We start from the raw sequence: 144,179 nt of genomic DNA on the forward strand, positions 1-144,179 counted from the left end.
CCTGCATTGTCCTTCTAAATCAAGATACGTTTCTACGGAAACGATAGGATTCTCTTTGGGGTTCCGAGTATCTCTCTTCCGATGCATTATTCCTCTTTTACTGCATCCCTCGCTCCCTCACATTGACGAATTAACACACAATTTGCGTCCATATGAAATACCCTGGATTCCCTGCATTGTCCTTCTAAATCGAGATACGTTTCTACGGAAACGATAGGATTTTCTTTGGGGTTCCGAGTATCTCTTTTCCGATGCATTATTCCTCCTTTACTGCATCCCTCGCTCCCTCACATTGACGAATTAACAGACAATTTGCGTCCATATGAAATACTCTGGATTCCCTGCATTGTCCTTCTAAATCGAGATACGTTTCTACGGAAACGATAGGATTTTCTTTGGGGTTCCGCGTATCTATTTTCCGATGCATTATTCCTCCTTTACTGCATCCCTCGCTTGCTCAAATTGACGAATTAACACACAATTTGCGTCCATATGAAATACTCTGGATTCCCTGCATTGTCCTTCTAAATCGAGGAACGTTTCTACGGAAACGATAGGATTTGCTTTGGGGTTCCGAGTATCTCTTTTTCGATGCATTATTCCTCCTTTACTGCATCCCTCGCTCCCTGACATTGACGAATTAACACACAATTTGCGTCCATATGAAATACTCTGGATTCCCTGCATTGTCCTTGTAAATCGAGATACGTTTCTACGGAAACGATAGGATTTTGTTTGGGGTCCCGAGTATCTCTTTTCCGATGCATTATTCCTCCTTTACTGCATCCCTCGCTCCCTCACATTGACGAATTAACACACAATTTGCGTCCATATGAAATACTCTTGATTCCCTGCATTGTCCTTCTAAATTGGGATTCGTTTCTACGGATACGACAGGATTTTCTTTGGGGATCCGAGTATCTCTTTTCCGATGCATTATTCCTCCTTTACTGCATCCCTCGCTCCCTCACATTGACGAATTTAATCACAATTTGCGTCCATATGAAATACTCTGGATTCCCTGCATTGTCCTTCTAAATCGAGATAAGTTTCAACGGAAACGATAGGATTTTCTTTGGGGTTCCCAGTATCTCTTTTCCGATGCATTATTCCTCCTTTACTGCATCCCTCGCTCCCTCACATTGACGAATTAACACACAATTTGCGTCTATATGAAATACTCTGGATTCCCTGCATTGTCCTTCTAAATCGAGATACGTTTCTACGGAAACGGTAGGATTTTCCTTGGGGTTCCGACTATCTCTTTTCCGATGCATTATTCCTCCTTTACTGCATCCCTCGCTCCCTCACATTGACGAATTAACACACAATTTGCGTCCATATGAAATACTCTGGATTCCCTGCATTGTCCTTGAAAATCGAGATACGTTTCTACGGAAACGATAGGATTTTCTTTGGGGTTCCGAGTATCTCTTTTCCGATGCATTATTCCTCCTTTACTGCATCCTTCGCTCCCTCACATTGACGAATTAACACACAATTTGCGTCCATATGATATACTCTGGATTCCCTGCATTGACCTTCTAAATCGAGGAACTTTTCTACGGAAACGATAGGATTTTCTTTGGGGTTCCGAGTATCTCTTTTCCGATGCATTATTCCTCCTTTACTGCATCCCTCGCTCCCTCACATTGACGAATTAACACACAATTTGCGTCCATATGAAATACTCTGGATTCCCTGCATTGTCCTCCTAAATCGAGATACGTTTCTACGGAAACAATAGGATTTTCTTTGGGGTTCCGAGTATCTCTTTTCCGATGCATTATTCCTCCTTTACTGCATCCCTCGCTCCCTGACATTGACGAATTAACACACAATTTGCGTCCATATGAAATACTCTGGATTCCCTTCATTGTCCTTGTAAATCGAGATACGTTTCTACGGAAACGATAGGATTTTCTTTGGGGTTCCGAGTATCTCTTTTCCGATGCATTATTCCTCCTTTACTGAATCCCTCGCTCCCTCACATTGACGAATTAACACACAATTTGCGTCCATATGAAATACTCTGGATTCCCTGCATTGTCCTTCTAAATCGGGATTCGTTTCTACGGAAACGACTGGATTTTCTTTGGGGTTCCGAGTATCTCTTTTCCGATGCATTATTCCTCCTTTACTGCATCCCTCGCTCCCTCACATTGACTAATTAAAACACAATTTGCGTCCATATGAAATACTCTGGATTCCCTGCATTGTCCTTCTAAATCGAGATAAGTTACTACGGAAACGATAGGATTTTCTTTGGGGTTCCCAGTATCTCTTTTCCGATGCATTATTCCTCCTTTACTGCATCCCTCGCTCCCTCACATTGACGAATTAACACACAATTTGCGTCTATATGAAATACTCTGGATTCCCTGCATTGTCCTTCTAAATCGAGATACGTTTCTACGGAAACAATAGGATTTTCTTTGGGGTTCCGAGAATCTCTTTTCCGATGCATTGTTCCTCCCTTACTGCATCCCTCGCTCCCTCACATTGACGAATTAACACACAATTTGCGTCCATATGAAATACTCTGGATTCCCTGCATTGTCCTTCTAAATCGGGATACGTTTCTACGGAAACAATAGTATTTTCTTTGGGGTTCCGAGTATCTCTTTTGCGATGCAATATTCCTCCTTTACTGCATCCCTCGCTCCCTTACATTGACGAATTAACACACAATTTGCGTCCATATGAAATACTCCGGATTCCCTGCATTGTCCTTCTAAATCAAGATACGTTTCTACGGAAACGATAGGATTTTCTTTGGGGTTCCGAGTATCTCTCTTCCGATGCATTATTCCTCCTTTACTGCATCCCTCGCTCCCTCACATTGACGAATTAACACACAATTTGCGTCCATATGAAATACCCTGGATTCCTTGCATTGTCCTTCTAAATCGAGATACGTTTCTACGGAAACGATAGGATTTTCTTTGGGGTTCCGTGTATCTCTTTTCCGATGCATTATTCCTCCTTTACTGCATCCCTCGCTTCCTCACATTGACGAATTAACACACAATTTGCGTCCATATGAAATACTCTAGATTCCCTGCATTGTCCTTCTAAATCGAGATAAGTTTCTACGGAAATGATAGGATTTTCTTTGGGGTTCCCAGTATCTCTTTTCCGATGCATTATTCCTCCTTTACTGCATCCCTCGCTCCCTCACATTGACGAATTAACACACAATTTGCGTCTATATGAAATACTCTGGATTCCCTGCATTGTCCTTCTAAATCGAGATACGTTCCTACGGAAACGGTAGGATTTTCCTTGGGGTTCCGAGTATCTCTTTTCCGATGCATTATTCCTCCTTTACTGCATCCCTCGCTCCCTCACATTGACGAATTAACACACAATTTGCGTCCATATGAAATACTCTGGATTCCCTGCATTGTCCTTCTAAATCGGGATACGTTTCTACGGAAACGATAGGATTTTCTTTGGGGTTCCGAGTATCTCTTTTGCGATGCATTATTCCTCCTTTACTGCATCCCTCGCTCCCTCACATTGACGAATTAACACACAATTTGCGTCCATATGAAATACTCTGGATTCCCTGCATTGTCCTTCTAAATCAAGATACGTTTCTACGGAAACGATAGGATTTTCTTTGGGGTTCCGAGTATCTCTTTTCCGATGCATTATTCCTCCTTTACTGCATCCCTCGCTCCCTCACATTGACGAATTAACACACAATTTGCGTCCATATGAAATACTCTGGATTCCCTGCATTGTCCTCCTAAATCGAGATAGGTTTCTACGGAAACGATAGGATTTTCTTTGGGGTTCCGAGTATCTCTTTTCCGATGCATTATTCCGCCTTTACGGCATCCCTCGCTCAATGACATTGACGAATTAACACACAACTTGCGTCCATATGAAATACTCTGGATTCCCTTCATTGTCCTTGTAAATCGAGATACGTTTCTACGGAAACGATAAGATTTTCTTTGGGGTTCCGAGTATCTCTTTTCCGATGCATTATTCCTCCTTTACTGCATCCCTCGCTCCCTCACATTGACGAATTAACACACAATTTGCGTCCATATGAAATACTCTGGATTCCCTGCATTGTCCTTCTAAATCAGGATTCGTATCTACGGAAACGACAGGTTTTTCTTTGGGGTTCCGAGTATCTCTTTTCCGATGCATTATTCCTCCTTTACTGCATCCCTCGCTTCCTCACATTGACGAATTAAAACACAATTTGCGTCCATATGAAATACTCTGGATTCCCTGCATTGTCCTTCTAAATCGAGATAAGTTACTACGGAAACGATAGGATTTTCTTTGGGGTTCCCAGTATCTCTTTTCCGATGCATTATTCCTCCTTTACTGCATCCCTCGCTCCCTCACATTGACGAATTAACACACAATTTGCGTCTATATGAAATACTCTGGATTACCTGCATTGTCCTTCTAAATCGAGATACGTTTCTACGGAAACGATAGGATTTTCTTTGGGGTTCCGAGAATCTCTTTTCCGATGCATTGTTCCTCCTTTACTGCATCCCTCGCTCCCTCACATTGACGAATTAACACACAATTTGCGTCCATATGAAATACTCTGGATTCCCTGCATTGTCCTTCTAAATCGGGATACGTTTCTACGGAAACGATAGGATTTTCTTTGGGGTTCCGAGTATCTCTTTTGCGATGCATTATTCCTCCTTTACTGCATCCCTCGCTCCCTCACATTGACGAAATAACACACAATTTGCGTCCATATGAAATACTCTGGATTCCCTGCATTGTCCTTCTAAATCAAGATACGTTTCTACGGAAACGATAGGATTCTCTTTGGGGTTCCGAGTATCTCTCTTCCGATGCATTATTCCTCCTTTACTGCATCCCTCGCTCCCTCACATTGACGAATTACCACACAATTTGCGTCCATATGAAATACCCTGGATTCCCTGCATTGTCCTTCTAAATCGAGATACGTTTCTACGGAAACGATAGGATTTTCTTTGGGGTTCCGTGTATCTCTTTTCCGATGCATTATTCCTCCTTTACTGCATCCCTCGCTTCCTCACATTGACGAATTAACACACAATTTGCGTCCATATGAAATATTCTGCATTCCCTGCATTGTCCTTCTAAATCGAGGAACGTTTCTACGGAAACGATAGGATATGCTTTGGCGTTCCGAGTATCTCTTTTACGATGCATTATTCCTCCTTTACTGCATCCCTCGCTCCCTGACATTGACGTATTAACACACAATTTGCGTCCATATGAAATACTCTGGATTCCCTGCATTGTCCTTGTAAATCGAGATACGTTTCTACGGAAACGATAGGATTTTCTTTGGGGTTCCGAGTATCTCTTTTCCGATGCATTATTCCTCCTTTACTGCATCCATCGCTCCCTCACATTGACGAATTAACACACAATTTGCGTCCATATGAAATACTCTGGAAACCCTGCATTGTCTTTCTAAATCGGAATTCGTTTCTACGGAAACGACAGGATTTTCTTTGGGGTACCGAGTATCTCTTTTCCGATGCATTATTCCTCCTTTACTGCATCCCTCGCTCCCTCACATTGACGAAATAACACACAATTTGCGTCCATATGAAATACTCTGGATTCCCTGCATTGTCCTTCTAAATCGAGATACGTTTCTACGGAAACGATAGGATTTTCTTTGGGGTTCCGAGTATCTCTTTTCCGATGCATTATTCCTCCTTTACTGCAACCCTCGCTAACTCACATTGACGAATTAACACACAATTTGCGTCCATATGAAATACTCTGGATTCCCTGCATTGTCCTTCTAAATCAAGATACGTTTCTACGGAAACGTTAGGATTTTCTTTGGGGTTCCGAGTATCTCTCTTCCGATGCATTATTCCGCCTTTACTGCATCCCTCGCTCCCTCACATTGACGAATTAACACACAATTTGCGTCCATATGAAATACTCTGGATTCCCTGCATTGTCCTTCTAAATCGAGATACGTTTCTACGGAAACGATAGGATTTTCTTTGGGGTTCCGCGTATCTCTTTTCCGATGCATTATTCCTCCTTTACTGCATCCCTCGCTTCCTCACATTGACGAATTAACACACAATTTGCGTCCATATGAAATACTCTGGATTCCCTGCATTGTCCTTCTAAATCGAGGAACGTTTCTACGGAAACGATAGGATTTTCTTTGGGGTTCCGAGTATCTCTTTTTCGATGCATTATTCCTCCTTTACTGCATCCCTCGCTCCCTCACATTGACGAATTAACACACAATTTGCGTCCATATGAAATACTCTGGATTCCCTGCATTGTCCTTGTAAATCGAGATACGTTTCTACGGAAACGATAGGATTTTGTTTGGGGTCCCGAGTATCTCTTTTCCGATGCATTATTCCTCCTTTACTGCATCCCTCGCTCCCTCACATTGACGAATTAACACACAATTTGCGTCCATATGAAATACTCTTGATTCCCTGCATTGTCCTTCTAAATCGGGATTCGTTTCTACGGAAACGACAGGATTTTCTTTGGGGATCCGAGTATCTCTTTTCCGATGCATTATTCCTCCTTCACTGCACCCCTCGCTCCCTCACATTGACGAATTAAAACACAATTTGCGTCCATATGAAATACTCTGGATTCCCTGCATTGTCCTTCTAAATCGAGATAAGTTTCAACGGAAACGATAGGATTTTCTTTGGGGTTCCCAGTATCTCTTTTCCGATGCATTATTCCTCCTTTACTGCATCCCTCGCTCCCTCACATTGACGAATTAACACACAATTTGCGTCTATATGAAATACTCTGGATTCCCTGCATTGTCCTTCTAAATCGAGATACGTTTCTACGGAAACGGTAGGATTTTCCTTGGGGTTCCGACTATCTCTTTTCCGATGCATTATTCCTCCTTTACTGCATCCCTCGCTCCCTCACATTGACGAATTAACACACAATTTGCGTCCATATGAAATACTCTGGATTCCCTGCATTGTCCTTGAAAATCGAGATACGTTTCTACGGAAACGATAGGATTTTCTTTGGGGTTCCGAGTATCTCTTTTCCGATGCATTATTCCTCCTTTACTGCATCCCTCGCTCCCTCACATTGACGAATTAACACACAATTTGCGTCCATATGATATACTCTGGATTCCCTGCATTGACCTTCTAAATCGAGGAACGTTTCTACGGAAACGATAGGATTTGCTTTGGGGTTCCGAGTATCTCTTTTCCGATGCATTATTCCTCCTTTACTGCATCCCTCGCTCCCTCACATTGAAGAATTAACACACATTTTGCGTCTATATGAAATACTCTGGATTCCCTGCATTGTCCTTCTAAATCGAGATACGTTTCTACGGAAACGGTAGGATTTTCCTTGGGGTTCCGAGTATCTCTTTTCCGATGCATTATTCCACCTTTACTGCATCCCTCGCTCCCTCACATTGACGAATTAACACACAATTTGCGTCCATATGAAATACTCTGGATTCCCTGCATTGTCCTTGAAAATCGAGATACGTTTCTACGGAAACGATAGGATTTTCTTTGGGGTTCCGAGTATCTCTTTTCCGATGCATTATTCCTCCTATACTGCATCCATCGCTCCCGCACATTGACGAATTAACACACAATTTGCGTCCATATGATATACTCTGGATACCCTGCATTGTCCTTCTAAATCGAGATACGTTTCTACGGAAACGATAGGATTTTCTTTGTGGTTCCGAGTATCTCTTTTCCGATGCATTATTCCTCCTTTACTGCATCCCTCGCTCCCTCACATTGACGAATTAACACACAATTTGCGTCCATATGAAATACTCAGGATTCCCTGCATTGTCCTCCTAAATCAAGATACTTTTCTGCGGAAACGATAGAATTTTCTTTGGGGTTCCGAGTATCTCTTTTCCGATGCATTATTCCTCCTTTACTGCATCCCTCGCTCCCTCACATTGACGAATTAACACACAATTTGCGTCCATATGAAATACTCAGGATTCCCTGCATTGTCCTTCTAAATCGAGATACGTTTCTACGGAAACGATAGGATTTTCTTTGGGGTTCCGAGTATCTCTTTTCCCATGCATTATTCCTCCTTTACTGCAACCCTCACTAACTCACATTGACGAATTAACACACAATTTGCGTCCATATGAAATACTCTGGATTCCCTGCATTGTCCTTCTAAATCGAGATACGTTTCTACGGAAACGATAGGATTTTCTTTGGGGTTCCGAGTATCTCTTTTCCGATGCATTATTCCTCCTTTACTGCAACCCTCGCTAACTCACATTGACGAATTAACACACAATTTGCGTCCATATGAAATACTCTGGATTCCCTGCATTGTCCTTCTAAATCGAGATACGTTTCTACGGAAACGTTAGTATTTTCTTTGGGGTTCCGACGATCTCTTTTTCGATGCGTTATTCCTCCTTTACTGCATCCCTCGCTCCCTCACATTGACGAATTAACACACAATTTGCGTCCATATAAAATACTCTATATTCCCTGCATTGTCCTTCTAAATCGAGATACCTTTCTACGGAAACGATAGGATTTTCTTTGGGGTTCCGAGTATCTCTTTTCCGATGCATTATTCCTCCTTTACTGCATCCCTCGCTCCCTCACATTGAAGAATTAACACACAATTTGCGTCTATATGAAATACTCTGGATTCCCTGCATTGTCCTTCTAAATCGAGATACGTTTCTACGGAAACGATAGGATTTTCTTTTGGCAGTCGAGTATCTCTTTTCCGTTGCATTATTCCTCCTTTTCTGCATCCCTCGCTCCCTCACATTGACGAATTAACACACAATTTTTCGTCCATATGATATACTCTGGATTCCCTGCATTGTCCTTCTAAATCGAGATACGTCTCTACGGAAACGATAGGATTTTCTTTGGGGTTCCGAGTATCTCTTTTCCGATGCATTATTCCTCGTTTACTGCATTCCTCGCTCCCTCACATTGACGAATTTACACACAATTTGCGTCCATATGAAATACTGTGGATTCCCTGCATTGTCCTTCTAAATCGAGTTACGTTTCTACGGAAACAATAGGATTTTCTTTGGGGTTCCGAGTATCTCTTTTCCGATGCATTATTCCTCCTTTACTGCATCCCTCGCTCCCTCACATTGACGAATTAACACACAATTTGCGTCCATATGAAATACTCTAGATTCCCTGCATTGTCCTTCTAAATCGAGATACGTTTCTACGGAAACGTTAGGATTTTCTTTGGGGTTCCGAGGATCTCTTTTTCGATGCGTTATTCCTCCTTTAATGCATCCCTCGCTCCCTCACATTGACGAATTAACACACAATTTGCGTCCATATGATATACTCAGGATTCCCTGCATTGTCCTTCTAAATCGAGATACGTTTCTACGGAAACGATAGGATTTTCTTTTGGCAGTCGAGTATCTCTTTTCCCATGCATTATTCCTCCTTTACTGCATCCCTCGCTCCCTGACATTGACGAATTAACACACAATTTGCGTCCATATGAAATACTCTGGATTCCCTGCATTGTCCTTCTAAATCGAGATACGTTTCTACGGAAAAGATAGGATTATCTTTTGGCAGTCGAGTATCTCTTTTCCGATGCATTATTCCTCCTTTACTGCTTCCCTCGCTCCCTCACATTGACGAATTAACACACAATTTGCGTCGATATGATATACTCTGGATTCCCTGCATTGTCCTTCTAAATCGAGATACGTTTCTACGGAAACGATAGGATTTTCTTTGGTGTTCCGAGTATTTCTTTCCGATGCATTATTCCTCGTTTACTGCATCCCTCGCTCCCTCACATTGACGATTTAACACACAATTTGCGTCTATATGAAATACTCTGGATTCCCTGCATTGTCCTTCTAAATCGAGATACGTTTCTACGGAAACGATAGGATTTTCTTTGGGGTTCCGAGAATCTCTTTTCCGATGCATTGTTCCTCCTTTACTGCATCCCTCGCTCCCTCACATTGACGAATTAACACACAATTTGCGTCCATATGAAATACTCTGGATTCCCTGCATTGTCCTTCTAAATCGGGATACGTTTCTACGGAAACAATAGTATTTTCTTTGGGGTTCCGAGTATCTCTTTTGCGATGCATTATTCCTCCTTTACTGCATCCCTCGCTCCCTTACATTGACGAATTAACACACAATTTGCGTCCATATGAAATACACCGGATTCCCTGCATTGTCCTTCTAAATCAAGATACGTTTCTACGGAAACGATAGGATTTTCTTTGGGGTTCCGAGTATCTCTCTTCCGATGCATTATTCCTCCTTTACTGCATCCCTCGCTCCCTCACATTGACGAATTAACACACAATTTGCGTCCATATGAAATACCCTGGATTCCTTGCATTGTCCTTCTAAATCGAGATACGTTTCTACGGAAACGATAGGATTTTCTTTGGGGTTCCGTGTATCTCTTTTCCGATGCATTATTCCTCCTTTACTGCATCCCTCGCTTCCTCACATTGACGAATTAACACACAATTTGCGTCCATATGAAATACTCTGCATTCCCTGCATTGTCCTTCTAAATCGAGATAAGTTTCTACGGAAATGATAGGATTTTCTTTGGGGTTCCCAGTATCTCTTTTCCGATGCATTATTCCTCCTTTACTGCATCCCTCGCTCCCTCACATTGACGAATTAACACACAATTTGCGTCTATATGAAATACTCTGGATTCCCTGCATTGTCCTTCTAAATCGAGATACGTTCCTACGGAAACGGTAGGATTTTCCTTGGGGTTCCGAGTATCTCTTTTCCGATGCATTATTCCTCCTTTACTGCATCCCTCGCTCCCTCACATTGACGAATTAACACACAATTTGCGTCCATATGAAATACTCTGGATTCCCTGCATTGTCCTTCTAAATCGGGATACGTTTCTACGGAAACGATAGGATTTTCTTTGGGGTTCCGAGTATCTCTTTTGCGATGCATTATTCCTCCTTTACTGCATTCCTCGCTCCCTCACATTGACGAATTAACACACAATTTGCGTCCATATGAAATACTCTGGATTCCCTGCATTGTCCTTCTAAATCAAGATACGTTTCTACGGAAACGATAGGATTTTCTTTGGGGTTCCGTGTATCTCTTTTCCGATGCATTATTCCTCCTTTACTGCATCCCTCGCTCCCTCACATTGACGAATTAACACACAATTTGCGTCCATATGAAATACTCTGGATTCCCTGCATTGTCCTCCTAAATCGAGATACGTTTCTACGGAAACGATAGGATTTTCTTTGGGGTTCCGAGTATCTCTTTTCCGATGCATTATTCCGCCTTTACGGCATCCCTCGCTCCCTGACATTGACGAATTAACACACAACTTGCGTCCATATGAAATACTCTGGATTCCCTTCATTGTCCTTGTAAATCGAGATACGTTTCTACGGAAACGATAAGATTTTCTTTGGGGTTCCGAGTATCTCTTTTCCGATGCATTATTCCTCCTTTACTGCATCCCTCGCTCCCTCACATTGACGAATTAACACACAATTTGCGTCCATATGAAATACTCTGGATTCCCTGCATTGTCCTTCTAAATCAGGATTCGTATCTACGGAAACGACAGGATTTTCTTTGGGGTTCCGAGTATCTCTTTTCCGATGCATTATTCCTCCTTTACTGCATCCATCGCTCCCTCACATTGACGAATTAAAACACAATTTGCGTCCATATGAAATACTCTGGATTCCCTGCATTGTCCTTCTAAATCGAGATAAGTTACTACGGAAACGATAGGATTTTCTTTGGGGTTCCCAGTATCTCTTTTCCGATGCATTATTCCTCCTTTACTGCATCCCTCGCTCCCTCACATTGACGAATTAACACACAAATTGCGTCTATATGAAATACTCTGGATTACCTGCATTGTCCTTCTAAATCGAGATACGTTTCTACGGAAACGATAGGATTTTCTTTGGGGTTCCGAGAATCTCTTTTCCGATGCATTGTTCCTCCTTTACTGCATCCCTCGCTCCCTCACATTGACGAATTAACACACAATTTGCGTCCATATGAAATACTCTGGATTCCCTGCATTGTCCTTCTAAATCGGGATACGTTTCTACGGAAACGATAGGATTTTCTTTGGGGTTCCGAGTATCTCTTTTGCGATGCATTATTCCTCCTTTACTGCATCCCTCGCTCCCTCACATTGACGAAATAACACACAATTTGCGTCCATATGAAATACTCTGGATTCCCTGCATTGTCCTTCTAAATCAAGATACGTTTCTACGGAAACGATAGGATTCTCTTTGGGGTTCCGAGTATCTCTCTTCCGATGCATTATTCCTCCTTTACTGCATCCCTCGCTCCCTCACATTGACGAATTAACACACAATTTGCGTCCATATGAAATACCCTGGATTCCCTGCATTGTCCTTCTAAATCGAGATACGTTTCTACGGAAACGATAGGATTTTCTTTGGGGTTCCGTGTATCTCTTTTCCGATGCATTATTCCTCCTTTACTGCATCCCTCGCTTCCTCACATTGACGAATTAACACACAATTTGCGTCCATATGAAATATTCTGCATTCCCTGCATTGTCCTTCTAAATCGAGGAACGTTTCTACGGAAACGATAGGATTTGCTTTGGGGTTCCGAGTATCTCTTTTACGATGCATTATTCCTCCTTTACTGCATCCCTCGCTCCCTGACATTGACGTATTAACACACAATTTGCGTCCATATGAAATACTCTGGATTCCCTGCATTGTCCTTGTAAATCGAGATACGTTTCTACGGAAACGATAGGATTTTATTTGGGGTTCCGAGTATCTCTTTTCCGATGCATTATTCCTCCTTTACTGCATCCATCGCTCCCTCACATTGACGAATTAACACACAATTTGCGTCCATATGAAATACTCTGGAAACCCTGCATTGTCTTTCTAAATCGGAATTCGTTTCTACGGAAACGACAGGATTTTCTTTGGGGTACTGGATATCTCTTTTCCGATGCATTATTCCTCCTTTACTGCATCCCTCGCTCCCTCACATTGACGAAATAACACACAATTTGCGTCCATATGAAATACTCAGGATTCCCTGCATTGTCCTTCTAAATCGAGATACGTTTCTACGGAAACGATAGGATTTTCTTTGGGGTTCCGAGTATCTCTTTTCCGATGCATTATTCCTCCTTTACTGCAACCCTCGCTAACTCACATTGACGAATTAACACACAATTTGCGTCCATATGAAATACTCTGGATTCCCTGCATTGTCCTTCTAAATCAAGATACGTTTATACGGAAACGTTAGGATTTTCTTTGGGGTTCCGAGTATCTCTCTTCCGATGCATTATTCCTCCTTTACTGCATCCCTCGCTCCCTCACATTGACGAATTAACACACAATTTGCGTCCATATGAAATACTCTGGATTCCCTGCATTGTCCTTCTAAATCGAGATACGTTTCTACGGAAACGATAGGATTTTCTTTGGGGTTCTGCGTATCTCTTTTCCGATGCATTATTCCTCCTTTACTGCATCCCTCGCTTCCTCACATTGACGAATTAACACACAATTTGCGTCCATATGAAATACTCTGGATTCCCTGCATTGTCCTTCTAAATCGAGGAACGTTTCTACGGAAACGATAGGATTTTCTTTGGGGTTCCGAGTATCTCTTTTTCGATGCATTATTCCTCCTTTACTGCATCCCTCGCTCCATCACATTGACGAATTAACACACAATTTGCGTCCATATGAAATACTCTGGATTCCCTGCATTGTCCTTGTAAATCGAGATACGTTTCTACGGAAACGATAGGATTTTGTTTGGGGTCCCGAGTATCTCTTTTCCGATGCATTATTCCTCCTTTACTGCATCCCTCGCTCCCTCACATTGACGAATTAACACACAATTTGCGTCCATATGAAATACTCTTGATTCCCTGCATTGTCCTTCTAAATAGGGATTCGTTTCTACGGAAACGACAGGATTTTCTTTGGGGATCCGAGTATCTCTTTTCCGATGCATTATTCCTCCTTTACTGCACCCCTCGCTCCCTCACATTGACGAATTAAAACACAATTTGCGTCCATATGAAATACTCTGGATTCCCTGCATTGTCCTTCTAAATCGAGATAAGTTTCAACGGAAACGATAGGATTTTCTTTGGGGTTCCCAGTATCTCTTTTCCGATGCATTATTCCTCCTTTACTGCATCCCTCGCTCCCTCACATTGACGAATTAACACACAATTTGCGTCTATATGAAATACTCTGGATTCCCTGCATTGTCCTTCTAAATCGAGATACGTTTCTACGGAAACGGTAGGATTTTCCTTGGGGTTCCGACTATCTCTTTTCCGATGCATTATTCCTCCTTTACTGCATCCCTCGCTCCCTCACATTGACGAATTAACACACAATTTGCGTCCATATGAAATACTCTGGATTCCCTGCATTGTCCTTGAAAATCGAGATACGTTTCTACGGAAACGATAGGATTTTCTTTGGGGTTCCGAGTATCTCTTTTCCGATGCATTATTCCTCCTTTACTGCATCCCTCGCTCCCTCACATTGACGAATTAACACACAATTGGCGTCCATATGATATACTCTGGATTCCCTGCATTGACCTTCTAAATCGAGGAACGTTTCTACGGAAACGATAGGATTTGCTTTGGGGTTCCGAGTATCTCTTTTCCGATGCATTATTCCTCCTTTACTGCATCCCTCGCTCCCTCACATTGAAGAATTAACACACATTTTGCGTCTATATGAAATACTCTGGATTCCCTGCATTGTCCTTCTAAATCGAGATACGTTTCTACGGAAACGGTAGGATTTTCCTTGGGGTTCCGAGTATCTCTTTTCCGATGCATTATTCCACCTTTACTGCATCCCTCGCTCCCTCACATTGACGAATTAACACACAATTTGCGTCCATATGAAATACTCTGGATTCCCTGCATTGTCCTTGAAAATCGAGATACGTTTCTACGGAAACGATAGGATTTTCTTTGGGGTTCCGAGTATCTCTTTTCCGATGCATTATTCCTCCTATACTGCATCCCTCGCTCCCTCACATTGACGAATTAACACACAATTTGCGTCCATATGATATACTCTGTATACCCTGCATTGTCCTTCTAAATCGAGATACGTTTCTACGGAAACGATAGGATTTTCTTTGTGGTTCCAAGTATCTCTTTTCCGATGCATTATTCCTCCTTTACTGCATCCCTCGCTCCCTCACATTGACGAATTAACACACAATTTGCGTCCATATGAAATACTCAGGATTCCCTGCATTGTCCTCCTAAATCAAGATACGTTTCTGCGGAAACGATAGAATTTTCTTTGGGGTTCCGAGTATCTCTTTTCCGATGCATTATTCCTCCTTTACTGCATCCCTCGCTCCCTCACATTGACGAATTAACACACAATTTGCGTCCATATGAAATACTCAGGATTCCCTGCATTGTCCTTCTAAATCGAGATACGTTTCTACGGAAACGATAGGATTTTCTTTGGGGTTCCGAGTATCTCTTTTCCCATGCATTATTCCTCCTTTACTGCAACCCTCACTAACTCACATTGACGAATTAACACACAATTTGCGTCCATATGAAATACTCTGGATTCCCTGCATTGTCCTTCTAAATCGAGATACGTTTCTACGGAAACGATAGGATTTTCTTTGGGGTTCCGAGTATCTCTTTTCCGATGCATTATTCCTCCTTTACTGCAACCCTCGCTAACTCACATTGACGAATTAACACACAATTTGCGTCCATATGAAATACTCTGGATTCCCTGCATTGTCCTTCTAAATCGAGATACGTTTCTACGGAAACGTTAGTATTTTCTTTGGGGTTCCGACGATCTCTTTTTCGATGCGTTATTCCTCCTTTACTGCATCCCTCGCTCCCTCACATTGACGAATTAACACACAATTTGCGTCCATATGAAATACTCTGGATTCCCTGCATTGTCCTTCTAAATCGAGATACCTTTCTACGGAAACGATAGGATTTTCTTTGGGGTTCCGAGTATCTCTTTTCCGATGCATTATTCCTCCTTTACTGCATCCCTCGCTCCCTCACATTGAAGAATTAACACACAATTTGCGTCTATATGAAATACTCTGGATTCCCTGCATTGTCCTTCTAAATCGAGATACGTTTCTACGGAAACGATAGGATTTTCTTTTGGCAGTCGAGTATCTCTTTTCCGTTGCATTATTCCTCCTTTTCTGCATCCCTCGCTCCCTCACATTGACGAATTAACACACAATTTGCGTCCATATGATATACTCTGGATTCCCTGCATTGTCCTTCTAAATCGAGATACGTTTCTACGGAAACGATAGGATTTTCTTTGGGGTTCCGAGTATCTCTTTTCCGATGCATTATTCCTCGTTTACTGCATTCCTCGCTCCCTCACATTGACGAATTTACACACAATTTGCGTCCATATGAAATACTGTGGATTCCCTGCATTGTCCTTCTAAATCGAGTTACGTTTCTACGGAAACAATAGGATTTTCTTTGGGGTTCCGAGTATCTCTTTTCCGATGCATTATTCCTCCTTTACTGCATCCCTCGCTCCCTCACATTGACGAATTAACACACAATTTGCGTCCATATGAAATACTCTAGATTCCCTGCATTGTCCTTCTAAATCGAGATACGTTTCTACGGAAACGTTAGGATTTTCTTTGGGGTTCCGAGGATCTCTTTTTCGATGCGTTATTCCTCCTTTAATGCATCCCTCGCTCCCTCACATTGACGAATTAACACACAATTTGCGTCCATATGATATACTCTGGATTCCCTGCATTGTCCTTCTAAATCGAGATACGTTTCTACGGAAACGATAGGATTTTCTTTTGGCAGTCGAGTATCTCTTTTCCCATGCATTATTCCTCCTTTACTGCATCCCTCGCTCCCTCACATTGACGAATTAACACACAATTTGCGTCCATATGAAATACTCTGGATTCCCTGCATTGTCCTTCTAAATCGAGATACGTTTCTACGGAAAAGATAGGATTATCTTTTGGCAGTCGAGTATCTCTTTTCCGATGCATTATTCCTCCTTTACTGCTTCCCTCGCTCCCTCACATTGACGAATTAACACACAATTTGCGTCGATATGATATACTCTGGATTCCCTGCATTGTCCTTCTAAATCGAGATACGTTTCTACGGAAACGATAGGATCTTCTTTGGTGTTCCGAGTATCTCTTTCCGATGCATTATTCCTCGTTTACTGCATCCCTCGCTCCCTCACATTGACGAATTAACACACAATTTGCGTCCATATGATATACTGTGGATTCCCTGCATTGTCCTTCTAAGTCGAGATACGTTTCTACGGAAACGATAGGATTTTCTTTGGGGTTCCGAGGATCTCTTTTTCGATGCGTTATTCCTCCTTTACTGCATCCCTCGCTCCCTCACATTGACGAATTAACACACAATTTGCGTCCATATGAAATACTCTAGATTCCCTGCATTGTCCTTGAAAATCGAGATACGTTTCTACGGAAACGATAGGATTTTCTTTGGGGTTCCGAGTATCTCTTTTCCGATGCATTATTCCTCCTTTACTGCATCCCTCGCTCCCTCACATTGAAGAATTAACACACAATTTGCGTCCATATGATATACTCTGGATTCCCTGCATTGTCCTTCTAAATCGAGATTCGTTTCTACGGAAACGATAGGATTTTCTTTGGGGTTCCGAGGATCTCTTTTTCGATGCGTTATTCCTCCTTTAATGCATCCCTCGCTCCCTCACATTGACGAATTAACACACAATTTGCGTCCATATGATATACTCTGGATTCCCTGCATTGTCCTTCTAAATCGAGATACGTTTCTACGGAAACGATAGGATTTTCTTTTGGCAGTCGAGAATCTCTTTTCCGATGCATTATTCCTCCTTTACTGCATCCCTCGCTCCCTCACATTGACGGATTAGCACACAATTTGCGTCCATATGATATACTCTGGATTCCCTGCATTGTCCTTCTAAATCGAGATTCGTTTCTACGGAAACGATAGGATTTTCTTTGGGGTTCCGAGTATCTCTTTTCCGATGCATTATTCCTCGTTTACTGCATCCCTCGCTCCCTCACATTGACGAATTAACACACAATTTGCGTCGATATGATATACTGTGGATTCCCTGCATTGTCCTTCTAAATCGAGTTACGTTTCTACGGAAACGTTAGGATTTTCTTTGGGGTTCCGAGGATCTCTTTTTTGATGCGTTATTCCTCCTTTACTGCATCCCTCGCTCCCTCACATTGACGAATTAACACACAATTTGCGTCCATATGAAATACTCTAGATTCCCTGCATTGTCCTTCTAAATCGAGATACGTTTCCACGGAAACGATAGGATTTTCTTTGGGGTTCCGAGTATCTCATTTACGATGCATTATTCCTCCTTTACTGCATCCCTCGCTCCCTCACATTGACGAATTAACACACAATTTGCGTCCATATGAAATACTCTAGATTCCCTGCATTGTCCTTCTAAATCGAGATACCTTTCTACGGAAACGATAGGATTTTCTTTTGGGAGTCGAGTATCTCTTTTCCGATGAATTATTCATCTTCACTGCATCCCTCGCACCCTCACATTGACGAATTAACACACAATTTGCGTCTATATGAAATACTCTGGATTCCCTGCATTGTCCTTGTAAATCGAGATACATTTCTACGGAAGCGATAGGATTTTCTTTGGGGTTCCGAGTATCTCTTTTACGATGCATTATTCCTCCTTTACTGCATCCCTCGCTCCCTCACATTGACGAATTAACACACAATTTGCGTCCATTTGAAATACTCTGGATTCCCTGCATTGTCCTTCTAAGTCGGGATTCGTTTCTACGGAAACGACAGGATTATCTTTGGGGTTCCGATTATCTCTTTTCTGATGCATTATTCCTCCTTTACTGCATCCCTCGCTCCCTCACATTGACGAATTAACACACAATTTGCGTCCATTTGAAATACTCTGGATTCCCTGCATTGTCCTTCTAAATCGGGATTCGTTTCTACGGAAACGACAGGATTTTCTTTGGGGTTCCGATTATCTCTTTTCTGATGCATTATTCCTCCTTTACTGTATCCCTCGCCCCCTCACATTGACGAATTAACACACAATTTGCGTCCATATGAAATACTCAGGATTCCCTGCATTGTCCTTCTAAATCGAGATACGTTTCTACGGAAACGATAGGATTTTCTTTGGGGTTCCGAGTATCTCTTTTCCGATGCATTATTCCTCCTTTACTGCAACCCTCACTAACTCACATTGACGAATTAACACACAATTTGTGTCCATATGAAATACTCTGGATTCCCTGCATTGTCCTTCTAAATCGAGATACGTTTCTACGGAAACGATAGGATTTTCTTTGGGGTTCCGAGTATCTCTTTTCCGATGCATTATTCCTCCTTTACTGCAACCCTCGCTAACTCACATTGACGAATTAACACACAATTTGCGTCCATATAAAATACTCTGGATTCCCTGCATTGTCCTTCTAAATCGAGATACGTTTCTACGGAAACGTTAGTATTTTCTTTGGGGTTCCGACGATCTCTTTTTCGATGCGTTATTCCTCCTTTACTGCATCCCTCGCTCCCTCACATTGACGATTTAACACACAATTTGCGTCCATATGAAATACTCTAGATTCCCTGCATTGTCCTTCTAAATCGAGATACCTTTCTACGGAAACGATAGGATTTTCTTTGGGGTTCCGAGTATCTCTTTTCCGATGCATTATTCCTCCTTTACTGCATCCCTCGCTCCCTCACATTGAAGAATTAACACACAATTTGCGTCTATATGAAATACTCCGGATTCCCTGCATTGTCCTTCTAAATCGAGATACGTTTCTACGGAAACGATAGGATTTTCTTTTGGCAGTCGAGTATCTCTTTTCCGATGCATTATTCCTCCTTTACTACATCCCTCGCTCCCTCACATTGACGAATTAACACACAATTTGCGTCCATATGATATACTCTGGATTCCCTGCATTGTCCTTCTAAATCGAGATACGTTTCTACGGAAACGATAGGATTTTCTTTGGGGTTCCGAGTATCTCTTTTCCGATGCATTATTCCTCGTTTACTGCATTCCTCGCTCCCTCACATTGACGAATTTACACACAATTTGCGTCCATATGAAATACTGTGGATTCCCTGCATTGTCCTTCTAAATCGAGTTACGTTTCTACGGAAACGATAGGATTTTCTTTGGGGTTCCGAGTATCTCTTTTCCCATGCATTATTCCTCCTTTACTGCATCTCTCGCTCCCTCACATTGACGAATTAACACAATTTGCGTCCATATGAAATACTCTAGATTCCCTGCATTGTCCTTCTAAATCGAGATACGTTTCTACGGAAACGTTAGGATTTTCTTTGGGGTTCCGAGGATCTCTTTTTCGATGCGTTATTCCTCCTTTACTGCATCCCTCGCTCCCTCACATTGACGAAATAACACACAATTTGCGTCCATATGATATACTCTGGATTCCCTGCATTGTCCTTCTAAATCGAGATACGTTTCTACGGAAACGATAGGATTTTCCTTTGGCAGTCGAGTATCTCTTTTCCCATGCATTATTCCTCCTTTACTGCATCTCTCGCTTTCTGACATTGACGAATTAACACACAATTTGCGTCCATATGAAATACTCTGGATTCCCTGCATTGTCCTTCTAAATCGAGATACGTTTCAACGGAAAAGATAGGATTTTCTTTTGGCAGTCGAGTATCTCTTTTCCGATGCATTATTCCTCCTTTACTGCTTCCCTCGCTCCCTCACATTGACGAATTAACACATAATTTGCGTCCATATGATATACTCTGGATTCCCTGCATTGTCCTTCTAAATCGAGATACGTTTCTACGGAAACGATAGGATTTTCTTTGGTGTTCCGAGTATCTCTTTCCGATGCATTATTCCTCGTTTACTGCATCCCTCGCTCCCTCACATTGACGAATTAACACACAATTTGCGTCCATATGATATACTGTGGATTCCCTGCATTGTCCTTCTAAGTCGAGATACGTTTCTACGGAAACGATAGGATTTTCTTTGGGGTTCCGAGGATCTCTTTTTCGATGCGTTATTCCTCCTTTACTGCATCCCTCGCTCCCTCACATTGACGAATTAACACACAATTTGCGTCCATATGAAATACTCTAGATTCCCTGCATTGTCCTTTCAAATCGAGATACGTTTCTACGGAAACGATAGGATTTTCTTTGGGGTTCCGAGTATCTCTTTTCCGATGCATTATTCCTCCTTTACTGCATCCCTCGCTCCCTCACATTGAAGAATTAACACACAATTTGCGTCCATATGAATTACTCTGGATTCCCTGCATTGTCCTTCTAAATCGAGATACGTTTCTACGGAAACGATAGGATTTTCTTTTGGCAGTCGAGAATCTCTTTTCCGATGCATTATTGCTCCTTTACTGCATCCCTCGCTCCCTCACATTGACGGATTAACACACAATTTGCGTCCATATGATATACTCTGGATTCCCTGCATTGTCCTTCCAAATCGAGATTCGTTTCTACGGAAACGATAGGATTTTCTTTGGGGTTCCGAGTATCTCTTTTCCGATGCATTATTCCTCGTTTACTGCATCCCTCGCTCCCTCACATTGACGAATTAACACACAATTTGCGTCCATACGATATACTGTGGATTCCCTACATTGTCCTTTTAAATCGAGTTACGTTTCTACGGAAACGTTAGGATTTTCTTTGGGGTTCCGAGGATCTCTTTTTCGATGCGTTATTCCTCCTTTACTGCATCCCTCGCTCCCTCACATTGACGAATTAATACACAATTTGCGTCCATATGAAATACTCTAGATTCCCTGCATTGTCCTTTCAAATCGAGATACGTTTCTATGGAAACGATAGGATTTTCTTTGGGGTTCCGAGTATCTCTTTTCCGATGCATTATTCCTCCTTTACTGCATCCCTCGCTCCCTCACATTGAAGAATTAACACACGATTTGCGTCCATATGAAATACTCTGGATTCCCTGCATTGTCCTTCTAAATCGAGATACGTTTCTACGGAAACGATAGGATTTTCTTTTGGCAGTCGAGAATCTCTTTTCCGATGCATTATTCCTCCTTTACTGCATCCCTCGCTCCCTCACATTGACGGATTAGCACACAATTTGCGTCCATATGATATACTCTGGATTCCCTGCATTGTCCTTCTAAATCGAGATTCGTTTCTACGGAAACGATAGGATTTTCTTTGGGGTTCCGAGTATCTCTTTGCCGATGCATTATTCCTCGTTTACTGCATCCCTCGCTCCCTCACATTGACGAATTAACACACAATTTGCCTCCATATGATATACTGTGGATTCCCTGCATTGTCCTTCTAAATCGAGTTACGTTTCTACGGAAACGTTAGGATTTTCTTTGGGGTTCCGAGGATCTCTTTTTCGATGCGTTATTCCTCCTTTACTGCATCCCTCACTCCCTCACATTGACGAATTAACACACAATTTGCGTCCATATGAAATACTCTAGATTCCCTGCATTGTCCTTTTAAATCGAGATACGTTTCTACGGAAACGATAGGATTTTCTTTGGGGTTCCGAGTATCTCATTTACGATGCATTATTCCTCCTTTACTGCATCCCTCGCTCCCTCACATTGACGAATTAACACACAATTTGCGTCCATATGAAATACTCTAGATTCCCTGCATTGTCCTTCTAAATCGAGATACCTTTCTACGGAAACGATAGGATTTTCTTTTGGGAGTCGAGTATCTCTTTTCCGATGCATTATTCATCTTCACTGCATCCCTCGCTCCCTCACATTGACGAATTAACACACAATTTGCGTCTATATGAAATACTCTGGATTCCCTGCATTGTCCTTGTAAATCGAGATACGTTTCTACGGAAGCAATAGGATTTTCTTTGGGGTTCCGAGTATCTCTTTTACGATGCATTATTCCTCCTTTACTGCATCCCTCGCTCCCTCACATTGACGAATTAACACACAATTTGCGTCCATTTGAAATACTCTGGATTCCCTGCATTGTCCTTCTAAGTCGGGATTCGTTTCTACGGAAACGACAGGATTTTCTTTGGGGTTCCGATTATCTCTTTTCTGATGCATTATTCCTCCTTTACTGCATCCCTCGCTCCCTCACATTGACGAATTAACACACAATTTGCGTCCATTTGAAATACTCTGGATTCCCTGCATTGTCCTTCTAAATCGGGATTCGTTTCTACGGAAACGACAGGATTTTCTTTGGGGTTCCGATTATCTCTTTTCTGATGCATTATTCCTCCTTTACTGCATCCCTCACTCCCTCACATTGACGAATTAACACACAATTTGCGTCCATATGAAATACTCAGGATTCCCTGCATTGTCCTTCTAAATCGAGATACGTTTCTACGGAAACGATAGGATTTTCTTTGGTGTTCCGAGTATCTCTATTCCCATGCATTATTCCTCCTTTACTGCAACCCTCACTAACTCACATTGACGAATTAACACACAATTTGCGTCCATATGAAATACTCTAGATTCCCTGCATTGTCCTTTCAAATCGAGATACGTTTCTACGGAAACGATAGGATTTTCTTTGGGGTTCCGAGTATCTCTTTTCCGATGCATTATTCCTCCTTTACTGCATCCCTCGCTCCCTCACATTGAAGAATTAACACACAATTTGCGTCCATATGAAATACTCTGGATTCCCTGCATTGTCCTTCTAAATCGAGATACGTTTCTACGGAAACGATAGGATTTTCTTTTGGCAGTCGAGAATCTCTTTTCCGATGCATTATTCCTCCTTTACTGCATCCCTCGCTCCCTCACATTGACGGATTAACACACAATTTGCGTCCATATGATATACTCTGGATTCCCTGCATTGTCCTTCCAAATCGAGATTCGTTTCTACGGAAACGATAGGATTTTTTTTGGGGTTCCGAGTATCTCTTTTCCGATGCATTATTCCTCGTTTACTGCATCCCTCGCTCCCTCACATTGACGAATTAACACACAATTTGCGTCCATACGATATACTGTGGATTCCCTGCATTGTCCTTTTAAATCGAGTTACGTTTCTACGGAAACGTTAGGATTTTCTTTGGGGTTCCGAGGATCTCTTTTTCGATGCGTTATTCCTCCTTTACTGCATCCCTCGCTCCCTCACATTGACGAATTAATACACAATTTGCGTCCATATGAAATACTCTAGATTCCCTGCATTGTCCTTTCAAATCGAGATACGTTTCTATGGAAACGATAGGATTTTCTTTGGGGTTCCGAGTATCTCTTTTCCGATGCATTATTCCTCCTTTACTGCATCCCTCGCTCCCTCACATTGAAGAATTAACACACGATTTGCGTCCATATGAAATACTCTGGATTCCCTGCATTGTCCTTCTAAATCGAGATACGTTTCTACGGAAACGATAGGATTTTCTTTTGGCAGTCGAGAATCTCTTTTCCGATGCATTATTCCTCCTTTACTGCATCCCTCGCTCCCTCACATTGACGGATTAGCACACAATTTGCGTCCATATGATATACTCTGGATTCCCTGCATTGTCCTTCTAAATCGAGATTCGTTTCTACGGAAACGATAGGATTTTCTTTGGGGTTCCGAGTATCTCTTTTCCGATGCATTATTCCTCGTTTACTGCATCCCTCGCTCCCTCACATTGACGAATTAACACACAATTTGCGTCGATATGATATACTGTGGATTCCCTGCATTGTCCTTCTAAATCGAGTTACGTTTCTACGGAAACGTTAGGATTTTCTTTGGGGTTCCGAGGATCTCTTTTTTGATGCGTTATTCCTCCTTTACTGCATCCCTCGCTCCCTCACATTGACGAATTAACACACAATTTGCGTCCATATGAAATACTCTAGATTCCCTGCATTGTCCTTCTAAATCGAGATACCTTTCTACGGAAACGATAGGATTTTGTTTTGGGAGTCGAGTATCTCTTTTCCGATGCATTATTCATCTTCACTGCATCCCTCGCACCCTCACATTGACGAATTAACACACAATTTGCGTCTATATGAAATACTCTGGATTCCCTGCATTGTCCTTGTAAATCGAGATACATTTCTACGGAAGCGATAGGATTTTCTTTGGGGTTCCGAGTATCTCTTTTACGATGCATTATTCCTCCTTTACTGCATCCCTCGCTCCCTCACATTGACGAATTAACACACAATTTGCGTCCATTTGAAATACTCTGGATTCCCTGCATTGTCCTTCTAAGTCGGGATTCGTTTCTACGGAAACGACAGGATTATCTTTGGGGTTCCGATTATCTCTTTTCTGATGCATTATTCCTCCTTTACTGCATCCCTCGCTCCCTCACATTGACGAATTAACACACAATTTGCGTCCATTTGAAATACTCTGGATTCCCTGCATTGTCCTTCTAAATCGGGATTCGTTTCTACGGAAACGACAGGATTTTCTTTGGGGTTCCGATTATCTCTTTTCTGATGCATTATTCCTCCTTTACTGTATCCCTCGCTCCCTCACATTGACGAATTAACACACAATTTGCGTCCATATGAAATACTCAGGATTCCCTGCATTGTCCTTCTAAATCGAGATACGTTTCTACGGAAACGATAGGATTTTCTTTGGGGTTCCGAGTATCTCTTTTCCGATGCATTATTCCTCCTTTACTGCAACCCTCACTAACTCACATTGACGAATTAACACACAATTTGCGTCCATATGAAATACTCTGGATTCCCTGCATTGTCCTTCTAAATCGAGATACGTTTCTACGGAAACGATAGGATTTTCTTTGGGGTTCCGAGTATCTCTTTTCCGATGCATTATTCCTCCTTTACTGCAACCCTCGCTAACTCACATTGACGAATTAACACACAATTTGCGTCCATATAAAATACTCTGGATTCCCTGCATTGTCCTTCTAAATCGAGATACGTTTCTACGGAAACGTTAGTATTTTCTTTGGGGTTCCGACGATCTCTTTTTCGATGCGTTATTCCTCCTTTACTGCATCCCTCGCTCCCTCACATTGACGAATTAACACACAATTTGCGTCCATATGAAATACTCTAGATTCCCTGCATTGTCCTTCTAAATCGAGATACCTTTCTACGGAAACGATAGGATTTTCTTTGGGGTTCCGAGTATCTCTTTTCCGATGCATTATTCCTCCTTTACTGCATCCCTCGCTCCCTCACATTGAAGAATTAACACACAATTTGCGTCTATATGAAATACTCCGGATTCCCTGCATTGTCCTTCTAAATCGAGATACGTTTCTACGGAAACGATAGGATTTTCTTTTGGCAGTCGAGTATCTCTTTTCCGATGCATTATTCCTCCTTTACTACATCCCTCGCTCCCTCACATTGACGAATTAACACACAATTTGCGTCCATATGATATACTCTGGATTCCCTGCATTGTCCTTCTAAATCGAGATACGTTTCTACGGAAACGATAGGATTTTCTTTGGGGTTCCGAGTATCTCTTTTCCGATGCATTATTCCTCGTTTACTGCATTCCTCGCTCCCTCACATTGACGAATTTACACACAATTTGCGTCCATATGAAATACTGTGGATTCCCTGCATTGTCCTTCTAAATCGAGTTACGTTTCTACGGAAACGATAGGATTTTCTTTGGGGTTCCGAGTATCTCTTTTCCCATGCATTATTCCTCCTTTACTGCATCTCTCGCTCCCTCACATTGACGAATTAACACAATTTGCGTCCATATGAAATACTCTAGATTCCCTGCATTGTCCTTCTAAATCGAGATACGTTTCTACGGAAACGTTAGGATTTTCTTTGGGGTTCCGAGGATCTCTTTTTCGATGCGTTATTCCTCCTTTACTGCATCCCTCGCTCCCTCACATTGACGAAATAACACACAATTTGCGTCCATATGATATACTCTGGATTCCCTGCATTGTCCTTCTAAATCGAGATACGTTTCTACGGAAACGATAGGATTTTCCTTTGGCAGTCGAGTATCTCTTTTCCCATGCATTATTCCTCCTTTACTGCATCTCTCGCTTTCTGACATTGACGAATTAACACACAATTTGCGTCCATATGAAATACTCTGGATTCCCTGCATTGTCCTTCTAAATCGAGATACGTTTCAACGGAAAAGATAGGATTTTCTTTTGGCAGTCGAGTATCTCTTTTCCGATGCATTATTCCTCCTTTACTGCTTCCCTCGCTCCCTCACATTGACGAATTAACACATAATTTGCGTCCATATGATATACTCTGGATTCCCTGCATTGTCCTTCTAAATCGAGATACGTTTCTACGGAAACGATAGGATTTTCTTTGGTGTTCCGAGTATCTCTTTCCGATGCATTATTCCTCGTTTACTGCATCCCTCGCTCCCTCACATTGACGAATTAACACACAATTTGCGTCCATATGATATACTGTGGATTCCCTGCATTGTCCTTCTAAGTCGAGATACGTTTCTACGGAAACGATAGGATTTTCTTTGGGGTTCCGAGGATCTCTTTTTCGATGCGTTATTCCTCCTTTACTGCATCCCTCGCTCCCTCACATTGACGAATTAACACACAATTTGCGTCCATATGAAATACTCTAGATTCCCTGCATTGTCCTTTCAAATCGAGATACGTTTCTACGGAAACGATAGGATTTTCTTTGGGGTTCCGAGTATCTCTTTTCCGATGCATTATTCCTCCTTTACTGCATCCCTCGCTCCCTCACATTGAAGAATTAACACACAATTTGCGTCCATATGAAATACTCTGGATTCCCTGCATTGTCCTTCTAAATCGAGATACGTTTCTACGGAAACGATAGGATTTTCTTTTGGCAGTCGAGAATCTCTTTTCCGATGCATTATTCCTCCTTTACTGCATCCCTCGCTCCCTCACATTGACGGATTAACACACAATTTGCGTCCATATGATATACTCTGGATTCCCTGCATTGTCCTTCCAAATCGAGATTCGTTTCTACGGAAACGATAGGATTTTCTTTGGGGTTCCGAGTATCTCTTTTCCGATGCATTATTCCTCGTTTACTGCATCCCTCGCTCCCTCACATTGACGAATTAACACACAATTTGCGTCCATACGATATACTGTGGATTCCCTGCATTGTCCTTTTAAATCGAGTTACGTTTCTACGGAAACGTTAGGATTTTCTTTGGGGTTCCGAGGATCTCTTTTTCGATGCGTTATTCCTCCTTTACTGCATCCCTCGCTCCCTCACATTGACGAATTAATACACAATTTGCGTCCATATGAAATACTCTAGATTCCCTGCATTGTCCTTTCAAATCGAGATACGTTTCTATGGAAACGATAGGATTTTCTTTGGGGTTCCGAGTATCTCTTTTCCGATGCATTATTCCTCCTTTACTGCATCCCTCGCTCCCTCACATTGAAGAATTAACACACGATTTGCGTCCATATGAAATACTCTGGATTCCCTGCATTGTCCTTCTAAATCGAGATACGTTTCTACGGAAACGATAGGATTTTCTTTTGGCAGTCGAGAATCTCTTTTCCGATGCATTATTCCTCCTTTACTGCATCCCTCGCTCCCTCACATTGACGGATTAGCACACAATTTGCGTCCATATGATATACTCTGGATTCCCTGCATTGTCCTTCTAAATCGAGATTCGTTTCTACGGAAACGATAGGATTTTCTTTGGGGTTCCGAGTATCTCTTTGCCGATGCATTATTCCTCGTTTACTGCATCCCTCGCTCCCTCACACTGACGAATTAACACACAATTTGCCTCCATATGATATACTGTGGATTCCCTGCATTGTCCTTCTAAATCGAGTTACGTTTCTACGGAAACGTTAGGATTTTCTTTGGGGTTCCGAGGATCTCTTTTTCGATGCGTTATTCCTCCTTTACTGCATCCCTCGCTCCCTCACATTGACGAATTAACACACAATTTGCGTCCATATGAAATACTCTAGATTCCCTGCATTGTCCTTTTAAATCAAGATACGTTTCTACGGAAACGATAGGATTTTCTTTGGGGTTCCGAGTATCTCATTTACGATGCATTATTCCTCCTTTACTGCATCCCTCGCTCCCTCACATTGACGAATTAACACACAATTTGCGTCCATATGAAATACTCTAGATTCCCTGCATTGTCCTTCTAAATCGAGATACCTTTCTACGGAAACGATAGGATTTTCTTTTGGGAGTCGAGTATCTCTTTTCCGATGCATTATTCATCTTCACTGCATCCCTCGCTCCCTCACATTGACGAATTAACACACAATTTGCGTCTATATGAAATACTCTGGATTCCCTGCATTGTCCTTGTAAGTCGAGATACGTTTCTACGGAAGCAATAGGATTTTCTTTGGGGTTCCGAGTATCTCTTTTACGATGCATTATTCCTCCTTTACTGCATCCCTCGCTCCCTCACATTGACGAATTAACACACAATTTGCGTCCATTTGAAATACTCTGGATTCCCTGCATTGTCCTTCTAAGTCGGGATTCGTTTCTACGGAAACGACAGGATTTTCTTTGGGGTTCCGATTATCTCTTTTCTGATGCATTATTCCTCCTTTACTGCATCCCTCGCTCCCTCACATTGACGAATTAACACACAATTTGCGTCCATTTGAAATACTCTGGATTCCCTGCATTGTCCTTCTAAATCGGTATTCGTTTCTACGGAAACGACAGGATTTTCTTTGGGGTTCCGATTATCTCTTTTCTGATGCATTATTCCTCCTTTACTGCATCCCTCGCTCCCTCACATTGACGAATTAACACACAATTTGCGTCCATATGAAATACTCAGGATTCCCTGCATTGTCCTTCTAAATCGAGATACGTTTCTACGGAAACGATAGGATTTTCTTTGGTGTTCCGAGTATCTCTATTCCCATGCATTATTCCTCCTTTACTGCAACCCTCACTAACTCACATTGACGAATTAACACACAATTTGCGTCCATATGAAATACTCTGGATTCCCTGCATTGTCCTTCTAAATCGAGTTACGTTTCTACGGAAACGTTAGGATTTTCTTTGGGGTTCCGAGGATCTCTTTTTCGATGCGTTATTCCTCCTTTACTGCATCCCTCGCTCCCTCACATTGACGAATTAATACACAATTTGCGTCCATATGAAATACTCTAGATTCCCTGCATTGTCCTTTCAAATCGAGATACGTTTCTATGGAAACGATAGGATTTTCTTTGGGGTTCCGAGTATCTCTTTTCCGATGCATTATTCCTCCTTTACTGCATCCCTCGCTCCCTCACATTGAAGAATTAACACACGATTTGCGTCCATATGAAATACTCTGGATTCCCTGCATTGTCCTTCTAAATCGAGATACGTTTCTACGGAAACGATAGGATTTTCTTTTGGCAGTCGAGAATCTCTTTTCCGATGCATTATTCCTCCTTTACTGCATCCCTCGCTCCCTCACATTGACGGATTAGCACACAATTTGCGTCCATATGATATACTCTGGATTCCCTGCATTGTCCTTCTAAATCGAGATTCGTTTCTACGGAAACGATAGGATTTTCTTTGGGGTTCCGAGTATCTCTTTGCCGATGCATTATTCCTCGTTTACTGCATCCCTCGCTCCCTCACACTGACGAATTAACACACAATTTGCCTCCATATGATATACTGTGGATTCCCTGCATTGTCCTTCTAAATCGAGTTACGTTTCTACGGAAACGTTAGGATTTTCTTTGGGGTTCCGAGGATCTCTTTTTCGATGCGTTATTCCTCCTTTACTGCATCCCTCGCTCCCTCACATTGACGAAATAACACACAATTTGCGTCCATATGATATACTCTGGATTCCCTGCATTGTCCTTCTAAATCGAGATACGTTTCTACGGAAACGATAGGATTTTCCTTTGGCAGTCGAGTATCTCTTTTCCCATGCATTATTCCTCCTTTACTGCATCTCTCGCTTTCTGACATTGACGAATTAACACACAATTTGCGTCCATATGAAATACTCTGGATTCCCTGCATTGTCCTTCTAAATCGAGATACGTTTCAACGGAAAAGATAGGATTTTCTTTTGGCAGTCGAGTATCTCTTTTCCGATGCATTATTCCTCCTTTACTGCTTCCCTCGCTCCCTCACATTGACGAATTAACACATAATTTGCGTCCATATGATATACTCTGGATTCCCTGCATTGTCCTTCTAAATCGAGATACGTTTCTACGGAAACGATAGGATTTTCTTTGGTGTTCCGAGTATCTCTTTCCGATGCATTATTCCTCGTTTACTGCATCCCTCGCTCCCTCACATTGACGAATTAACACACAATTTGCGTCCATATGATATACTGTGGATTCCCTGCATTGTCCTTCTAAGTCGAGATACGTTTCTACGGAAACGATAGGATTTTCTTTGGGGTTCCGAGGATCTCTTTTTCGATGCGTTATTCCTCCTTTACTGCATCCCTCGCTCCCTCACATTGACGAATTAACACACAATTTGCGTCCATATGAAATACTCTAGATTCCCTGCATTGTCCTTTCAAATCGAGATACGTTTCTACGGAAACGATAGGATTTTCTTTGGGGTTCCGAGTATCTCTTTTCCGATGCATTATTCCTCCTTTACTGCATCCCTCGCTCCCTCACATTGAAGAATTAACACACAATTTGCGTCCATATGAAATACTCTGGATTCCCTGCATTGTCCTTCTAAATCGAGATACGTTTCTACGGAAACGATAGGATTTTCTTTTGGCAGTCGAGAATCTCTTTTCCGATGCATTATTCCTCCTTTACTGCATCCCTCGCTCCCTCACATTGACGGATTAACACACAATTTGCGTCCATATGATATACTCTGGATTCCCTGCATTGTCCTTCCAAATCGAGATTCGTTTCTACGGAAACGATAGGATTTTCTTTGGGGTTCCGAGTATCTCTTTTCCGATGCATTATTCCTCGTTTACTGCATCCCTCGCTCCCTCACATTGACGAATTAACACACAATTTGCGTCCATACGATATACTGTGGATTCCCTGCATTGTCCTTTTAAATCGAGTTACGTTTCTACGGAAACGTTAGGATTTTCTTTGGGGTTCCGAGGATCTCTTTTTCGATGCGTTATTCCTCCTTTACTGCATCCCTCGCTCCCTCACATTGACGAATTAATACACAATTTGCGTCCATATGAAATACTCTAGATTCCCTGCATTGTCCTTTCAAATCGAGATACGTTTCTATGGAAACGATAGGATTTTCTTTGGGGTTCCGAGTATCTCTTTTCCGATGCATTATTCCTCCTTTACTGCATCCCTCGCTCCCTCACATTGAAGAATTAACACACGATTTGCGTCCATATGAAATACTCTGGATTCCCTGCATTGTCCTTCTAAATCGAGATACGTTTCTACGGAAACGATAGGATTTTCTTTTGGCAGTCGAGAATCTCTTTTCCGATGCATTATTCCTCCTTTACTGCATCCCTCGCTCCCTCACATTGACGGATTAGCACACAATTTGCGTCCATATGATATACTCTGGATTCCCTGCATTGTCCTTCTAAATCGAGATTCGTTTCTACGGAAACGATAGGATTTTCTTTGGGGTTCCGAGTATCTCTTTGCCGATGCATTATTCCTCGTTTACTGCATCCCTCGCTCCCTCACACTGACGAATTAACACACAATTTGCCTCCATATGATATACTGTGGATTCCCTGCATTGTCCTTCTAAATCGAGTTACGTTTCTACGGAAACGTTAGGATTTTCTTTGGGGTTCCGAGGATCTCTTTTTCGATGCGTTATTCCTCCTTTACTGCATCCCTCGCTCCCTCACATTGACGAATTAACACACAATTTGCGTCCATATGAAATACTCTAGATTCCCTGCATTGTCCTTTTAAATCAAGATACGTTTCTACGGAAACGATAGGATTTTCTTTGGGGTTCCGAGTATCTCATTTACGATGCATTATTCCTCCTTTACTGCATCCCTCGCTCCCTCACATTGACGAATTAACACACAATTTGCGTCCATATGAAATACTCTAGATTCCCTGCATTGTCCTTCTAAATCGAGATACCTTTCTACGGAAACGATAGGATTTTCTTTTGGGAGTCGAGTATCTCTTTTCCGATGCATTATTCATCTTCACTGCATCCCTCGCTCCCTCACATTGACGAATTAACACACAATTTGCGTCTATATGAAATACTCTGGATTCCCTGCATTGTCCTTGTAAGTCGAGATACGTTTCTACGGAAGCAATAGGATTTTCTTTGGGGTTCCGAGTATCTCTTTTACGATGCATTATTCCTCCTTTACTGCATCCCTCGCTCCCTCACATTGACGAATTAACACACAATTTGCGTCCATTTGAAATACTCTGGATTCCCTGCATTGTCCTTCTAAGTCGGGATTCGTTTCTACGGAAACGACAGGATTTTCTTTGGGGTTCCGATTATCTCTTTTCTGATGCATTATTCCTCCTTTACTGCATCCCTCGCTCCCTCACATTGACGAATTAACACACAATTTGCGTCCATTTGAAATACTCTGGATTCCCTGCATTGTCCTTCTAAATCGGTATTCGTTTCTACGGAAACGACAGGATTTTCTTTGGGGTTCCGATTATCTCTTTTCTGATGCATTATTCCTCCTTTACTGCATCCCTCGCTCCCTCACATTGACGAATTAACACACAATTTGCGTCCATATGAAATACTCAGGATTCCCTGCATTGTCCTTCTAAATCGAGATACGTTTCTACGGAAACGATAGGATTTTCTTTGGTGTTCCGAGTATCTCTATTCCCATGCATTATTCCTCCTTTACTGCAACCCTCACTAACTCACATTGACGAATTAACACACAATTTGCGTCCATATGAAATACTCTGGATTCCCTGCATTGTCCTTCTAAATCGAGATACGTTTCTACGGAAACGATAGGATTTTCTTTGGGGTTCCGAGTATCTCTTTTCCGATGCATTATTCCTCCTTTACTGCAACCCTCGCTAACTCACATTGACGAATTAACACACAATTTGCGTCCATATGAAATACTCTGGATTCCCTGCATTGTCCTTCTAAATCGAGATACGTTTCTACGGAAACGTTAGTATTTTCTTTGGGGTTCCGACGATCTCTTTTTCGATGCGTTATTCCTCCTTTACTGCATCCCTCGCTCCCTCACATTGACGAATTAACACATAATTTGCGTCCATATGAAATACTCTAGATTCCCTGCATTGTCCTTCTAAATCGAGATACCTTTCTACGGAAACGATAGGATTTTCTTTGGGGTTCCGAGTATCTCTTTTCCGATGCATTATTCCTCCTTTACTGCATCCCTCGCTCCCTCACATTGAAGAATTAACACACAATTTGCGTCTATATGAAATACTCTGGATTCCCTGCATTGTCCTTCTAAATCGAGATACGTTTCTACGGAAACGATAGGATTTTCTTTTGGCAGTCGAGTATCTCTTTTCCGATGCATTATTCCTCCTTTACTGCATCCCTCGCTCCCTCACATTGACGAATTAACACACAATTTGCGTCCATATGATATACTCTGGATTCCCTGCATTGTCCTTCTAAATCGAGATACGTTTCTACGGAAACGATAGGATTTTCTTTGGGGTTCCGAGTATCTCTTTTCCGATGCATTATTCCTCGTTTACTGCATTCCTCGCTCCCTCACATTGACGAATTTACACACAATTTGCGTCCATATGATATACTCTGGATTCCCTGCATTGTCCTTCTAAATCGAGTTACGTTTCTACGGAAACGATAGGATTTTCTTTGGGGTTCCGAGTATCTCTTTTCCGATGCATTATTCCTCCTTTACTGCATCCCTCGCTCCCTCACATTGACGAATTAACACACAATTTGCGTCCATATGATATACTCTGGATTCCCTGCATTGTCCTTCTAAATCGAGATACGTTTCTACGGAAACGATAGGATTTTCTTTTGGCAGTCGAGTATCTCTTTTCCCACGCACTATTCCTCCTTTACTGCATCCCTCGCTCCCTGACATTGACGAATTAACACACAATTTGCGTCCATATGAAATACTCTGGATTCCCTGCATTGTCCTTCTAAATCGAGATACGTTTCTACGGAAAAGATAGGATTTTCTTTTGGCAGTCGAGTATCTCTTTTCCGATGCATTATTCCTCCTTTACTGCTTCCCTCGCTCCCTCACATTGACGAATTAACACACAATTTGCGTCCATATGATATACTCTGGATTCCCTGCATTGTCCTTCTAAATCGAGATACGTTTCTACGGAAACGATAGGATTTTCTTTGGTGTTCCGAGTATCTCTTTCCGATACATTATTCCTCGTTTACTGCATCCCTCGCCCCCTCACATTGACGAATTAACACACAATTTGCGTCCATATGATATACTGTGGATTCCCTGCATTGTCCTTCTAAGTCGAGATACGTTTCTACGGAAACGATAGGATTTTCTTTGGGGTTCCGAGGATCTCTTTTTCGATGCGTTATTCCTCCTTAACTGCATCCCTCGCTCCCTCACATTGACGAATTAACACACAATTTGCTTCCATATGAAATACTCTAGATTCCCTGCATTGTCCTTTCAAATCGAGATACGTTTCTACGGAAACGATAGGATTTTCTTTGGTGTTCCGAGTATCTCTTTCCGATACATTATTCCTCGTTTACTGCATCCCTCGCCCCCTCACATTGACGAATTAACACACAATTTGCGTCCATATGAAATACTCTAGATTCCCTGCATTGTCCTTCTAAATCGAGATACGTTTCTACGGAAACGTTAGGATTTTCTTTGGGGTTCCGAGGATCTCTTGTTCGATGCGTTATTCCTCCTTTACTGCATCCCTCGCTCCCTCACATTGACGAATTAACACACAATTTGCGTCCATATGAAATACTCTGGATTCCCTGCATTGTCCTTCTAAATCGAGATACGTTTCTACGGAAACGGTAGGATTTTCCTTGGGGTTCCGAGTATCTCTTTTCCGATGCATTATTCCTCCTTTACTGCATCCCTCGCCCCCTCACATTGACGAATTAAAACACAATTTGCGTCCATATGAAATACTCTGGATTTCCTGCATTGTCCTTGTAAATCGAGATACGTTTCTACGGAAACGATAGGATTTTCTTTGGGGTTCCGAGTATCTCTTTTACGATGCATTATTCCTCCTTTACTGCATCCCTCGCTCCCTCACATTGACGAATTAACACACAATTTGCGTCCATATGAAATACTCTGGATTCCCTGCATTGTCCTTTTAAATCGGGATTCGTTTTTACGGAAACGACAGGATTTTCTTTGGGGTTCCGAGTATCTCTTTTCCGATGCATTATTCCTCCTTTACTGCATCCCTCGCTCCCTCACATTGACGAATTAACACACAATTTGCGTCCATATGAAATACTCTGGATTCCCTGCATTGTCCTTGAAAATCGAGATACGTTTCTACGGAAACGATAGGATTTTCTTTGGGGTTCCGAGTATCTCTTTTCCGATGCATTATTCCTCCTTTACTGCATCCTTCGCTCCCTCACATTGACGAATTAACACACAATTTGCGTCCATATGAAATACTCACGATTCCCTGCATTGTCCTTCTAAATCGAGATACGTTTCTACGGAAACGATAGGATTTTCTTTGGGGTTCCGAGTATCTCTTTTCCGATGCGTTATTGCTCTTTTACTGCATCCCTCGCTCCCTCACATTGACGAATTAACACACAATTTGCGTCCATATGAAATACTCTGTATTCCCTGCATTGTCCTTCTAAATCGAGATACGTTTCTACGGAAACGATAACATTTTCTTTGGGGTTGCGAGTATCTCTTTTCCGATGCATTATTCTTCCTTTACTGCATCCCATGCTCCTTCACATTGAGGAATTAACACACAATTTGCGTCCATATGAAATACTCTGGATTCCCTGCATTGTCCTTCTAAATCGAGATACGTTTCTACGGAAACGATAGGATTTTCTTTTGGCAGTCGAGTATCTCTTTTCCGATGCATTATTCCTCCTTTACTGCATCCCTCGCTCCCTCACATTGACGAATTAACACACAATTTGCGTCCGTATGAAATACTCTGGATTCCCTGCATTGTCCTTCTAAATCGAGATACGTTTCTACGGAAACGATAGGATTTTCTTTGGGGTTCCGAGTATCTCTTTTCCGATGCATTATTCCTCCTTTTCTGCATCCCTCGCTCCCTCACATTGACGAATTAACACACAATTTGCGTCCATATGAAATACTCTAGATTCCCTGCATTGTCCCTCTAAATCGAGATACGTTTCTACGGAAACGTTAGGATTTTCTTTGGGGTTCCGAGGATCTTTTTTCCGATGCATTATTCCTCCTTTACTGCATCCCTCGCTCCCTCACATTGAAGAATTAACACACAATTTGCGTCCATATGAAATACTCTGGATTCCCTGCATTGTCCTTCTAAATCGAGATACGTTTCTACGGAAACGATAGGATTTTCTTTTGGCAGTCGAGTATCTTTTTTCCGATGCATTATTCCTCCTTTACTGCATATCTCGCTCCCTCACATTGACGAATTAACACACAATTTGCGTCCATATGATATACTCTGGATTCCCTGCATTGTCCTTCTAAATCGAGATACGTTTCTACGGAAACGATAGGATTTTCTTTGGGGTTCCGAGTATCTCTTTTCCGATGCATTATTCCTCGTTTACTGCATTCCTCGCTCCCTCACATTGACGAATTTACACACAATTTGCGTCCATATGAAATACTGTGGATTCCCTGCATTGTCCTTCTAAATCGAGTTACGTTTCTACGGAAACGTTAGGATATTCTTTGGGGTTCCGAGGATCTCTTTCTCGATGCGTTATTCCTCCTTTACTGCATCCCTCGCTCCCTCACATTGACGAATTAACACACAATTTGCGTCCATATGAAATACTCTAGATTCCCTGCATTGTCCTTCTAAATCGAGATACGTTTCTATGGAAACGATAGGATTTTCTTTGGGATTCCGAGTATCTCTTTTCCGATGCATTATTCCTCCTTTACTGCATCCCTCGCTCCCTAACATTGACGATTTAACACACAATTTGCGTCCATATGAAATACTCTGGATTCCCTGCATTGTCCTTCTAAATCGAGATACGTTTCTACGGAAACGATAACATTTTCTTTGGGGTTCCGAGTATCTCTTTTCCGATGCATTATTCCTCCTTTACTGCATCCCTCGCTCCCTCACATTGACGAATTAACACACAATTTGCGTCCATATGAAATACTCTGGATTCCCTGCATTGTCCTTGTAAATCGAGATACGTTTCTACGGAAACGATAGGATTTTCTTTGGGGTTCCGAGTATCTCTTTTACGATGCATTATTCCTCCTTTACTGCATCCCTCGCTCCCTCACATTGACGAATTAACACACAATTTGCGTCCATATGAAATACTCTGGATTCTCTCCATTGTCCTTCTAAATCGGGATTCGTTTTTACGGAAACGACAGGATTTTCTTTGGGGTTCCGAGTATGTCTTTTCCGATGCATTATTCCTCCTTTACTGCATCCCTCGCTCCCTCACATTGACGAATTAACACACAATTTGCGTCCATTTGAAATACTCTGGATTCCCTGCATTGTCCTTGAAAATCGAGATACGTTTCTACGGAAACGATAGGATTTTCTTTGCGGTTCCGAGTATCTCTTTTCCGATGCATTATTCTTCCTTTACTGCATCCCATGCTCCCTCACATTGAAGAATTAACACACAATTTGCGTCTATATGAAATCCTCTGGATTCCCTGCATTGTCCTTCTAAATCGAGATACGTTTCTACGGAAACGATAGGATTTTCTTTGGGGTTCCGAGTATCTCTTTTCCGATGCATTATTCCTCCTTTACTGCATCCCTCGCTCCCTCACATTGACGAATTAACACACAATTTGCGTCCATATGAAATACTCTAGATTCCCTGCATTGTCCTTCTAAATCGAGATATGTTTCTACGGAAACGTTAGGATTTACTTTGGGGTTCCGAGGATCTCTTGTTCGATGCGTTATTCCTCCTTTACTGCATCCCTCGCTCCCTCACATTGACGAATTAACACACAATTTGCGTCCATATGATATACTCTGGATTCCCTGCATTGTCCTTCTAAATCGAGATACGTTTCTACGGAAACGATAGGATTTTCTTTTGGCAGTCGAGTATCTCTTTTCCGATGCATTATTCCTCCTTTACTGCATCCCTCGCTCCCTCACATTGACGAATTAACACACAATTTGCGTCCGTATGAAATACTCTGGATTCCCTGCATTGTCCTTCTAAAACGAGATACGTTTCTACGGAAACGATAGGATTTTCTTTGGGGTTCCGAGTATCTCTTTTACGATGCATTATACCTCCTTTACTGCATCCCTCGCTCCCTCACATTGACGAATTAACACACAATTTGCGTCCATATGAAATACTCTGGATTCCCTGCATTGTCCTTCTAAATCGAGATACGTTTCTACGGAAACGGTAGGATTTTCCTTGGGGTTCCGAGTATCTCTTTTCCGATGCATTATTCCTCCTTTACTGCATCCCTCGCTCCCTCACATTGACGAATTAAAACACAATTTGCGTCCATATGAAATACTCTGGATTCCCTGCATTGTCCTTGTAAATCGAGATACGTTTCTACGGAAACAATAGGATTTTCTTTGGGGTTCCGAGTATCTCTTTTACGATGCATTATTCCTCCTTTACTGCATCCCTCGCTCCCTCACATTGACGAATTAACACACAATTTGCGTCCATATGAAATACTCTGGATTCCCTGCATTGTCCTATTAAATCGGGATCCGTTTTTACGGAAACGACAGGATTTTCTTTGGGGTTCCGAGTATCTCTTTTCCGATGCATTATTCCTCCTTTACTGCATCCCTCGCTCCCTCACATTGACGAATTAACACACAATTTGCGTCCATATGAAATACTCTAGATTCCCTGCATTGTCCTTCTAAATCGAGATACGTTTCTACGGAAACGTTAGGATTTTCTTTGGGGTTCCGAGGATCTCTTGTTCGATGCGTTATTCCTCCTTTACTGCATCCCTCGCTCCCTCACATTGACGAATTAACACACAAATTGCGTCCATATGATATACTCTGGATTCCCTGCATTGTCCTTCTAAATCGAGATACGTTTCTACGGAAACGATAGGATTTTCTTTTGGCAGTCGATTATCTCTTTTCCGATGCATTATTCCTCCTTTACTGCATCCCTCGCTCCCTCACATTGACGAATTAACACACAATTTGCGTCCGTATGAAATACTCTGGATTCCCTGCATTGTCCTTCTAAAACGAGATACGTTTCTACGGAAACGATAGGATTTTCTTTGGGGTTCCGAGTATCTCTTTTACGATGCATTATTCCTCCTTTACTGCATCCCTCGTTCCCTCACATTGACGAATTAACACACAATTTGCGTCCATATGAAATACTCTGGATTCCCTGCATTGTCCTTCTAAATCGAGATACGTTTCTACGGAAACGGTAGGATTTTCCTTGGGGTTCCGAGTATCTCTTTTCCGATGCATTATTCCTCCTTTACTGCATCCCTCGCTCCCTCACATTGACGAATTAACACACAATTTGCGTCCATATGATATACTCTGGATTCCCTGCATTGTCCTTCTAAATCGAGATACGTTTCTACGGAAACGATAGGATTTTCTTTTGGCAGTCGAGTATCTCTTTTCCGATGCATTATTCCTCCTTTACTGCATCCCTCGCTCCCTCACATTGACGAATTAACACACAATTTGCGTCCGTATGAAATACTCTGGATTCCCTGCATTGTCCTTCTAAAACGAGATACGTTTCTACGGAAACGATAGGATTTTCTTTGGGGTTCCGAGTATCTCTTTTACGATGCATTATACCTCCTTTACTGCATCCCTCGCTCCCTCACATTGACGAATTAACACACAATTTGCGTCCATATGAAATACTCTGGATTCCCTGCATTGTCCTTCTAAATCGAGATACGTTTCTACGGAAACGGTAGGATTTTCCTTGGGGTTCCGAGTATCTCTTTTCCGATGCATTATTCCTCCTTTACTGCATCCCTCGCTCCCTCACATTGACGAATTAAAACACAATTTGCGTCCATATGAAATACTCTGGATTCCCTGCATTGTCCTTGTAAATCGAGATACGTTTCTACGGAAACAATAGGATTTTCTTTGGGGTTCCGAGTATCTCTTTTACGATGCATTATTCCTCCTTTACTGCATCCCTCGCTCCCTCACATTGACGAATTAACACACAATTTGCGTCCATATGAAATACTCTGGATTCCCTGCATTGTCCTATTAAATCGGGATCCGTTTTTACGGAAACGACAGGATTTTCTTTGGGGTTCCGAGTATCTCTTTTCCGATGCATTATTCCTCCTTTACTGCATCCCTCGCTCCCTCACATTGACGAATTAACACACAATTTGCGTCCATATGAAATACTCTAGATTCCCTGCATTGTCCTTCTAAATCGAGATACGTTTCTACGGAAACGTTAGGATTTTCTTTGGGGTTCCGAGGATCTCTTGTTCGATGCGTTATTCCTCCTTTACTGCATCCCTCGCTCCCTCACATTGACGAATTAACACACAAATTGCGTCCATATGATATACTCTGGATTCCCTGCATTGTCCTTCTAAATCGAGATACGTTTCTACGGAAACGATAGGATTTTCTTTTGGCAGTCGATTATCTCTTTTCCGATGCATTATTCCTCCTTTACTGCATCCCTCGCTCCCTCACATTGACGAATTAACACACAATTTGCGTCCGTATGAAATACTCTGGATTCCCTGCATTGTCCTTCTAAAACGAGATACGTTTCTACGGAAACGATAGGATTTTCTTTGGGGTTCCGAGTATCTCTTTTACGATGCATTATTCCTCCTTTACTGCATCCCTCGTTCCCTCACATTGACGAATTAACACACAATTTGCGTCCATATGAAATACTCTGGATTCCCTGCATTGTCCTTCTAAATCGAGATACGTTTCTACGGAAACGGTAGGATTTTCCTTGGGGTTCCGAGTATCTCTTTTCCGATGCATTATTCCTCCTTTACTGCATCCCTCGCTCCCTCACATTGACGAATTAAAACACAATTTGCGTCCATATGAAATACTCTGGATTCCCTGCATTGTCCTTGTAAATCGAGATACATTTCTACGGAAACAATAGGATTTTCTTTGCTGTTCCGAGTATCTCTTTTACGATGCATTATTCCTCCTTTACTGCATCCCTTGCTCCCTCACATTGACGAATTAACACACAATTTGCGTCCATATGAAATACTCTGGATTCCCTGCATTGTCCTTTTAAATCGGGATTCGTTTTTACGGAAACGACAGGATTTTCTTTGGGGTTCCGAGTATCTCTTTTCCGATGCATTATTCCTCGTTTACTGCATCCCTCGCTCCCTCACATTGACGAATTAACACACAATTAGCGTCCATATGAAATACTCTGGATTCCCTGCATTGTCCTTCTAAATCGAGATACGTTTCTACGGAAACGATTGGATTTTCTTTGGGGTTCCGAGTATCTCTTTTCCGATGCATTATTCCTCCTTTACTGCATCCCTCGCTCCCTCACATTGACGAATTAACACACAATTTGCGTCCATATGAAATACTCACGATTCCCTGCATTGTCCTTCTAAATCGAGATACGTTACTACGGAAACGATAGGATTTTCTTTGGGGTTCCGAGTATCTCTTTTCCGATGCGTTATTGCTCTTTTACTGCATCCCTCGTTCCCTCACATTGACGAATTAACCCACAATTTGCGTCCATATGAAATACTCTGTATTCCCTGCATTGTCCTTCTATATCGAGATACGTTTCTACGGAAACGATAACATTTTCTTTGGGGTTCCGAGTATCTCTTTTCCGATGCATTATTCTTCCTTTACTGCATCCCATGCTCCTTCACATTGACGAATTAACACACAATTTGCGTCCATATGAAATACTCTGGATTCCCTGCATTGTCCTTCTAAATCGAGATACGTTTCTACGGAAACGATAGGATTTTCTTTTGGCAGTCGAGTATCTTTTTTCCGATGCATTATTCCTCCTTTACTGCATCCCTCGCTCCCTCACATTGACGAATTAACACACAATTTGCGTCCGTATGAAATACTCTGGATTCCCTGCATTGTCCTTCTAAATCGAGATACGTTTCTACGGAAACGATAGGATTTTCTTTGGGGTTCCGAGTATCTCTTTTCCGATGCATTATTCCTCCTTTTCTGCATCCCTCGCTCCCTCACATTGACGAATTAACACACAATTTCCGTCCATATGAAATACTATAGATTCCCTGCATTGTCCCTCTAAATCGAGATACGTTTCTACGGAAACGTTAGGATTTTCTTTGGGGTTCCGAGGATCTTTTTTCCGATGCATTATTCCTCCTTTACTGCATCCCTCGCTCCCTCACATTGAAGAATTAACACACAATTTGCGTCTATATGAAATACTCTGGATTCCCTGCATTGTCCTTCTAAATCGAGATACGTTTCTACGGAAACGATAGGATTTTCTTTTGGCAGTCGAGTATCTTTTTTCCGATACATTATTCCTCCTTTACTGCATCCCTCCCTCCCTCACATTGACGAATTAACACACAATTTGCGTCCATATGAAATACTCTAGATTCCCTGCATTGTCCTTCTAAATCGAGATACGGTTCTACGGAAACGATAGGATTTTCTTTGGGATTCTGAGTATCTCTTTTCCGATGCATTATTCCTCCTTTACTGCATCCCTCGCTCCCTAACATTGACGATTGAACACACAATTTGCGTCCATATGAAATACTCTGGATTCCCTGCATTGTCCTTCTAAATCGAGATACGTTTCTACGGAAACGATAACATTTTCTTTGGGGTTCCGAGTATCTCTTTTCCGATGCATTATTCCTCCTTTACTGCATCCCTCGCTCCCTCACATTGACGAATCAACACACAATTTGCGTCCATATGAAATACTCTGGATTCCCTGCATTGTCCTTGTAAATCGAGATACGTTTCTACGGAAACGATAGGATTTTCTTTGGGGTTCCGAGTATCTCTTTTACGATGCATTATTCCTCCTTTACTGCATCCCTCGCTCCCTCACATTGACGAATTAACACACAATTTGCGTTATATGAAATACTCTGGATTCCCTCCATTGTCCTTCTAAATCGGGATTCGTTTTTACGGAAACGACAGGATTTTCTTTGGGGTTCCGAGTATGTCTTTTCCGATGCATTATTCCTCCTTTACTGCATCCCTCGCTCCCTCACATTGACGAATTAACATACAATTTGCGTCCATATGAAATACTCTGGATTCCCTGCATTGTCCTTGAAAATCGAGATACGTTTCTACGGAAACGATAGGATTTTCTTTGCGGTTCCGAGTATCTCTTTTCCGATGCATTATTCCTCCTTTACTGCATCCCTCGCTCCCTCACATTGACGAATTAACACACAATTTGCGTCCATATGAAATACTCACGATTCTCTGCATTGTCCTTCTAAATCGAGATACGTTTCTACGGAAACGATAGGATTTTCTTTGGGGTTCCGAGTATCTCTTTTCCGATGCGTTATTGCTATTTTTACTGCATCCCTCGCTCCCTCACATTGACGAATTAATACACAATTTGCGTCCATATGAAATACTCTGTATTCCCTGCATTGTCCTTCTAAATCGAGATACGTTTCTACGGAAACGATAACATTTTCTTTGGGGTTCCGAGTATCTCTTTTCCGATGCATTACTCTTCCTTTACTGCATCCCATGCTCCTTCACATTGACGAATTAACACACAATTTGCGTCCATATGAAATACACTGGATTCCCTGCATTGTCCGTCTAAATCGAGATACGTTTCTACGGAAACGATAGGATTTTCTTTTGGCAGTCGAGTATCTCTTTTCCGATGCAATATTCCTCCTTTACTGCATCCCTCGCTCCCTCACATTGACGAATTAACACACAATTTGCGTCCATATGATATACTCTGGATTCCCTGCATTGTCCTTCTAAATCGAGATACGCTTCTACGGAAACGATAGGATTTTCTTTGGGGTTCCGAGTATCTCTTTTCCGATGCATTATTCCTCCATTACTGCATCCCTCGCTCCCTCACATTGCCGAATTAACATACAATTTGCGTCCATATAAAATACTCTGGGTTCCCTGCATTATCTTTCTAAAACGAGATACGTTTCTACGGAAACGATAGGATTTTCTTTTAGGAGTCAAGTATCTCTTTTCCGATGCATTATTCCTCCTTTACTGCATCCCTCGCTCCCTCACATTGACGAATTAACACACATTTTGCGTCCATATGAAATACTCTGGATTCCCTGCAATGTCCTTCTAAATCGAGATACGTTTCTACGGAAACGATAACATTTTCTTTGGGGTTCCGAGTATCTCTTTTCCGATGCATTACTCTTCCTTTACTGCATCCCATGCTCCTTCACATTGACGAATTAACACACAATTTGCGTCCATATGAAATACACTGGATTCCCTGCATTGTCCGTCTAAATCGAGATACGTTTCTACGGAAACGATAGGATTTTCTTTTGGCAGTCGAGTATCTCTTTTCCGATGCATTATTCCTCCTTTACTGCATCCCTCGCTCCCTCACATTGACGAATTAACACACAATTTGCGTCCATATGATATACTCTGGATTCCCTGCATTGTCCTTCTAAATCGAGATACGCTTCTACGGAAACGATAGGATTTTCTTTGGGGTTCCGAGTATCTCTTTTCCGATGCATTATTCCTCCATTACTGCATCCCTCGCTCCCTCACATTGCCGAATTAACATACAATTTGCGTCCATATAAAATACTCTGGGTTCCCTGCATTATCTTTCTAAAACGAGATACGTTTCTACGGAAACGATAGGATTTTCTTTTAGGAGTCAAGTATCTCTTTTCCGATGCATTATTCCTCCTTTACTGCATCCCTCGCTCCCTCACATTGACGAATTAACACACATTTTGCGTCCATATGAAATACTCTGGATTCCCTGCAATGTCCTTCTAAATCGAGATACGTTTCTACGGAAACGATAGGATTTTCTTTGGGGTTCCGAGGATCTCTTTTCCGATGCATTATTCCTCGTTTACTGCATTCCTCGCTCCCTCACATTGACGAATTAACACACAATTTGCGTCCATATGATATACTCTGGATTCCCTGCATTGTCCTTCTAAATCGGGATACGTTTCTACAGAAACGTTAGGATTTTCTTTGGGGTTCCGAGGATCTCTTTTTCGATGCGTTATTCCTCCTTTACTGCATCCCTCGCTCCCTCACATTGACGAATTAACACACAATTTGCGTCCATATGAAATACTCTAGATTCCCTGCATTGTCCTTCTAAATCGAGATACGTTTCTACGGAAACGGTAGGATTTTCCTTGGGGTTCCGAGGATCTCTTTTCCGATGCGTTATTCCTCCTTTACTGCATCCCTCGCTCCCTCACATTGGCGAATTAACACACAATTTGCGTCCATATGAAATACTCTAGATTCCCTGCATTGTCCTTCTAAATCGAGATACGTTTCTACGGAAACGGTAGGATTTTCCTTGGGGTTCCGAGTATCTCTTTTCCGATGCGTTATTGCTCCTTTACTGCATCCCTCGCTCCCTCACATTGACGAATTAACACACAATTTGCGTCTATATGAAATACTCTGGATTCCCTGCATTGTCCTTCTAAATCGAGATACGTTTCTACGGAAACGATAGGATTTTCTTTTGGCAATCGAGTATCTCTTTTCCGATGCATTATTCCTCCTTTACTGCATCCCTCGCTCCCTCACACTGACGAATTAACACACAATTTGCGTCCATATGATATACTCTGGATTCCCTGCATTGTCCTTCTAAATCGAGATACGTTTCTACGAAAACGATAGGATTTTCTTTGGGGTTCCGAGTATCTCTTTTCCGATGCATTATTCCTCCTTTACTGCATCCCTCGCTCCCTCACATTGACGAATTAACACACAATTTGCGTCTATATGAAATAGTCTGGATTCCCTGCATTGTCCTTCTAAATCGTGATACGTTTCTACGGAAACGTTAGGATTTTCTTTGGGGTTCCGAGGATCTCTTTTTCGATGCGTTATTCCTCCTTTGCTGCATCCCTCGCTCCTTCACATTGACGAATTAACACACAATTTGCGTCCATATGAAATACTCTAGATTCCCTGCATTGTCCTTCTAAATCGAGATACGTTTCTACGGAAACGATAGGATTTTCTTTGGGGTTCCGAGTATCTCTTTTCCGATGCATTATTCCTCCTTTACTGCATCCCTCGCTCCCTTACATTGACGAATTAACACACAATATGCGTCTATATGAAATACTCTGGATTCCCTGCATTGTCCTTCTAAATCGAGATACGTTTCTACGGAAACGATAGGATTTTCTTTTGGCAGTCGAGTATCTCTTTTCCGATGCATTATTCCTCCTTTACTGCATCCCTCGCTCCCTCACATTGACGAATTAATTCACAATTTGCGTCCGTATGAAATACTCTGGATTCCCTGCATTGTCCTTCTAAATCGAGATACGTTTCTACGGAAACGGTAGGATTTTCTTTGGGGTTCCGAGGATCTCTTTTTCGATGCGTTATTCCTCCTTTACTGCATCCCTCGCTCCCTCACATTGACGAATTAACACACAGTTTCCGTCCATATGAAATACTCTGGATACCCTGCATTGTCCTTGAAAGTCGAGATACGTTTCTACGGAAACGATAGGATTTGCTTTGGAGATCCGAGTATCTCTTTTACGATGCATTATTCCTCCTTTACTGCATCCCTCGCTCCCTCACATTGAAGAATTAACACACAATTTGCGTCTATATGAAATACTCTGGATTCCCTGCATTGTCCTTCTAAATCGAGATACGTTTCTACGGAAACGTTAGGATTTTCTTTGGGGTTCCGAGGATCTCTTTTTCGATGCGTTATTCCTCCTTTACTGCATCCCTCGCTCCCTCACATTGACGAATTAACACACAATTTGCGTCCATATGAAATACTCTGGATACCCTGCATTGTCCTTGAAAATCGAGATACGCTTCTACGGAAACGATAGGATTTGCTTTGGGGTTCCGAGTATCTCTTTTACGATGCATTATTCCTCCTTTACTGCATCCCTCGCTCCCTCACATTGACGAATTAACACACAATTTTCGTCCATATGATATACTCTGGATTCCCTGCTTTGTCCTTCTAAATCGAGATACGTTTCTACGGAAACTATAGGATTTCCATTTGGCAGTCGAGTATCTCTTTTCCGATGCATTATTCCTCCTTTACTGCATCCCTCGCTCCCTAACATTGACGATTTAACACACAATTTGCGTCCATATGAAATACTCTGGATTCCCTGCATTGTCCTTCTAAATCGAGATACGTTTCTACGGAAACGATAACATTTTCTTTGGGGTTCCGAGTATCTCTTTTCCGATGCATTATTCCTCCTTTACTGCATCCCTCGCTCCCTCACATTGACGAATTAACACACAATTTGCGTCCATATGAAATACTCTGGATTCCCTGCATTGTCCTTGTAAATCGAGATACGTTTCTACGGAAACGATAGGATTTTCTTTGGGGTTCCGAGTATCTCTTTTACGATGCATTATTCCTCCTTTACTGCATCCCTCGCTCCCTCACATTGACGAATTAACACACAATTTGCGTCCATATGAAATACTCTGGATTCCCTCCATTGTCCTTCTAAATCGGGATTCGTTTTTACGGAAACGACAGGATTTTCTTTGGGGTTCCGAGTATGTCTTTTCCGATGCATTATTCCTCCTTTACTGCATCCCTCGCTCCCTCACATTGACGAATTAACACACAATTTGCGTCCATATGAAATACTCTGGATTCCCTGCATTGTCCTTGAAAATCGAGATACGTTTCTACGGAAACGATAGGATTTTCTTTGCGGTTCCGAGTATCTCTTTTCCGATGCATTATTCCTCCTTTACTGCATCCCTCGCTCCCTCACATTGACGAATTAACACACAATTTGCGTCCATATGAAATACTCATGATTCTCTGCATTGTCCTTCTAAATCGAGATACGTTTCTACGGAAACGATAGGATTTTCTTTGGGGTTCCGAGTATCTCTTTTCCGATGCGTTATTGCTATTTTTACTGCATCCCTCGCTCCCTCACATTGACGAATTAATACACAATTTGCGTCCATATGAAATACTCTGTATTCCCTGCATTGTCCTTCTAAATCGAGATACGTTTTCTACGGAAACGATAACATTTTCTTTGGGGTTCCGAGTATCTCTTTTCCGATGCATTACTCTTCCTTTACTGCATCCCATGCTCCTTCACATTGACGAATTAACACACAATTTGCGTCCATATGAATTACACTGGATTCCCTGCATTGTCCGTCTAAATCGAGATACGTTTCTACGGAAACGATAGGATTTTCTTTTGGCAGTCGAGTATCTCTTTTCCGATGCATTATTCCTCCTTTACTGCATCCCTCGCTCCCTCACATTGACGAATTAACACACAATTTGCGTCCATATGATATACTCTGGATTCCCTGCATTGTCCTTCTAAATCGAGATACGTTTCTACGGAAACGATAGGATTTTCTTTGGGGTTCCGAGTATCTCTTTTCCGATGCATTATTCCTCCTTTACTGCATCCCTCGCTCCCTTACATTGACGAATTAACACACAATATGCGTCTATATGAAATACTCTGGATTCCCTGCATTGTCCTTCTAAATCGAGATACGTTTCTACGGAAACGATAGGATTTTCTTTTGGCAGTCGAGTATCTCTTTTCCGATGCATTATTCCTCCTTTACTGCATCCCTCGCTCCCTCACATTGACGAATTAATTCACAATTTGCGTCCGTATGAAATACTCTGGATTCCCTGCATTGTCCTTCTAAATCGAGATACGTTTCTACGGAAACGGTAGGATTTTCTTTGGGGTTCCGAGGATCTCTTTTTCGATGCGTTATTCCTCCTTTACTGCATCCCTCGCTCCCTCACATTGACGAATTAACACACAATTTGCGTCCATATGAAATACTCTGGATACCCTGCATTGTCCTTGAAAGTCGAGATACGTTTCTACGGAAACGATAGGATTTGCTTTGGGGATCCGAGTATCTCTTTTACGATGCATTATTCCTCCTTTACTGCACCCCTCGCTCCCTCACATTGAAGAATTAACACACAATTTGCGTCTATATGAAATACTCTGGATTCCCTGCATTGTCCTTCTAAATCGAGATACGTTTCTACGGAAACGTTAGGATTTTCTTTGGGGTTCCGAGGATCTCTTTTTCGATGCGTTATTCCTCCTTTACTGCATCCCTCGCTCCCTCACATTGACGAATTAACACACAATTTGCGTCCATATGAAATACTCTGGATACCCTGCATTGTCCTTGAAAATCGAGATACGTTTCTACGGAAACGATAGGATTTGCTTTGGGGTTCCGAGTATCTCTTTTACGATGCATTATTCCTCCTTTACTGCATCCCTCGCTCCCTCACATTGACGAATTAACACACAATTTTCGTCCATATGATATACTCTGGATTCCCTGCATTGTCCTTCTAAATCGAGATACGTTTCTACGGATACTATAGGATTTCCATTTGGCAGTCGAGTATCTCTTTTCCGATGCATTATTCCTCCTTTACTGCATCCCTCGCTCCCTAACATTGACGATTTAACACACAATTTGCGTCCATATGAAATACTCTGGATTCCCTGCATTGTCCTTCTAAATCGAGATACGTTTCTACGGAAACGATAACATTTTCTTTGGGGTTCCGAGTATCTCTTTTCCGATGCATTATTCCTCCTTTACTGCATCCCTCGCTCCCTCACATTGACGAATTAACACACAATTTGCGTCCATATGAAATACCCTGGATTCCCTGCATTGTCCTTGTAAATCGAGATACGTTTCTACGGAAACGATAGGATTTTCTTTGGGGTTCCGAGTATCTCTTTTACGATGCATTATTCCTCCTTTACTGCATCCCTCGCTCCCTCACATTGACGAATTAACACACAATTTGCGTCCATATGAAATACTCTGGATTCCCTCCATTGTCCTTCTAAATCGGGATTCGTTTTTACGGAAACGACAGGATTTTCTTTGGGGTTCCGAGTATGTCTTTTCCGATGCATTATTCCTCCTTTACTGCATCCCTCGCTCCCTCACATTGACGAATTAACACACAATTTGCGTCCATATGAAATACTCTGGATTCCCTGCATTGTCCTTGAAAATCGAGATACGTTTCTACGGAAACGATAGGATTTTCTTTGCGGTTCCGAGTATCTCTTTTCCGATGCATTATTCCTCCTTTACTGCATCCCTCGCTCCATCACATTGACGAATTAACACACAATTTGCGTCCATATGAAATACTCACGATTCTCTGCATTGTCCTTCTAAATCGAGATACGTTTCTACGGAAACGATAGGATTTTCTTTGGGGTTCCAAGTATCTCTTTTCCGATGCGTTATTGCTATTTTTACTGCATCCCTCGCTCCCTCACATTGACGAATTAATACACAATTTGCGTCCATATGAAATACTCTGTATTCCCTGCATTGTCCTTCTAAATCGAGATACGTTTCTACGGAAACGATAACATTTTCTTTCGGGTTCCGAGTATCTCTTTTCCGATGCATTACTCTTCCTTTACTGCATCCCATGCTCCTTCACATTGACGAATTAACACACAATTTGCGTCCATATGAAATACACTGGATTCCCTGCATTGTCCGTCTAAATCGAGATAAGTTTCTACGGAAACGATAGGATTTTCTTTTGGCAGTCGAGTATCTCTTTTCCGATGCATTATTCCTCCTTTACTGCATCCCTCGCTCCCTCACATTGCCGAATTAACATACAATTTGCGTCCATATAAAATACTCTGGGTTCCCTGCATTATCTTTCTAAAACGAGATACGTTTCTACGGAAACGATAGGATTTTCTTTTAGGAGTCAAGTATCTCTTTTCCGATGCATTATTCCTCCTTTACTGCATCCCTCGCTCCCTCACATTGACGAATTAACACACATTTTGCGTCCATATGAAATACTCTGGATTCCCTGCAATGTCCTTCTAAATCGAGATACGTTTCTACGGAAACGATAGGATTTTCTTTGGGGTTCCGAGGATCTCTTTTCCGATGCATTATTCCTCGTTTACTGCATTCCTCGCTCCCTCACATTGACGAATTAACACACAATTTGCGTCCATATGATATACTCTGGATTCCCTGCATTGTCCTTCTAAATCGGGATACGTTTCTACGGAAACGTTAAGATTTTCTTTGGGGTTCCGAGGATCTCTTTTTCGATGCGTTATTCCTCCTTTACTGCATCCCTCGCTCCCTCACATTGACGAATTAACACACAATTTGCGTCCATATGAAATACTCTAGATTCCCTGCATTGTCCTTCTAAATCGAGATACGTTTCTACGGAAACGGTAGGATTTTCCTTGGGGTTCCGAGGATCTCTTTTCCGATGCGTTATTCCTCCTTTACTGCATCCCTCGCTCCCTCACATTGGCGAATTAACACACAATTTGCGTCCATATGAAATACTCTAGATTCCCTGCATTGTCCTTCTAAATCGAGATACGTTTCTACGGAAACGGTAGGATTTTCCTTGGGGTTCCGAGTATCTCTTTTCCGATGCGTTATTGCTCCTTTACTGCATCCCTCGCTCCCTCACATTGACGAATTAACACACAATTTGCGTCTATATGAAATACTCTGGATTCCCTGCATTGTCCTTCTAAATCGAGATACGTTTCTACGGAAACGATAACATTTTCTTTGGGGTTCCGAGTATCTCTTTTCCGATGCATTACTCTTCCTTTACTGCATCCCATGCTCCTTCACATTGACGAATTAACACACAATTTGCGTCCATATGAAATACACTGGATTCCCTGCATTGTCCGTCTAAATCGAGATACGTTTCTACGGAAACGATTGGATTTTCTTTTGGCAGTCGAGTATCTCTTTTCCGATGCATTATTCCTCCTTTACTGCATCCCTCGCTCCCTCACATTGCCGAATTAACATACAATTTGCGTCCATATAAAATACTCTGGGTTCCCTGCATTATCTTTCTAAAACGAGATACGTTTCTACGGAAACGATAGGATTTTCTTTTAGGAGTCAAGTATCTCTTTTCCGATGCATTATTCCTCCTTTACTGCATCCCTCGCTCCCTCACATTGACGAATTAACACACATTTTGCGTCCATATGAAATACTCTGGATTCCCTGCAATGTCCTTCTAAATCGAGATACGTTTCTACGGAAACGATAGGATTTTCTTTGGGGTTCCGAGGATCTCTTTTCCGATGCATTATTCCTCGTTTACTGCATTCCTCGCTCCCTCACATTGACGAATTAACACACAATTTGCGTCCATATGATATACTCTGGATTCCCTGCATTGTCCTTCTAAATCGGGATACGTTTCTACGGAAACGTTAAGATTTTCTTTGGGGTTCCGAGGATCTCTTTTTCGATGCGTTATTCCTCCTTTACTGCATCCCTCGCTCCCTCACATTGACGAATTAACACACAATTTGCGTCCATATGAAATACTCTAGATTCCCTGCATTGTCCTTCTAAATCGAGATACGTTTCTACGGAAACGGTAGGATTTTCCTTGGGGTTCCGAGGATCTCTTTTCCGATGCGTTATTCCTCCTTTACTGCATCCCTCGCTCCCTCACATTGGCGAATTAACACACAATTTGCGTCCATATGAAATACTCTAGATTCCCTGCATTGTCCTTCTAAATCGAGATACGTTTCTACGGAAACGGTAGGATTTTCCTTGGGGTTCCGAGTATCTCTTTTCCGATGCGTTATTGCTCCTTTACTGCATCCCTCGCTCCCTCACATTGACGAATTAACACACAATTTGCGTCTATATGAAATACTCTGGATTCCCTGCATTGTCCTTCTAAATCGAGATACGTTTCTACGGAAACGATAGGATTTTCTTTTGGCAATCGAGTATCTCTTTTCCGATGCATTATTCCTCCTTTACTGCATCCCTCGCTCCCTCACATTGACGAATTAACACACAATTTGCGTCCATAAGATATACTCTGGATTCCCTGCATTGTCCTTCTAAATCGAGATACGTTTCTACGAAAACGATAGGATTTTCTTTGGGGTTCCGAGTATCTCTTTTCCGATGCATTATTCCTCTTTTACTGCATTCCTCGCTCCCTCACATTGACGAATTTACACACAATTTGCGTCCATATGAAATACTGTGGATTCCCTGCATTGTCCTTCTAAATCCAGTTACGTTTCTACGGAAACGTTAGGATTTTCTTTGGGGTTCCGAGGATCTCTTTTTCGATGCGTTATTCCTCCTTTACTGCATCCCTCGCTCCCTCACATTGACGAATTAACACACAATTTGCGTCCATATGAAATACTCTAGATTCCCTGCATTGTCCTTCTAAATCGAGATACGTTTCTACGGAAACGGTAGGATTTTCTTTGGGGTTCCGAGTATCTCTTTTCCGATGCATTATTCCTCCTTTACTGCATCCCTCGCTCCCTCACATTGACGAATTAACACACAATTTGCGTCTATATGAAATACTCTGGATTCCCTGCATTGTTCTTCTAAATCGTGATACGTTTCTACGGAAACGTTAGGATTTTCTTTGGGGTTCCGAGGATCTCGTTTTCGATGCGTTATTCCTCCTTTGCTGCATCCCTCGCTCCTTCACATTGACGAATTAACACACAATTTGCGTCCATATGAAATACTCTAGATTCCCTGCATTGTCCTTCTAAATCGAGATACGTTTCTACGGAAACGATAGGATTTTCTTTTAGGAGTCAAGTATCTCTTTTCCGATGCATTATTCCTCCTTTACTGCATCCCTCGCTCCCTCACATTGACGAATTAACACACATTTTGCGTCCATATGAAATACTCTGGATTCCCTGCAATGTCCTTCTAAATCGAGATACGTTTCTACGGAAACGATAGGATTTTCTTTGGGGTTCCGAGGATCTCTTTTCCGATGCATTATTCCTCGTTTACTGCATTCCTCGCTCCCTCACATTGACGAATTAACACACAATTTGCGTCCATATGATATACTCTGGATTCCCTGCATTGTCCTTCTAAATCGGGATACGTTTCTACGGAAACGTTAAGATTTTCTTTGGGGTTCCGAGGATCTCTTTTTCGATGCGTTATTCCTCCTTTACTGCATCCCTCGCTCCCTCACATTGACGAATTAACACACAATTTGCGTCCATATGAAATACTCTAGATTCCCTGCATTGTCCTTCTAAATCGAGATACGTTTCTACGGAAACGGTAGGATTTTCCTTGGGGTTCCGAGGATCTCTTTTCCGATGCGTTATTCCTCCTTTACTGCATCCCTCGCTCCCTCACATTGGCGAATTAACACACAATTTGCGTCCATATGAAATACTCTAGATTCCCTGCATTGTCCTTCTAAATCGAGATACGTTTCTACGGAAACGGTAGGATTTTCCTTGGGGTTCCGAGTATCTCTTTTCCGATGCGTTATTGCTCCTTTACTGCATCCCTCGCTCCCTCACATTGACGAATTAACACACAATTTGCGTCTATATGAAATACTCTGGATTCCCTGCATTGTCCTTCTAAATCGAGATACGTTTCTACGGAAACGATAGGATTTTCTTTTGGCAATCGAGTATCTCTTTTCCGATGCATTATTCCTCCTTTACTGCATCCCTCGCTCCCTCACATTGACGAATTAACACACAATTTGCGTCCATATGATATACTCTGGATTCCCTGCATTGTCCTTCTAAATCGAGATACGTTTCTACGAAAACGATAGGATTTTCTTTGGGGTTCCGAGTATCTCTTTTCCGATGCATTATTCCTCTTTTACTGCATTCCTCGCTCCCTCACATTGACGAATTTACACACAATTTGCGTCCATATGAAATACTGTGGATTCCCTGCATTGTCCTACTAAATCCAGTTACGTTTCTACGGAAACGTTAGGATTTTCTTTGGGGTTCCGAGGATCTCTTTTTCGATGCGTTATTCCTCCTTTACTGCATCCCTCGCTCCCTCACATTGACGAATTAACACACAATTTGCGTCCATATGAAATACTCTAGATTCCCTGCATTGTCCTTCTAAATCGAGATACGTTTCTACGGAAACGGTAGGATTTTCTTTGGGGTTCCGAGTATCTCTTTTCCGATGCATTATTCCTCCTTTACTGCATCCCTCGCTCCCTCACATTGACGAATTAACACACAATTTGCGTCTATATGAAATACTCTGGATTCCCTGCATTGTTCTTCTAAATCGTGATACGTTTCTACGGAAACGTTAGGATTTTCTTTGGGGTTCCGAGGATCTCGTTTTCGATGCGTTATTCCTCCTTTGCTGCATCCCTCGCACCTTCACATTGACGAATTAACACACAATTTGCGTCCATATGAAATACTCTAGATTCCCTGCATTGTCCTTCTAAATCGAGATACGTTTCTACGGAAACGATAGGATTTTCTTTGGGGTTCCGAGTATCTCTTTTCCGATGCATTATTCCTCCTTTACTGCATCCCTCGCTCCCTTACATTGACGAATTAACACACAATATGCGTCTATATGAAATACTCTGGATTGCCTGCATTGTCCTTCTAAATCGAGATACGTTTCTACGGAAACGATAGGATTTTCTTTTGGCAGTCGAGTATCTCTTTTCCGATGCATTATTCCTCCTTTACTGCATCCCTCGCTCCCTCACATTGACGAATTAATTCACAATTTGCGTCCGTATGAAATACTCTGGATTCCCTGCATTGTCCTTCTAAATCGAGATACGTTTCTACGGAAACGGTAGGATTTTCTTTGGGGTTCCGAGGATCTCTTTTTCGATGCGTTATTCCTCCTTTACTGCATCCCTCGCTCCCTCACATTGACGAATTAACACACAATTTGCGTCCATATGAAATACTCTGGATACCCTGCATTGTCCTTGAAAGTCGAGATACGTTTCTACGGAAACGATAGGATTTGCTTTGGGGATCCGAGTATCTCTTTTACGATGCATTATTCCTCCTTTACTGCATCCCTCGCTCCCTCACATTGAAGAATTAACACACAATTTGCGTCTATATGAAATACTCTGGATTCCCTGCATTGTCCTTCTAAATCGAGATACGTTTCTACGGAAACGTTAGGATTTTCTTTGGGGTTCCGAGGATCTCTTTTTCGATGCGTTATTCCTCCTTTACTGCATCCCTCGCTCCCTCACATTGACGAATTAACACACAATTTGCGTCCATATGAAATACTCTGGATACCCTGCATTGTCCTTGAAAATCGAGATACGTTTCTACGGAAACGATAGGATTTGCTTTGGGGTTCCGAGTATCTCTTTTACGATGCATTATTCCTCCTTTACTGCATCCCTCGCTCCCTAACATTGACGATTTAACACACAATTTGCGTCCATATGAAATACTCTGGATTCCCTGCATTGTCCTTCTAAATCGAGATACGTTTCTACGGAAACGATAACATTTTCTTTGGGGTTCCGAGTATCTCTTTTCCGATGCATTATTCCTCCTTTACTGCATCCCTCGCTCCCTCACATTGACGAATTAACATACAATTTGCGTCCATATGAAATACTCTGGATTCCCTGCATTGTCCTTGTAAATCGAGATACGTTTCTACGGAAACGATAGGATTTTCTTTGGGGTTCCGAGTATCTCTTTTACGATGCATTATTCCTCCTTTACTGCATCCCTCGCTCCCTCACATTGACGAATTAACACACAATTTGCGTCCATATGAAATACTCTGGATTCCCTCCATTGTCCTTCTAAATCGGGATTCGTTTTTACGGAAACGACAGGATTTTCTTTGGGGTTCCGAGTATGTCTTTTCCGATGCATTATTCCTCCTTTACTGCATCCCTCGCTCCCTCACATTGACGAATTAACACACAATTTGCGTCCATATGAAATACTCTGGATTCCCTGCATTGTCCTTGAAAATCGAGATACGTTTCTACGGAAACGATAGGATTTTCTTTGCGGTTCCGAGTATCTCTTTTCCGATGCATTATTCCTCCTTTACTGCATCCCTCGCTCCCTCACATTGACGAATTAACACACAATTTGCGTCCATATGAAATACTCACGATTCTCTGCATTGTCCTTCTAAATCGAGATACGTTTCTACGGAAACGATAGGATTTTCTTTGGGGTTCCGAGTATCTCTTTTCCGATGCGTTATTGCTATTTTTACTGCATCCCTCGCTCCCTCACATTGACGAATTAATACACAATTTGCGTCCATATGAAATACTCTGTATTCCCTGCATTGTCCTTCTAAATCGAGATACGTTTTCTACGGAAACGATAACATTTTCTTTGGGGTTCCGAGTATCTCTTTTCCGATGCATTACTCTTCCTTTACTGCATCCCATGCTCCTTCACATTGACGAATTAACACACAATTTGCGTCCATATGAAATACACTGGATTCCCTGCATTGTCCGTCTAAATCGAGATACGTTTCTACGGAAACGATAGGATTTTCTTTTGGCAGTCGAGTATCTCTTTTCCGATGCATTATTCCTCCTTTACTGCATCCCTCGCTCCCTCACATTGACGAATTAACACACAATTTGCGTCCATATGATATACTCTGGATTCCCTGCATTGTCCTTCTAAATCGAGATACGTTTCTACGGAAACGATAGGATTTTCTTTGGGGTTCCGAGTATCTCTTTTCCGATGCATTATTCCTCCTTTACTGCATCCCTCGCTCCCTCACATTGCCGAATTAACATACAATTTCCGTCCATATAAAATACTCTGGGTTCCCTGCATTATCTTTCTAAAACGAGATACGTTTCTACGGAAACGATAGGATTTTCTTTTAGGAGTCAAGTATCTCTTTTCCGATGCATTATTCCTCCTTTACTGCATCCCTCGCTCCCTCACATTGACGAATTAACACACATTTTGCGTCCATATGAAATACTCTGGATTCCCTGCAATGTCCTTCTAAATCGAGATACGTTTCTACGGAAACGATAGGATTTTCTTTGGGGTTCCGAGGATCTCTTTTCCGATGCATTATTCCTCGTTTACTGCATTCCTCGCTCCCTCACATTGACGAATTAACACACAATTTGCGTCCATATGATATACTCTGGATTCCCTGCATTGTCCTTCTAAATCAGGATACGTTTCTACGGAAACGTTAGGATTTTCTTTGGGGTTCCGAGGATCTCTTTTTCGATGCGTTATTCCTCCTTTACTGCATCCCTCGCTCCCTCACATTGACGAATTAACACACAATTTGCGTCCATATGAAATACTCTAGATTCCCTGCATTGTCCTTCTAAATCGAGATACGTTTCTACGGAAACGGTAGGATTTTCCTTGGGGTTCCGAGGATCTCTTTTCCGATGCGTTATTCCTCCTTTACTGCATCCCTCGCTCCCTCACATTGGCGAATTAACACACAATTTGCGTCCATATGAAATACTCTAGATTCCCTGCATTGTCCTTCTAAATCGAGATACGTTTCTACGGAAACGGTAGGATTTTCCTTGGGGTTCCGAGTATCTCTTTTCCGATGCGTTATTGCTCCTTTAATGCATCCCTCGCTCCCTCACATTGACGAATTAACACACAATTTGCGTCTATATGAAATACTCTGGATTCCCTGCATTGTCCTTCTAAATCGAGATACGTTTCTACGGAAACGATAGGATTTTCTTTTGGCAATCGAGTATCTCTTTTCCGATGCATTATTCCTCCTTTACTGCATCCCTCGCTCCCTCACATTGACGAATTAACACACAATTTGCGTCCATATGATATACTCTGGATTCCCTGCATTGTCCTTCTAAATCGAGATACGTTTCTACGAAAACGATAGGATTTTCTTTGGGGTTCCGAGTATCTCTTTTCCGATGCATTATTCCTCTTTTACTGCATTCCTCGCTCCCTAACATTGACGAATTTACACACAATTTGCGTCCATATGAAATACTGTGGATTCCCTGCATTGTCCTTCTAAATCCAGTTACGTTTCTACGGAAACGTTAGGATTTTCTTTGGGGTTCCGAGGATCTCTTTTTCGATGCGTTATTCCTCCTTTACTGCATCCCTCGCTCCCTCACATTGACGAATTAACACACAATTTGCGTCCATATGAAATACTCTAGATTCCCTGCATTGTCCTTCTAAATCGAGATACGTTTCTACGGAAACGGTAGGATTTTCTTTGGGGTTCCGAGTATCTCTTTTCCGATGCATTATTCCTCCTTTACTGCATCCCTCGCTCCCTCACATTGACGAATTAACACACAATTTGCGTCTATATGAAATACTCTGGATTCCCTGCATTGTCCTTCTAAATCGTGATACGTTTCTACGGAAACGTTAGGATTTTCTTTGGGGTTCCGAGGATCTCTTTTTCGATGCGTTATTCCTCCTTTGCTGCATCCCTCGCTCCCTCACATTGACGAATTAACACACAATTTGCGTCCATATGAAATACTCTAGATTCCCTGCATTGTCCTTCTAAATCGAGATACGTTTCTACGGAAACGATAGGATTTTCTTTGGGGTTCCGAGTATCTCTTTTCCGATGCATTATTCCTCCTTTACTGCATCCCTCGCTCCCTTACATTGACGAATTAACACACAATATGCGTCTATATGAAATACTCTGGATTCCCTGCATTGTCCTTCTAAATCGAGATACATTTCTACGGAAACGATAGGATTTTCTTTTGGCAGTCGAGTATCTCTTTTCCGATGCATTATTCCTCCTTTACTGCATCCCTCGCTCCCTCACATTGACGAATTAATTCACAATTTGCGTCCGTATGAAATACTCTGAATTCCCTGCATTGTCCTTCTAAATCGAGATACGTTTCTACGGAAACGGTAGGATTTTCTTTGGGGTTCCGAGGATCTCTTTTTCGATGCGTTATTCCTCCTTTACTGCATCCCTCGCTCCCTCACATTGACGAATTAACACACAATTTGCGTCCATATGAAATACTCTGGATACCCTGCATTGTCCTTGAAAGTCGAGATACGTTTCTACGGAAACGATAGGATTTGCTTTGGGGATCCGAGTATCTCTTTTACGATGCATTATTCCTCCTTTACTGCATCCCTCGCTCCCTCACATTGAAGAATTAACACACAATTTGCGTCTATATGAAATACTCTGGATTCCCTGCATTGTCCTTCTAAATCGAGATACGTTTCTACGGAAACGTTAGGATTTTCTTTGGGGTTCCGAGGATCTCTTTTTCGATGCGTTATTCCTCCTTTACTGCATCCCTCGCTCCCTCACATTGACGAATTAACACACAATTTGCGTCCATATGAAATACTCTGGATACCCTGCATTGTCCTTGAAAATCGAGATACGTTTCTACGGAAACGATAGGATTTTCTTTGGGGTTCCGAGTATCTCTTTTCCGATGCATTATTCCTCCTTTACTGCATCCCTCGCTCCCTCACATTGACGAATTAACACACAATTTGCGTCCATATGATATACTCTGGATTCCCTGCATTGTCCTTCTAAATCGAGATACGTTTCTACGGAAACTATAGGATTTCCTTTTGGCAGTCGAGTATCTCTTTTCCGATGCATTATTCCTCCTTTACTGCATCCCTCGCTCCCTCACATTGACGAATTAACACACAATTTGCGTCCATATGAATTACTCTGGATTCCCTGCATTGTCCTTCTAAATCGAGATACGTTTCTACGGAAACGATAGGATTTGCTTTGGGGTTCCGAGAATCTCTTTTCCGATGCATTATTCCTCCTTTACTGCATCCCTCGCTCCCTCACATTGACGAATTTACACACAATTTGCGTCCATATGAAATACTGTGGATTCCCTGCATTGTCCTTCTAAATCGAGTTACGTTTCTACGGAAACGATAGGATATTCTTTGGGGTTCCGAGTATCTCTTTTCCGATGCATTATTCCTCCTTTACTGCATCCCTCGCTCCCTCACATTGACGAATTTACACACAATTTGCGTCCATATGAAATACTCTAGATTCCCTGCATTGTTCTTCTAAATCGAGATACGTTTCTACGGAAACGTTAGGATTTTCTTTGGGGTTCCGAGGATCTCTTTTTCGATGCGTTATTCCTCCTTTACTGCATCCATCGCTCCCTCCCACTGACGAATTAACACACAATTTGCGTCCATATGATATACTCTGGATTCCCTGCATTGTCCTTCTAAATCGAGATACGTTTCTAAGGAAACGATAGGATTTTCTTTTGGCAGTCGAGTATCTCTTTTCCGATGCATTATTCCTCCTTTACTGCATCCCTCGCTAACTCACATTGACGAATTAACACACAATTTGCGTCCGTATGTAATACTCTGGATTCCCTGCATTGTCCTTCTAAATCGAGTTACGTTTCTACGGAAACGTTAAGATTTTCTTTGGGCTTCCCAGTATCTCTTTTCCGATGCATTATTCCTCCTTTACTGCATCCCTCGCTCCCTCACATTGACGAATTAACACACAAATTGCGTCTATATGAAATACTCTGGATTCCCTGCATTGTCCTTCTAAATCGAGATACGTTTCTACGGAAACGGTAGGATTTTCCTTGGGGTTCCGAGTATCTCTTTTCCGATACATTATTCCTCCTTTACTGCATCCCTCGCTCCCTCACATTGACGAATTAACACACAATTTGCGTCCATATGAAATACTCTACATTGCCTGCATTGTCCTTCTAAATCGAGATACGTTTCTACGGAAACGATAGGATTTTCTTTGGGGTTCCGAGTATCTCTTTTCCGATGCATTATTTCTCCTTTACTGCATCCCTCGCTAACTCACATTGACGAATTAACACACAATTTGCGTCCATATGAAATACTCTGGATTCCCTGCATTGTCCATCTAAATCAAGATACGTTTCTACGGAAACGATAGGATTTTCTTTGGGGTTCCGAGTATCTCTCTTCCGATGCATTATTCCTCCTTTACTGCATCCCTCGCTCCCTCACATTGACGAATTAACACACAATTTGCGTCCATATGAAATACTCTGGATTCCCTGCATTGTCCTTCTAAATCGAGATACGTTTCTACGGAAACGATAGGATTTTCTTTGGGGTTCCGCGTATCTCTTTTCCGATGCGTTATTGCTCCTTTACTGCATCCCTCGCTTCCTCACATTGACGAATTAACACACAATTTGCGTCCATATGAAATACTCTGGATTCCCTGCATTGTCCTTCTAAATCGAGGAACGTTTCTACGGAAACGATTGGATTTGCTTTGGGGTTCCGAGTATCTATTTTTCGATGCATTATTCCTCCTTTACTGCATCCCTCGCTCCCTCACATTGACGAATTAACACACAATTTGCGTCCATATGAAATACTCTGGATTCCCTGCATTGTCCTTGTAAATCGAGATACGTTTCTACGGAAACGGTAGGATTTTCTTTGGGGTTCCGAGTATCTCTTTTCCGATGCATTATTCCTCCTTTACTGCATCCCTCGCTCCCTCACATTGACGAATTAACACACAATTTGCGTCTATATGAAATACTCTGGATTCCCTGCATTGTCCTTCTAAATCGAGATACGTTTCTACGGAAACGTTAGGATTTTCTTTGGGGTTCCGAGGATCTCTTTTTCGATGCGTTATTCCTCCTTTGCTGCATCCCTCGCTCCCTCACATTGACGAATTAACACACAATTTGCGTCCGTATGAAATACTCTAGATTCCCTGCATTGTCCTTCTAAATCGAGATACGTTTCTACGGAAACGATAGGATTTTCTTTGGGGTTCCGAGTATCTCTTTTCCGATGCATTATTCCTCCTTTACTGCATCCCTCGCTCCCTAACATTGACGAATTAACACACAATATGCGTCTATATGAAATACTCTGGATTCCCTGCATTGTCGTTCTAAATCGAGATAAGTTTGTACGGAAACGATAGGATTCTCTTTTGGCAGTCGAGTATCTCTTTTCCGATGCATTATTCCTCCTTTACTGCATCCCTCGCTCCCTCACATTGACGAATTAATTCACAATTTGCGTCCGTATGAAATACTCTGGATTCCCTGCATTGTCCTTCTAAATCGAGATACGTTTCTACGGATACGATAGGATTTTCTTTGGGGTTCCGAGGATCTCTTTTTCGATGCGTTATTCCTCCTTTACTGCATCCCTCGCTCCCTCACATTGACGAATTAACACACAATTTGCGTCCATATGAAATACTCTGGATACCCTGCATTGTCCTTGAAAATCGAGATACGTTTCAACGGAAACGATAGGATTTGCTTTGGGGTTCCGAGTATCTCTTTTACGATGCATTATTCCTCCTTTACTGCATCCCTCGCTCCCTCACATTGAAGAATTAACACACAATTTGCGTCTATATGAAATACTCTGGATTCCCTGCATTGTCCTTCTAAATCGAGATACGTTTCTACGGAAACGTTAGGATTTTCTTTGGGGTTCCGAGGATCTCTTTTTCGATGCGTTATTCCTCCTTTACTGCATCCCTCGCTCCCACACATTGACGAATTAACACACACTTTGCGTCCATATGAAATACTCTTGATACCCTGCATTGTCCTTGAAAATCGAGATACGTTTCTACGGAAACGATAGGATTTGCTTTGGGGTTCCGAGTATCTCTTTTACGATGCATTATTCCTCCTTTACTGCATCCCTCGCTCCCTCACATTGACGAATTAACACACAAATTGCGTCCATATGATATACTCTGGATTCCCTGCATTGTCCTTCTAAATCGAGATACGTTTCTACGGAAACGATAGGATTTCCTTTTGGCAGTCGAGTATCTCTTTTCCGATGCATTATTCCTCCTTTACTGCATCCCTCGCTCCCTCACATTGACGAATTAACACACAATTTGCGTCCATATGAATTACTCTGGATTCCCTGCATTGTCCTTCTAAATCGAGATACGCTTCTACGGAAACGATAGGATTTTCGTTAGGGTTCCGAGAATCTCTTTTCCGATGCATTATTCCTCCTTTACTGCATCCCTCGCTCCCTCACATTGACGAATTTACACACAATTTGCGTCCATATGAAATACTGTGGATTCTCTGCATTGTCCTTCTATATCGAGTTACGTTTCTACGGAAACGACAGGATTTCCTTTGGGGTTCCGAGTATCTCTTTTCCGATGCATTATTCCTCCTTTACTGCATCCCTCGCTCCCTCACATTGACGAATTTACACACAATTTGCGTCCATATGAAATACTCTAGATTCCCTGCATTGTCCTTCTAAATCGAGATACGTTTCTACGGAAACGTTAGGATTTTCTTTGGGGTTCCGAGGATCTCTTTTTCGATGCGTTATTCCTCCTTTACTGCATCCCTCGCTCCCTCACACTGACGAATTAACACACAATTTGCGTCCATATGATATACTCTGGATTCCCTGCATTGTCCTTCTAAATCGAGATACATTTCTACGGAAACGATAGGATTTTCTTTTGGCAGTCGAGTATCTCTTTTCCGATGCATTATTCCTCCTTTACTGCATCCCTCGCTCCCTCACATTGACGAATTAACACACAATTTGCGTCCGTATGAAATACTCTGGATTCCCTGCATTGTCCTTCTAAATCGAGATACGTTTCTACGGAAACGACAGGATTTTCTTTGGGGTTCCGAGGATCTCTTTTTCGATGCGTTATTGCTCCTTTACTGCATCCCTCGCTCCCTCACATTGACGAATTAACACACAATTTGCGTCCATATGAAATACTCTGGATTCCCTGCATTGTCCTTCTAAATCGAGTTACGTTTCTACGGAAACGTTAAGATTTTCTTTGGGCTTCCCAGTATCTCTTTTCCGATGCATTATTCCTCCTTTACTGCATCCCTCGCTCCCTCACATTGACGAATTAACACACAATTTGCGTCTATATGAAATACTCTGGATTCCCTGCATTGTTCTTCTAAATCGAGATATGTTTCTACGGAAACGGTAAGATTTTCCTTGGGGTTCCGAGTATCTCTTTTCCGATGCATTATTCCTCCTTTACTGCATCCCTCGCTCCCTCACATTGACGAATTAACACACAATTTGCGTCCATATGAAATACTCTACATTGCCTGCATTGTCCTTCTAAATCGAGATACGTTTCTACGGAAACGATAGGATTTTCTTTGGGGTTCCGAGTATCTCTTTTCCGATGCATTATTCCTCCTTTACTGCATCCCTCGCTAACTCACATTGACGAATTAACACACAATTTGCGTCCATATGAAATACTCTGGATTCCCTGCATTGTCCTTCTAAATCAAGATACGTTTCTACGGAAACGATAGGATATTCTTTGGGGTTCCGAGTATCTCTCTTCCGATGCATTATTCCTCCTTTACTGCATCCCTCGCTCCCTCACATTGACGAATTAACACACAATTTGCGTCCATATGAAATACTCTGGATTCCCTGCATTGTCCTTCTAAATCGAGATACGTTTCTACGGAAACGATAGGATTTTCTTTGGGGTTCCGCGTATCTCTTTTCCGATGCATTATTCCTCCTTTACTGCATCCCTCGCTTCCTCACATTGACGAATTAACACACAATTTGCGTCCATATGAAATACTCTGGATTCCCTGCATTGTCCTTCTAAATCGAGGAACGTTTGTACGGAAACGATTGGATTTGCTTTGGGGTACCGAGTATCTCTTTTTCGATGCATTATTCCTCCTTTACTGCATCCCTCGCTCCCTCACATTGACGAATTAACACACAATTTGCGTCCATATGAAATACTCTGGATTCCCTGCATTGTCCTTGTAAATCGAGATACGTTTCTACGGAAACGGTAGGATTTTCTTTGGGGTTCCGAGTATCTCTTTTCCGATGCATTATTCCTCCTTTACTGCATCCCTCGCTCCCTCACATTGACGAATTAACACACAATTTGCGTCTATATGAAATACTCTGGATTCCCTCCATTGTCCTTCTAAATCGAGATACGTTTCTACGGAACGTTAGGATTTTCTTTGGGGTTCCGAGGATCTCTTTTTCGATGCGTTATTCCTCCTTTGCTGCATCCTTCGCTCCCTCACATTGACGAATTAACACACAATTTGCGTCCATATGAGATACTCTAGATTCCCTGCATTGTCCTTCTAAATCGAGATACGTTTCTACGGAAACGATAGGATTTTCTTTGGGGTTCCGAGTATCTCTTTTCCGATGCATTATTCCTCCTTTACTGCATCCCTCGCTCCCTAACATTGACGAATTAACACACAATATGCGTCTATATGAAATACTCTGGATTCCCTGCATTGTCCTTCTAAATCGAGATACGTTTCTACGGAAACAATAGGATTTTCTTTTGGCAGTCGAGTATCTCTTTTCCGATGCATTATTCCTACTTTACTGCATCCCTCGCTCCCTCACATTGACGAATTAATTCACAATTTGCGTCTGTATGAAATACTCTGGATTCCCTGCATTGTCCTTCTAAATCGAGATACGTTTCTACGGAAACGATAGGATTTTCTTTGGGGTTCCGAGGATCTCTTTTTCGATGCGTTATTCCTCCTTTACTGCATCCCTCGCTCCCTCACATTGACGAATTAACACACAATTTGCGTCCATATGAAATACTCTGGATACCCTGCATTGTCCTGGAAAATCGAGATACGTTTCTACGGAAACGATAGGATTTGCTTTGGGGTTCCGAGTATCTCTTTTACGATGCATTATTCCTCCTTTACTGCATCCCTCGCTCCCTCACATTGAAGAATTAACACACAATTTGCGTCTATATGAAATACTCTGGATTCCCTGCATTGTCCTTCTAAATCGAGATACGTTTCTACGGAAACGTTAGGATTTTCTTTGGCGTTCCGAGGATCTCTTTTTCGATGCGTTATTCCTCCTTTACTGCATCCCTCGCTCCCTCACATTGACGAATTAACACACAATTTGCGTCCATATGAAATACTCTGGATACCCTGCATTGTCCTTGAAAATCGAGATACGTTTCTACGGAAACGATAGGATTTGCTTTGGGGTTCCGAGTATCTCTTTTACGATGCATTATTCCTCCTTTACTGCATCCCTCGCTCCCTCACATTGACGAATTAACACACAATTTGCGTCCATATGATATACTCTGGATTCCCTGCATTGTCCTTCTAAATCGAGATACGTTTCTACGGAAACGATAGGATTTCCTTTTGGCAGTCGAGTATCTCTTTTCCGATGCATTATTCCTCCTTTACTGCATCCCTCGCTCCCTCACATTGACGAATTAACACACAATATGCGTCCATATGAATTACTCTGGATTCCCTGCATTGTCCTTCTAAATCGAGATACGTTTCTACGGAAACGATAGGATTTTCGTTGGGGTTCCGAGAATCTCTTTTCCGATGCATTATTCCTCCTTTACCGCATCCCTCGCTCCCTCACATTGACGAATTTACACACAATTTGCGTCCATATGAAATACTGTGGATTCCTTGCATTGTCCTTCTAAATCGAGTTACGTTTCTACGGAAACGATAGGATTTTCTTTGGGGTTCCGAGTATCTCTTTTCCGATGCATTATTCCTCCTTTACTGCATCCCTCGCTCCCTCACATTGACGAATTTACACATAATTTGCGTCCATATGAAATACTCTAGATTCCCTGCATTGTCCTTCTAAATCGAGATACGTTTCTACGGAAACGTTAGGATTTTCTTTGGGGTTCCGAGGATCTCTTTTTCGAAGCGTTATTCCTCCTTTACTGCATCCCTCGCTCCCTCACATTGACGAATTAACACACAATTTGCGTCCATATGATATACTCTGGATTCCCTGCATTGTCCTTCTAAATCGAGATACGTTTCTACGGAAACGATAGGATTTTCTTTTAGCAGTCGAGTATCTCTTTTCCGATGCATTATTCCTCCTTTACTGCATCCCTCGCTCCCTCACATTGACGAATTAACACACAATTTGCGTCAGTATGAAATACTCTGGATTCCCTGCATTGTCCTTCTAAATCGAGATACGTTTCTACGGAAACGATAGGATTTTCTTTGGGGTTCCGAGGATCTCTTTTTCGATGCGTTATTCCACCTTTACTGCATCCCTCGCTCCCTCACATTGACGAATTAACACACAATTTGCGTCCATATGAAATACTCTGGATTCCCTGCATTGTCCTTCTAAATCGAGTTACGTTTCTACGGAAACGTTAGGATTTTCTTTGGGCTTCCCAGTATCTCTTTTCCGATGCATTATTCCTCCTTTACTGCATCCCTCGCTCTCTCACATTGACGAATTAACACACAATTTGCGTCTATATGAAATACTCAGGATTCCCTGCATTGTCCTTCTAAATCGAGATATGTTTCTACGGAAACGGTAGGATTTTCCTTGGGGTTCCGAGTATCTCTTTTCCGATGCATTATTCCTCCTTTACTGCATCCCTCGCTCCTTCACATTGACGAATTAACACACTATTTGCGTCCATATGAAATACTCTACATTGCCTGCATTGTCCTTCTAAATCGAGATACGTTTCTACGGAAACGATAGGATTTTCTTTGGGGTTCCGAGTATCTCTTTTCCGATGCATTATTCCTCCTTTACTGCATCCCTCGCTAACTCACATTGACGAATTAACACACAATTTGCGTCCATATGAAATACTCTGGATTCCCTGCATTGTCCTTCTAAATCAAGATACGTTTCTACGGAAACGATAGGATTTTCTTTGGGGTTCCGAGTATCTCTCTGCCGGTGCATTATTCCTCCTTTACTGCATCCCTCGCTCCCTCACATTGACGAATTAACACACAATTTGCGTCCATATGAAATACTCTGGATTCCCTGCATTGTCCTTCTAAATCGAGATACGTTTCTACGGAAACGATAGGATTTTCTTTGGGGTTCCGCGTATCTCTTTTCCGATGCATTATTCCTCCTTTACTGCATCCCTCGCTTCCTCACATTGACGAATTAACACACAATTTGCGTCCATATGAAATACTCTGGATTCCCTGCATTGTCCTTCTAAATCGAGGAACGTTTCTACGGAAACGTTAGGATTTTCTTTGGGGTTCCGAGGTTCTCTTTTTCGATGCGTTATTCCTCCTTTACTGCATCCCTCGCTCCCTCACACTGACGAATTTACACACAATTTGCGTCCATATGAAATACTCTAGATTCCCTGCATTGTCCTTCTAAATCGAGATACGTTTCTACGGAAACGTTAGGATTTTCTTTGGGGTTCCGAGGATCTCTTTTTCGAAGCGTTATTCCTCCTTTACTGCATCCCTCGCTCCCTCACATTGACGAATTAACACACAATTTGCGTCCATATGATATACTCTGGATTCCCTGCATTGTCCTTCTAAATCGAGATACGTTTCTACGGAAACGATAGGATTTTCTTTTAGCAGTCGAGTATCTCTTTTCCGATGCATTATTCCTCCTTTACTGCATCCCTCGCTCCCTCACATTGACGAATTAACACACAATTTGCGTCCGTATGAAATACTCTGGATTCCCTGCATTGTCCTTCTAAATCGAGATACGTTTCTACGGAAACGATAGGATTTTCTTTGGGGTTCCGAGGATCTCTTTTTCGATGCGTTATTCCACCTTTACTGCATCCCTCGCTCCCTCACATTGACGAATTAACACACAATTTGCGTCCATATGAAATACTCTGGATTCCCTGCATTGTCCTTCTAAATCGAGTTACGTTTCTACGGAAACGTTAGGATTTTCTTTGGGCTTCCCAGTATCTCTCTGCCGGTGCATTATTCCTCCTTTACTGCATCCCTCGCTCCCTCACATTGACGAATTAACACACAATTTGCGTCCATATGAAATACTCTGGATTCCCTGCATTGTCCTTCTAAATCGAGATACGTTTCTACGGAAACGATAGGATTTTCTTTGGGGTTCCGCGTATCTCTTTTCCGATGCATTATTCCTCCTTTACTGCATCCCTCGCTTCCTCACATTGACGAATTAACACACAATTTGCGTCCATATGAAATACTCTGGATTCCCTGCATTGTCCTTCTAAATCGAGGAACGTTTCTACGGAAACGTTAGGATTTTCTTTGGGGTTCCGAGGATCTCTTTTTCGATGCGTTATTCCTCCTTTACTGCATCCCTCGCTCCCTCACACTGACGAATTAACACACAATTTACGTCCATATGAAATACTCTGGATACCCTGCATTGTCCTTGAAAATCGAGATACGTTTCTACGGAAACGATAGGATTTTCTTTGGGGTTCCGAGGATCTCTTTTTCGATGCGTTATTCCTCCTTTACCGCATCCCTCGCTCCCTCACATTGACGAATTAACACACAATTTGCGTCCATATGAAATACTCTGGATTCCCTGCATTGTCCTTCTAAATCGAGTTACGTTTCTACGGAAACGATAGGATTTTCTTTGGGGTTCCGTGGATCTCTTTGTCGATGCGTTATTCCTCCTTTACTGCATCCCTCGCTCCCTCACATTGACGAATTAACACACAATTTGCGTCCATATGAAATACTCTGGATACCCTGCATTGTCCTTGAAAATCGAGATACGTTTCTACGGAAACGATAGGATTTGCTTTGGGGTTCCGAGTATCTCTTTTACGATGCATTATTCCTCCTTTACTGCATCCCTCGCTCCCTCACATTGAAGAATTAACACACAATTTGCGTCTATATGAAATACTCTGGATTCCCTGCATTGTCCTTCTAAATCGAGATACGTTTCCACGGAAACGTTAGGATTTTCTTTGGGGTTCCGAGGATCTCTTTTTCGATGCGTTATTCCTCCTTTACTGCATCCCTCGCTCCCTCACATTGACGAATTAACACACAATTTGCGTCCATATGAAATACTCTGGATACCCTGCATTGTCCTTAAAAATCGAGATACGTTTCTACGGAAACGATAGGATTTTCGTTGGGGTTCCGAGAATCTCTTTTCCGATGCATTATTCCTCCTTTACTGCATCCCTCGCTCCCTCACATTGACGAATTAATTCACAATTTGCGTCTGTATGAAATACTCTGGATTCCCTGCATTGTCCTTCTAAATCGAGATACGTTTCTACGGAAACGATAGGATTTTCTTTGGGGTTCCGAGGATCTCTTTTTCGATGCGTTATTCCTCCTTTACTGCATCCCTCGCTCCCTCACATTGACGAATTAACACACAATTTGCGTCCATATGAAATACTCTGGATACCCTGCATTGTCCTTGAAAATCGAGATACGTTTCTACGGAAACGATAGGATTTGCTTTGGGGTTCCGAGTATCTCTTTTACGATGCATTATTCCTCCTTTACTGCATCCCTCGCTCCCTCACATCGAAGAATTAACACACAATTTGCGTCTATATGAAATACTCTGGATTCCCTGCATTGTCCTTCTAAATCGAGATACGTTTCTACGGAAACGTTAGGATTTTCTTTGGGGTTCCGAGGATCTCTTTTTCGATGCGTTATTCCTCCTTTACTGCATCCCTCGCTCCCTCACATTGACGAATTAACACACAATTTGCGTCCATATGAAATACTCTGGATACCCTGCATTGTCCTTGAAAATCGAGATACGTTTCTACGGAAACGATAGGATTTGCTTTGGGGTTCCGAGTATCTCTTTTACGATGCATTATTCCTCCTTTACTGCATCCCTCGCTCCCTCACATTGACGAATTAACACACAATTTGCGTCCATATGATATACTCTGGATTCCCTGCATTGTCCTTCTAAATCGAGATACGTTTCTACGGAAACGATAGGATTCTCTTTTGGCAGTCGAGTATCTCTTTTCCGATGCATTATTCCTCCTTTACTGCACCCCTCGCTCCCTCACATTGACGAATTAACACACAATATGCGTCCATATGAATTACTCTGGATTCCCTGCATTGTCCTTCTAAATCGAGATACGTTTCTACGGAAACGATAGGATTTTCGTTGGGGTTCCGAGAATCTCTTTTCCGATGCATTATTCCTCCTTTACTGCATCCCTCGCTCCCTCACATTGACGAATTTACACACAATTTGCGTCCATATGAAATACTGTGGATTCCTTGCATTGTCCTTCTAAATCGAGTTACGTTTCTACGGAAACGATAGGATTTTCTTTGGGGTTCCGAGTATCTCTTTTCCGATGCATTATTCCTCCTTTACTGCATCCCTCGCTCCCTCACATTGACGAATTTACACACAATTTGCGTCCATATGAAATACTCTAGATTCCCTGCATTGTCCTTCTAAATCGAGATACGTTTCTACGGAAACGTTAGGATTTTCTTTGGGGTTCCGAGGATCTCTTTTTCGATGCGTTATTCCTCCTTTACTGCATCCCTCGCTCCCTCACATTGACGAATTAACACACAATTTGCGTCCATATGATATACTCTGGATTCCCTGCATTGTCCTCTAAATCGAGATACGTTTCTACGGAAACGATAGGATTTTCTTTTAGCAGTCGAGTATCTCTTTTCCGATGCATTATTCCTCCTTTACTGCATCCCTCGCTCCCTCACATTGACGAATTAACACACAATTTGCGTCCGTATGAAATACTCTGGATTCCCTGCATTGTCCTTCTAAATCGAGATACGTTTCTACGGAAACGATAGGATTTTCTTTGGGGTTCCGAGGATCTCTTTTTCGATGCGTTATTCCACCTTTACTGCATCCCTCGCTCCCTCACATTGACGAATTAACACACAATTTGCGTCCATATGAAATACTCTGGATTCCCTGCATCGTCCTTCTAAATCGAGTTACGTTTCTACGGAAACGTTAGGATTTTCTTTGGGCTTCCCAGTATCTCTTTTCCGATGCATTATTCCTCCTTTACTGCATCCCTCGCTCTCTCACATTGACGAATTAACACACAATTTGCGTCTATATGAAATACTCAGGATTCCCTGCATTGTCCTTCTAAATCGAGATATGTTTCTACGGAAACGGTAGGATTTTCCTTGGGGTTCCGAGTATCTCTTTTCCGATGCATTATTCCTGCTTTACTGCATCCCTCGCTCCTTCACATTGACGAATTAACACACAATTTGCGTCCATATGAAATAATCTACATTGCCTGCATTGTCCTTCTAAATCGAGATACGTTTCTACTGAAACGATAGGATTTTCTTTGGGGTTCCGAGTATCTCTTTTCCGATGCATTATTCCTCCTTTACTGCATCCCTCGCTAACTCACATTGACGAATTAACACACAATTTGCGTCCATATGAAATACTCTGGATTCCCTGCATTGTCCTTCTAAATCAAGATACGTTTCTACGGAAACGATAGGATTTTCTTTGGGGTTCCGAGTATCTTTCTGCCGGTGCATTATTCCTCCTTTACTGCATCCCTCGCTCCCTCACATTGACGAATTAACACACAATTTGCGTCCATATGAAATACTCTGGATTCCCTGCATTGTCCTTCTAAATCGAGATACGTTTCTACGGAAATGATAGGATTTTCTTTGGGGTTCCGCGTATCTCTTTTCCGATGCATTATTCCTCCTTTACTGCATCCCTCGCTTCCTCACATTGACGAATTAACACACAATTTGCGTCCATATGAAATACTCTGGATTCCCTTCATTGTCCTTCTAAATCGAGGAACGTTTCTACGGAAACGTTAGGATTTTCTTTGGGGTTCCGAGGATCTCTTTTTCGATGCGTTATTCCTCCTTTACTGCATCCCTCGCTCCCTCACACTGACGAATTAACACACAATTTACGTCCATATGAAATACTCTGGATACCCTGCATTGTCCTTGAAAATCGAGATACGTTTCTACGGAAACGATAGGATTTTCTTTGGGGTTCCGAGGATCTCTTTTTCGATGCGTTATTCCTCCTTTACCGCATCCCTCGCTCCCTCACATTGACGAATTAACACACAATTTGCGTCCATATGAAATACTCTGGATACCCTGCATTGTCCTTGAAAATCGAGATACGTTTCTACGGAAACGATAGGATTTGCTTTGGGGTTCCGAGTATCTCTTTTACGATGCATTATTCCTCCTTTACTGCATCCCTCGCTCCCTCACATTGAAGAATTAACACTCAATTTGCGTCTATATGAAATACTCTGGATTCCCTGCATTGTCCTTCTAAATCGAGATACGTTTCTACGGAAACGTTAGGATTTTCTTTGGGGTTCCGAGGATCTCTTTTTCGATGCGTTATTCCTCCTTTACTGCATCCCTCGCTCCCTCACACTGACGAATTTACACACAATTTGCGTCCATATGAAATACGCTAGATTCCCTGCATTGCCCTTCTAAATCGAGATACGTTTCTACGGAAACGTTAGGATTTTCTTTGGGGTTCCGAGGATCTCTTTTTCGAAGCGTTATTCCTCCTTTACTGCATCCCTCGCTCCCTCACATTGACGAATTAACACACAATTTGCGTCCATATGATATACTCTGGATTCCCTGCATTGTCCTTCTAAATCGAGATACGTTTCTACGGAAACGATAGGATTTTCTTTTAGCAGTCGAGTATCTCTTTTCCGATGCATTATTCCTCCTTTACTGCATCCCTCGCTCCCTCACATTGACGAATTAACACACAATTTGCGTCCGTATGAAATACTCTGGATTCCCTGCATTGTCCTTCTAAATCGAGATACGTTTCTACGGAAACGATAGGATTTTCTTTGGGGTTCCGAGGATCTCTTTTTCGATGCGTTATTCCACCTTTACTGCATCCCTCGCTCCCTCACATTGACGAATTAACACACAATTTGCGTCCATATGAAATACTCTGGATTCCCTGCATTGTCCTTCTAAATCGAGTTACGTTTCTACGGAAACGTTAGGATTTTCTTTGGGCTTCCCAGTATCTCTCTGCCGGTGCATTATTCCTCCTTTACTGCATCCCTCGCTCCCTCACATTGACGAATTAACACACAATTTGCGTCCATATGAAATACTCTGGATTCCCTGCATTGTCCTTCTAAATCGAGATACGTTTCTACGGAAACGATAGGATTTTCTTTGGGGTTCCGCGTATCTCTTTTCCGATGCATTATTCCTCCTTTACTGCATCCCTCGCTTCCTCACATTGACGAATTAACACACAATTTGCGTCCATATAAAATACTCTGGATTCCCTGCATTGTCCTTCTAAATCGAGGAACGTTTCTACGGAAACGTTAGGATTTTCTTTGGGGTTCCGAGGATTTCTTTTTCGATGCGTTATTCCTCCTTTACTGCATCCCTCGCTCCCTCACACTGACGAATTAACACACAATTTACGTCCATATGAAATACTCTGGATACCCTGCATTGTCCTTGAAAATCGAGATACGTTTCTACGGAAACGATAGGATTTTCTTTGGGGTTCCGAGGATCTCTTTTTCGATGCGTTATTCCTCCTTTACCGCATCCCTCGCTCCCTCACATTGACGAATTAACACACAATTTGCGTCCATATGAAATACTCTGGATTCCCTGCATTGTCCTTCTAAATCGAGTTACGTTTCTACGGAAACGATAGGATTTTCTTTGGGGTTCCGTGGATCTCTTTTTCGATGCGTTATTCCTCCTTTACTGCATCCCTCGCTCCCTCACATTGACGAATTAACACACAATTTGCGTCCATATGAAATACTCTGGATACCCTGCATTGTCCTTGAAAATCGAGATACGTTTCTACGGAAACGATAGGATTTGCTTTGGGGTTCCGAGTATCTCTTTTACGATGCATTATTCCTCCTTTACTGCATCCCTCGCTCCCTCACATTGAAGAATTAACACACAATTTGCGTCTATATGAAATACTCTGGATTCCCTGCATTGTCCTTCTAAATCGAGATACGGTTCCACGGAAACGTTAGGATTTTCTTTGGGGTTCCGAGGATCTCTTTTTCGATGCGTTATTCCTCCTTTACTGCATCCCTCGCTCCCTCACATTGACGAATTAACACACAATTTGCGTCCATATGAAATACTCTGGATACCCTGCATTGTCCTTAAAAATCGAGATACGTTTCTACGGAAACGATAGGATTTTCGTTGGGGTTCCGAGAATCTCTTTTCCGATGCATTATTCCTCCTTTACTGCATCCCTCGCTCCCTCACATTGACGAATTAATTCACAATTTGCGTCTGTATGAAATACTCTGGATTCCCTGCATTGTCTTTCTAAATCGAGATACGTTTCTACGGAAACGATAGGATTTTCTTTGGGGTTCCGAGGATCTCTTTTTCGATGCGTTATTCCTCCTTTACTGCATCCCTCGCTCCCTCACATTGACGAATTAACACACAATTTGCGTCCATATGAAATACTCTGGATACCCTGCATTGTCCTTGAAAATCGAGATACGTTTCTACGGAAACGATAGGATTTGCTTTGGGGTTCCGAGTATCTCTTTTACGATGCATTATTCCTCCTTTACTGCATCCCTCGCTCCCTCACATCGAAGAATTAACACACAATTTGCGTCTATATGAAATACTCTGGATTCCCTGCATTGTCCTTCTAAATCGAGATACGTTTCTACGGAAACGTTAGGATTTTCTTTGGGGTTCCGAGGATCTCTTTTTCGATGCGTTATTCCTCCTTTACTGCATCCCTCGCTCCCTCACATTGACGAATTAACACACAATTTGCGTCCATATGAAATACTCTGGATACCCTGCATTGTCCTTGAAAATCGAGATACGTTTCTACGGAAACGATAGGATTTGCTTTGGGGTTCCGAGTATCTCTTTTACGATGCATTATTCCTCCTTTACTGCATCCCTCGCTCCCTCACATTGACGAATTAACACACAATTTGCGTCCATATGATATACTCTGGATTCCCTGCATTGTCCTTCTAAATCGAGATACGTTTCTACGGAAACGATAGGATTTCCTTTTGGCAGTCGAGTATCTCTTTTCCGATGCATTATTCCTCCTTTACTGCACCCATCGCTCCCTCACATTGACGAATTAACACACAATATGCGTCCATATGAATTACTCTGGATTCCCTGCATTGTCCTTCTAAATCGAGATACGTTTCTACGGAAACGATAGGATTTTCGTTGGGGTTCCGAGAATCTCTTTTCCGATGCATTATTCCTCCTTTACTGCATCCCTCGCTCCCTCACATTGACGAATTTACACACAATTTGCGTCCATATGAAATACTGTGGATTCCTTGCATTGTCCTTCTAAATCGAGTTACGTTTCTACGGAAACGATAGGATTTTCTTTGGGGTTCCGAGTTTCTCTTTTCCGATGCATTATTCCTCCTTTACTGCATCCCTCGCTCCCTCACATTGACGAATTTACACACAATTTGCGTCCATATGAAATACTCTAGATTCCCTGCATTGTCCTTCTAAATCGAGATACGTTTCTATGGAAACGTTAGGATTTTCTTTGGGGTTCCGAGGATCTCTTTTTCGATGCGTTATTCCTCCTTTACTGCATCCCTCGCTCCCTCACATTGACGAATTAACACACAATTTGCGTCCATATGATATACTCTGGATTCCCTGCATTGTCCTTCTAAATCGAGATACGTTTCTACGGAAACGATAGGATTTTCTTTTAGCAGTCGAGTATCTCTTTTCCGATGCATTATTCCTCCTTTACTGCATCCCTCGCTCCCTCACATTGACGAATTAACACACAATTTGCGTCCGTATGAAATACTCTGGATTCCCTGCATTGTCCTTCTAAATCGAGATACGTTTCTACGGAAACGATAGGATTTTCTTTGGGGTTCCGAGGATCTCTTTTTCGATGCGTTATTCCACCTTTACTGCATCCCTCGCTCCCTCACATTGACGAATTAACACACAATTTGCGTCCATATGAAATACTCTGGATTCCCTGCATCGTCCTTCTAAATCGAGTTACGTTTCTACGGAAACGTTAGGATTTTCTTTGGGCTTCCCAGTATCTCTTTTCCGATGCATTATTCCTCCTTTACTGCATCCCTCGCTCTCTCACATTGACGAATTAACACACAATTTGCGTCTATATGAAATACTCAGGATTCCCTGCATTGTCCTTCTAAATCGAGATATGTTTCTACGGAAACGGTAGGATTTTCCTTGGGGTTCCGAGTATCTCTTTTCCGATGCATTATTCCTGCTTTACTGCATCCCTCGCTCCTTCACATTGACGAATTAACACACAATTTGCGTCCATATGAAATACTCTACATTGCCTGCATTGTCCTTCTAAATCGAGATACGTTTCTACTGAAACGATAGGATTTTCTTTGGGGTTCCGAGTATCTCTTTTCCGATGCATTATTCCTCCTTTACTGCATCCCTCGCTAACTCACATTGACGAATTAACACACAATTTGCGTCCATATGAAATACTCTGGATTCCCTGCATTGTCCTTCTAAATCAAGATACGTTTCTACGGAAACGATAGGATTTTCTTTGGGGTTCCGAGTATCTTTCTGCCGGTGCATTATTCCTCCTTTACTGCATCCCTCGCTCCCTCACATTGACGAATTAACACACAATTTGCGTCCATATGAAATACTCTGGATTCCCTGCATTGTCCTTCTAAATCGAGATACGTTTCTACGGAAATGATAGGATTTTCTTTGGGGTTCCGCGTATCTCTTTTCCGATGAATTATTCCTCCTTTACTGCATCCCTCGCTTCCTCACATTGACGAATTAACACACAATTTGCGTCCATATGAAATACTCTGGATTCCCTGCATTGTCCTTCTAAATCGAGGAACGTTTCTACGGAAACGTTAGGATTTTCTTTGGGGTTCCGAGGATCTCTTTTTCGATGCGTTATTCCTCCTTTACTGCATCCCTCGCTCCCTCACACTGACGAATTAACACACAATTTACGTCCATATGAAATACTCTGGATACCCTGCATTGTCCTTGAAAATCGAGATACGTTTCTACGGAAACGATAGGATTTTCTTTGGGGTTCCGAGGATCTCTTTTTCGATGCGTTATTCCTCCTTTACCGCATCCCTCGCTCCCTCACATTGACGAATTAACACACAATTTGCGTCCATATGAAATACTCTGGATTCCCTGCATTGTCCTTCTAAATCGAGTTACGTTTCTACGGAAACGATAGGATTTTCTTTGGGGTTCCGTGGATCTCTTTTTCGATGCGTTATTCCTCCTTTACTGCATCCCTCGCTCCCTCACATTGACGAATTAACACACAATTTGCGTCCATATGAAACACTCTGGATACCCTGCATTGTCCTTGAAAATCGAGATACGTTTCTACGGAAACGATTGGATTTGCTTTGGGGTTCCGAGTATCTCTTTTACGATGCATTATTCCTCCTTTACTGCATCCCTCGCTCCCTCACATTGAAGAATTAACACACAATTTGCGTCTATATGAAATACTCTGGATTCCCTGCATTGTCCTTCTAAATCGAGATACGTTTCCACGGAAACGTTAGGATTTTCTTTGGGGTTCCGAGGATCTCTTTTTCGATGCGTTATTCCTCCTTTACTGCATCCCTCGCTCCCTCACATTGACGAATTAACACACAATTTGCGTCCATATGAAATACTCTGGATACCCTGCATTGTCCTTAAAAATCGAGATACGTTTCTACGGAAACGATAGGATTTTCGTTGGGGTTCCGAGAATCTCTTTTCCGATGCATTATTCCTCCTTTACTGCATCCCTCGCTCCCTCACATTGACGAATTAATTCACAATTTGCGTCTGTATGAAATACTCTGGATTCCCTGCATTGTCCTTCTAAATCGAGATACGTTTCTACGGAAACGATAGGATTTTCTTTGGGGTTCCGAGGATCTCTTTTTCGATGCGTTATTCCTCCTTTACTGCATCCCTCGCTCCCTCACATTGACGAATTAACACACAATTTGCGTCCATATGAAATACTCTGGATACCCTGCATTGTCCTTGAAAATCGAGATACGTTTCTACGGAAACGATAGGATTTGCTTTGGGGTTCCGAGTATCTCTTTTACGATGCATTATTCCTCCTTTACTGCATCCCTCGCTCCCTCACATCGAAGAATTAACACACAATTTGCGTCTATATGAAATACTCTGGATTCCCTGCATTGTCCTTCTAAATCGAGATACGTTTCTACGGAAACGTTAGGATTTTCTTTGGGGTTCCGAGGATCTCTTTTTCGATGCGTTATTCCTCCTTTACTGCATCCCTCGCTCCCTCACATTGACGAATTAACACACAATTTGCGTCCATATGAAATACTCTGGATACCCTGCATTGTCCTTGAAAATCGAGATACGTTTCTACGGAAACGATAGGATTTGCTTTGGGGTTCCGAGTATCTCTTTTACGATGCATTATTCCTCCTTTACTGCATCCCTCGCTCCCTCACATTGACGAATTAACACACAATTTGCGTCCATATGATATACTCTGGATTCCCTGCATTGTCCTTCTAAATCGAGATACGTTTCTACGGAAACGATAGGATTTTCTTTTAGCAGTCGAGTATCTCTTTTCCGATGCATTATTCCTCCTTTACTGCATCCCTCGCTCCCTCACATTGACGAATTAACACACAATTTGCGTCCGTATGAAATACTCTGGATTCCCTGCATTGTCCTTCTAAATCGAGATACGTTTCTACGGAAACGATAGGATTTTCTTTGGGGTTCCGAGGATCTCTTTTTCGATGCGTTATTCCACCTTTACTGCATCCCTCGCTCCCTCACATTGACGAATTAACACACAATTTGCGTCCATATGAAATACTCTGGATTCCCTGCATCGTCCTTCTAAATCGAGTTACGTTTCTACGGAAACGTTAGGATTTTCTTTGGGCTTCCCAGTATCTCTTTTCCGATGCATTATTCCTCCTTTACTGCATCCCTCGCTCTCTCACATTGACGAATTAACACACAATTTGCGTCTATATGAAATACTCAGGATTCCCTGCATTGTCCTTCTAAATCGAGATATGTTTCTACGGAAACGGTAGGATTTTCCTTGGGGTTCCGAGTATCTCTTTTCCGATGCATTATTCCTGCTTTACTGCATCCCTCGCTCCTTCACATTGACGAATTAACACACAATTGCGTCCATATGAAATACTCTACATTGCCTGCATTGTCCTTCTATATCGAGATACGTTTCTACTGAAACGATAGGATTTTCTTTGGGGTTCCGAGTATCTCTTTTCCGATGCATTATTCCTCCTTTACTGCATCCCTCGCTAACTCACATTGACGAATTAACACACAATTTGCGTCCATATGAAATACTCTGGATTCCCTGCATTGTCCTTCTAAATCAAGATACGTTTCTACGGAAACGATAGGATTTTCTTTGGGGTTCCGAGTATCTTTCTGCCGGTGCATTATTCCTCCTTTACTGCATCCCTCGCTCCCTCACATTGACGAATTAACACACAATTTGCGTCCATATGAAATACTCTGGATTCCCTGCATTGTCCTTCTAAATCGAGATACGTTTCTACGGAAATGATAGGATTTTCTTTGGGGTTCCGCGTATCTCTTTTCCGATGCATTATTCCTCCTTTACTGCATCCCTCGCTTCCTCACATTGACGAATTAACACACAATTTGCGTCCATATGAAATACTCTGGATTCCCTGCATTGTCCTTCTAAATCGAGGAACGTTTCTACGGAAACGTTAGGATTTTCTTTGGGGTTCCGAGGATCTCTTTTTCGATGCGTTATTCCTCCTTTACTGCATCCCTCGCTCCCTCACACTGACGAATTAACACACAATTTACGTCCATATGAAATACTCTGGATACCCTGCATTGTCCTTGAAAATCGAGATACGTTTCTACGGAAACGATAGTATTTTCTTTGGGGTTCCGAGGATCTCTTTTTCGATGCGTTATTCCTCCTTTACCGCATCCCTCGCTCCCTCACATTGACGAATTAACACACAATTTGCGTCCATATGAAATACTCTGGATTCCCTGCATTGTCCTTCTAAATCGAGTTACGTTTCTACGGAAACGATAGGATTTTCTTTGGGGTTCCGTGGATCTCTTTTTCGATGCGTTATTCCTCCTTTACTGCATCCCTCGCTCCCTCACATTGACGAATTAACACACAATTTGCGTCCATATGAAATACTCTGGATACCCTGCATTGTCCTTGAAAATCGAGATACGTTTCTACGGAAACGATAGGATTTGCTTTGGGGTTCCGAGTATCTCTTTTACGATGCATTATTCCTCCTTTACTGCATCCCTCGCTCCCTCACATTGAAGAATTAACACTCAATTTGCGTCTATATGAAATACTCTGGATTCCCTGCATTGTCCCTCTAAATCGAGATACGTTTCTACGGAAACGTTAGGATTTTCTTTGGGGTTCCGAGGATCTCTTTTTCGATGCGTTATTCCTCCTTTACTGCATCCCTCGCTCCCTCACATTGACGAATTAACACACAATTTGCGTCTATATGAAATACTCTGGATACCCTGCATTGTCCTTAAAAATCGAGATACGTTTCTACGGAAACGATAGGATTTGCTTTGGGGTTCCGAGTATCTCTTTTACGATGCATTATTCCTCCTTTACTGCATCCCTCGCTCCCTCACATTGACGAATTAACACACAATTTGCGTCCATATGATATACTCTGGATTCCCTGCATTGACCTTCTAAATCGAGATACGTTTCTACGGAAACGATAGGATTTCCTTTTGGCAGTCGAGTATCTCTTTTCCGATGCATTATTCCTCCTTTACTGCATCCCTCGCTCCCTCACATTGACGAATTAACACACAATTTGCGTCCATATGAATTACTCTGGATTCCCTGCATTGTCCTTCTAAATCGAGATACGTTTCTACGGAAACGATAGGATTTTCGTTGGGGTTCCGAGAATCTCTTTTCCGATGCATTATTCCTCCTTTACAGCATCCCTCGCTCCCTCATATTGACGAATTTACACACAATTTGCGTCCATATGAAATACTCTAGATTCCCTGCATTGTCCTTCTAAATCGAGATACGTTTCTACGGGAACGTTAGGATTTTCTTTGGGTATCCGAGGATCTCTTTTTCGATGCGTTATCCCTCCGTTACTGCATCCCTCGCTCCCTCACATTGACGAATTAACACACAATTTGCGTCCATATGATATACTCTGGATTCCCTGCATTGTCCTTCTAAATCGAGATACGTTTCTACGGAAACGATAGGATTTTCTTTTGGCAGTCGAGTATCTCTTTTCCGATGCATTATTCCTCCTTTACTGCATCCCTCGCTCCCTCACATTGACGAATTAACACACAATTTGCGTCCGTATGAAATACTCTGGATTCCCAGCATTGTCCTTCTAAATCGAGATACGTTTCTACGGAAACGATAGGATTTTCTTTGGGGTTCCGAGGATCTCTTTTTCGATGCGTTATTCCACCTTTACTGCATCCCTCGCTCCCTCACATTGACGAATTAACACACAATTTGCGTCCATATGAAATACTCTGGATTCCCTGCATTGTCCTTCTAAATCGAGTTACGTTTCTACGGAAACGTTAGGATTTTCTTTGGGCTTCCCAGTATCTCTTTTCCGATGCATTATTCCTCCTTTACTGCATCCCTCGCTCCCTCACATTGACGAATTAACACACAATTTGCGTCTATATGAAATACTCAGGATTCCCTGCATTGTCCTTCTAAATCGAGATACGTTTCTACGGAAACGGTAGGATTTTCCTTGGGGTTCCGAGTATCTCTTTTCCGATGCATTATTCCTCCTTTACTGCATCCCTCGCTCCTTCACATTGACGATTTATCACACAATTTGCGTCCATATGAAATACTCTACATTGCCTGCATTGTCCTTCTAAATCGAGATACGTTTCTACGGAAACGATAGGATTTTCTTTGGGGTTCCGAGTATCTCTTTTCCGATGCATTATTCCTCCTTTACTGCATCCCTCGCTAACTCACATTGACGAATTAACACACAATTTGCGTCCATATGAAATACTCTGGATTCCCTGCATTGTCCTTCTAAATCAAGATACGTTTCTACGGAAACGATAGGATTTGCTTTGGGGTTCCGAGTATCTCTTTTCCGATGCATTATTCCTCCTTTACTGCATCCCTCGCTCCCTCACATTGACGAATTTACACACAATTTGCGTCCATATGAAATACTGTGGATTCCCTGCATTGTCCTTCTAAATCGAGTTACGTTTCTACGGAAACGATAGGATTTTCTTTGGGGTTCCGAGTATCTCTTTTCCGATGCATTATTCCTCCTTTACTGCATCCCTCGCTCCCTCACATTGACGAATTCACACACAATTTGCGTCCATATGAAATACTCTAGATTCCCTGCATTGTCCTTCTAAATCGAGATACGTTTCTACGGAAACGTTAGGATTTTCTTTGGGGTTCCGAGGATCTCTTTTTCGATGCGTTATTCCTCCTTTATTGCATCCCTCGCTCCCTCACATTGACGAATTAACACACAATTTGCGTCCATATGATATACTCTGGATGCCCTGCATTGTCCTTCTAAATGGAGATACGTTTCTACGGAAACGATAGGATTTTCTTTTGGCAGTCGAGTATCTCTTTTCCGATGCATTATTCCTCCTTTACTGCATCCCTCGCTCCCTCACATTGACGAATTAACACACAATTTGCGTCCGTATGAAATACTCTGGATTCCCTGCATTGTCCTTCTAAATCGAGATACGTTTCTACGGAAACGATAGGATTTTCTTTGGGGTTCCGAGGATCTCTTTTTCGATGCGTTATTCCTCCTTTACTGCATCCCCCGCTCCCTCACATTGACGAATTAACACACAATTTGCGTCCATATGAAATACTCTGGATTCCCTGCATTGTCCTTCTAAATCGAGTTACGTTTCTACAGAAACGTTAGGATTTTCTTTGGGCTTCCCAGTATCTCTTTTCCGATGCATTATTCCTCCTTTACTGCATCCCTCGCTCCCTCACATTGACGAATTAACACACAATTTGCGTCTATATGAAATACTCAGGATTCCCTGCATTGTCCTTGTAAATCGAGATACGTTTCTACGGAAACGTTAGGATTTTCTTTGGGCTTCCCAGTATCTCTTTTCCGATGCATTATTCCTCCTTTACTGCATCCCTCGCTCTCTCACATTGACGAATTAACACACAATTTGCGTCTATATGAAATACTCAGGATTCCCTGCATTGTCCTTCTAAATCGAGATATGTTTCTACGGAAACGGTAGGATTTTCCTTGGGGTTCCGAGTATCTCTTTTCCGATGCATTATTCCTGCTTTACTGCATCCCTCGCTCCTTCACATTGACGAATTAACACACAATTTGCGTCCATATGAAATACTCTACATTGCCTGCATTGTCCTTCTATATCGAGATACGTTTCTACTGAAACGATAGGATTTTCTTTGGGGTTCCGAGTATCTCTTTTCCGATGCATTATTCCTCCTTTACTGCATCCCTCGCTAACTCACATTGACGAATTAACACACAATTTGCGTCCATATGAAATACTCTGGATTCCCTGCATTGTCCTTCTAAATCAAGATACGTTTCTACGGAAACGATAGGATTTTCTTTGGGGTTCCGAGTATCTTTCTGCCGGTGCATTATTCCTCCTTTACTGCATCCCTCGCTCCCTCACATTGACGAATTAACACACAATTTGCGTCCATATGAAATACTCTGGATTCCCTGCATTGTCCTTCTAAATCGAGATACGTTTCTACGGAAATGATAGGATTTTCTTTGGGGTTCCGCGTATCTCTTTTCCGATGCATTATTCCTCCTTTACTGCATCCCTCGCTTCCTCACATTGACGAATTAACACACAATTTGCGTCCATATGAAATACTCTGGATTCCCTGCATTGTCCTTCTAAATCGAGGAACGTTTCTACGGAAACGTTAGGATTTTCTTTGGGGTTCCGAGGATCTCTTTTTCGATGCGTTATTCCTCCTTTACTGCATCCCTCGCTCCCTCACACTGACGAATTAACACACAATTTACGTCCATATGAAATACTCTGGATACCCTGCATTGTCCTTGAAAATCGAGATACGTTTCTACGGAAACGATAGGATTTTCTTTGGGGTTCCGAGGATCTCTTTTTCGATGCGTTATTCCTCCTTTACCGCATCCCTCGCTCCCTCACATTGACGAATTAACACACAATTTGCGTCCATATGAAATACTCTGGATTCCCTGCATTGTCCTTCTAAATCGAGTTACGTTTCTACGGAAACGATAGGATTTTCTTTGGGGTTCCGTGGATCTCTTTTTCGATGCGTTATTCCTCCTTTACTGCATCCCTCGCTCCCTCACATTGACGAATTAACACACAATTTGCGTCCATATGAAATACTCTGGATACCCTGCATTGTCCTTGAAAATCGAGATACGTTTCTACGGAAACGATAGGATTTGCTTTGGGGTTCCGAGTATCTCTTTTACGATGCATTATTCCTCCTTTACTGCATCCCTCGCTCCCTCACATTGAAGAATTAACACTCAATTTGCGTCTATATGAAATACTCTGGATTCCCTGCATTGTCCTTCTAAATCGAGATACGTTTCTACGGAAACGTTAGGATTTTCTTTGGGGTTCCGAGGATCTCTTTTTCGATGCGTTATTCCTCCTTTACTGCATCCCTCGCTCCCTCACATTGACGAATTAACACACAATTTGCGTCTATATGAAATACTCTGGATACCCTGCATTGTCCTTAAAAATCGAGATACGTTTCTACGGAAACGATAGGATTTGCTTTGGGGTTCCGAGTATCTCTTTTACGATGCATTATTCCTCCTTTACTGCATCCCTCGCTCCCTCACATTGACGAATTAACACACAATTTGCGTCCATATGATATACTCTGGATTCCCTGCATTGACCTTCTAAATCGAGATACGTTTCTACGGAAACGATAGGATTTCCTTTTGGCAGTCGAGTATCTCTTTTCCGATGCATTATTCCTCCTTTACTGCATCCCTCGCTCCCTCACATTGACGAATTAACACACAATTTGCGTCCATATGAATTACTCTGGATTCCCTGCATTGTCCTTCTAAATCGAGATACGTTTCTACGGAAACGATAGGATTTTCGTTGGGGTTCCGAGAATCTCTTTTCCGATGCATTATTCCTCCTTTACAGCATCCCTCGCTCCCTCATATTGACGAATTTACACACAATTTGCGTCCATATGAAATACTCTAGATTCCCTGCATTGTCCTTCTAAATCGAGATACGTTTCTACGGGAACGTTAGGATTTTCTTTGGGTATCCGAGGATCTCTTTTTCGATGCGTTATCCCTCCGTTACTGCATCCCTCGCTCCCTCACATTGACGAATTAACACACAATTTGCGTCCATATGATATACTCTGGATTCCCTGCATTGTCCTTCTAAATCGAGATACGTTTCTACGGAAACGATAGGATTTTCTTTTGGCAGTCGAGTATCTCTTTTCCGATGCATTATTCCTCCTTTACTGCATCCCTCGCTCCCTCACATTGACGAATTAACACACAATTTGCGTCCGTATGAAATACTCTGGATTCCCAGCATTGTCCTTCTAAATCGAGATACGTTTCTACGGAAACGATAGGATTTTCTTTGGGGTTCCGAGGATCTCTTTTTCGATGCGTTATTCCACCTTTACTGCATCCCTCGCTCCCTCACATTGACGAATTAACACACAATTTGCGTCCATATGAAATACTCTGGATTCCCTGCATTGTCCTTCTAAATCGAGTTACGTTTCTACGGAAACGTTAGGATTTTCTTTGGGCTTCCCAGTATCTCTTTTCCGATGCATTATTCCTCCTTTACTGCATCCCTCGCTCCCTCACATTGACGAATTAACACACAATTTGCGTCTATATGAAATACTCAGGATTCCCTGCATTGTCCTTCTAAATCGAGATACGTTTCTACGGAAACGGTAGGATTTTCCTTGGGGTTCCGAGTATCTCTTTTCCGATGCATTATTCCTCCTTTACTGCATCCCTCGCTCCTTCACATTGACGATTTATCACACAATTTGCGTCCATATGAAATACTCTACATTGCCTGCATTGTCCTTCTAAATCGAGATACGTTTCTACGGAAACGATAGGATTTTCTTTGGGGTTCCGAGTATCTCTTTTCCGATGCATTATTCCTCCTTTACTGCATCCCTCGCTAACTCACATTGACGAATTAACACACAATTTGCGTCCATATGAAATACTCTGGATTCCCTGCATTGTCCTTCTAAATCAAGATACGTTTCTACGGAAACGATAGGATTTGCTTTGGGGTTCCGAGTATCTCTTTTCCGATGCATTATTCCTCCTTTACTGCATCCCTCGCTCCCTCACATTGACGAATTTACACACAATTTGCGTCCATATGAAATACTGTGGATTCCCTGCATTGTCCTTCTAAATCGAGTTACGTTTCTACGGAAACGATAGGATTTTCTTTGGGGTTCCGAGTATCTCTTTTCCGATGCATTATTCCTCCTTTACTGCATCCCTCGCTCCCTCACATTGGCGAATTCACACACAATTTGCGTCCATATGAAATACTCTAGATTCCCTGCATTGTCCTTCTAAATCGAGATACGTTTCTACGGAAACGTTAGGATTTTCTTTGGGGTTCCGAGGATCTCTTTTTCGATGCGTTATTCCTCCTTTATTGCATCCCTCGCTCCCTCACATTGACGAATTAACACACAATTTGCGTCCATATGATATACTCTGGATGCCCTGCATTGTCCTTCTAAATGGAGATACGTTTCTACGGAAACGATAGGATTTTCTTTTGGCAGTCGAGTATCTCTTTTCCGATGCATTATTCCTCCTTTACTGCATCCCTCGCTCCCTCACATTGACGAATTAACACACAATTTGCGTCCGTATGAAATACTCTGGATTCCCTGCATTGTCCTTCTAAATCGAGATACGTTTCTACGGAAACGATAGGATTTTCTTTGGGGTTCCGAGGATCTCTTTTTCGATGCGTTATTCCTCCTTTACTGCATCCCCCGCTCCCTCACATTGACGAATTAACACACAATTTGCGTCCATATGAAATACTCTGGATTCCCTGCATTGTCCTTCTAAATCGAGTTACGTTTCTACAGAAACGTTAGGATTTTCTTTGGGCTTCCCAGTATCTCTTTTCCGATGCATTATTCCTCCTTTACTGCATCCCTCGCTCCCTCACATTGACGAATTAACACACAATTTGCGTCTATATGAAATACTCAGGATTCCCTGCATTGTCCTTGTAAATCGAGATACGTTTCTACGGAAACGGTAGGATTTTCTTTGGGGTTCCGAGTATCTCTTTTCCGATGCATTATTCCTCCTTTACTGCATCCCTCGCTCCCTCACATTGACGAATTAACACACAATTTGCGTCTATATGAAATACTCTGGATTCCCTGCATTGTCCTTCTAAATCGAGATACGTTTCTACGGAAACTTTAGGATTTTCTTTGGGGTTCCGAGGATCTCTTTTTCGATGCGTTATTCCTCCTTTGCTGCATCCCTCGCTCCCTCACATTGACGAATTAACACACAATTTGCGTCCATATGAAATACTCTAGATTCCCTGCATTGTCCTTCTAAATCGAGATACGTTTCTACGGAAACGATAGGATTTTCTTTGGGGTTCCGAGTATCTCTTTTCCGATGCATTATTCCTCCTTTACTGCATCCCTCGCTCCCTAACATTGACGAATTAACACACAATATGCGTCTATATGAAATACTCTGGATTCCCTGCATTGTCCTTCTAAATCGAGATACGTTTTCACGGAAACGATAGGATTCTCTTTTGGCAGTCGAGTATCTCTTTTCCGATGCATTATTCCTCCTTTACTGCATCCCTCGCTCCCTCACATTGACGAATTAATTCACAATTTGCGTCCGTATGAAATACTCTGGATTCCCTGCATTGTCCTTCTAAATCGAGATACGTTTCTACGGAAACGATAGGATTTTCTTTGGGGTTCCGAGGATCTCTTTTTCGATGCGTTATTCCTCCTTTACTGCATCCCTCGCTCCCTCACATTGACGAATTAACACACAATTTGCGTCCATATGAAATACTCTGGATACCCTGCATTGTCCTTGAAAATCGAGATACGTTTCAACGGAAACGATAGGATTTGCTTTGGGGTTCCGAGTATCTCTTTTACGATGCATTATTCCTCCTTTACTGCATCCCTCGCTCCCTCACATTGCAGAATTAACACACAATTTGCGTCTATATGAAATACTCTGGATTCCCTGCATTGTCCTTCTAAATCGAGATACGTTTCTACGGAAACGTTAGGATTTTCTTTGGGGTTCCGAGGATCTCTTTTTCGATGCGTTATTCCTCCTTTACTGCATCCCTCGCTCCCTCACATTGACGAATTAACACACACTTTGCGTCCATATGAAATACTCTGGATACCCTGCATTGTCCTTGAAAATCGAGATACGTTTCTACGGAAACGATAGGATTTGCTTTGGGGTTCCGAGTATCTGTTTTACGATGCATTATTCCTCCTTTACTGCATCCCTCGCTCCCTCACATTGACGAATTAACACACAATTTGCGTCCATATGATATACTCTGGATTCCCTGCATTGTCCTTCTACATCGAGATACGTTTCTACGGAAACGACAGGATTTCCTTTTGGCAGTCGAGTATCTCTTTTCCGATGCATTATTCCTCCTTTACTGCATCCCTCGCTCCCTCACATTGACGAATTAACACACAATTTGCGTCCATATGAATTACTCTGGATTCCCTGCGTTGTCCTTCTAAATCGAGATACGTTTCTACGGAAACGATAGGATTTTCGTTGGGGTTCCGAGAATCTCTTTTCCGATGCATTATTCCTCCTTTACTGCATCCCTCGCTCCCTCACATTGACGAATTTACACACAATTTGCGTCCATATGAAATACTGTGGATTCCCTGCATTGTCCTTCTAAATCGAGTTACGTTTCTACGGAAACGATAGGATTTTCTTTGGGGTTCCGAGTATCTCTTTTCCGATGCATTATTCCTCCTTTACTGCATCCCTCGCTCCCTCACATTGACGAATTTACACACAATTTGCGTCCATATGAAATACTCTAGATTCCCTGCATTGTCCTTCTAAATCGAGATACGTTTCTACGGAAACGTTAGGATTTTCTTTGGGGTTCCGAGGATCTCTTTTTCGATGCGTTATTCCTCCTTTACTGCATCCCTCGCTCCCTCACACTGACGAATTAACACACAATTTGCGTCCATATGATATACTCTACATTGCCTGCATTGTCCTTCTAAATCGAGATACGTTTCTACGGAAACGATAGGATTTTCTTTTGGCAGTCGAGTATCTCTTTTCCGATGCATTATTCCTCCTTTACTGCATCCCTCGCTCCCTCACATTGACGAATTAACACACAATTTGCGTCCGTATGAAATACTCTGGATTCCCTGCATTGTCCTTCTAAATCGAGAAACGTTTCTACGGAAACGACAGGATTTTCTTTGGGGTTCCGAGGATCTCTTTTTCGATGCGTTATTCCTCCTTTACTGCATCCCTCGCTCCCTCACATTGACGAATTAACACACAATTTGCGTCCATATGAAATACTCTGGATTCCCTGCATTGTCCTTCTAAATCGAGTTACGTTTCTACGGAAACGTTAAGATTTTCTTTGGGCTTCCCAGTATCTCTTTTCCGATGCATTATTCCTCCTTTACTGCATCCCTCGCTCCCTCACATTGACGAATTAACACACAATTTGCGTCTATATGAAATACTCTGGATTCCCTGCATTGTTCTTCTAAATCGAGATACGTTTCTACGGAAACGGTAAGATTTTCCTTGGGGTTCCGAGTATCTCTTTTCCGATGCATTATTCCTCCTTTACTGCATCCCTCGCTCCCTCACATTGACGAATTAACACACAATTTGCGTCCATATGAAATACTCTACATTGCCTGCATTGTCCTTCTAAATCGAGATACGTTTCTACGGAAACGATAGGATTTTCTTTGGGGTTCCGAGTATCTCTTTTCCGATGCATTATTCCTCCTTTACTGCATCCCTCGCTAACTCACATTGACGAATTAACACACAATTTGCGTCCATATGAAATACTCTGGATTCCCTGCATTGTCCTTCTAAATCAAGATACGTTTCTACGGAAACGATAGGATATTCTTTGGGGTTCCGAGTATCTCTCTTCCGATGCATTATTCCTCCTTTACTGCATCCCTCGCTCCCTCACATTGACGAATTAACACCCAATTTGCGTCCATATGAAATACTCTGGATTCCCTGCATTGTCCTTCTAAATCGAGATACGTTTCTACGGAAACGATAGGATTTTCTTTGGGGTTCCGCGTATCTCTTTTCCGATGCATTATTCCTCCCTTACTGCATCCCTCGCTTCCTCACATTGACGAATTAACACACAATTTGCGTCCATATGAAATACTCTGGATTCCCTGCATTGTCCTTCTAAATCGAGGAACGTTTCTACGGAAACGATTGGATTTGCTTTGGGGTACCGAGTATCTCTTTTTCGATGCATTATTCCTCCTTTACTGCATCCCTCGCTCCCTCACATTGACGAATTAACACACAATTTGCGTCCATATGAAATACTCTGGATTCCCTGCATTGTCCTTGTAAATCGAGATACGTTTCTACGGAAACGGTAGGATTTTCTTTGGGGTTCCGAGTATCTCTTTTCCGATGCATTATTCCTCCTTTACTGCATCCCTCACTCCCTCACATTGACGAATTAACACACAATTTGCGTCTATATGAAATACTCTGGATTCCCTGCATTGTCCTTCTAAATCGAGATACGTTTCTACGGAACGTTAGGATTTTCTTTGGGGTTCCGAGGATCTCTTTTTCGATGCGTTATTCCTCCTTTGCTGCATCCCTCGCTCCCTCACATTGACGAATTAACACACTATTTGCGTCCATATGAGATACTCTAGATTCCCTGCATTGTCCTTCTAAATCGAGATACGTTTCTACGGAAACGATAGGATTTTCTTTGGGGTTCCGAGTATCTCTTTTCCGATGCATTATTCCTCCTTTACTGCATCCCTCGCTCCCTAACATTGACGAATTAACACACAATATGCGTCTATATGAAATACTCTGGATTCCCTGCATTGTCCTTCTAAATCGAGATACGTTTCTACGGAAACAATAGGATTTTCTTTTGGCAGTCGAGTATCTCTTTTCCGATGCATTATTCCTGCTTTACTGCATCCCTCGCTCCCTCACATTGACGAATTAATTCACAATTTGCGTCTGTATGAAATACTCTGGATTCCCTGCATTGTCCTTCTAAATCGAGATACGTTTCTACGGAAACGATAGGATTTTCTTTGGGGTTCCGAGGATCTCTTTTTCGATGCGTTATTCCTCCTTTACTGCATCCCTCGCTCCCTCACATTGACGAATTAACACACAATTTGCGTCCATATGAAATACTCTGGATACCCTGCATTGTCCTTGAAAATCGAGATACGTTTCTACGGAAACGATAGGATTTGCTTTGGGGTTCCGAGTATCTCTTTTACGATGCATTATTCCTCCTTTACTGCATCCCTCGCTCCCTCACATTGAAGAATTAACACACAATTTGCGTCTATATGAAATACTCTGGATTCCCTGCATTGTCCTTCTAAATCGAGATACGTTTCTACGGAAACGTTAGGATTTTCTTTGGGGTTCCGAGGATCTCTTTTTCGATGCGTTATTCCTCCTTTACTGCATCCCTCGCTCCCTCACATTGACGAATTAACACACAATTTGCGTCCATATGAAATACTCTGGATACCCTGCATTGTCCTTGAAAATCGAGATACGTTTCTACGGAAACGATAGGATTTGCTTTGGGGTTCCGAGTATCTCTTTTACGATGCATTATTCCTCCTTTACTGCATCCCTCGCTCCCTTACATTGACGAATTAACACACAATTTGCGTCCATATGATATACTCTGGATTCCCTGCATTGTCCTTCTAAATCGAGATACGTTTCTACGGAAACTATAGGATTTCCTTTTGGCAGTCGAGTATCTCTTTTCCGATGCATTATTCCTCCTTTACTGCATCCCTCGCTCCCTCACATTGACGAATTAACACACAATATGCGTCCATATGAATTACTCTGGATTCCCTGCATTGTCCTTCTAAATCGAGATACGTTTCTACGGAAACGATAGGATTTTCGTTGGGGTTCCGAGAATCTCTTTTCCGATGCATTATTCCTCCTTTACTGCATCCCTCGCTCCCTCACATTGACGAATTTACACACAATTTGCGTCCATATGAAATACTGTGGATTCCTTGCATTGTCCTTCTAAATCGAGTTACGTTTCTACGGAAACGATAGGATTTTCTTTGGGGTTCCGAGTATCTCTTTTCCGATGCATTATTCCTCCTTTACTGCATCCCTCGCTCCCTCACATTGACGAATTTACACACAATTTGCGTCCATATGAAATACTCTAGATTCCCTGCATTGTCCTTCTAAATCGAGATACGTTTCTACGGAAACGTTAGGATTTTCTTTGGGGTTCCGAGGATCTCTTTTTCGATGCGTTATTCCTCCTTTACTGCATCCCTCGCTGCCTCACATTGACGAATTAACACACAATTTGCGTCCATATGATATACTCTGGATTCCCTGCATTGTCCTTCTAAATCGAGATACGTTTCTACGGAAACGATAGGATTTTCTTTTAGCAGTCGAGTATCTCTTTTCCGATGCATTATTCCTCCTTTACTGCATCCCTCGATCCCTCACATTGACGAATTAACACACAATTTGCGTCCGTATGAAATACTCTGGATTCCCTGCATTGTCCTTCTAAATCGAGATACGTTTCTACGGAAACGATAGGATTTTCTTTGGGGTTCCGAGGATCTCTTTTTCGATGCGTTATTCCACCTTTACTGCATCCCTCGCTCCCTCACATTGACGAATTAACACACAATTTGCGTCCATATGAAATACTCTGGATTCCCTGCATTGTCCTTCTAAATCGAGTTACGTTTCTACGGAAACGTTAGGATTTTCTTTGGGCTTCCCAGTATCTCTTTTCCGATGCATTATTCCTCCTTTACTGCATCCCTCGCTCTCTCACATTGACGAATTAACACACAATTTGCGTCTATATGAAATACTCAGGATTCCCTGCATTGTCCTTCTAAATCGAGATATGTTTCTACGGAAACGGTAGGATTTTCCTTGGGGTTCCGAGTATCTCTTTTCCGATGCATTATTCCTCCTTTACTGCATCCCTCGCTCCTTCACATTGACGAATTAACACACAATTTGCGTCCATATGAAATACTCTGGATACCCTGCATTGTCCTTGAAAATCGAGATACGTTTCTACGGAAACGATAGGATTTGCTTTGGGGTTCCGAGTATCTCTTTTTCGATGCGTTATTCCTCCTTTACTGCATCCCTCGCTCCCTCACATTGACGAATTAACACACAATTTGCGTCCATATGAAATACTCTGGATACCCTGCATTGTCCTTGAAAATCGAGATACGTTTCTACGGAAACGATAGGATTTGCTTTGGGGTTCCGAGTATCTCTTTTACGATGCATTATTCCTCCTTTACTGCATCCCTCGCTCCCTCACATTGAAGAATTAACACACAATTTGCGTCTATATGAAATACTCTGGATTCCCTGCATTGTCCTTCTAAATCGAGATACGTTTCCACGGAAACGTTAGGATTTTCTTTGGGGTTCCGAGGATCTCTTTTTCGATGCGTTATTCCTCCTTTACTGCATCCCTCGCTCCCTCACATTGACGAATTAACACACAATTTGCGTCCATATGAAATACTCTGGATACCCTGCATTGTCCTTAAAAATCGAGATACGTTTCTACGGAAACGATAGGATTTTCTTTGGGGTTCCGAGAATCTCTTTTCCGATGCATTATTCCTCCTTTACTGCATCCCTCGCTCCCTCACATTGACGAATTAATTCACAATTTGCGTCTGTATGAAATACTCTGGATTCCCTGCATTGTCCTTCTAAATCGAGATACGTTTCTACGGAAACGATAGGATTTTCTTTGGGGTTCCGAGGATCTCTTTTTCGATGCGTTATTCCTCCTTTACTGCATCCCTCGCTCCCTCACATTGACGAATTAACACACAATTTGCGTCCATATGAAATACTCTGGATACCCTGCATTGTCCTTGAAAATCGAGATACGTTTCTACGGAAACGATAGGATTTGCTTTGGGGTTCCGAGTATCTCTTTTACGATGCATTATTCCTCCTTTACTGCATCCCTCGCTCCCTCACATCGAAGAATTAACACACAATTTGCGTCTATATGAAATACTCTGGATTCCCTGCATTGTCCTTCTAAATCGAGATACGTTTCTACGGAAACGTTAGGATTTTCTTTGGGGTTCCGAGGATCTCTTTTTCGATGCGTTATTCCTCCTTTACTGCATCCCTCGCTCCCTCACATTGACGAATTAACACACAATTTGCGTCCATATGAAATACTCTGGATACCCTGCATTGTCCTTGAAAATCGAGATACGTTTCTACGGAAACGATAGGATTTGCTTTGGGGTTCCGAGTATCTCTTTTACGATGCATTATTCCTCCTTTACTGCATCCCTCGCTCCCTCACATTGACGGATTAACACACAATTTGCGTCCATATGATATACTCTGGATTCCCTGCATTGTCCTTCTAAATCGAGATACGTTTCTACGGAAACGATAGGATTTCCTTTTGGCAGTCGAGTATCTCTTTTCCGATGCATTATTCCTCCTTTACTGCACCCCTCGCTCCCTCACATTGACGAATTAACACACAATATGCGTCCATATGAATTACTCTGGATTCCCTGCATTGTCCTTCTAAATCGAGATACGTTTCTACGGAAACGATAGGATTTTCGTTGGGGTTCCGAGAATCTCTTTTCCGATGCATTATTCCTCCTTTACTGCATCCCTCGCTCCCTCACATTGACGAATTTACACACAATTTGCGTCCATATGAAATACTGTGGTTTCCTTGCATTGTCCTTCTAAATCGAGTTACGTTTCTACGGAAACGATAGGATTTTCTTTGGGGTTCCGAGTATCTCTTTTCCGATGCATTATTCCTCCTTTACTGCATCCCTCGCTCCCTCACATTGACGAATTTACACACAATTTGCGTCCATATGAAATACTCTAGATTCCCTGCATTGTCCTTCTAAATCGAGATACGTTTCTACGGAAACGTTAGGATTTTCTTTGGGGTTCCGAGGATCTCTTTTTCGATGCGTTATTCCTCCTTTACTGCATCCCTCGCTCCCTCACATTGACGAATTAACACACAATTTGCGTCCATATGATATACTCTGGATTCCCTGCATTGTCCTTCTAAATCGAGATACGTTTCTACGGAAACGATAGGATTTTCTTTTAGCAGTCGAGTATCTCTTTTCCGATGCATTATTCCTCCTTTACTGCATCCCTCGCTCCCTCACATTGACGAATTAACACACAATTTGCGTCCGTATGAAATACTCTGGATTCCCTGCATTGTCCTTCTAAATCGAGATACGTTTCTACGGAAACGATAGGATTTTCTTTGGGGATCCGAGGATCTCTTTTTCGATGCGTTATTCCACCTTTACTGCATCCCTCGCTCCCTCACATTGACGAATTAACACACAATTTGCGTCCATATGAAATACTCTGGATTCCCTGCATCGTCCTTCTAAATCGAGTTACGTTTCTACGGAAACGTTAGGATTTTCTTTGGGCTTCCCAGTATCTCTTTTCCGATGCATTATTCCTCTTTTACTGCATCCCTCGCTCTCTCACATTGACGAATTAACACACAATTTGCGTCTATATGAAATACTCAGGATTCCCTGCATTGTCCTTCTAAATCGAGATATGTTTCTACGGAAACGGTAGGATTTTCCTTGGGGTTCCGAGTATCTCTTTTCCGATGCATTATTCCTGCTTTACTGCATCCCTCGCTCCTTCACATTGACGAATTAACACACAATTTGCGTCCATATGAAATACTCTACATTGCCTGCATTGTCCTTCTAAATCGAGATACGTTTCTACTGAAACGATAGGATTTTCTTTGGGGTTCCGAGTATCTCTTTTCCGATGCATTATTCCTCCTTTACTGCATCCCTCGCTAACTCACATTGACGAATTAACACACAATTTGCGTCCATATGAAATACTCTGGATTCCCTGCATTGTCCTTCTAAATCAAGATACGTTTCTACGGAAACGATAGGATTTTCTTTGGGGTTCCGAGTATCTTTCTGCCGGTGCATTATTCCTCCTTTACTGCATCCCTCGCTCCCTCACATTGACGAATTAACACACAATTTGCGTCCATATGAAATACTCTGGATTCCCTGCATTGTCCTTCTAAATCGAGATACGTTTCTACGGAAATGATAGGATTTTCTTTGGGGTTCCGCGTATCTCTTTTCCGATGCATTATTCCTCCTTTACTGCATCCATCGCTTCCTCACATTGACGAATTAACACACAATTTGCGTCCATATGAAATACTCTGGATTCCCTGCATTGTCCTTCTAAATCGAGGAACGTTACAACGGAAACGTTAGGATTTTCTTTGGGGTTCCGAGGATCTCTTTTTCGATGCGTTATTCCTCCTTTACTGCATCCCTCGCTCCCTCACACTGACGAATTAACACACAATTTACGTCCATATGAAATACTCTGGATACCCTGCATTGTCCTTGAAAATCGAGATACGTTTCTACGGAAACGATAGGATTTTCTTTGGGGTTCCGAGGATCTCTTTTTCGATGCGTTATTCCTCCTTTACCGCATCCCTCGCTCCCTCACATTGACGAATTAACACACAATTTGCGTCCATATGAAATACTCTGGATTCCCTGCATTGTCCTTCTAAATCGAGTTACGTTTCTACGGAAACGATAGGATTTTCTTTGGGGTTCCGTGGATCTCTTTTTCGATGCGTTATTCCTCCTTTACTGCATCCCTCGCTCCCTCACATTGACGAATTAACACACAATTTGGGTCCATATGAAATACTCTGGATACCCTGCATTGTCCTTGAAAATCGAGATACGTTTCTACGGAAACGATAGGATTTGCTTTGGGGTTCCGAGTATCTCTTTTACGATGCATTATTCCTCCTTTACTGCATCCCTCGCTCCCTCACATTGAAGAATTAACACTCAATTTGCGTCTATATGAAATACTCTGGATTCCCTGCATTGTCCTTCTAAATCGAGATACGTTTCTACGGAAACGTTAGGATTTTCTTTGGGGTTCCGAGGATCTCTTTTTCGATGCGTTATTCCTCCTTTACTGCATCCCTCGCTCCCTCACATTGACGAATTAACACACAATTTGCGTCTATATGAAATACTCTGGATACCCTGCATTGTCCTTAAAAGTCGAGATACGTTTCTACGGAAACGATAGGATTTGCTTTGGGGTTCCGAGTATCTCTTTTACGATGCATTATTCCTCCTTTACTGCATCCCTCGCTCCCTCACATTGACGAATTAACACACAATTTGCGTCCATATGATATACTCTGGATTCCCTGCATTGTCCTTCTAAATCGAGATACGTTTCTACGGAAACGATAGGATTTCCTTTTGGCAGTCGAGTATCTCTTTTCCGATGCATTATTCCTCCTTTACTGCATCCCTCGCTCCCTCACATTGACGAATTAACACACAATTTGCGTCCATATGAATTACTCTGGATTCCCTGCATTGTCCTTCTAAATCGAGATACGTTTCTACGGAAACGATAGGATTTTCGTTGGGGTTCCGAGAATCTCTTTTCCGATGCATTATTCCTCCTTTACAGCATCCCTCGCTCCCTCATATTGACGAATTTACACACAATTTGCGTCCATATGAAATACTCTAGATTCCCTGCATTGTCCTTCTAAATCGAGATACGTTTCTACGGGAACGTTAGGATTTTCTCTGGGTATCCGAGGATCTCTTTTTCGATGCGTTATCCCTCCGTTACTGCATCCCTCGCTCCCTCACATTGACGAATTAACACACAATTTGCGTCCATATGATATACTCTGGATTCCCTGCATTGTCCTTCTAAATCGAGATACGTTTCTACGGAAACGATAGGATTTTCTTTTGGCAGTCGAGTATCTCTTTTCCGATGCATTATTCCTCCTTTACTGCATCCCTCGCTCCCTCACATTGACGAATTAACACACAATTTGCGTCCGTATGAAATACTCTGGATTCCCAGCATTGTCCTTGTAAATCGAGATACGTTTCTACGGAAACGATAGGATTTTCTTTGGGGTTCCGAGGATCTCTTTTTCGATGCGTTATTCCACCTTTACTGCATCCCTCGCTCCCTCACATTGACGAATTAACACACAATTTGCGTCCATATGAAATACTCTGGATTCCCTGCATTGTCCATCTAAATCGAGTTACGTTTCTACGGAAACGTTAGGATTTTGTTTGGGCTTCCCAGTATCTCTTTTCCGATGCATTATTCCTCCTTTACTGCATCCCTCGCTCCCTCACATTGACGAATTAACACACAATTTGCGTCTATATGAAATACTCAGGATTCCCTGCATTGTCCTTCTAAATCGAGATACGTTTCTACGGAAACGGTAGGATTTTCCTTGGGGTTCCGAGTATCTCTTTTCCGATGCATTATTCCTCCTTTACTGCATCCCTCGCTCCCTCACATTGACGAATTAACACACAATTTGCGTCCATATGAAATACTCTAGATTCCCTGCATTGTCCTTCTAAATCGAGATACGTTTCTACGGAAACGATAGGATTTTCTTTGGGGTTCCGAGTATCTCTTTTCCGATGCATTATTCCTCCTTTACTGCATCCCTCGCTCCCTAACATTGACGAATTAACACACAATATGCGTCTATATGAAATACTCTGGATTCCCTGCATTGTCCTTCTAAATCGAGATACGTTTCTACGGAAACGATAGGATTCTCTTTTGGCAGTCGAGTATCTCTTTTCCGATGCATTATTCCTCCTTTACTGCATCCCTCGCTCCCTCACATTGACGAATTAATTCACAATTTGCGTCCGTATGAAATACTCTGGATTCCCTGCATTGTCCTTCTAAATCGAGATACGTTTCTACGGAAACGATAGGATTTTCTTTGGGGTTCCGAGGATCTCTTTTTCGATGCGTTATTCCTCCTTTACTGCATCCCTCGCTCCCTCACATTGACGAATTAACACACAATTTGCGTCCAAATGAAATACTCTGGATACCCTGCATTGTCCTTGAAAATCGAGATACGTTTCAACGGAAACGATAGGATTTGCTTTGGGGTTCCGAGTATCTCTTTTACGATGCATTATTCCTCCTTTACTGCATCCCTCGCTCCCTCACATTGCAGAATTAACACACAATTTGCGTCTATATGAAATACTCTGGATTCCCTGCATTGTCCTTCTAAATCGAGATACGTTTCTACGGAAACGTTAGGATTTTCTTTGGGGTTCCGAGGATCTCTTTTTCGATGCGTTATTCCTCCTTTACTGCATCCCTCGCTCCCTCACATTGACGAATTAACACACACTTTGCGTCCATATGAAATACTCTGGATACCCTGCATTGTCCTTGAAAATCGAGATACGTTTCTACGGAAACGATAGGATTTGCTTTGGGGTTCCGAGTATCTGTTTTACGATGCATTATTCCTCCTTTACTGCATCCCTCGCTCCCTCACATTGACGAATTAACACACAATTTGCGTCCATATGATATACTCTGGATTCCCTGCATTGTCCTTCTAAATCGAGATACGTTTCTACGGAAACGACAGGATTTCCTTTTGGCAGTCGAGTATCTCTTTTCCGATGCATTATTCCTCCTTTACTGCATCCCTCGCTCCCTCACATTGACGAATTAACACACAATTTGCGTCCATATGAATTACTCTGGATTCCCTGCATTGTCCTTCTAAATCGAGATACGTTTCTACGGAAACGATAGGATTTTCGTTGGGGTTCCGAGAATCTCTTTTCCGATGCATTATTCCTCCTTTACTGCATCCCTCGCTCCCTCACATTGACGAATTTACACACAATTTGCGTCCATATGAAATACTGTGGATTCCCTGCATTGTCCTTCTAAATCGAGTTACGTTTCTACGGAAACGATAGGATTTTCTTTGGGGTTCCGAGTATCTCTTTTCCGATGCATTATTCCTCCTTTACTGCATCCCTCGCTCCCTCACATTGACGAATTTACACACAATTTGCGTCCATATGAAATACTCTAGATTCCCTGCATTGTCCTTCTAAATCGAGATACGTTTCTACGGAAACGTTAGGATTTTCTTTGGGGTTCCGAGGATCTCTTTTTCGATGCGTTATTCCTCCTTTACTGCATCCCTCGCTCCCTCACACTGACGAATTAACACACAATTTGCGTCTATATGATATACTCTACATTGCCTGCATTGTCCTTCTAAATCGAGATACGTTTCTACGGAAACGATAGGATTTTCTTTTGGCAGTCGAGAATCTCTTTTCCGATGCATTATTCCTCCTTTACTGCATCCCTCGCTCCCTCACATTGACGAATTAACACACAATTTGCGTCCATATGATATACTCTGGATTCCCTGCATTGTCCTTCTAAATCGAGATACGTTTCTACGGAAACGACAGGATTTCCTTTTGGCAGTCGAGTATCTCTTTTCCGATGCATTATTCCTCCTTTACTGCATCCCTCGCTCCCTCACATTGACGAATTAACACACAATTTGCGTCCATATGAATTACTCTGGATTCCCTGCATTGTCCTTCTAAATCGAGATACGTTTCTACGGAAACGATAGGATTTTCGTTGGGGTTCCGAGAATCTCTTTTCCGATGCATTATTCCTCCTTTACTGCATCCCTCGCTCCCTCACATTGACGAATTTACACACAATTTGCGTCCATATGAAATACTGTGGATTCCCTGCATTGTCCTTCTAAATCGAGTTACGTTTCTACGGAAACGATAGGATTTTCTTTGGGGTTCCGAGTATCTCTTTTCCGATGCATTATTCCTCCTTTACTGCATCCCTCGCTCCCTCACATTGACGAATTTACACACAATTTGCGTCCATATGAAATACTCTAGATTCCCTGCATTGTCCTTCTAAATCGAGATACGTTTCTACGGAAACGTTAGGATTTTCTTTGGGGTTCCGAGGATCTCTTTTTCGATGCGTTATTCCTCCTTTACTGCATCCCTCGCTCCCTCACACTGACGAATTAACACACAATTTGCGTCTATATGATATACTCTACATTGCCTGCATTGTCCTTCTAAATCGAGATACGTTTCTACGGAAACGATAGGATTTTCTTTTGGCAGTCGAGTATCTCTTTTCCGATGCATTATTCCTCCTTTACTGCATCCCTCGCTCCCTCACATTGACGAATTAACACACAATTTGCGTCCGTATGAAATACTCTGGATTCCCTGCATTGTCCTTCTAAATCGAGATACGTTTCTACGGAAACGACAGGATTTTCTTTGGGGTTCCGAGGATCTCTTTTTCGATGCGTTATTCCTCCTTTACTGCATCCCTCGCTCCCTCACATTGACGAATTAACACACAATTTGCGTCCATATGAAATACTCTGGATTCCCTGCATTGTCCTTCTAAATCGAGTTACGTTTCTACGGAAACGTTAAGATTTTCTTTGGGCTTCCCAGTATCTCTTTTCCGATGCATTATTCCTCCTTTACTGCATCCCTCGCTCCCTCACATTGACGAATTAACACACAATTTGCGTCTATATGAAATACTCTGGATTCCCTGCATTGTTCTTCTAAATCGAGATACGTTTCTACGGAAACGGTAAGATTTTCCTTGGGGTTCCGAGTATCTCTTTTCCGATGCATTATTCCTCCTTTACTGCATCCCTCGCTCCCTCACATTGACGAATTAACACACAATTTGCGTCCATATGAAATACTCTGGATTCCCTGCATTGTCCTTCTAAATCAAGATACGTTTCTACGGAAACGATAGGATATTCTTTGGGGTTCCGAGTATCTCTCTTCCGATGCATTATTCCTCCTTTACTGCATCCCTCGCTCCCTCACATTGACGAATTAACACCCAATTTGCGTCCATATGAAATACTCTGGATTCCCTGCATTGTCCTTCTAAATCGAGATACGTTTCTACGGAAACGATAGGATTTTCTTTGTGGTTCCGCGTATCTCTTTTCCGATGCATTATTCCTCCTTTACTGCATCCCTCGCTTCCTCACATTGACGAATTAACACACAATTTGCGTCCATATGAAATACTCTGGATTCCCTGCATTGTCCTTCTAAATCGAGGAACGTTTCTACGGAAACGATTGGATTTGCTTTGGGGTACCGAGTATCTCTTTTTCGATGCATTATTCCTCCTTTACTGCATCCCTCGCTCCCTCACATTGACGAATTAACACACAATTTGCGTCCATATGAAATACTCTGGATTCCCTGCATTGTCCTTGTAAATCGAGATACGTTTCTACGGAAACGGTAGGATTTTCTTTGGGGTTCCGAGTATCTCTTTTCCGATGCATTATTCCTCCTTTACTGCATCCCTCGCTCCCTCACATTGACGAATTAACACACAATTTGCGTCTATATGAAATACTCTGGATTCCCTGCATTGTCCTTCTAAATCGAGATACGTTTCTACGGAACGTTAGGATTTTCTTTGGGGTTCCGAGGATCTCTTTTTCGATGCGTTATTCCTCCTTTGCTGCATCCCTCGCTCCCTCACATTGACGAATTAACACACTATTTGCGTCCATATGAGATACTCTAGATTCCCTGCATTGTCCTTCTAAATCGAGATACGTTTCTACGGAAACGATAGGATTTTCTTTGGGGTTCCGAGTATCTCTTTTCCGATGCATTATTCCTCCTTTACTGCATCCCTCGCTCCCTAACATTGACGAATTAACACACAATATGCGTCTATATGAAATACTCTGGATTCCCTGCATTGTCCTTCTAAATCGAGATACGTTTCTACGGAAACAATAGGATTTTCTTTTGGCAGTCGAGTATCTCTTTTCCGATGCATTATTCCTACTTTACTGCATCCCTCGCTACCTCACATTGACGAATTAATTCACAATTTGCGTCTGTATGAAATACTCTGGATTCCCTGCATTGTCCTTCTAAATCGAGATACGTTTCTACGGAAACGATAGGATTTTCTTTGGGGTTCCGAGGATCTCTTTTTCGATGCGTTATTCCTCCTTTACTGCATCCCTCGCTCCCTCACATTGACGAATTAACACACAATTTGCGTCCATATGAAATACTCTGGATACCCTGCATTGTCCTTGAAAATCGAGATACGTTTCTACGGAAACGATAGGATTTGCTTTGGGGTTCCGAGTATCTCTTTTACGATGCATTATTCCTCCTTTACTGCATCCCTCGCTCCCTCACATTGAAGAATTAACACACAATTTGCGTCTATATGAAATACTCTGGATTCCCTGCATTGTCCTTCTAAATCGAGATACGTTTCTACGGAAACGTTAGGATTTTCTTTGGGGTTCCGAGGATCTCTTTTTCGATGCGTTATTCCTCCTTTACTGCATCCCTCGCTCCCTCACATTGACGAATTAACACACAATTTGCGTCCATATGAAATACTCTGGATACCCTGCATTGTCCTTGAAAATCGAGATACGTTTCTACGGAAACGATAGGATTTGCTTTGGGGTTCCGAGTATCTCTTTTACGATGCATTATTCCTCCTTTACTGCATCCCTCGCTCCCTTACATTGACGAATTAACACACAATTTGCGTCCATATGATATACTCTGGATTCCCTGCATTGTCCTTCTAAATCGAGATACGTTTCTACGGAAACGATAGGATTTCCTTTTGGCAGTCGAGTATCTCTTTTCCGATGCATTATTCCTCCTTTACTGCATCCCTCGCTCCCTCACATTGACGAATTAACACACAATATGCGTCCATATGAATTACTCTGGATTCCCTGCATTGTCCTTCTAAATCGAGATACGTTTCTACGGAAACGATAGGATTTTCGTTGGGGTTCCGAGAATCTCTTTTCCGATGCATTATTCCTCCTTTACTGCATCCCTCGCTCCCTCACATTGACGAATTTACACACAATTTGCGTCCATATGAAATACTGTGGATTCCTTGCATTGTCCTTCTAAATCGAGTTACGTTTCTACGGAAACGATAGGATTTTCTTTGGGGTTCCGAGTATCTCTTTTCCGATGCATTATTCCTCCTTTACTGCATCCCTCGCTCCCTCACATTGCCGAATTTACACACAATTTGCGTCCATATGAAATACTCTAGATTCCCTGCATTGTCCTTCTAAATCGAGATACGTTTCTACGGAAACGTTAGGATTTTCTTTGGGGTTCCGAGGATCTCTTTTTCGATGCGTTATTCCTCCTTTACTGCATCCCTCGCTGCCTCACATTGACGAATTAACACACAATTTGCGTCCATATGATATACTCTGGATTCCCTGCATTGTCCTTCTAAATCGAGATACGTTTCTACGGAAACGATAGGATTTTCTTTTAGCAGTCGAGTATCTCTTTTCCGATGCATTATTCCTCCTTTACTGCATCCCTCGCTCCCTCACATTGACGAATTAACACACAATTTGCGTCCGTATGAAATACTCTGGATTCCCTGCATTGTCCTTCTAAATCGAGATACGTTTCTACGGAAACGATAGGATTTTCTTTGGGGTTCCGAGGATCTCTTTTTCGATGCGTTATTCCACCTTTACTGCATCCCTCGCTCCCTCACATTGACGAATTAACACACAATTTGCGTCCATATGAAATACTCTGGATTCCCTGCATTGTCCTTCTAAATCGAGTTACGTTTCTACGGAAACGTTAGGATTTTCTTTGGGCTTCCCAGTATCTCTTTTCCGATGCATTATTCCTCCTTTACTGCATCCCTCGCTCTCTCACATTGACGAATTAACACACAATTTGCGTCTATATGAAATACTCAGGATTCCCTGCATTGTCCTTCTAAATCGAGATATGTTTCTACGGAAACGGTAGGATTTTCCTTGGGGTTCCGAGTATCTCTTTTCCGATGCATTATTCCTCCTTTACTGCATCCCTCGCTCCTTCACATTGACGAATTAACACACAATTTGCGTCCATATGAAATACTCTACATTGCCTGCATTGTCCTTCTAAGTCGAGATACGTTTCTACGGAAACGATAGGATTTTCTTTGGGGTTCCGAGTATCTCTTTTCCGATGCATTATTCCTCCTTTACTGCATCCCTCGCTAACTCACATTGACGAATTAACACACAATTTGCGTCCATATGAAATACTCTGGATTCCCTGCATTGTCCTTCTAAATCAAGATACGTTTCTACGGAAACGATTGGATTTTCTTTGGGGTTCCGAGTATCTCTCTGCCGGTGCATTATTCCTCCTTTACTGCATCCCTCGCTCCCTCACATTGACGAATTAACACACAATTTGCGTCCATATGAAATACTCTGGATTCCCTGCATTGTCCTTCTAAATCGAGATACGTTTCTACGGAAACGATAAGATTTTCTTTGGGGTTCCGCGTATCTCTTTTCCGATGCATTATTCCTCCTTTACTGCATCCCTCGCTTCCTCACATTGACGAATTAACACACAATTTGCGTCCATATGAAATACTCTGGATTCCCTGCATTGTCCTTCTAAATCGAGGAACGTTTCTACGGAAACGTTAGGATTTTCTTTGGGGTTCCGAGGATCTCTTTTTCGATGCGTTATTCCTCCTTTACTGCATCCCTCGCTCCCTCACATTGACGAATTAACACCCAATTTGCGTCCATATGAAATACTCTGGATTCCCTGCATTGTCCTTCTAAATCGAGATACGTTTCTACGGAAACGATAGGATTTTCTTTGGGGTTCCGCGTATCTCTTTTCCGATGCATTATTCCTCCTTTACTGCATCCCTCGCTTCCTCACATTGACGAATTAACACACAATTTGCGTCCATATGAAATACTCTGGATTCCCTGCATTGTCCTTCTAAATCGAGGAACGTTTCTACGGAAACGATTGGATTTGCTTTGGGGTACCGAGTATCTCTTTTTCGATGCATTATTCCTCCTTTACTGCATCCCTCGCTCCCTCACATTGACGAATTAACACACAATTTGCGTCCATATGAAATACTCTGGATTCCCTGCATTGTCCTTGTAAATCGAGATACGTTTCTACGGAAACGGTAGGATTTTCTTTGGGGTTCCGAGTATCTCTTTTCCGATGCATTATTCCTCCTTTACTGCATCCCTCGCTCCCTCACATTGACGAATTAACACACAATTTGCGTCTATATGAAATACTCTGGATTCCCTGCATTGTCCTTCTAAATCGAGATACGTTTCTACGGAACGTTAGGATTTTCTTTGGGGTTCCGAGGATCTCTTTTTCGATGCGTTATTCCTCCTTTGCTGCATCCCTCGCTCCCTCACATTGACGAATTAACACACTATTTGCGTCCATATGAGATACTCTAGATTCCCTGCATTGTCCTTCTAAATCGAGATACGTTTCTACGGAAACGATAGGATTTTCTTTGGGGTTCCGAGTATCTCTTTTCCGATGCATTATTCCTCCTTTACTGCATCCCTCGCTCCCTAACATTGACGAATTAACACACAATATGCGTCTATATGAAATACTCTGGATTCCCTGCATTGTCCTTCTAAATCGAGATACGTTTCTACGGAAACAATAGGATTTTCTTTTGGCAGTCGAGTATCTCTTTTCCGATGCATTATTCCTACTTTACTGCATCCCTCGCTACCTCACATTGACGAATTAATTCACAATTTGCGTCTGTATGAAATACTCTGGATTCCCTGCATTGTCCTTCTAAATCGAGATACGTTTCTACGGAAACGATAGGATTTTCTTTGGGGTTCCGAGGATCTCTTTTTCGATGCGTTATTCCTCCTTTACTGCATCCCTCGCTCCCTCACATTGACGAATTAACACACAATTTGCGTCCATATGAAATACTCTGGATACCCTGCATTGTCCTTGAAAATCGAGATACGTTTCTACGGAAACGATAGGATTTGCTTTGGGGTTCCGAGTATCTCTTTTACGATGCATTATTCCTCCTTTACTGCATCCCTCGCTCCCTCACATTGAAGAATTAACACACAATTTGCGTCTATATGAAATACTCTGGATTCCCTGCATTGTCCTTCTAAATCGAGATACGTTTCTACGGAAACGTTAGGATTTTCTTTGGGGTTCCGAGGATCTCTTTTTCGATGCGTTATTCCTCCTTTACTGCATCCCTCGCTCCCTCACATTGACGAATTAACACACAATTTGCGTCCATATGAAATACTCTGGATACCCTGCATTGTCCTTGAAAATCGAGATACGTTTCTACGGAAACGATAGGATTTGCTTTGGGGTTCCGAGTATCTCTTTTACGATGCATTATTCCTCCTTTACTGCATCCCTCGCTCCCTTACATTGACGAATTAACACACAATTTGCGTCCATATGATATACTCTGGATTCCCTGCATTGTCCTTCTAAATCGAGATACGTTTCTACGGAAACGATAGGATTTCCTTTTGGCAGTCGAGTATCTCTTTTCCGATGCATTATTCCTCCTTTACTGCATCCCTCGCTCCCTCACATTGACGAATTAACACACAATATGCGTCCATATGAATTACTCTGGATTCCCTGCATTGTCCTTCTAAATCGAGATACGTTTCTACGGAAACGATAGGATTTTCGTTGGGGTTCCGAGAATCTCTTTTCCGATGCATTATTCCTCCTTTACTGCATCCCTCGCTCCCTCACATTGACGAATTTACACACAATTTGCGTCCATATGAAATACTGTGGATTCCTTGCATTGTCCTTCTAAATCGAGTTACGTTTCTACGGAAACGATAGGATTTTCTTTGGGGTTCCGAGTATCTCTTTTCCGATGCATTATTCCTCCTTTACTGCATCCCTCGCTCCCTCACATTGACGAATTTACACACAATTTGCGTCCATATGAAATACTCTAGATTCCCTGCATTGTCCTTCTAAATCGAGATACGTTTCTACGGAAACGTTAGGATTTTCTTTGGGGTTCCGAGGATCTCTTTTTCGATGCGTTATTCCTCCTTTACTGCATCCCTCGCTGCCTCACATTGACGAATTAACACACAATTTGCGTCCATATGATATACTCTGGATTCCCTGCATTGTCCTTCTAAATCGAGATACGTTTCTACGGAAACGATAGGATTTTCTTTTAGCAGTCGAGTATCTCTTTTCCGATGCATTATTCCTCCTTTACTGCATCCCTCGCTCCCTCACATTGACGAATTAACACACAATTTGCGTCCGTATGAAATACTCTGGATTCCCTGCATTGTCCTTCTAAATCGAGATACGTTTCTACGGAAACGATAGGATTTTCTTTGGGGTTCCGAGGATCTCTTTTTCGATGCGTTATTCCACCTTTACTGCATCCCTCGCTCCCTCACATTGACGAATTAACACACAATTTGCGTCCATATGAAATACTCTGGATTCCCTGCATTGTCCTTCTAAATCGAGTTACGTTTCTACGGAAACGTTAGGATTTTCTTTGGGCTTCCCAGTATCTCTTTTCCGATGCATTATTCCTCCTTTACTGCATCCCTCGCTCTCTCACATTGACGAATTAACACACAATTTGCGTCTATATGAAATACTCAGGATTCCCTGCATTGTCCTTCTAAATCGAGATATGTTTCTACGGAAACGGTAGGATTTTCCTTGGGGTTCCGAGTATCTCTTTTCCGATGCATTATTCCTCCTTTACTGCATCCCTCGCTCCTTCACATTGACGAATTAACACACAATTTGCGTCCATATGAAATACTCTACATTGCCTGCATTGTCCTTCTAAGTCGAGATACGTTTCTACGGAAACGATAGGATTTTCTTTGGGGTTCCGAGTATCTCTTTTCCGATGCATTATTCCTCCTTTACTGCATCCCTCGCTAACTCACATTGACGAATTAACACACAATTTGCGTCCATATGAAATACTCTGGATTCCCTGCATTGTCCTTCTAAATCAAGATACGTTTCTACGGAAACGATTGGATTTTCTTTGGGGTTCCGAGTATCTCTCTGCCGGTGCATTATTCCTCCTTTACTGCATCCCTCGCTCCCTCACATTGACGAATTAACACACAATTTGCGTCCATATGAAATACTCTGGATTCCCTGCATTGTCCTTCTAAATCGAGATACGTTTCTACGGAAACGATAAGATTTTCTTTGGGGTTCCGCGTATCTCTTTTCCGATGCATTATTCCTCCTTTACTGCATCCCTCGCTTCCTCACATTGACGAATTAACACACAATTTGCGTCCATATGAAATACTCTGGATTCCCTGCATTGTCCTTCTAAATCGAGGAACGTTTCTACGGAAACGTTAGGATTTTCTTTGGGGTTCCGAGGATCTCTTTTTCGATGCGTTATTCCTCCTTTACTGCATCCCTCGCTCCCTCACACTGACGAATTAACACACAATTTGCGTCCATATGAAATACTCTGGATACCCTGCATTGTCCTTGAAAATCGAGATACGTTTCTACGGAAACGATAGGATTTTCTTTGGGGTTCCGAGGATCTCTTTTTCGATGCGTTATTCCTCCTTTACCGCATCCCTCGCTCCCTCACATTGACGAATTAACACACAATTTGCGTCCATATGAAATACTCTGGATTCCCTGCATTGTCCTTCTAAATCGAGTTACGTTTCTACGGAAACGTTAGGATTTTCTTTGGGGTTCCGTGGATCTCTTTTCCGATGCGTTATTCCTCCTTTACTGCATCCCTCGCTCCCTCACATTGACGAATTAACACACAATTTGCGTCCATATGAAATACTCTGGATACCCTGCATTGTCCTTGAAAATCGAGATACGTTTCTACGGAAACGATAGGATTTGCTTTGGGGTTCCGAGTATCTCTTTTACGATGCATTATTCCTCCTTTACTGCATCCCTCGCTCCCTCACATTGACGAATTAACACACAATTTGCGTCCATATGATATACTCTGGATTCCCTGCATTGTCCTTCTAAATCGAGATACGTTTCTACGGAAACGATAGGATTTCCTTTTGGCAGTCGAGTATCTCTTTTCCGATGCATTATTCCTCCTTTACTGCATCCCTCGCTCCCTCACATTGACGAATTAACACACAATTTGCGTCCATATGAATTACTCTGGATTCCCTGCATTGTCCTTCTAAATCGAGATACGGTTCTACGGAAACGATAGGATTTACGTTGGGGTTCCGAGAATCTCTTTTCCGATGCATTATTCCTCCTTTACTGCATCCCTCGCTCCCTCATATTGACGAATTTACACACAATTTGCGTCCATATGAAATACTGTGGTTTCCTTGCATTGTCCTTCTAAATCGAGTTACGTTTCTACGGAAACGATAGGATTTTCTTTGGGGTTCCGAGTATCTCTTTTCCGATGCATTATTCCTCCTTTACTGCATCCCTCGCTCCCTCACATTGACGAATTTACACACAATTTGCGTCCATATGAAATACTCTAGATTCCCTGCATTGTCCTTCTAAATCGAGATACGTTTCTACGGAAACGTTAGGATTTTCTTTGGGTATCCGAGGATCTCTTTTTCGATGCGTTATCCCTCCTTTACTGCATCCCTCGCTCCCTCACATTGACGAATTAACACACAATTTGCGTCCATATGATATACTCTGGATTCCCTGCATTGTCCTTCTAAATCGAGATACGTTTCTACGGAAACGATAGGATTTTCTTTTGGCAGTCGAGTATCTCTTTTCCGATGCATTATTCCTCCTTTACTGCATCCCTCGCTCCCTCACAATAACGAATTAACACACAATTTGCGTCCGTATGAAATACTCTGGATTCCCAGCATTGTCCTTGTAAATCGAGATACGTTTCTACGGAAACGATAGGATTTTCTTTGGGGTTCCGAGGATCTCTTTTTCGATGCGTTATTCCACCTTTACTGCATCCCTCGCTCCCTCACATTGACGAATTAACACACAATTTGCGTCCATATGAAATACTCTGGATTCCCTGCATTGTCCTTCTAAATCGAGTTACGTTTCTACGGAAACGTTAGGATTTTCTTTGGGCTTCCCAGTATCTCTTTTCCGATGCATTATTCCTCCTTTACTGCATCCCTCGCTCCCTCACATTGACGAATTAACACACAATTTGCGTCTATATGAAATACTCAGGATTCCCTGCATTGTCCTTCTAAATCGAGATACGTTTCTGCGGAAACGGTAGGATTTTCCTTGGGGTTCCGAGTATCTCTTTTCCGATGCATTATTCCTCCTTTACTGCATCCCTCGCTCCTTCACATTGACGAATTAACACACAATTTGCGTCCATATGAAATACTCTACATTGCCTGCATTGTCCTTCTAAATCGAGATACGTTTCTACGGAAACGATAGGATTTTCTTTGGGGTTCCGAGTATCTCTTTTCCGATGCATTATTCCTCCTTTACTGCATCCCTCGCTAACTCACATTGACGAATTAACACACAATTTGCGTCCATATGAAATACTCTGGATTCCCTGCATTGTCCTTCTAAATCAAGATACGTTTCTACGGAAACGATAGGATTTTCTTTGGGGTTCCGAGTATCTCTCTTCCGATGCATTATTCCTCCTTTACTGCATCCCTCGCTCCCTCACATTGACGAATTAACACACAATTTGCGTCCATATGAAATACTCTGGATTCCCTGCATTGTCCTTCTAAATCGAGATACGTTTCTACGGAAACGATAGGATTTTCTTTGGGGTTCCGCGTATCTCTTTTCCGATGCATTATTCCTCCTTTACTGCATCCCTCGCTTCCTCACATTGACGAATTAACACACAATTTGCGTCCATATGAAATACTCTGGATTCCCTGCATTGTCCTTCTAAATCGAGGAACGTTTCTACGGAAACGTTAGGATTTTCTTTGGGGTTCCGAGGATCTCTTTTTCGATGCGTTATTCCTCCTTTACTGCATCCCTCGCTCCCTCACATTGACGAATTAACACACAATTTGCGTCCATATGATATACTCTGGATTTCCTGCATTGTCCTTCTAAATCGGGATACGTTTCTACGGAAACGATAGGATTTTCTTTGGGGTTCCGAGGATCTCTTTTTCGATGCGTTATTCCTCCTTTACTGCATCCCTCGCTCCCTCACATTGACGAATTTACACACAATTTGCGTTTATATGAAATACTCTCGATTCCCTGCATTGTCCTTCTAAATCGAGTTACGTTTCTACAGAAACGTTAGGATTTTCTTTGGGCTTCCCAGTATCTCTTTTCCGATGCATTATTCCTCCTTTACTGCATCCCTCGCTCCCTCACATTGACGAATTAACACACAATTTGCGTCTATATGAAATACTCAGGATTCCCTGCATTGTCCTTCTAAATCGAGATACGTTTCTACGGAAACGGTAGGATTTTCCTTGGGGTTCCGAGTATCTCTTTTCCGATGCATTATTCCTGCTTTACTGCATCCCTCGCTCCTTCACATTGACGAATTAACACACAATTTGCGTCCATATGAAATACTCTACATTGCCCGCATTGTCCTTCTAAATCGAGATACGTTTCTACGGAAACGATAGGATTTTCTTTGGGGTTCCGAGTATCTCTCTTCCGATGCATTATTCCTCCTTTACTGCATCCCTCGCTCCCTCACATTGACGAATTAACACACAATTTGCGTCCATATGAAATACTCTGGATTCCCTGCATTGTCCTTCTAAATCAAGATACGTTTCTACGGAAACGATAGGATTTTCTTTGGGGTTCCGCGTATCTCTTTTCCGATGCATTATTCCTCCTTTACTGCATCCCTCGCTTCCTCACATTGACGAATTAACACACAATTTGCGTCCGTATGAAATACTCTGGATTCCTTGCATTGTCCTTCTAAATCGAGGAACGTTTCTACGGAAACGATAGGATTTGCTTTGGGGTTCCGAGTATCTCTTTTTCGATGCATTATTCCTCCTTTACTGCATCCCTCGCTCCCTGACATTGACGAATTAACACACAATTTGCGTCCATATGAAATACTCTGGATTCCCTGCATTGTCCTTGTAAATCGAGATACGTTTCTACGGAAACGGTAGGATTTTCCTTGGGGTTCCGAGTATCTCTTTTCCGATGCATTATTCCTCCTTTACTGCATCCCTCGCTCCCTCACATTGACGAATTAACACACAATTTGCGTCTATATGAAATACTCTTGATTCCCTGCATTGTCCTTCTAAATCGGGATTCGTTTCTACGGAAACGACAGGATTTTCTTTGGGGATCCGAGTATCTCTTTTCCGATGCATTATTCCTCCTTTACTGCATCCCTCGCTCCCTCACATTGACAAATTAAAACACAATTTGCGTCCATATGAAATACTCTGGATTCCCTGCATTGTCCTTCTAAATCGAGATACGTTTCTACGGAAACGGTAGGATTTTCCTTGGGGTTCCGAGTATCTCTTTTCCGATGCATTATTCCTCCTTTACTGCATCCCTCGCTCCCTCACATTGACGAATTAACACACAATTTGCGTCCATATGAAATACTCTGGATTCCCTGCATTGTCCTTGAAAATCGAGATACGTTTCTACGGAAACGATAGGATTTTCTTTGGGGTTCCGAGTATCTCTTTTCCGATGCATTATTCCTCCTTTACTGCATCCCTCGCTCCCTCACGTTGACGAATTAACACACAATTTGCGTCCATATGATATACTCTGGATACCCTGCATTGTCCTTCTAAATCGAGATACGTTTCTACGGAAACGATAGGATTTTCTTTGGGGTTCCGAGTATCTCTCTTCCGATGCATTATTCCTCCTTTACTGCATCCCTCGCTCCCTCACATTGACGAATTAACACACAATTTGCGTCCATATGAAATACTCAGGATTCCCAGCATTGTCCTCCTAAATCAAGATACGTTTCTGTGGAAACGATAGAATTTTCTTTGGGGTTCCGAGTATCTCTTTTCCGATGCATTATTCCTCCTTTACTGCATCCCTCGCTCCCTCACATTGACGAATTAACACACAATTTGCGTCCATATGAAATACTCAGGATTCCCTGCATTGTCCTTCTAAATCGAGATACGTTTCTACGGAAACGATAGGATTTTCTTTGGGGTTCCGAGTATCTCTTTTCCCATGCATTATTCCTCCTTTACTGCAACCCTCACTAACTCACATTGACGAATTAACACACAATTTGCGTCCATATGAAATACTCTGGATTCCCTGCATTGTCCTTCTAAATCGAGGTACGTTTCTACGGAAACGATAGGATTTTCTTTGGGGTTCCGAGTATCTCTTTTCCGATGCATTATTCCTCCTTTACTGCAACCCTCGCTAACTCACATTGACGAATTAACACACAATTTGCGTCCATATGAAACACTCTGGATCCCTGCATTGTCCTTCTAAATCGAGATACGTTTCTACGGAAACGTTAGGATTTTCTTTGGGGTTCCGACGATCTCTTTTTCGATGCGTTATTCCTCCTTTACTGCATCCCTCGCTCCCTCACATTGACGAATTAACACACAATTTGCGTCCATATGAAATACTGTGGATTCCCTGCATTGTCCTTGAAAACCGAGATACGTTTCTACGGAAACGATAGGATTTTCTTTGGGGTTCCGAGTATCTCTTTTCCGATGCATTATTCCTCCTTTACTGCATCCCTCGCTCCCTCACATTGAAGAATTAACACACATTTTGCGTCTATATGAAATACTCTGGATTCCCTGCATTATCTTTCTAAATCGAGATACGTTTCTACGTAAACGGTAGGATTTTCCTTGGGGTTCCGAGTATCTCTTTTCCGATGCATTATTCCTCCTTTACTACATCCCTCGCTCCCTCACATTGACGAATTAACACACAATTTGCGTCCATATGAAATACTCAGGATTCCCTGCATTGTCCTTCTAAATCGAGATACGTTTCTACGGAAACGGTAGGATTTTCCTTGGGGTTCCGAGTATCTCTTTTCCGATGCATTATTCCTCCTTTACTGCATCCCTCGCTCCCTCACATTGACGAATTAACACACAATTTGCGTCCATATGAAATACTCTGGATTCCCTGCATTGTCTTTGAAAATCGAGAAACGTTTCTACGGAAACGATAGGATTTTCTTTGGGGTTCCGAGTATCTCTTTTCCGATGCATTATTCCTCCTTTACTGCATCCCTCGCTCCCTCACATTGACGAATTAACACACAATTTGCTTCCATATGATATACTCTGGATACCCTGCATTGTCCTTCTAAATCGAGATACGTTTCTACGGAAACGATAGGATTTTCTTTGGGGTTCCGAGTATCTCTTTTCCGATGCATTATTCCTCCTTTACTGCATCCCTCGCTCCCTCACATTGACGAATTAACACACAATTTGCGTCCATATGAAATACTCAGGATTCCCTGCATTGTCCTCCTAAATCAAGATACGTTTCTGCGGAAACGATAGAATTTTCTTTGTGGTTCCGAGTATCTCTTTTCCGATGCATTATTCCTCCTTTACTGCATCCCTCGCTCCCTCACATTGACGAATTAACACACAATTTGCGTCCATATGAAATACTCAGGATTCCCTGCATTGTCCTTCTAAATCGAGATACGTTTCTACGGAAACGATAGGATTTTCTTTGGGGTTCCGAGGATCTCTTTTTCGATGCGTTATTCCTCCTTTAGTGCATCCCTCGCTCCCTCACATTGACGAATTAACACACAATTTGCGTCCATATGAAATACTCTGGATTCCCTGCATTGTCCTTCTAAATCGAGATACGTTTCTACGGAAACGATAGGATTTTCTTTGGGGTTCCGAGTATCTCTTTTCCGATGCATTATTCCTCCTTTACTGCAACCCTCGCTAACTCACATTGACGAATTAACACACAATTTGCGTCCATATGAAATACTCTGGATTCCCTGCATTGTCCTTCGAAATCGAGATACGTTTCTACGGAAACGTTAGGATTTTCTTTGGGGTTCCGAGTATCTCTTTTCCGATGCATTATTCCTCCTTTACTGCATCCCTCGCTCCCTCACATTGACGAATTAACACACAATTTGCGTCCATATGAAATACTCAGGATTCCCTGCATTGTCCTTCTAAATCGAGATACGTTTCTACGGAAACGATAGGATTTTCTTTGGGGTTCCGAGTATCTCTTTTCCCATGCATTATTCCTCCTTTACTGCAACCCTCACTAACTCACATTGACGAATTAACACACAATTTGCGTCCATATGAAATACTCTGGATTCCCTGCATTGTCCTTCTAAATCGAGGTACGTTTCTACGGAAACGATAGGATTTTCTTTGGGGTTCCGAGTATCTCTTTTCCGATGCATTATTCCTCCTTTACTGCAACCCTCGCTAACTCACATTGACGAATTAACACACAATTTGCGTCCATATGAAACACTCTGGATCCCTGCATTGTCCTTCTAAATCGAGATACGTTTCTACGGAAACGTTAGGATTTTCTTTGGGGTTCCGACGATCTCTTTTTCGATGCGTTATTCCTCCTTTACTGCATCCCTCGCTCCCTCACATTGACGAATTAACACACAATTTGCGTCCATATGAAATACTGTGGATTCCCTGCATTGTCCTTGAAAACCGAGATACGTTTCTACGGAAACGATAGGATTTTCTTTGGGGTTCCGAGTATCTCTTTTCCGATGCATTATTCCTCCTTTACTGCATCCCTCGCTCCCTCACATTGAAGAATTAACACACATTTTGCGTCTATATGAAATACTCTGGATTCCCTGCATTATCTTTCTAAATCGAGATACGTTTCTACGTAAACGGTAGGATTTTCCTTGGGGTTCCGAGTATCTCTTTTCCGATGCATTATTCCTCCTTTACTACATCCCTCGCTCCCTCACATTGACGAATTAACACACAATTTGCGTCCATATGAAATACTCAGGATTCCCTGCATTGTCCTTCTAAATCGAGATACGTTTCTACGGAAACGGTAGGATTTTCCTTGGGGTTCCGAGTATCTCTTTTCCGATGCATTATTCCTCCTTTACTGCATCCCTCGCTCCCTCACATTGACGAATTAACACACAATTTGCGTCCATATGAAATACTCTGGATTCCCTGCATTGTCTTTGAAAATCGAGAAACGTTTCTACGGAAACGATAGGATTTTCTTTGGGGTTCCGAGTATCTCTTTTCCGATGCATTATTCCTCCTTTACTGCATCCCTCGCTCCCTCACATTGACGAATTAACACACAATTTGCTTCCATATGATATACTCTGGATACCCTGCATTGTCCTTCTAAATCGAGATACGTTTCTACGGAAACGATAGGATTTTCTTTGGGGTTCCGAGTATCTCTTTTCCGATGCATTATTCCTCCTTTACTGCATCCCTCGCTCCCTCACATTGACGAATTAACACACAATTTGCGTCCATATGAAATACTCAGGATTCCCTGCATTGTCCTCCTAAATCAAGATACGTTTCTGCGGAAACGATAGAATTTTCTTTGTGGTTCCGAGTATCTCTTTTCCGATGCATTATTCCTCCTTTACTGCATCCCTCGCTCCCTCACATTGACGAATTAACACACAATTTGCGTCCATATGAAATACTCAGGATTCCCTGCATTGTCCTTCTAAATCGAGATACGTTTCTACGGAAACGATAGGATTTTCTTTGGGGTTCCGAGGATCTCTTTTTCGATGCGTTATTCCTCCTTTAGTGCATCCCTCGCTCCCTCACATTGACGAATTAACACACAATTTGCGTCCATATGAAATACTCTGGATTCCCTGCATTGTCCTTCTAAATCGAGATACGTTTCTACGGAAACGATAGGATTTTCTTTGGGGTTCCGAGTATCTCTTTTCCGATGCATTATTCCTCCTTTACTGCAACCCTCGCTAACTCACATTGACGAATTAACACACAATTTGCGTCCATATGAAATACTCTGGATTCCCTGCATTGTCCTTCGAAATCGAGATACGTTTCTACGGAAACGTTAGGATTTTCTTTGGGGTTCCGACGATCTCTTTTTCGATGCGTTATTCCTCCTTTACTGCATCCCTCGCTCCCTCACATTGACGAATTAACACACAATTTGCGTCCATATGAAATACTCTAGATTCCCTGCATTGTCCTTCTAAATCGAGATACCTTTCTACGGAGACGATAGGATTTTCTTTGGGGTTCCGAGTATCTCTTTTCCGATGCATTATTCCTCCTTTACTGCATCCCTCGCTCCCTCACATTGAAGAATTAACACACAATTTGCGTCTATATGAAATACTCTGGATTCCCTGCATTGTCCTTCTAAATCGAGATACGTTTCTACGGAAACGATAGGATTTTCTTTTGGCAGTCGAGTATCTCTTTTCCGATGCATTATTCCTCCTTTACTGCATCCCTCGCTCCCTCACATTGACGAATTAACACACAATTTGCGTCCATATGATATACTCAGGATTCCCTGCATTGTCCTTCTAAATCGAGATACGTTTCTACGGAAACGATAGGATTTTCTTTGGGGTTCCGAGTATCTCTTTTCCGATGCATTATTCCTCGTTTACTGCATTCCTCGCTCCCTCACATTGACGAATTTACACACAATTTGCGTCCATATGAAATACTGTGGATTCCCTGCATTGTCCTTCTAAATCGAGTTACGTTTCTACGGAAACGATAGGATTTTCTTTGGGGTTCCGAGTATCTCTTTTCCGATGCATTGTTCCTCCTTTACTGCATCCCTCGCTCCCTCACATTGACGAATTAACACACAATTTGCGTCCATATGATATACTCTGGATTCCCTGCATTGTCCTTCTAAATCGAGATACGTTTCTACGGATACGATAGGATTTTCTTTTGGCAGTCGAGTATCTCTTTTCCCATGCATTATTCCTCCTTTACTGCATCCCTCGCTCCCTCACATTGACGAATTAACACACAATTTGCGTCCATATGAAATACTCTGGATTCCCTGCATTGTCCTTCTAAATCGAGATACGTTTCTACGGAAAAGATAGGATTTTCTTTTGGCAGTCGAGTATCTCTTTTCCGATGCATTATTCCTCCTTTACTGCTTCCCTCACTCCCTCACATTGACGAATTAACACACAATTTGCGTCCATATGATATACTCTGGATTCCCTGCATTGTCCTTCTAAATCGAGATACGTTTCTACGGAAACGATAGGATTTTCTTTGTTGTTCCGAGTATCTCTATTCCGATGCATTATTCCTCGTTTACTGCATCCCTCGCTCCCTCACATTGACGAATTAACACACAATTTGCGTGTATATGATATACTGTGGGTTCCCTGCATTGTCCTTCTAAGTCGAGATACGTTTCTACGGAAACGATAGGATTTTCTTTGGGGTTCCGAGGATCTCTTTTTCGATGCGTTATTCCTCCTTTACTGCATCCCTCGCTCCCTCACATTGACGAATTAACACACAATTTGCGTCCATATGAAATACTCTAGATTCCCTGCATTGTCCTTCTAAATCGAGATACGTTTCTACGGAAACGATAGGATTTTCTTTGGGGTTCCGAGTATCTCTTTTCCGATGCATTATTCCTCCTTTACTGCATCCCTCGCTCCCTCACATTGAAGAATTAACACACAATTTGCGTCCATATGAAATACTCTGGATTCCCTGCATTGTCCTTCTAAATCGAGATACGTTTCTACGGAAACGATAGGATTTTCTTTTGGCAGTCGAGTATCCCTTTTCCGATACATTATTCCTCCTTTACTGCATCCCTCGCTCCCTCACATTGACGAATTAACACACAATTTGCGTCCTTATGATATACTCTGGATTCCCTGCACTGTCCTTGTAAATCGAGATACGTTTCTACGGAAGCGATAGGATTTTCTTTGGGGTTCCGAGTATCTCTTTTACGATGCATTATTCCTCCTTTACTGCATCCCTCGCTCCCTCACATTGACGAATTAACACACAATTTGCGTCCATATGAAATACTCTGGATTCCCTGCATTGTCCTTCTAAATCGGGATTCGTTTCTACGGAAACGACAGGATTTTCTTTGGGGTTCCGATTATCTCTTTTCTGATGCATTATTCCTCCTTTACTGCATCCCTCGCTCCCTCACATTGACGAATTAACACACAATTTGCGTCCATATGAAATACTCTGGATTCCCTGCATTGTCCTTGAAAATCGAGATACGTTTCTACGGAAACGATAGGATTTTCTTTGGGGTTCCGAGTATCTCTTTTCCGATGCATTATTCCTCCTTTACTGCATCCCTCGCTCCCTCACATTGACGAATTAACACACAATTTGCGTCCATATGAAATACTCACGATTCCCTGCATTGTCCTTCTAAATCGAGATACGTTTCTACGGAAACGATAGGATTTTCTTTGGGGTTCCGAGTATCTCTTTTCCGATGCGTTATTGCTCCTTTACTGCATCGCTCGCTCCCTCACATTGACGAATTAACACACAATTTGCGTCCATATGAAATACTCTGTATTCCCTGCATTGTCCTTCTAAATCGAGATACGTTTCTACGGAAACGATAACATTTTCTTTGGGGTTCCGAGTATCTCTTTTCCGATGCATTATTCTTCCTTTACTGCATCCCATGCTCCCTCACATTGAAGAATTAACACACAATTTGCGTCTATATGAAATACTCTGGATTCCCTGCATTGTCCTTCTAAATCGAGATACGTTTCTACGGAAACGATAGGATTTTCTTTTGGCAGTCGAGTATCTCTTTTCCGATGCATTATTCCTCCTTTACTGCATCCCTCGCTCCCTCACATTGACGAATTAACACACAATTTGCGTCCATATGAATTACTCTGGATTCCCTGCATTGTCCTTCTAAATCGAGATACGTTTCTACGGAAACGATAGGATTTTCTTTGGGGTTCCGAGTATCTCTTTTCCGATGCATTATTCCTCCTTTACTGCATCCCTCGCTCCCTCACATTGACGAATTTACACACAATTTGCGTCCATATGAAATACTGTGGATTCCCTGCATTGTCCTTCTAAATCGAGTTACGTTTCTACGGAAACGATAGGATTTTCTTTGGGGTTCCGAGTATCTCTTTTCCGATGCATTATTCCTCCTTTACTGCATCCCTCGCTCCTTCACATTGACGAATTAAAACACAATTTGCGTCCATATGAAATACTCTAGATTCCCTGCATTGTCCTTCTAAATCGAGATACGTTTCTACGGAAACGTTAGGATTTTCTTTGGGGTTATGAGGATCTCTTGTTCGATGCGTTATTCCTCCTTTACTGCATCCCTCGCTCCCTCACATTGACGAACTAACACACAATTTGCGTCCATATGATATACTCTGGATTCCCTGCATTGTCCTTCTAAATCGAGATACGTTTCTACGGAAACGTTAGGATTTTCTTTGGGGTTCCGAGGATCTCTTTTTCGATGCGTTATTCCTCCTTTACTGCATCCCTCGCTCCCTCACATTGACGAATTAACACACAATTTGCGTCCATATGATATACTCTGTATTCCCTGCATTGTCCTTCTAAATCGAGATACGTTTCTACGGAAACGATAACATTTTCTTTGGGGTTCCGAGTATCTCTTTTCCGATGCATTATTCTTCCTTTACTGCATCCCATGCTCCCTCACATTGAAGAATTAACACACAATTTGCGTCCATATGAATTACTCTGGATTCCCTGCATTGTCCTTCTAAATCGAGATACGTTTCTACGGAAACGATAGGATTTTCTTTGGGGTTCCGAGTATCTCTTTTCCGATGCATTATTCCTCCTTTACTGCATCCCTCGCTCCCTCACATTGACGAATTTACACACAATTTGCGTCCATATGAAATACTGTGGATTCCCTGTATTGTCCTTCTAAATCGAGTTACGTTTCTACGGAAACGATAGGATTTTCTTTGGGGTTCCGAGTATCTCTTTTCCGATGCATTATTCCTCCTTTACTGCATCCCTCGCTCCCTCACATTGACGAATTAAAACACAATTTGCGTCCATATGAAATACTCTAGATTCCCTGCATTGTCCTTCTAAATCGAGATACGTTTCTACGGAAACGTTAAGATTTTCTTTGGGGTTATGAGGATCTCTTGTTCGATGCGTTATTCCTCCTTTACTGCATCCCTCGCTCCCTCACATTGACGAATTAACACACAATTTGCGTCCATATGATAAACTCTGGATTCCCTGCATTGTCCTTCTAAATCGAGATACGTTTCTACGGAAACGTTAGGATTTTCTTTGGGGTTCCGAGGATCTCTTTTTCGATGCGTTATTCCTCCTTTACTGCATCCCTCGCTCCCTCACATTGACGAATTAACACACAATTTGCGTCCATATGATATACCCTGGATTCCCTGCATCGTCCTTCTAAATCGAGATACGTTTCTACGGATACGATAGGATTTTCTTTTGGCAGTCGATTATCTCTTTTCCCATGCATTATTCCTCCTTTACTGCATCCCTCGCTCCCTCACATTGACGAATTAACACACAATTTGCGTCCATATGAAATACTCTGGATTCCCTGCATTGTCCTTCTAAATCGAGATACGTTTCTACGGAAAAGACAGGATTTTCTTTTGGCAGTCGAGTATCTCTTTTCCGATGCATTATTCCTCCTTTACTGCTTCCCTCGCTCCCTCACATTGACGAATTAACACACAATTAGCGTCCATATGATATACTCTGGATTCCCTGCATTGTCCTTCTAAATCGAGATACGTTTCTACGGAAACGATAGGATTTTCTTTGTTGTTCAGAGTATCTCTTTTCCGATGCATTATTCCTCGTTTACTGCATCCCTCGCTCCCTCACATTGACGAATTAACACACAATTTGCGTCCATATGATATACTGTGGATTCCATGCATTGTCCTTCTAAGTCGAGATACGTTTCTACGGAAACGATAGGATTTTCTTTGGGGTTCCGAGGATCTCTTTTTCGATGCGTTATTCCTCCTTTACTGCATCCCTCGCTCCCTCACATTGACGAATTAACACACAATTTGCGTCCATATGAAATACTCTAGATTCCCTGCATTGTCCTTCTAAATCGAGATACGTTTCTACGGAAACGATAGGATTTTCTTTGGGGTTCCGAGTATCTCTTTTCCGATGCATTATTCCTCCTTTACTGCATCCCTCGCTCCCTCACATTGAAGAATTAACACACAATTTGCGTCCATATGAAATACTCTGGATTCCCTGCATTGTCCTTCTAAATCGAGATACGTTTCTACGGAAACGATAGGATTTTCTTTTGGCAGTCGAGTATCCCTTTTCCGATGCATTATTCCTCCTTTACTGCATCCCTCGCTCCCTCACATTGACGAATTAACACACAATTTGCGTCCATATGATATACTCTGGATTCCCTGCATTGTCCTTGTATATCGAGGTACGTTTCTACGGAAGCGATAGGATTTTCTTTGGGGTTCCGAGTATCTCTTTTACGATGCATTATTCCTCCGTTACTGCATCCCTCGCTCCCTCACATTGACGAATTAACACACAATTTGCGTCCATATGAAATACTCTGGATTCCCTGCATTGTCCTTCTAAATCGGGATTCGTTTCTACGGAAACGACAGGATTTTCTTTGGGGTTCCGATTATCTCTTTTCTGATGCATTATTCCTCCTTTACTGCATCCCTCGCTCCCTCACATTGACGAATTAACACACAATTTGCGTCCATATGAAATACTCTGGATTCCCTGCATTGTCCTTGAAAATCGAGATACGTTTCTACGGAAACGATAGGATTTTCTTTGGGGTTCCGAGTATCTCTTTTCCGATGCATTATTCCTCCTTTACTGCATCCCTCGCCCCTCACATTGACGAATTAACACACAATTTGCGTCCATATGAAATACTCACGATTCCCTGCATTGTCCTTCTAAATCGAGATACGTTTCTACGGAAACGATAGGATTTGCTTTGGGGTTCCGAGTATCTCTTTTCCGATGCGTTATTGCTCCTTTACTGCATCGCTCGCTCCCTCACATTGACGAATTAACACACAATTTGCGTCCATATGAAATACTCTGTATTCCCTGCATTGTCCTTCTAAATCGAGATACGTTTCTACGGAAACGATAACATTTTCTTTGGGGTTCCGAGTATCTCTTTTCCGATGCATTATTCGTCCTTTACTGCATCCCATGCTCCCTCACATTGAAGAATTAACACACAATTTGCGTCTATATGAAATACTCTGGATTCCCTGCATTGTCCTTCTAAATCGAGATACGTTTCTACGGAAACGATAGGATTTTCTTTTGGCAGTCGAGTATCTCTTTTCCGATGCATTATTCCTCCTTTACTGCATCCCTCGCTCCCTCACATTGACGAATTAACACACAATTTGCGTCCATATGAATTACTCTGGATTCCCTGCATTGTCCTTCTAAATCGAGATACGTTTCTACGGAAACGATAGGATTTTCTTTGGGGTTCCGAGTATCTCTTTTCCGATGCATTATTCCTCCTTTACTGCATCCCTCGCTCCCTCACATTGACGAATTTACACACAATTTGCGTCCATATGAAATACTGTGGATTCCCTGCATTGTCCTTCTAAATCGAGTTACGTTTCTACGGAAACGATAGGATTTTCTTTGGGGTTCCGAGTATCTCTTTTCCGATGCATTATTCCTCCTTTACTGCATCCCTCGCTCCCTCACATTGACGAATTAACACACAATTTGCGTCCATATGAAATACTCTGGATTCCCTGCATTGTCCTTCTAAGTCGAGATACGTTTCTACGAAAACGATAGGATTTTCTTTGGGGTTCCGAGGATCTCTTTTTCGATGCGTTATTCCTCCTTTACTGCATCCCTCGCTCCCTCACATTGACGAATTAACACACAATTTGCGTCCATATGAAATCCTCTAGATTCCCTGCATTGTCCTTCTAAATCGAGATACGTTTCTACGGAAACGATGGGATTTTCTTTGGGGTTCCGAGTATCTCTTTTACGATGCATTATTCCTCCTTTACTGCATCCCTCGCTCCCTCACATTGACGAATTAACACACAATTTGCGTCCATATGAAATACTCTGGATTCCCTGCATTGTCCTTCTAAATCGGGATTGGTTTTTACGGAAACGACAGGATTTTCTTTGGGGTTCCGAGTATCTCTTTTCCGATGCATTATTCCTCCTTTACTGCATCCCTCGCTCCCTCACATTGACGAATTAACACACAATTTGCGTCCATATGATATACTCTGGATTCCCTGCATTGTCCTTGTATATCGAGGTACGTTTCTACGGAAGCGATAGGATTTTCTTTGGGGTTCCGAGTATCTCTTTTACGATGCATTATTCCTCCTTTACTGCATCCCTCGCTCCCTCACATTGACGAATTAACACACAATTTGCGTCCATATGAAATACTCTGGATTCCCTGCATTGTCCTTCTAAATCGGGATTCGTTTCTACGGAAACGACAGGATTTTCTTTGGGGTTCCGATTATCTCTTTTCTGATGCATTATTCCTCCTTTACTGCATCCCTGGCTCCCTCACATTGACGAATTAACACACAATTTGCGTCCATATGAAATACTCTGGATTCCCTGCATTGTCCTCCTCAATCGAGATACGTTGTTATGGAAACGATAGGATTTTCTTTGGGGTTCCGAGTATCTCTTTTCCGATGCATTATTCCTCCTTTACTGCATCCCTCGCTCCCTCACATTGACGAATTAACACACAATTTGCGTCCATATGAAATACTCACGATTCCCTGCATTGTCCTTCTAAATCGAGATACGTTTCTACGGAAACGATAGGATTTGCTTTGGGGTTCCGAGTATCTCTTTTCCGATGCGTTATTGCTCCTTTACTGCATCGCTCGCTCCCTCACATTGACGAATTAACACACAATTTGCGTCCATATGAAATACTCTGTATTCCCTGCATTGTCCTTCTAAATCGAGATACGTTTCTACGGAAACGATAACATTTTCTTTGGGGTTCCGAGTATCTCTTTTCCGATGCATTATTCGTCCTTTACTGCATCCCATGCTCCCTCACATTGAAGAATTAACACACAATTTGCGTCTATATGAAATACTCTGGATTCCCTGCATTGTCCTTCTAAATCGAGATACGTTTCTACGGAAACGATAGGATTTTCTTTTGGCAGTCGAGTATCTCTTTTCCGATGCATTATTCCTCCTTTACTGCATCCCTCGCTCCCTCACATTGACGAATTAACACACAATTTGCGTCCATATGAATTACTCTGTATTCCCTGCATTGTCCTTCTAAATCGAGATACGTTTCTACGGAAACGATAGGATTTTCTTTGGGGTTCCGAGTATCTCTTTTCCGATGCATTATTCCTCCTTTACTGCATCCCTCGCTCCCTCACATTGACGAATTTACACACAATTTGCGTCCATATGAAATACTGTGGATTCCCTGCATTGTCCTTCTAAATCGAGTTACGTTTCTACGGAAACGATAGGATTTTCTTTGGGGTTCCGAGTATCTCTTTTACGATGCATTATTCCTCCTTTACTGCATCCCTCGCTCCCTCACATTGACGAATTAACACACAATTTGCGTCCAAATGAAATACTCTGGATTCCCTGCATTGTCCTTCTAAATCGGGATTGGTTTTTACGGAAACGACAGGATTTTCTTTGGGGTTCCGAGTATCTCTTTTCCGATGCATTATTCCTCCTTTACTGCATCCCTCGCTCCCTCACATTGACGAATTAACACACAATTTGCGTCCATATGAAATACTCTGGATTCCCTGCATTGTCCTTGAAAATCGAGATACGTTTCTACGGAAACGATAGGATTTTCTTTGAGGTTCCGAGTATCTCTTTTCCGATGCATTACTCCTCCTTTACTGCATCCCTCGCTCCCTCACATTGACGAATTAACACACAATTTGCGTCCATATGAAATACTCACGATTCCCTGCATTGTCCTTCTAAATCGAGATACGTTTCTACGGAAACGATAGGATTTTCTTTGGGGTTCCGAGTATCTCTTTTCCGATGCGTTATTGCTCCTTTACTGCATCCCTCGCTCCCTCACATTGACGAATTAACACACAATTTGCGTCCATATGAATTACTCTGTATTCCCTGCATTGTCCTTCTAAATCGAGATACGTTTCTACGGAAACGATAACATTTTCTTTGGGGTTCCGAGTATCTCTTTTCCGATGCATTATTCTTCCTTTACTGCATCCCATGCTCCTTCACATTGACGAATTAACACACAATTTGCGTCCATATGAAATACTCTGGATTCCCTGCATTGTCCTTCTAAATCGAGATACGTTTCTACGGAAACGATAGGATTTTCTTTTGGCAGTCGAGTATCTCTTTTCCGATGCATTATTCCTCCTTTACTGCATCCCTCGCTCCCTCACATTGACGAATTAACACACAATTTGCGTCCGTATGAAATACTCTGGATTCCCTGCATTGTCCTTCTAAATCGACATACGTTTCTACGGAAACGATAGGATTTTCTTTGGGGTTCCGAGTATCTCTTTTCCGATGCATTATTCCTCGTTTACTGCATCCCTCGCTCCCTCACATAGACGAATTAACACACAATTTGCGTCCATATGATATACTGTGGATTCCCTGCATTGTCCTTCTAAATCGAGTTACGTTTCTACGGAAACGTTAGGATTTTCTTTGGGGTTCCGAGGATCTCTTTTTCGATGCGTTATTCCTCCTTTACTGCATCCCTCGCTCCCTCACATTGACGAATTAACACACAATTTGCGTCCATATGAAATACTCTACATTCCCTGCATTGTCCTTCTAAATCGAGATACGTTTCTACGGAAACGATAGGATTTTCTTTGGGATTCCGAGTATCTCTTTTACGATGCATTATTCCTCCTTTACTGCATCCCTCGCTCCCTCACATTGACGAATTAACACACAATTTGCGTCCATATGAAATACTCTAGATTCCCTGCATTGTCCTTCTAAATCGAGATACCTTTCTACGGAAACGATAGGATTTTCTTTTGGCAGTCGAGTATCTCTTTTCCGATGCATTATTCATCTTCACTGCATCCCTCGCTCCCTCACATTGACGAATTAACACACAATTTGCGTCTATATGAAATACGCTGGATTCCCTGCATTGTCCTTGTAAATCGAGATACGTTTCTACGGAAGCGATAGGATTTTCTTTGGGGTTCCGAGTATCTCTTTTACGATGCATTATTCCTCCTTTACTGCATCCCTCGCTCCCTCACATTGACGAATTAACACACAATTTGCGTCCATATGAAATACTCTGGATTCCCTGCATTGTCCTTCTAAATCGGGATTCGTTTCTACGGAAACGACAGGATTTTCTTTGGGGTTCCGATTATCTCTTTTCTGATGCATTATGCCTCCTTTACTGCATCCCTCGCTCCCTCACATTGACGAATTAACACACAATTTGCGTCCATATGAAATACTCTGGATTCCCTGCATTGTCCTTGAAAATCGAGATACGTTTCTACGGAAACAATAGGATTTTCTTTGGGGTTCCGTGTATCGCTTATCCGATGCAATATTCCTGCTTTGCTGCATCCCTCGCTCCCTCACATTGACGAATTAACACACAATTTGCGTCCATATAAAATACTCTGGATTCCCTGCATTGTCCTTCTAAATCGAGATACGTTTCTACGGAAACGGTAGGATTTTCCTTGGGGTTCCGAGTATCTCTTTTCCGATGCATTATTCCTCCTTTACTGCATCCCTCGCTCCCTCACATTGACGAATTAAAACACAATTTGCGTCCATGTGAAATACTCTGGATTCCCTGCATTGTCCTTGTAAATCGAGATACGTTTCTACGGAAGCGATAGGATTTTCTTTGGGGTTCCGAGTATCTCTTTTACGATGCATTATTCCTCCTTTACTGCATCCCTCGCTCCCTCACATTGACGAATTAACACACAATTTGCGTCCATATGAAATACTCTGGATTCCCTGCATTGTCCTTCTAAATCGGGATTCGTTTTTACGGAAACGACAGGATTTTCTTTGGGGTTCCGAGTATCTCTTTTCCGATGCATTATTCCTCCTTTACTGCATCCCTCGCTCCCTCACATTGACGAATTAACACACAATTTGCGTCCATATGAAATACTCTGGATTCCCTGCATTGTCCTTGAAAATCGAGATACGTTTCTACGGAAACGATAGGATTTTCTTTGGGATTCCGAGTATCTCTTTTCCGATGGATTACTCCTCCTTTACTGCATCCCTCGCTCCCTCACATTGACGAATTAACACACAATTTGCGTCCATATGAAATACTCACGATTCCCTGCATTGTCCTTCTAAATCGAGATACGTTTCTACGGAAACGATAGGATTTTCTTTGGGGTTCCGAGTATCTCTTTTCCGATGCGTTATTGCTCCTTTACTGCATCCCTCGCTCCCTGACATTGACGAATTAACACACAATTTGCGTCCATATGAAATACTCTGTATTCCCTGCATTGTCCTTCTAAATCGAGATACGTTTCTACGGAAACGATAACATTTTCTTTGGGGTTCCGAGTATCTCTTTTCCGATGCATTATTCTTCCTTTACTGCATCCCATGCTCCTTCACATTGACGAATTAACACACAATTTGCGTCCATATGAAATACTCTGGATACCCTGCATTGTCCTTCTAAATCGAGATACGTTTCTACGGAAACGATAGGATTTTCTTTTGGCAGTCGAGTATCTCTTTTCCGATGCATTATTCCTCCTTTACTGCATCCCTCACTCCCTCACATTGACGAATTAACACACAATTTGCGTCCGTATGAAATACTCTGGATTCCCTGCATTGTCCTTCTAAAACGAGATACGTTTCTACGGAAACGATAGGATTTTCTTTGGGGTTCCGAGTATCTCTTTTACGATGCATTATTCCTCCTTTACTGCATCCCTCGCTCCCTCACATTGACGAATTAACACACAATTTGCGTCCATATGAAATACTCTGGATTCCCTGCATTGTCCTTCTAAATCGAGATACGTTTCTACGGAAACGGTAGGATTTTCCTTGGGGTTCCGAGTATCTCTTTTCCGATGCATTATTCCTCCTTTACTGCATCCCTCGCTCCCTCACATTGACGAATTAAAACACAATTTGCGTCCATATGAAATACTCTGGATTCCCTGCATTGTCCTTCTAAATCGAGATACGTTTCTACGGAAACGATAGGATTTTCTTTGGGGTTCCGAGTATCTCTTTTACGATGCATTATTCCTCCTTTACTGCATCCCTCGCTCCCTCACATTGACGAATTAACACACAATTTGCGTCCATATGAAATACTCTGGATTCCCTGCATTGTCCTTCTAAATCGGGATTCGTTTTTACGGAAACGACAGGATTTTCTTTGGGGTTCCGAGTATCTCTTTTGCGATGCATTATTCCTCCTTTACTGCATCCCTCGCTCCCTCACATTGACGAATTAACACACAATTTGCGTCCATATGAAATACTCTGGATTCCCTGCATGATCCTTGAAAATCGAGGTACGTTTCTACGGAAACGATAGGATTTTCTTTGGGGTTCCGAGTATCTCTTTTCCGATGCATTACTCCTCCTTTACTGCATCCCTCGCTCCCTCACATTGACGAATTAACACACAATTTGCGTCCATATGAAATACTCACGATTCCCTGCATTGTCCTTCTAAATCGAGATACGTTTCTACTGAAACGATAGGATTTTCTTTGGGGTTCCGAGTATCTCTTTTCCGATGCGTTATTGCTCCTTTACTGCATCCCTCGCTCCCTCACATTGACGAATTAACACACAATTTGCGTCCATATGAAATACTCTGTATTCCCTGCATTGTCCTTCTAAATCGAGATACGTTTCTACGGAAACGATAACATTTTATTTGGGGTTCCGAGTATCTCTTTTCCGATGCATTATTCTTCCTTTACTGCATCCCATGCTCCTTCACATTGACGAATTAACACACGATTTGCGTCCATATGAAATACTCTGGATTCCCTGCATTGTCCTTCTAAATCGAGATACGCTTCTACGGAAACGATTGGATTTTCTTTGGGGTTCCGAGTATCTCTTTTACGATGCATTATTCCTCCTTTACTGCATCCCTCGCTCCCTCACATTGACGAATTAACACACTATTTGCGTCCATATGAAATACTCTGGATTCCCTGCATTGTCCTTCTAAATCGGGATTGGTTTTTACGGAAACGACAGGATTTTCTTTGGGGTTCCGAGTATCTCTTTTGCGATGCATTATTCCTCCTTTACTGCATCCCTCGCTCCCTCACATTGACGAATTAACACACAATTTGCGTCCATATGAAATACTCTGGATTCCCTGCATGATCCTTGAAAATCGAGGTACGTTTCTACGGAAACGATAGGATTTTCTTTGGGGTTCCGAGTATCTCTTTTCCGATGCATTACTCCTCCTTTACTGCATCCCTCGCTCCCTCACATTGACGAATTAACACACAATTTGCGTCCATATGAAATACTCACGATTCCCTGCATTGTCCTTCTAAATCGAGATACGTTTCTACTGAAACGATAGGATTTTCTTTGGGGTTCCGAGTATCTCTTTTCCGATGCGTTATTGCTCCTTTACTGCATCCCTCGCTCCCTCACATTGACGAATTAACACACAATTTGCGTCCATATGAAATACTCTGTATTCCCTGCATTGTCCTTCTAAATCGAGATACGTTTCTACGGAAACGATAACATTTTATTTGGGGTTCCGAGTATCTCTTTTCCGATGCATTATTCTTCCTTTACTGCATCCCATGCTCCTTCACATTGACGAATTAACACACGATTTGCGTCCATATGAAATACTCTGGATTCCCTGCATTGTCCTTCTAAATCGAGATACGTTTCTACGGAAACGATAGGATTTTCTTTTGGCAGTCGAGTATCTCTTTTCCGATGCATTATTCCTCCTTTACTGCATCCCTCGCTCCCTCACATTGACGAATTAACACACAATTTGCGTCCGTATGAAATACTCTGGATTCCCTGCATTGTCCTTCTAAATCGAGATACGTTTCTACGGAAACGATAGGATTTTCTTTGGGGTTCCGAGTATCTCTTTTCCGATGCATTACTCCTCCTTTACTGCATCCCTCGCTCCCTCACATTGACGAATTAAAACACAATTTGCGTCCATATGAAATACCCTAGATTCCCTGCATTGTCCTTCTAAATCGAGATACGTTTCTACGGAAACGTTAGGATTTTCTTTGGGGTTCCGAGGATCTCTTGTTCGATGCGTTATTCCTCCTTTACTGCATCCCTCGCTCCCTCACATTGACGAATTAACACACAATTTGCGTCCATATGATATACTCTGGATTCCCTGCATTGTCCTTCTAAATCGAGATACCTTTCTAAGGAAACGATAGGATTTTCTTTTGGCAGTCGAGTATCTCTTTTCCGATGCATTATGCCTCCTTTACTGCATCCCTCGCTCCCTCACATTGACGAATTAACCCACAATTTGCGTCCGTATGAAATACTCTGGATTCCCTGCATTGTCCTTCTAAAACGAGATACGTTTCTACGGAAACGATAGGATTTTCTTTGGGGTTCCGAGTATCTCTCTGCCGGTGCATTATTCCTCCTTTACTGCATCCCTCGCTCCCTCACATTGACGAATTAACACACAATTTGCGTCCATATGAAATACTCTGGATTCCCTGCATTGTCCTTCTAAATCGAGATACGTTTCTACGGAAACGGTAGGATTTTCCTTGGGGTTCCGAGTATCTCTTTTCCGATGCATTATTCCTCCTTTACTGCATCCCTCGCTCCCTCACATTGACGAATTAAAACACAATTTGCGTCCATATGAAATACTCTAAATTCCCTGCATTGTCCTTCTAAATCGAGATACGTTTCTACGGAAACGATAGGATTTTCTTTGGGGTTCCGAGTATCTCTTTTCCGATGCATTACTCCTCCTTTACTGCATCCCTCGCTCCCTCACATTGACGAATTAACACACAATTTGCGTCCATATGAAATACTCACGATTCCCTGCATTGTCCTTCTAAATCGAGATACGTTTCTACGGAAACGATAGGATTTTCTTTGGGGTTCCGAGTATCTCTTTTCCGATGCATTACTTCTCCTTTACTGCATCCCTCGCTCCCTCACATTGACGAATTAACACACAATTTGCGTCCATATGAAATACTCACGATTCCCTGCATTGTCCTTCTAAATCGAGATACGTTTCTACGGAAACGATAGGATTTTCTTTGGGGTTCCGAGTATCTCTTTTCCGATGCGTTATTGCTCCTTTACTGCATCCCTCGCTCCCTCACATTGACGAATTAACACACAATTTGCGTCCATATGAAATACTCTGGATTCCCTGCATTGTCCTTCTAAATCGAGATACGTTTCTACGGAAACGATAGGATTTTCTTTTGGCAGTCGAGTATCTCTTTTCCGATGCATTATTCCTCCTTTACTGCATCCCTCGCTCCCTCACATTGACGAATTAACACACAATTTGCGTCCGTATGAAATACTCTGGATTCCCTGCATTGTCCTTCTAAATCGAGATACGTTTCTACGGAAACGATAGGATTTTCTTTGGGATTCCGAGTATCTCTTTTCCGATGCATTATTCCTCCTTTACTGCATCCCTCGCTCCCTCACATTGAAGAATTAACACACAATTTGCGTCCATATGAAATACTCTGGATTCCCTGCATTGTCCTTCTAAATCGAGATACGTTTCTACGGAAACGATAGGATTTTCTTTTGGCAGTCGAGTATCCCTTTTCCGATGCATTATTCCTCCTTTACTGCATCGCTCGCTCCCTCACATTGACGAATTAACACACAATTTGCGTCCATATGATATACTCTGGATTCCCTGCATTGTCCTTCTAAATCGAGATACGTTTCTACGGAAACGATAACATTTTCTTTGGGGTTCCGAGTATCTCTTTTCCGATGCATTATTCCTCGTTTACTGCATCCCTCGCTCCCTCACATTGACGAATTAACACATAATTTGCGTCCATATGATATACTGTGGATTCCCTGCATTGTCCTTCTAAATCGAGTTACGTTTCTACGGAAACGTTAGGATTTTCTTTGGGGTTCCGAGGATCTCTTTTTCGATTCGTTATTCCTCCTTTACTGCATCCCTCGCTCCCTCACATTGACGAATTAACACACAATTTGCGTCCATATGAAATACTCTAGATTCCCTGCATTGTCCTTCTAAATCGAGATACCTTTCTACGGAAACGATAGGATTTTCTTTTGGGAGTCGAGTATCTCTTTTCCGATGCATTATTCAACTTCACTGCATCCCTCACTCCCTCACATTGACGAATTAACACACAATTTGCGTCTATATGAAATACTCTGGATTCCCTGCATTGTCCTTGTAAATCGAGATACGTTTCTACGGAAGCGATAGGATTTTCTTTGGGGTTCCGAGTATCTCTTTTACGATGCATTATTCCTCCTTTACTGCATCCCTCGCTCCCTCACATTGACGAATTAACACACAATTTGCGTCCATATGAAATACTCTGGATTCCCTGCATTGTCCTTCTAAATCGGGATTCGTTTCTACGGAAACGACAGGATTTTCTTTGGGGTTCCGATTATCTCTTTTCTGATGCATTATTCCTCCTTTACTGCATCCCTCGCTCCCTCACATTGACGAATTAACACACAATTTGCGTCCATATGAAATACTCTGGATTCCCTGCATTGTCCTTGAAAATCGAAATACGTTTCTACGGAAACGATAGGATTTTCTTTGGGGTTCCGAGTATCTCTTTTCCGATGCATTATTCCTCCTTTACTGCATCCCTCGCTCCCTCACTTTGACGAATTAACACACATTTTGCGTCCATATGAAATACTCACGATTCCCTGCATTGTCCTTCTAAATCGAGATACGTTTCTACGGAAACGATAGGATTTTCTTTGGGGTTCCGTGTATCGCTTATCCGATGCAATATTCCTCCTTTACTGCATCCCTCGCTCCCTCACATTGCCGAATTAACACACAATTTGCGTCCATATGAAATACTCTGGATTCCCTGCATTGTCCTTCTAAATCGAGATACGTTTCTACGGAAACGGTAGGATTTTCCTTGGGGTTCCGAGTATCTCTTTTCCGATGCATTATTCCTCCTTTACTGCATCCCTCGCTCCCTCACATTGACGAATTAAAACACAATTTGCGTCCATATGAAATACTCTGGATTCCCTGCATTGTCCTTGTAAATCGAGATACGTTTCTACGGAAACGATAGGATTTTCTTTGGGGTTCCGAGTATCTCTTTTCCGATGCATTATTCCTCCTTTACTGCATCCCTCGCTCCCTCACATTGACGAATTAACACACAATTTGCGTCCATATGAAATACTCTGTATTCCCTGCATTGTCCTTCTAAATCGAGATACGTTTCTACGGAAACGATAACATTTTCTTTGGGGTTCCGAGTATCTCTTTTCCGATGCATTGTTCTTCCTTTACTGCATCCCATGCTCCTTCACATTGACGAATTAACACACAATTTGCGTCCATATGAAATACTCTAGATTCCCTGCATTGTCTTTCTAAATCGAGATACCTTTCTACGGAAACGATAGGATTTTCTTTTGGGAGTCGAGTATCTCTTTTCCGATGCATTATTCAACTTCACTGCATCCCTCACTCCCTCACATTGACGAATTAACACACAATTTGCGTCTATATGAAATACTCTGGATTCCCTGCATTGTCCTTGTAAATCGAGATACGTTTCTACGGAAGCGATAGGATTTTCTTTGGGGTTCCGAGTATCTCTTTTACGATGCATTATTCCTCCTTTACTGCATCCCTCGCTCCCTCACATTGACGAATTAACACACAATTTGCGTCCATATGAAATACTCTGGATTCCCTGCATTGTCCTTCTAAATCGGGATTCGTTTCTACGGAAACGACAGGATTTTCTTTGGGGTTCCGATTATCTCTTTTCTGATGCATTATTCCTCCTTTACTGCATCCCTCGCTCCCTCACATTGACGAATTAACACACAATTTGCGTCCATATGAAATACTCTGGATTCCCTGCATTGTCCTTGAAAATCGAAATACGTTTCTACGGAAACGATAGGATTTTCTTTGGGGTTCCGAGTATCTCTTTTCCGATGCATTATTCCTCCTTTACTGCATCCCTCGCTCCCTCACTTTGACGAATTAACACACATTTTGCGTCCATATGAAATACTCACGATTCCCTGCATTGTCCTTCTAAATCGAGATACGTTTCTACGGAAACGATAGGATTTTCTTTGGGGTTCCGTGTATCGCTTATCCGATGCAATATTCCTCCTTTACTGCATCCCTCGCTCCCTCACATTGCCGAATTAACACACAATTTGCGTCCATATGAAATACTCTGGATTCCCTGCATTGTCCTTCTAAATCGAGATACGTTTCTACGGAAACGGTAGGATTTTCCTTGGGGTTCCGAGTATCTCTTTTCCGATGCATTATTCCTCCTTTACTGCATCCCTCGCTCCCTCACATTGACGAATTAAAACACAATTTGCGTCCATATGAAATACTCTGGATTCCCTGCATTGTCCTTGTAAATCGAGATACGTTTCTACGGAAACGATAGGATTTTCTTTGGGGTTCCGAGTATCTCTTTTCCGATGCATTATTCCTCCTTTACTGCATCCCTCGCTCCCTCACATTGACGAATTAACACACAATTTGCGTCCATATGAAATACTCTGTATTCCCTGCATTGTCCTTCTAAATCGAGATACGTTTCTACGGAAACGATAACATTTTCTTTGGGGTTCCGAGTATCTCTTTTCCGATGCATTGTTCTTCCTTTACTGCATCCCATGCTCCTTCACATTGACGAATTAACACACAATTTGCGTCCATATGAAATACTCTGGATTCCCTGCATTGTCCTTCTAAATCGAGATACGTTTCTACGGAAACGATAGGATTTTCTTTTGGCAGTCGAGTATCTCTTTTCCGATGCATTATTCCTCCTTTACTGCATCCCTCGCTCCCTCACATTGACGAATTAACACACAATTTGCGTCCGTATGAAATACTCTGGATTCCCTGCATTGTCCTTCGAAAACGAGATACGTTTCTACGGAAACGATAGGATTTTCTTTGGGGTTCCGAGTATCTCTTTTACGATGCATTATTCCTCCTTTACTGCATCCCTCGCTCCCTCACATTGAAGAATTAACACACAATTTGCGTCCATATGAAATACTTTGGATTCCCTGCATTGTCCTTCTAAATCGAGATACGTTTCTACGGAAACGGTAGGATTTTCCTTGGGGTTCCGAGTATCTCTTTTCCGATGCATTATTCCTCCTTTACTGCATCCCTCGCTCCCTCACATTGAAGAATTAAAACACAATTTGCGTCCATATGAAATACTCTGGATTCCCTGCATTTTCCTTCTAAATCGAGATACGTTTCTACGGAAACGATAGGATTTTCTTTTGGGTTCTGAGTATCTCTTTTACGATGCATTATTCCTCCTTTACTGCATCCCTCGCTCCCTCACATTGACGAATTAACACACTATTTGCGTCCATATGAAATACTCTGGATTCCCTGCATTGTCCTTCTAAATCGGGATTCGTTTTTACGGAAACGACAGGATTTTCTTTGGGGTTCCGAGTATCTCTTTTCCGATGCATTATTCCTCCTTTACTGCATCCCTCGCTCCCTCACATTGACGAATTAACACACAATTTGCGTCCATATGAAATACTCTGGATTCCCTGCATTGTCCTTGAAAATCGAGGTACGTTTCTACGGAAACGATAGGATTTTCTTTGGGGTTCCGAGTATCTCTTTTCCGATGCATTACTCCTCCTTTACTGCATCCCTCGCTCCCTCACATTGACGAATTAACACACAATTTGCGTCCATATGAAATACTCACGATTCCCTGCATTGTCCTTCTAAATCGAGATACGTTTCTACGGAAACGATAGGATTTTCTTTGGGGTTCCGAGTATCTCTTTTCCGATGCGTTATTGCTCCTTTACTGCATCCCTCGCTCCCTCACATTGACGAATTAACACACAATTTGCGTCCATATGAAATACTCTGTATTCCCTGCATTGTCCTTCTAAATCGAGATACGTTTCTACGGAAACGATAATATTTTCTTTGGGGTTCCGAGTATCTCTTTTCCGATGCATTATTCTTCCTTTACTGCATCCCATGCTCCTTCACATTGACGAATTAACACACAATTTGCGTCCATATGAAATACTCTGGATTCCCTGCATTGTCTTTGAAAATCGAGATACGTTTCTACGGAAACGATAGGATTTTCTTTGGGGTTCCGAGTATCTCTTTTCCGATGCATTACTCCTCCTTTACTGCATCCCTCGCTCCCTCACATTGTCGAATTAACACACAATTTGCGTCCATATGAAATACTCACGATTCCCTGCATTGTCCTTCTAAATGGAGATACGTTTCTACGGAAACGATAGGATTTTCTTTGGGGTTCCGAGTATCTCTTTTCCGATGCGTTATTGCTCCTTTACTGCATCCCTCGCTCCCTCACATTGACGAATTAACACACAATTTGCGTCCATATGAAATACTCTGTATTCCCTGCATTGTCATTCTAAATCGAGATACGTTTCTACGGAAACGATAACATTTTCTTTGGGGTTCCGAGTATCTCTTTTCCGATGCATTATTCTTCCTTTACTGCATCCCATGCTCCTTCACATTGACGAATTAACACAGAATTTGCGTCCATATGAAATACTCTGGATTCCCTGCATTGTCCTTCTAAATCGAGATACGTTTCTACGGAAACGATAGGATTTTCTTTTGGCAGTCGAGTATCTCTTTTCCGATGCATTATTCCACCTTTACTGCATCCCTCGCTCCCTCACATTGACGAATTAACACACAATTTGCGTCCGTATGAAATACTCTGGATTCCCTGCATTGTCCTTCTAAAACGAGATACGTTTCTACGGAAACGATAGGATTTTCTTTGGGGTTCCGAGTATCTCTTTTACGATGCATTATTCCTCCTTTACTGCATCCCTCGCTCCCTCACATTGACGAATTAACACACAATTTGCGTCCATATGAAATACTCTGGATTCCCTGCATTGTCCTTCTAAATCGAGATACGTTTCTACGGAAACGGTAGGATTTTCCTTGGGGTTCCGAGTATCTCTTTTCCGTTGCATTATTCCTCCTTTACTGCATCCCTCGCTCCCTCACATTGACGAATTAAAACACAATTTGCGTCCATATGAAATACTCTGGAATCCCTGCATTGTCCTTCTAAATCGAGATACGTTTCTACGGAAACGATAGGATTTTCTTTGGGGTTCCGAGTATCTCTTTTACGATGCATTATTCCTCGTTTACTGCATCCCTCGCTCCCTCACATTGACGAATTAACACACAATTTGCGTCCATATGAAATACTCTGGATTCCCTGCATCGTCCTTCTAAATCGGGATTCGTTTTTACGGAAACGACAGGATTTTCTTTGGGGTTCCGAGTATCTCTTTTCCGATGCATTATTCCTCCTTTACTGCAACCCTCGCTCCCTCACATTGACGAATTAACACACAATTTGCGTCCATATGAAATACTCTGGATTCCCTGCATTGTCCTTGAAAATCGAGATACGTTTCTACGGAAACGATAGGATTTTCTTTGGGGTTCCGAGTATCTCTTTTCCGATGCATTACTCCTCCTTTACTGCATCCCTCGCTCCCTCACATTGACGAATTAACACACAATTTGCGTCCATATGAAATACTCACGATTCCCTGCATTGTCCTTCTAAATCGAGATACGTTTCTACGGAAACGATAGGATTTTCTTTGGGGTTCCGAGTATCTCTTTTCCGATGCGTTATTGCTCCTTTACTGCATCCCTCGCTCCCTCACATTGACGAATTAACACACAATTTGCGTCCATATGAAATACTCTGTATTCCCTGCATTGTCCTTCTAAATCGAGATACGTTTCTACGGAAACGATAACCTTTTCTTTGGGGTTCCGAGTATCTCTTTTCCGATGCATTATTCTTCCTTTACTGCATCCCATGCTCCTTCACATTGACGAATTAACACACAATTTGCGTCCATATGAAATACTCTGGATTCCCTGCATTGTCCTTCTAAATCGAGATACGTTTCTACGGAAACGATAGGATTTTCTTTTGGCAGTCGAGTATCTCTTTTCCGATGCATTATTCCTCCTTTACTGCATCCCTCGCTCCCTCACATTGACGAATTAACACACAATTTTCGTCCGTATGAAATACTCTGGATTCCCTGCATTGTCCTTCTAAATCGAGATACGTTTCTACGGAAACGATAGGATTTTCTTTGGGGTTCCGAGTATCTCTTTTCCGATGCATTATTCCTCCTTTACTGCATCCCTCGCTCCCTCACATTGAAGAATTAACACACAATTTGCGTCCATATGAAATACTCTGGATTCCCTGCATTGTCCTTCTAAATCGAGATACGTTTCTACGGAAA

The sequence above is a fragment of the Schistocerca nitens genome, chromosome 2 (genome assembly GCF_023898315.1).
Source record: "Schistocerca nitens isolate TAMUIC-IGC-003100 chromosome 2, iqSchNite1.1, whole genome shotgun sequence".
Classification (NCBI taxonomy): domain Eukaryota; kingdom Metazoa; phylum Arthropoda; class Insecta; order Orthoptera; family Acrididae; genus Schistocerca; species Schistocerca nitens.